General features: G+C 37.2%; 1 protein-coding gene across 1 annotated transcript; it reads left to right on the forward strand.

Moving 5' to 3' along the window:
* Positions 1–268: 268 nt before the first annotated feature.
* WDR72 (WD repeat domain 72) lies at positions 269–118,283 on the forward strand (the record flags this gene model as incomplete). The annotated part of the gene is made up of 19 exons (XM_082488734.1): positions 269–421; positions 1,506–1,612; positions 4,427–4,505; positions 8,350–8,524; positions 9,081–9,157; positions 10,997–11,116; positions 13,032–13,177; positions 13,542–13,638; positions 16,595–16,736; positions 17,246–17,491; positions 18,023–18,243; positions 19,590–19,785; positions 38,756–38,961; positions 59,173–59,993; positions 65,027–65,118; positions 68,026–68,108; positions 74,549–74,660; positions 112,298–112,396; positions 118,228–118,283. The coding sequence occupies 19 exons, from the start codon at positions 269–271 to the stop codon at positions 118,281–118,283; spliced, it is 3,228 nt and encodes a 1,075-aa protein (XP_082344860.1).
* Positions 118,284–144,179: the final 25,896 nt, after the last annotated feature.

Here is a 144,179-nt window from a genome sequence, read left to right on the forward strand (position 1 = left end):
TAGTGGCACACCATTGTCTGGCTGTATATTTAAGCTATTAGTGGATAGCTATCTTAATGAAAGCATTAGTGCGATGTTGGCAACAGCTAGAAAATGCTTCAATGCCTCATCAGCTTTTTTGCAGCAGTATTTTGTAGCTTCCCTTTTCAGATGTTGATTAAATTGCCTTTCTTTAAGTTTGGGTTTTTTTTTTTTGTTTGGTAGGGTTTTTTTATATTTCATGTTACTTAGAATCATCATTACTTGTTTCTTTTTCCAGGTGCTGACTATGAAGGCGTCTGTACAGGCTGTGGCAGTGTGGGGGAAAATAGCTCCGTCTCACAGTATCACTGCTATTATGATTACAGATGACCAGCAGACTATAGTTACGGGAAGTCAAGAAGGACAAATATGTCTCTGGAATCTTTCATCAGAATTAAAGGTTTGTGTCCACTGTGCTACCATCTGCCAAATAGACAGATTGGGGTTTTATCTTTTATTATTAACAATGGGATTATCCAGACTTGCACTTACTTAGATTAAGTTTTAAAGATAGCATGATATTTGTTATAGGAAAGTCATCAAGAGAAAGTGGTTGCTCATATAGGCATTTCATCAGTTATTTGCAAACTTTGAAATAATTTTTTCATAGATTATGACCTGTGGATTATAATTTGAGATTGTGTGCTGTGAGTAATGACAGCAAATAAACATGCACAATTGTCATGATTCCTATCTTGCAAAGCCTTTTTTTCTATTTTTTAAATCAATTGCTGAGCATGGCCTGTGATTTAAGGAAAAAATCTATTTATCAAACCAGAGCTCTCTACCAAGTTAACAATGGAAACATTTGTAGGAAGGTGGAAGAAGTAAGATGAAATGCATTTTTTTTTTCCCGTATAATTAAGATGCAAATCTCCTGGCATATTGTTGCTATTACTTTGACTATTTCATATTTATTTTCCTGAGAATAGAACAGAGTTAAAGCAGTTCCAGTTTTTTTATTCTGTGTTCCTAGAACTATGGTTCTGTTCTTTTTTGGATTTGACTGCCCCAATTGTGCTCAAAGTTGAAACTTTTATGGGGCAACCTTTTTCCATTAAGATTTTTGCATGCAGTGAAGCTAATCAAAGGGATTACTTAAACACATTGTATGAAACACATGCTTAAGAGCTTTGCTGTATTAATTCCGTACTTTACTCTGCCACTTTTGCTGCATGCTGTAAGGTGAAGGCCAGAGATACTCTGCATACTGCCTGTTTTATAACACTTGGCACTCCATAAATTCTTCAGAAGGTGCCATTTTTAGACTACAGTGAATACAAAGACTGTACTTCAGGCAAACTGCATAATCCATCCACGTCTTTGTACATTCCAGAAATGATGGAAGAACAAAAGAATATGAAGTGGATTGACAATTACTCATTGATAATAACATCTACAAGTAGTATGCTCTAGCTTTTAGATTTCTTTGGTTTATACTGAAAATATTACATTTAAGTTAAACCGTTGTATTATTCTCCTAGATTTCACCTAAAGAAATTCTCTTTGGCCATACTGCTTCTGTAACTTGTTTGGCAAAAGCAAGAGAGTTTGAGAAACAGCCATATGTAGTAAGTGCTACTGAAAATGGGTAGGTAACTGAATATTCGATTATTCATTTCTTAAATCATGAAATGTATGGCAGGTGTAGGTCAGATTCTGGTTTGGCAAAGTTTTAAATCCAACTCTAGGATATGAAAAGGGTAGCAGCTACTTAGGATAATGACTGTATTGCTTATATACAATAGTCTAAGAGCTCATCTCTTGGACAACAGAAGGGTTTGGGAGATTCAGATAGCCAGTTAGTCAGGAGAATGAATTGTTCAGGGGGTCAGCTAGGCCCCGTTCAAAGGGAGAATAATGGGCTATTGGAGGAAATCAGCAGGTTCAGAAGCATTTTGATATCATGGTGCTTTTTTCTGTTCCTTCCTGAGCTCAGTCTTGAGAACTGAATCAGTACAAGAGCCTAATGTATTCTGATCCAGGCTATGCTTGCTCAGTGAGTAGGTAGGGAAGCATAGAAAAGACTGCCCTTGAATAAAAGGCTTATATGTTCCTTGTCTTTGTTTAAATCTGACTTGCTATTTTGGAGTACATCCTTTTAGAGGCTCCTGATCTTGCGGCTTTTCTCCTCTGTGTTTGTTGTGACTTGGCCTATCACTTGAGTCAAACTAATTTCTGCAGTTCTGCTAGGTTAGCATTCAAGATTATTTTTCTATTTGCTAATCTTTTCAGCTTGGGTCTGAAGCCCATCTGTTCGGGATTTCAGCTGCTGAAAGTAGTTAGGGCTAGCTTTTTACTTCCTTAAGGGCTTTCCTTAAACAATTTTGTCTTGCTGCTTAGTGATATTCTCCTCTCACTTTGGGTTCATCTTTTCCCATTAACAGGACAGCTCTGTTAAAACCTCTTACCATGAAAAGTTCCTGTCAATTGCCCTTCTTCATGCTACACCTTCCAGCACCTTAAGGCTACTAGTTCTCACTGAGGAGCTTGTTTTTCCTTTGAGCTGCTAGGATCTCTGTCTGATTCTCTCAATCATGAGTATACAAGAAAGGGATAACTTGAACAAACTGGTTCGGGCTTCTTAGTTTTCTAAGGTTAGACTGCCCTGCTGGACAGATAGTGCTAAAGAGTTCTGGTTATGTGCAGAAAGGAGGGTGAGAAGTCTGCAGAACTAGTTTTATATTGGACTGCTACAATTCTACCCAAGGGTGCAGAGGTGAAACCATTTTTCATCATTTCTGAAGGTCTGTTAGTGCAGTACTGTTTCCAGATCATATGGGGAGAGAAGATACTGTATTTCTAAAAAGCTGGGGTGAAAAGCATTAAGAAGAAAAACGTGGGTTTTGCTATAGATATACCATACAGAGAGAGGTTCACACCCTCAAAGTTCCGCCTCTGAAGCGATTATTGGGCTTGCTTGGAATTTGTATAGGTAGAATTGAATAGTCTTCTGGCCCCTTTAAATGTTCACTTTTACCAAATTACTGCTGACTTCTCATCTGTATTACATAAGGGCAAAGCATCCATCACTGATCCCTGGAAGGCTGCAACATGAAGTTGAGATAATTAGAAATAGGAACCCTCATCTTCAGGAGATGCAGGGTTTGTCGAACTGCATTTTCTGGCTTGTGAATCATTCACTTCTGCCCCTTTCAAGCTTCCATCCCCTTGTATTGAGGGTGGAGGAAATTGTATGGAAGATGATATTCTCCCCCCATCCCACTTCAGAATCTCTTAAGTGTTTGTATAACTGACTTATCTCAGATGGATAAGTATTGAACAGTATTTTGTACTTTTTATATGGAAATCTATAAATCAATCCATAATGATTCAGAAGTTCTCACTGATGTCCTGTGCATGTATATAGCATATACTGTAGAACAGGTATATCAACATGTGGTATCACTCACTCCTTGTTAGTACAGACAGTAAATCAAGTGCAACACGCAGAAGATGAAGTTATATTCTGCTCTCATTTGTGCATGCTTTTATGTATGCATCAACTTTACTGCTTTAGCTATGTTACTGTAATCATCATTCTGATATAAACAAGCAGAAATTTACTGCCTCAACATTTAACAAACAGCATAAGCATTCAGTTTAAGTTAGGACTCTTGGGCTACCAACTCTGATGCTACACTACAGATGTATAGATTTCGGTGCTCTTGCTCAGCTGAAAGTACAAATTAATTAGTATTTCTAGATTATCATAAAATGCAAAAGTGTATAGATTAACATGTAAATCACTAAGTATTTCTGATATAGTAAAATGTTTCTGTTGTACTCTAGTCGCATAGCATGTTGAAAAATCTCTAGATGAGGAAGACTGGCTAACACATCTTTCTAAAACATTAATTTTAATTGTAATTAAGTGTAGCTAGAATGTTGCATAGACATTCAAGAGGTGAGTGCTGTTTCAATAACAGATTTCAGGAATAACCTCATGGTGGCACTGTTTCTTCTTAACAGAAATTATGGTTCCTTTCAAGAACTGAAGTCTGATGCGGCAGAAGACTCATTGTGTTTTTCAAAACGTGTGGTTTAAGTTCAGTGAAATGAATCGTTTTCAGAAGGATGTAGTTCCAACGACAGATAGTTACAGTGACGCATTGACGAGCTGTAATGGCAGTATACCTACAACTTGTAGACCAGAGTTGGCCTTAAAGTCAGGTTTGCTGCGAGGCAGCAGGGTGTAATTACCAAAACAAAAAGAAACAGATACTGTATGTCATCCCCTGCTAATGACCACAACATTTTCTTACCCAGTAATCTGTAACAAAAAGCCCCATAAACGACCAGACTGCACTTAAGTACAGCACTAAAGGAAAAACTTGGTGGCACAAAATTATTCCAGCCAATTGAGTGGAAATGACAGAGAATAACATGAAGTTATCTTTGGCAGGGAGATGTGTGTTTGGAATGTCACTAGCGGACAGTGCATTGAGAACGCAAAACTTCCTTATAGGCATACTGCAATCTATGTAAGTATAGCAACTTTTCATGGAATATCTCTTTATTACAAGAAGAGTTTTGGTTTATTAACATATTTTTTTTTCAGAAGCATACAATTTTAAATATATAGCTCATAACATCTTGAGGAAAAAAAAAGTTGCAGTATAAGTAGCTTTATATCTGTTATTTTTCCTTTTTTGACTTCCTTCTAAGAGAAGAACTAAGACTTTTATGTTCCTCTGAACTCCTTAATCAAATCAAACTGATTCTTTTTAAACTGCAAATGTCTGGAATGCAGTATCAATTAACTTATTCTAAAGTTTGGGGACTGGGTAGCAAAGTGAAACTGTCTTAATCTTTACTCTTGTCCTCTGTTAAAATTGCATGGAAACTTCCAGTTTAATGTTGGCTTTTTGATGGCATATTTTAGAAGTACAAGCAATCTAGACAAACATTGTGAGACAGTTTGAAAATCTTAGTTTTAAATGTTTGAAACGTTTTGATGCCGAACTGCTGACCTCCGAAAGACTGCTCTACCCCACTTCCAAAAATGCACTTTCATTCATTGCGGAACTCAGGATAGATAGCTTCTTTTCAGAGGCCAAATTGCTTTAAATATTACTTCAGATAATTTCAAGTGTCTGCTTTGAACTTTATCCAGCTATGCTAAGTATTTAAATGTTGGAGTGTGAGGGTGTGTTTGAAATACATGTATGTATATGATTGAGGAGCCCAGCACGTACGGATTTGATTGAGAGATGGCTTTTTTTCTGACTATATTAGTAGAAGAAGAGCTCAGGGCTCCTAGCTTAATTAAAATGCTGTTTTTCTTCAGTGAGGAAGTCTAGGGTGGAACTACAGCCCAAATGATGTGAGTCTGAGACTTCATGTTATTCAAACTATGGCCAAATTCAGAATCCAAATGTTGTAAAGCTTCCAGAAGGAACACTGTTTTTCATGACACTGTTTAGGTTAACATGATGAATGCCCACACAGTTGTTAATGGTAAAGGGAAGAGAAAAAGCTTGGCTAAATGACCAAATAAAAATTATAGAATAATAACTCCTTAACAATATATGCTTTTTCGTGTGTGTATATATATGAAAGCACAGATTGCTGTTATTCTTCTCTAATTTTTATTTGTGTATATGCTTAAAAGTTACGCATATTGTTTTTACCTTTGTGCATATATATACACAATACGATGCCTCAATTATATTATAACAAGTGTGGTATGATCTGCTTTGTGATATTGCTTAATTAAATTTTTAATAGTCAAAGTTAGGAGAAGTTCTGCAGAGAAGTGGACAGATCTGCATTATGGAGATTTTTGTAGAAATCAGAGGCAGAATCTTCATTCTTATCCTTCAAGTAGGAGAGGCAAATACTTTTATAAAATTATTTCTCCTCTGTTAGGAGAAGTGAGCTAAGTCTAATTTTGGCTTGATAATGATTTTTGTTCTGTAACTTGGGCAAGATGGCTAAAGGAAAATAGGAACATCTAACAGGAAAACTTTCTTAGAAAAAAGAACAGATGTCACTAGGAGGGGAAACTATTCTTAAAATGCAACCTTCAGATATTTATAAGAAATGGATTTTTTTTTTTTTTGTGAGGGTTTTTTGGGGTTGGGGTTTTTGTTGTGTGTTTTTTTTTTCTTGTAGGTTTTGTTTTTTCATGGGTAATGATTGCTTGTGGCACAACAGGACCTGAGATAGTATAATTTCCTGTGGAATGTTATTGTCTGGGAGGTTTAGTGTATGCTGATTTTGATAGCATCGCCATTTAAAATTGTTGCTTTATTTTTAGTTAATGTTTTAGTAGGTTTTAATTAAACTACTCCCTTATCTGGTCTAGTAGGTTCTTTTTGTTCAATGTAGATGATTCAGCTATGAATGGCAGATGTCAAGCAGTGCAAACTGAATATTTGCCATTTGAAATGAAGTTTAACACCAGGGTCAACTCTTAACAATTTGTGGATCTTGACCAGTGTGGGATTTTCTCAGAGGACTGACTAACTATACAAATCTTCCAGTTCAAGCCTAATTTAAGAGTAATGATAATTACAAATGGTTCCTACTGCTAAGCATTTCTGCCTCTGATCGTTCATAACATCTGTGGTAATACTTATCCTAGTCCCAGTTATTGATGCTTCTTTTGTTTTCAGAATTCAATTAGTTAACTCATCGACTAAGAATTATCTGAGCAAAACTGGATGTACAGAGGCCTTGTAGTAAATGAGGCACTATTTTGTGGGTCTGTCATATTTTCCTATGACTATGTGCTTGTTCCCTTTATTTTAAGGCTACTATTTACTTGTAGATTCCATTTGAGGTGACTGTTTATACATTTATAGCAATAATGTGTGCAATTATTCATAGATACTACACAAAATGCAAATATCCTCACACATATAAAACATCTAGCAAAAAAGAAATCTTCATACTCTGCACGTCTCTTATCTCTGTTCCTTAGGACTTTGCTACGTGTCTGGTTTTTTTTCTTTACATGATTGTTGAGAAAGAATGAATCTTCTGAACACTAGGGCATTTAGTGTCATAATGAAGAATATCTCATGGAGTAGAAATTCTTCCTCAAAAATAATGGAAAATTCATCATGAATTGTCTGCATTTTCACAAGCTTTCTCAAATGTTTGGAGTGAGATGAGGCCTCAGAGAAATAAATCCCAAACTGTTCAGCAATTTATAATGAAAATTAACACCTTGATTGCTTCCAGAAATCCTAATATTTAGGCGGGGCAGATACTGCTTGAGGTACGAAGCACCTATTTACGAAGCTGTATGACTATATTAAGTTGTATAAATCATAGAATCATAGAATGGTTTAGGTTGGAAAGGACCTTGAAGATCATCGAGTTCCAACCCCCCTGCCATAGGCAGGGACACCTCCCACTAGACCAGGTTGCCCAAGGCCACGTCCAGCCTGGCCTTGAACACCTCCAGGGATGGGGCCTCAACAATCTCTCTGGGCAACCTGTGCCAGTGCCTTACCACCCTCAAAGTGAAAACCTTCTTCCTAATGTTTAATCTGAACGTGCCCTCTTCCAGCTTAAAGCTATTCCCCCTTGTCCTATCGCTACATGCCCTAGTAAAAAGTCCTTCCCCAGCTCTTCTGTAGGCCCCCGTTAGGCACTGGAAGGCCACAATAAGATCTCCCCGAAGCCTTCTCTTCTCCAGGCTGAACAGCCCCAACTCTTTCAGCCTCTCCTCATAGGAGAGGTGCTCCAGCCCTCAGGTCATCCTCGTGGCCCCCCTCTGGACACGCTCCAGCAGGTCCATGTCCTTCTTCTGTTGGGGACTCCAGAGCTGGATGCAGTACTCCAGGTGGGGTCTCACGTGAGGGGAGTAGAGGGGCAGAATCACCTCCTTTTGACCTGCTGGCCATACTTCTTCTGATGCAGCCCAGAATGCAGTTGGCCTTCTGGGCTACAGGCACGCATTGCTGGCTCATGTTGAGCTTCTTGTCAATCAGCACCCCCAGGTCCTTCTCCTCATGGCTGTTCTCCAGCCATTTCCCGCCCAGCCTGTATTTGTGCTTGGGATTGCCCCGACCCAGGTGTAGGACCTTGCACTTGGCCTTGTTGAACTGCATGAGGTTGGCTTGGGCCCACCTCTCCGGCCTGTCCAGGTCCCTCTGGATGGCATCCCTCCCCTCCAGCATGTATATATGTGAAATGCTTGTGTCACTAGCAAAACTGTGTATGGTCTCACATATGCAGTAGTAATTTGGTAATGCTACAAGTGTTGATTACAATTCCAAGTATGACATGCTTAATGTGGAAAAAAAAAAAAAAAAAAATGCCTGCACATTTGTGTAGCCCTGTATGCTGACTCTCTTCTTTCCGCTTGTACAGTATTACCATTGCTCGTTCCGAATGACAGGTGAAGGCTGGCTTCTTTGTTGTGGAGAATATCAAGATGTTCTTATTATTGATGCTAAGACATTGGGTGTTCTTCACACTTTATCATCAACTCAGTCGTCTGATTGGATAAATTGTATGTGTATTGTACACTCTGCAAGAATTCAAGGTATACATTGTAGATGTATTTATGTAGGCCAATTAAATCATGTTGAAATATTTCTGTATAGATAGTGCAATCCTACTAGATTTAATAATCTAATCATATTTTACAGAGCTGTTATGTACAAGATATTAACATTTCATTCACAGCACATAAGAAGGTGCTTTTAATACTCCTAATGTTGGTCACATTTCATTTAATCTTTCTTAAAGAGAAAAATAAACAGCCTCTACAGTAGTTGTAAGCATCTTGTTTCTTGGATTAAGTACAAATTTTGTAATATCAGGGAAATTAAGGGCACAAACCCACTACTCTGTGCCTTCTATTGAAATACATCTGATTAGACAAATTAATTATTCACTATTTGCTTGCATGTTTGGTATTTCTATATGCCAATTAGTTACTTTTGTTTAAAATTAATATTTCATCTAAACAGCATTGTGCAGAATCCTTGTTTTAGTGCTGTATAGAACACCAGTGCCTATGTCAAGGTTTTCTTTTGGTGTTGGGCACTGTTTGAACTTGGTTTCAAGTTGACTATCTCACTGTTAACTTTTCACAGAAGACTCATTGGTGGCGGTGTCTGTAACTGGAGTTCTTAAAGTGTGGGACCTATCTTCATCTTTGAATAGCATACAGGTCAGTTTGCATGAGGTGTGAAACAGCGATTTGAATGATAACATGAATGTAGTAATATTCTCAAGTAAAGGATACATTGACGCAGAATATGAATAAATTAGAATCTTCTGGATATGTATTAAACAGAACTGATTAATTTTGTCATAAAATTCTGAAAACACACCCTCATACTGCTATTTAAAATTAATTGGGCCATTGGACAGCTCTTGCCTTTACAACTGTAATGTCTTTTGCCCAGGCTTTGCGTCTTTCCATATTCCATGATGCTGAAGTTTTAACACTTTCCTTCTGTCCTGATAATGTCAGTCTGTTTCTTTGAACCCCTTCACTCCTTCCTTTAATCTCAAAGCTCTTCAAAATCAGCCTTTGTACTTCCTCTTCACCCTTGTTAGTTTCTTCAAAAATGGTCCTTTAGACTTTGTTTTGCTCTGTCTGACTCCCACAATGCTGTCTTTGCTTGGAAAAGACTCGTTTTGTCAAATGCTCTATTTCTCCATCTTCAGACTTGCTTATTTTGTGCAGCTTTTCTGTGTTAATATTCTCAGTAGCTGTCACTTGACATGCACAAGTGTTAGAATCGGAATACAATGTTTGGTGTTTGAATTAAACTCTGAGAGCTAGATTCACAAAGGGACTTCAGTATTACAGCTAAGTACTATGAATCATCAACAGAAATGGCAAAATGTCAACAGTCTTCTCTGAACATCAGTAATACATTACTGCCTTACTCAACAAACTGCAGAGCATGCTGCAGCACTGCTTGTTAATGGGGTAGAATCAGGCCCCTCAGGAGAGTCTGTCAAGTTTGATACCATACTGATGTTTTTGTGATGCATTTTTAGTTTCTCTGCAATGTTTGGGGGTGGGTGGACACACAGGGACTGTGTGTTTTCAACATTCCTAGTGCAGAAAAATACTGTCACGCTGTAGAAGTTCTGGGGACTGTTAACAACTGATCACAGACATCAGAGAAGCATATATGGTATAATGTCATCCTCTTACTGCCTGGGGCCTGCTTTTGTGAAGGTAGGAGTGCGGAGTTAGTAACAGTCCAGCTACTTCATATGTTAAAGAGCAGTATCTTAACAAATATTGTTGGATTTAATTGGAGCTGCCACATGTAGTGAGAGAATGGTTTGCATTTGATAGCCATGGTTCCATGACCAGCATACCCCTTCTTTGAGAGGTTTTGACACTGGTGGCTATCTTTCGAGACAGAAAGCATCAGTTTTCAATGATTTAAACAATTATTATATTGCAGTTATTCTGTTAATTATTTTGAGCGTGATGGCCTTGATAAGTCCGATTTTTCATGTGAAAAGGGTGAAAATACAGATTTAATTTTTTTAAGCCTTCCATACATTCAGCAATGCAAAGCTAAGAAAATGAATAATTTTCTACTGATTTTTGGAGGTGTTAGATCAAGCTAGACATATGACAACACCATAGGTCTCAGACTGTCCCAGTTGCAACAAGGATGAGTGGGAAAGCGGAATATTCATCATCCATTCTGAATCTGATACTGTCAGTTTATAGGTTGTTGTAGCTATTTTTTTGACTGAAGAATACTTAGCAGATATTCGTTGCAACAGATGCTATCTATGACCTGCCTTTAGTCATTCTCCATATTTATTAACACTTTAAGTGAGATCACAGTCTGAGCCTTACTGAATGTCTTCTGTTTACATTGTACTAGTGAACCCCGCTGTCTTCCTATCTCACTTTAAGAAGTATATGTTGAAAGTGTATGTTAACAAAACTATTTTCAGTGGTTTCTTTCTATCCTAAAAGTAAAAGCTCAGAATAAATCTTACGGCTTTTTTCCTGTGTGCCATAAAGGAGAGACACAGTGTGTGTGAGAAGGAATCAAAATCTCTGGACTATATAAATTGTCAAGCAGTACGGTTTTGTACTTACACGGAAAGGCTCCTTCTAATTGTGTCCTCCACATGCTGGCAGGTACGTTATTGAGCATTATACTTTCTTTTTAATTTTGTTAATAATTTTGAAAAGCTAATGTGATTTTTACATGTAGATTCTTATTTTTCTCCTCAGCTTAAAGAAAAAACGTTCGCTAATTGTCAGATATAATAGTGCACTGTATCCCTTCTCTGCGTATCTTAACTGCCTGAGATGAAGTGTTTATTTTTTATTAATGTATTTTTACTTTGAAAATTTAACACGAAATTAGCTGGGTAGGAAAGGGATTACTGTAAGTATTAGTCAGTTTTAGAGCACTGGATGCATTATAGTTCCTTCCACAGTGCATTTCAAAAGGAGACAAAGATGCACAAAAACTGTTTAAGTATGACAGAAATAATTACAGTTGGCAAGTCCTTGGTAACCAGGGTCCTTTGTTCCGTCAGGGCCAATAGCCTGGGTTCCACTAATAGAAGCTAGCAAAACTAAAGACCCCAGTGTATATCACTTTTTCTTGTAGCTGTAAGAAAATAAATGCATTGTGTAGTTACTGAAACTAATAACAGTTTATTTTAAATTTTAGTTAAACTGAACTTTATCATAAAAATTCTGTATTTCTTTTCCCCCAGTATTAAAACATTCCTCTTAAAATAATCCCGAGCTATTAGTGCAACATGTACCTAATCCAAACCCTACGGGGGGGGGGGGGGCAGAAATTTCACGTACGCCTTAGTTACCCTACAACTGTATTCAAAGCTGTCCTTGAGGTTTCTATTGGGCTATTTCAAGAAGTCTGTAGAAAAGCACATAAAGAAATTCGATGTATAGAACGCACAGGATTTTCATGGAAAAAAAAAATCTGTGTTAACACACATTGTTTTCTATTAATGTCTATAATGTTTTTCCAAAAGAGGTACCTGTTTCTTGTAATATCTCCATCATGCTTTTGAATACTTATTTTGCATCTTAAAGTAGGGTTGTAGATACATAAGTCATGTTAGATTTTCACCTTTTTATGTTTCAATGAATATACAGCTTTAAAATAAAAGATGGTGATGATAATCTTGCTGCTTAATTGTAAAGGTGTGTAATACGTAGCATAGAAGAGATTCATATGTGTGCTTAGAGTGGCTCCCTAACCCACTTAGATAGTAATGAAAATATAGAGCAAATTAGCTAGAAATTAGCTACGAATAATTAATAGAAATTCTCATTCTGAAATCTATTTCCTCATACTGCTGGAATATGTTATATAAATATGGATATGAATATGCTCTCCATGAGGCCACTAGGAATGTGAATGAGGAGACAATATCCTAGGTTGCCCTAGTCATATCCTGTTTTGGCTTAAAATGGGAAGGTCAGCGGAAGCAAACAAGTCATGTAATTTCTTTTTTTACTGGCTCTAGAAATGGAAGAGTGAAGAATTCTTGCAAGCAAAGTGGGCTGTATGTTCTTTGCTTTCAATTAATTTGTGAAAAAGAAAAATATCTATTGCTCCCCAAAGAAGAAAAGAAAAAGTTCACTTTAAGATATGTGCTGTGATTATGCCAGCAGATCATCTTTTAAAAAATGCAGACAAAAGTATTTATAGCTTCTATCAAAGTCTTCAATGTCATATTTATGTGCTAAATTCATTACCTACCTCTCCAAGAAATTAATAGCCCAGTAAATATTAATTATGAATGCAAGGCAAACCAAATTAAATCCCATCCAAAATCCTCTCGTATAACAGAAGGCTCTAATGCTGCTTTTTGTTATTGTCAGTTTCTTTCTCTTTGAAATAATATGGTTTGATTCTGACTCTGCAGTAGTTTGATAATATGAAAACTGCTTTGGCTTTAAAAGAACGAATCAAGCTAATACTCTACTTATCGATCCATTACCCCAAACAAACTTGAATTAAAATGAATGTGCCAATACTTTTTGTATTTTCTTGTTTTTCTGAGCTTAGGTCTATGATTATTGCGATTTCTCCTTGCTTTGTACTGAGTTCTGTAAAAGTGGTCAGTGCTTTGCTGGTGGAGAAGTACTAGCAGCTTACAGACTTATCATCTGGACAGAAGATGGCCACAGTTACATCTACCAGCTGCTAAACAGGTGGGCTCAGATGGGAAATTCACACAAAAAGTTCAGGTACAAGATGAACTTTGGGAGGTTTATTATGGAAAATCTCTGCATGTTGCAAATGATCAAAAACCAGAACAAAACCACTTTGGCACTCAAAGGTTTACCCTGAGTTTGACAGCCCTCAGTCTTTGTTTGACACAGCAGGGGACACCGGCATAAGATTAGCCATGTAGAACTTGGGCAGCTGGTGCTGTGATTTCAAAAAGTCGCTTGTAATTACTTATTCGGTAACTTTTAATTGAACTGGTGAATCTTGGATGTTACTGTTCTGCTTTCTAAAAAAAAATACGACTTTGAAAAGGTTTTCTTTTTTTCTTTTTTCCAAATTATGCAGTGGGCTTTCTAAAAGCATATATCCTGCTGATGGCAAGGTGCTGAAAGAAACTGTTTATCCTCATTTACTCTGCTTTACTGGTGAGCAGGAAAATAAGGTAAATTCATAAAGGTTTACAGTGAGCTTCAAAAGTTCATTTGTTATTTGTTTGCGATTACCTGAATGATCCCTAAAAAAATGTTGAATTCATCAACAGATTTAATTGCTGAATGGAAACAATGAGTAAGACTTACTCCTTCATTTTAAAATTTTTACTTACAAACTTGGAGATGCTCATAGCATATTTTTGTCTTAAATTCTGGCAATATTTAAAGTTTTTACAGGGAAAAAAATTCCTGCGTTTTCAGCTATAGATAGGCTAATTGTTGAAGTGATTTTTTTTTTTTTTCCTAATTTTGGCAAAACAGGGAGAGCTTTTTCAAGTTAATTGTTCTGAAATACCTTTAGAAGCTTTTAATTTCTGTAAAAAAAAAAAAAAAAAAAAAAAACCAAACAAAAAACCCAACCCAGAAGCAAAATGTAAGCAGGTTATTTACTTCTTGTTTTATTGAAACATATGTATGTTTCAGTGTAACTACATAAACAGGTTGTTTCCCATGTGTATCCATCCTAAATTGAAGGGGTTTGAATCTGTGATGCTTTATCCAGAATATTGTTGTCTTCAGCCTTCAGAGGCATAATCACATGCTTAACTTTCTTACACTGTGAGCAGACTGACAGTACCCCCAGCACATAAAATTAGACACATGTGACTCTTCAGAACCATGGTCTCTGCTTGGAGAAGCTTCTGTGTTTAAGAAAAGAGGAAGCTAAAAAAGTATGTGATCTTTATACTTGTGATTGAGAATTCACGTTTAGCAGAGCATGTCACGCCAATTTCAAACTTAGAAGGCACTGCTTAGACAAAGTAGCTCAAGTGGAGTCGGCTATGTTTGAAAACCTGCATCTTGACTCACTTGAGTAGTGCTTTGTGTGACCCGAAAGAAATAGGTAAGGAAAAACAGTTGTTTTAAAAAGTAGAAAATTGATTAGAATTAGGAAGTAGGGGAAAAAAATATCTGTGGCAGGGAGTTAGTTCTTGTTTTGGTTCAGTTTTTGCCAAATAAATATAACAGCCTTCTCTGTGTAGTTTTGATTTTGTTACTAGGTCGTCTTGCTAATACTGTTTATGAAATAGCAATTGTTGGAAGATGTGGATTTAATTCATGCCTGCAGTTGCATTAGGTTTTTTTATGTGCATTTGCATGAGACCTCAAGCAGTTTCTGAAGATATGCAAGGGAAACACTTTTTTTTTGTACCTGACTAGAAACACTATGGAATATATACCTATGTGATGTTTTCTGGTGTTCTTTTTTCTTTCTGTTGACAGCTATAGTCTCTTACAAAGTATTTTTGTTGCATTCTCTTGCAAAGCCTGACAGATGTAACTTTCAGTTGAAGGGCAATAGCACAAGCCATTCAGCTTTTCCCTCAAACACTGTGATCTAAAATCAGATAGGATAACTGCTGAAGGATACCAAAAGGTCAGATATCGTGAGGGAAAAGAAATAACCAAAATGTATGCCTTAGCAAATAATAGGGTTACAGTGGTTGTAGCTCATATATGCTTTTTTAAATGCTTTTTTAAAATAATGTCCCCTGCCCTTTTCTAATATTTCTGCTTTAATATTTACCTTACTACCTGAAATAGCTGATTTGCGAGACAGCAAAACTGCCTGTGTGATGATCCTTTCCGTTCTTAGATTATAAACTGAACCACACTACGGTACAGTTGCTTATTGTGGAATTTACTCCCAAACTTCAGTCTTGTAAATAAAATATATCCAACATAAGGGGATGTTAACAAAATGTCTTGAAGGAGCAAACAGAGTCAAGCTGTGTCAACACTAAGTAAAGGTGATGGGTGGAACAAAACAGTTTGTGCTGATGACCTTTCACCCACACTATCTACAGTACAGGGTTTTTTTGGTGTGGGTTTCTTTGTGTGTGTGTGTGCTCCTGCACACATCTCCCAGTTTACTTCCATGCAAAAAGAATCATAATTTGGTGCTCCAAGACAGCTCCACAGCACAAACCTAAGCATTCACTTCCAAAGTACATGCCTGGTGAAAACTGGAACATACTAATGTAGACGTACCTAGAGATTCCTAATTTTCTTGACTTTTGTGAGTGTTTAGAGCCACTAGAAGCTTCCCCTTAGATACCTCACCTGTTTTTAATAAGCTTCACTTTCAAGTATCAAACTATGTAGCAACTAAGCAGGGTGTTCATGGCAAGTCACCAGTAGATTACCACGTAGTTTGAGTGTGACTCATGTGGTGATACAGAATCATCTGTGGTGTTATCTTACACACAAAGAAAACCTACAGACTAGTCTGCATGGGAAAATAAAAACGTGGTGTTTGTCTGAGATAAATATACTGCAGTAAGTTTAAGCATTGACTAAATGAAGCTAGGTAGATGTTAGTAAGTCTGTTTACCAATGATATTATACCTCTCTAGAATCTAACTTTTTCCAGATGACTGAATGATGGTTTTCTAGACCCTTACCTATCTGTGTAAAAGTGTAATTCTTACCTTTCATTATTTGTAGTAATTTAAGCTATCATGATTTAAGCTTTACTAAATTTATTTTGATGAGAAGATTATCAATGTTTCCCTGCACTTTTTTCAGCCCAATTTTGGTGCTTATGCTGCCATCTTTTATACGTTGGTAATACTGTTAATAGATTCTCCATTTCAAGACAGTAAATCTAGGGAGCCCCCTCCCATTCCACGTTTCCATTTGGGGTGTAGGCTTAGCTGAGGATACTGGCGAAGCAGAGGTGATCTTCAAGGGGCTTGTACCAGGCAGAATAGGTCTGGTCTGATCAGAACGTAGTGACAGGTGGGGATTCAATCACTTTGATATTTCTACAGCTTTTGATGTGTGGTTTAAAAAAAAAAAACCAAAACCCACAAACAAAACAAACCTTTGGATTTGCAATTAAATATTACATTGTTTTATCAGCTTTTTCATATCAGAATATTGATTTACTGTTATTTTTGGCAGAGTTTTCCTATTGTCATGGGCTTCATGAATGAAAGAAAGGAGCCTTTCTATAAGGTTCTTTTTTCTGGTGAAGCTTCAGGAAGGATCGCTTTGTGGCATGTTCCTGATGTCCCTGTGTCAACATTTGATGGTTCGCCAAAAGGTTTGGCAGTTCTGTGCTCTTGATACTCTCTTTTTAATTACATCTTTAAGTCTTAATGTCTTTAAACTTAAATTCTCATGAAAATATCTTCGCACTAGAAAGTGATGCTTGTTCATTCATTGTGTGATGTTTGTGTGTGATGATTGTGTGTAATTAGACGGAGCAAGACACTAACAAAGATGAGTGTCTAGAAGTTCTTAGTGGAACTGAACAAATAAATGTGCTCGTTTCCTTATCATCTGCCCATAAGCACTTCTCTACCAAACATCATGAAAATTTACTTAGTTGGTCCTGCTTCTGGTTGTTTGTAGGGAGGTATAAAAGAAAGGATTTAGTGAGATGTGATCTAGTGTTGGAATAGCAACTGCTGACTTTCCATTGCTAGGCTGCAGAAAGGATGGGGGAAGTGATGAAGAGATGAAAATGTATATTTTGCTTTGTTTGAATTTTTATATTGTTTTGAATTAAAAAAAATTTAAAATCCTGACTCTCTTTCCCCCACTGTTTAGAGATCCCAATTACAGCAACATGGACTCTTCAGGATAATTTTGATAAATACCATTCCATGTCAGAGGGCATTATTGATCATCTTTGTGCATCTAAAGATGGAAATGAAAGTGCAGTTGTTAGTTCCTCTGTATACATACCACGTCTCGATAAGCTTGTGTGTGGATGTGAAAATGGGAAAATTTTTGTAACACTAGGTTTAAAATCTACAAGAGCAAGACTTTTAGAAAATGTATCTTTGCTGAAAGGTAAGTTTTGAGAGTTCAAAATTCACCTCAGTCAAGCACAGAAGACTGCATATTTCTGACATCCCCTACAGCAGTCCCTGTAAAAATTCTCTGAGAAATAGGCATGATGGTCAGGGATTGAATGATGAAAATGGAGGATTATGATCTTCTTTCTCCCTCTTTAGCTAATCAGATCACAGCTTGGTGCTACCAAGGTGCTTTGCACTGTTGGGAGTCCTGGGATGGCTGGGGGGTTAGAGTCACCTGGAAGTGAGATGTGGGATGTCATGATACAGGCAGTAGTCATCTTTGTCATTTTCCCTCTAAAAGATCATTCCACTAGAGGAATAAAAAGGGTACATCTCAGTAGATGAATCTCAGAGTGCAGACCTTTGTCCCTCCTTTCAGGAACATGTCCAAAATTCTTTGATACTGTGTAAAGGATTGTTATATTTAGTCTTTGGAATCTCTTGACTTTTGGTAAGTTTACTGTAAAATATGGAACCTCTATTCTTAAAAAACAGAAATAATTGGTGTATCATCTTGTTTCAGATAATCTACCTTATAAAGTTCTGAATGGTCATAGTAGCAGAGTCACTTGTTTACTTTATCCTCATGATAAATCAGTAAGGTTTGATCCAAGCTGGCTGTTATCAGGGGGCCAGGACTCTATTGTGATCTGCTGGGATATATTTACTGGAGCCATCTTACACCATTTTAGTCTACAGTCTGGTCCAGTGACAGAGCTCTTGCGATCTCCAGAAAACTACAAAGTAAGTAAAAAGGATAATAAATGATGTCTTGGAAAAATAGTATCTCTACATACGTGTGTGTGTATGAGAGAAAAAACTATCTGGCAATATTTTTATCTCACAGCACTTTATCCTTAATATACATTCATTTAATTGTCTTGTTGGGAAGTTGCTTTTAGTTTCAGGGGGTTGATTTCTTGTTAGTTTGTAATTTCAGTGATTCAGAAAAATGATCCTAAACCAATGATATATTAAATTCAAGCTCTAAACATTCTACTCTATTTTTAATATTGTGGCTGTCAGTATATATGTTAATCTGATTATCTCCTAACTTCTGAAGTTAAAAAGTGTAATTTGTAGGGCTAGGGATTTGAACATAGTAAGAAAAGATCTGGACTAATAGTATTTTAATTTAAATGTGTATGCTTGATTTTGGTTTCTGACACGTCCTTGTCATCTCTTGGCTGTATGCTTTTGTGTTTTATGAGATTCAGAATCGTTTTGAACATTAAGTGTGTTTTGAAGTAAAAAATTTAGGATAAGGTTGAACTGAAGTACTGAATGCTCTATGAAATTTTGTTGAACGTTCTGTCCCCGTTGTATTCCATGGGGCTGGGATTTCATCTTTTTCCTGTGAAGAACATGTTTTGATACTTACGGTTGACTGAAAGTTCACATATGTGCCTACAAAGTAGTCTAAAAGATATTTTGCGATGACAAAAGTTCTTAATGCTTGTAAGGCTCTCTCTAGCCCTTGTTCTGGAAACTAGGTGGTAGGATTTCATGTCTGCTTGGATGTTGTTTCAGTTCTTTTCACAGGGCTGAATTTTTCCATAGGGTGAATTCCTTCATGTGTCACCAAAAGTACTTGCAGGAAGGGAAGGCTTTGCAGAATCAGATCCATATGGTGTGAAATGAAATGAAATAATAACATACCAAATTTTTGATTAGAAATACATTGCCGTTGGCTTTTGTGTGATAAGACGTAACGTAAGCTTATATTGCACAAACAGCAGTTTGGTTTATGGTAATTTTTTACTACTTTCTCTTCTAGGACAAGCGCTACTGTATATTTAGTTATATAATCACTTCTTTGATGGGCTAAGTACTCCAAATAAATGATATTTAAATTATTTTTTAAAAAATTGAAAAATCAGAGGTTATATGTTTTACTGTCAGGAGATCAGTTGTACTGCTAGCCTGTTAAAAATAAGTTGGAGATGCAGGCTGAAACAAAACATTTTTCTAAAATGAATAAATTTGGGGGGGGGGGTGGGAATAATCACTGAACAATTTTTATCAGGCTTGCTAAAATGATGTGGTTATGACTGGTTACAGTGTTGAAACTGAAGTTCTTTGTTTTGCAGTTAAAAGATCACAGCATAGTGTGCTGTGTGTGCAGTGATCACTCAGTAGCAGTTCTACACCTTCAGAGGAGAGTATGTCTCTTACATGCCAGAAAGCATCTGTTTCCTGTGAAAAAGATAAAATTTGACCCTGTTGAAAATCTTCTAATTGTTGGGTGTGAAGATGATTCAGTTTATATTTGGGAAGTTGAAACAGGTAATAACACACAGGGGGGGTTTTGTTCAATTTTCTTAAGTTTTGTTTGTCTGTCATGTGGTGTTATACAAATGTAATTTATAGAAGAACAAATGAGAAATACTAACACATTGAATATATTAGAGAGTTTAAACATTTATGTAAACAAGCAGGAAATAAAATTTTCATATGGTTCAAGGTATGTCACTGATAAAATACAATAGCTTATGTCAGATCCTGACAGGCGATTAGCGAACATTGCAGTGAATTGAGTAGAATATTTCTGGAAGCTATAAATAAAATGTAAATTATTCTCTTTAGCTATTAAAAAGAAAGAAATTTTCAGCCCTAGCAATCCCAAGTTACAGCACAAAGTTTGGCTTTCTTCAGGAAAATAATAATCTGAGAAACCTTTTGAGTTAACTAATAATCAGTTAATAGTGGACAATAATTGCAAAGCTCACAACTCTGTAGTCAGAAAAACTAAAGCTGAGTGTTTCAGGTTAAAGTGTAGATTTCCAGGTGATTTTGGAGTGTAATGCTGATTCACAAGGGTAATAAATGTAGTTATTTGACAGACCAGAAGGATTAGAAGCTGTAATAGTACTAGACATTACAATACAATGTTTCTGCATGATTCAGACCTGTGTCCCTTGCAAGGGGGGAAGTGCATAATGAGTCTAGAACCACTGAAATGCAGCATATTAATAGTGTATGAAAACATAGTTTTACTAACGAACGCTGAAATCATAATTTACTTGACAAGTTATTACAACACATTGTCTAGGCTGTCTGCTTTGGACAAAAAAAAATCTTGATTTTAAGTACAAAATATCTGTGTTTAATGAAGGAGTTGGCAAAATGAGTGCAGCATAAATTACAAGCCTGTTGTGTTAGTAAGCTATTTAATATCATTAAGCTACTGGCATACTTACTCTTTTTCCAAATGTACTGAGTTGCTTCTTCAAAAAGGTGTAGAATAAAATTAAATTGGATTAACAATTGTAGTCAGTTAAAACCCCTGGTTTTACACTAGTGCGTTTTCCTATAGCTACTAAAAAATAGGTAGTTCTCTAAGTTCTCATATTTTTACACTGTATTTTGAGATTTAAAAATTCTTTTACATCTTTTTGTTCAATAACATCAATAAAAAATTAAGAAGAGAAGGTGTGATCTTAGGGGACTGCTGGATTGTATATAGTGTCGTAGTTATTTTTCTTTGCTGTCATATTGTTACTGAGTGACTATACGATGGTTTTGCTTAAAATTTTAGCTTTAGTTGCACTGCTAGGAAAAACAATATAAGATTAAATTTGCAAAAGTAAATACTAGATTCTGAATTAGGGTATTTGAAACTTGTTATTCTGCTTTTGTTTGTTATTTCCTGTGTAACTTTAAATTCTTTTTTTCTGGTAAATATCTAAGATTCTTATGTGTTGTGGTATTTATGCAGATGCAGGATATAGTTTTCAGTGCGTTTTCTCCAGTCAGGAGAGGGCATGGCTTCTACCCTTCTGCTCAGTCCTCTCACTTGGAAGGTTTGTGGAACAGTAATGTCTTGGGATCCTTCTTTCTGTCTTGTTGTTTCTCAAATTCATTTTCCTAGTCTCTGTCAGCACATCTGCAATATTGCAAATAACTGTAACTTCCCTCTCCTCTTTTCTCCTCCCTGTAAAAGGAAGAATGCTTCCTCTCCAATGTGTTCTTCTCTGTTTCTAAAGGTATTACTAATCTCATGATTATTTCCCCCTGTAATGGCAGTGTGCACTTTGTCTATGCAAATAGTATTTTTATTAACAGTAAAAACTGTAAGCTATATCTGCATAAAGTAAATGAAACAGCAAAAATGAGAAATTAATTTGATTCTTACCACTGCCTAACTGCTTTTTTTGTAGCAAGTGCCAGAAAGTCACCTTTACTAGTGGTAAAGTATTAAAGGGAGAATGGAAATATATTGTACTAGATCCCTGTTGTACTGAAGCAAACTAGACCAGCTATCTAAATGTTCAGCAATACATGGTTTTGTGGAGAAGTTTGTAATGATGCTAGCAGTCTCCAGCTGTTCTATCTACCTGTTCATTGCTGTTTCAAAACTAACGTTGGAAACAGTTGAGAAATTTAGGAGGGGAATCTTGATATAGAATGTTTTCTTTTATTTTACACTTGAAAAGGACATTTCTCAAAAACATGTAACTGGGCAGGCTGCTTCCTAAGTACATACCAATTTGAGAGTGAGAAATCCTTGGAGGTCATTATACCTAAATGTTTATTAGCATTTATTACAGAGTCACCTTTTAACCAAAGGATTAGTGTGCACTTGAAACTCTGCAATAAAATTGAGCAAAGAAATGTAATAAAGAACCACGGAATATTTTGTTTCTTTATAAGACTGTTGTCATAGCTATCATTTTTAACTGACTTGCATCAGTTATTTTCTATCAGAACTTAATCTTATTGTTTAAAAAAGGAAATAGAAGAGAGATTAAAGCTCTAAAACACTGACATTGGGTATGCAATGATTCTTTTTCATACATTCTTTTATGATGCATTTGTTATGGATCCATCATAGTCTGTGCTGCTGTTACACGTGTAGGATACGTTGTAACAGCTCCTCAGGTGTTCCTATGATGTGTGAATTAAGGTTAAAGCTCACAAGGTGAAAGGTCTTAATGTGCCTCTCGATAAGGCATTAGATTCTAAGGGGCCTCGGACCCCATAGTATGTCAATGTGTCATGATTTAAGCCCAATCAGCTACTGGGGACCTGGGGGACCCCAGGTGGGACCGACAGATGCTCCCCTCTACCCCTCTTCAAAGAGAGAGGCAGAGGAAGAAAGAGACTTATGAGTTTAGAAGGAACTAAACTGCTTTAATGAAATATTAATAATAAAATAAAAAGAAATAATGAAAAATGTATACAAAACCATATCAAGCTCCCGAGATGACAATCATGACAATCAATGATGTCACCGGCTGGCACTGGGGCAGTCCCAGACTGGACTCAGTGACAGACGGGAACTGGATTCTGGATCTGGATTCAGGATTGGGATCACAAGCAGACGAACAGAGTCCTCAGGTGTCGGCCATTGAAGGAAGAGAGCTGACCCTTCGATACCTCAGCTTTTATACTGAGCATGAGGCAGATGGGATGGAATACCCTGTTGGTCAGTTTTGGGTCACCTGTCCTGTCCGCTCCTCCCAGCAGGTGGGACCCCACTATGCTTTTCCGATTCCGACCCTCCAATGGGGCAAATAAACAAAGCTGGTTGGCCTTGGAGGTTATAGCAATAAGTATAAGCAAGAGCCTCTCTGCATACCATGCCTGGGCATCAGCTATAAACAAGTGATCTTATCGCTCTGAGAGTGAACACTGTCTGCGCAATATGCTGTTAATTTCAGTAGTTAGAAGAGGCCCAGCTAAGAAGCAAAGTTACTGAACAAAATTGGTTCTGTTTTACCTCAAACCAGGACACAATGCAGCACTTAATTCCCTTCTTAAAAAAACAAACAAACAAAAAACCTAAACCCAAACAAAAAAAAAAACTCAAACTAAACAAAATAACCCACAAACTTTAAGCCAAAACAACTATGCTAATGGCATGAAAAAGTATAATTTAATCTGTTGTAGCACAAAAAGTTAATTTAAAAGTTGAATTATGAACAAAGCTTATTTCTAGAGCTGTAGAGGCATCATGAAATACACTAGTTCGTATCAAGGCATATCTTCAGTAGGACTTGTTTTGTACATTAGTGTCTGCAGGGGGATAGCAGTGTGCAACAGAATTCTTGTGCAGTAAGAGAGGGATTCTGTTTTGTACTTTCACACATAACATCTTTATTTTCTTTGTTTTAAATTTTTCATGGTCAGTGTGTATTCTGGTAGAAATTGTGAGGATTTAAGTATATCCCACATCTGAAAAAAAAAAAATAAATTGTGCAAGTTCCCAGCTTTTTACTTTTTCAGCCTCTTGATAGTCTTGTAACTTCATGGAATGGATACTGTTAACTAGAAATAGTGCTGACTGGTCATAGGTATTACAGACTTCTGGGGCTAAGTAAATAATTGCTAAATAATTCACTCTGTAATTTTTAAATTGAAACTTTTGGCTCTTGATTTAAAGTCGTCATCTGTGTAGGCCTGAAAAAAGACAGTTCTGTGTATGGTGTTAAGAGAAGGCTAGGTCTGCACTGCTCAGGAAGGTATCTTGCAGGATTCAATGTTACTTAGGCAGTGTAGGTCTTTGAATTAACCCCTGATAGAGGGGAAGCTGTTACCCCCCAGTGTGGTGTAATGCGGTGGTTCTTTAGTTTAAAAACAAAAAATGCCAAACAAACCAATTATTTCTTTCCTGGATATCTGGACAGTAAATATTGTGGAGTGAATTCAGTGCTGCTGCTTTGTGTGATTAACAACGTGGAAAATGACTGACATTAATTCTGTAGAGATGTTGGGACAAAATGCAAATTGCTGCACTCAACAATATAAGAGCTAATAGTTTCTATCACCATACAATGCCCAAGGCAGCCTAAAGAATTTAAAGACCTTGAGATGTAATTCTGTCTCGGATGCAACTTTATTTAGTACAGCTAGATAACTTTACACTAAAGTATTGTGAGTTCTTTGGAAATCAGTGAGAGTTAATAGGGCTGTAATGGTACCATGGAGGCAAAAATAGGAGTATACTTTTAACTGTCCCTCCTTTAGTTGTAAAAATGCTCCCTGTTTCAGAATTGAAGATGAAGTAAATTTGATTCCACTGCTCGTGTATATTACATATTCAGAAAGGGTGCAGATAGGTAAGTGTGTTTTTTTTTAATTGCTGCTTATGTATTTTTTGTTACTAGTATCAAGTAAGAATGAGAGCTACAATCACCACCTCTTAAGGAATAGTTGGAACATGTGAAGGGATGCAGTCGTTTGCTATATTAGCAATTAACAAATTTTTTTTTGTTCCTGTTATGCATTGGTAACTAAAAGATACCATCTAGGGTGAATGTCTGGGAAAGCCTACTAGGATATACTGTAGTTGGTTTAATGTGAATTATATCTGTATTGCAGGAGAACACAAGAGGTCACGGTGTTGATCCTTGAAATAGGCCTGACCTAGATCAAGAGCAATGTAGATATTTCAGTGCCACTCAGGCAGACGAAGCATTGTTCAGATGTATGCAAAAGATGTATACAGCATCACAGACAAACCTCTGCAGAAACACAGCAGCCTTTCATTATGATTTTCAACTGTTGGCAAAGGAAGAGGCAGCCATGCATGGTACCACTTGCCTATACAGTTACCTGTGAACATGTTCCCTGACTCAGTTAAATTGGATAAAGTTTAAGTGGTAGCCTTGTGCTTGGATTCCATTACAGAATTAGACATCAGATAAAGTTTTTGTTGTTTCTATAGTCAGTGTTTTGGGTTTTTTTTATTTTTCTTCAGGTTATGCAGTGAGCTTCATGACTGAGGCTTTGCCTCTTGAAGTGAAAGTCAGTGGAGGACCTGATTTTTGTGTCAGACTCCTATATCACTGTTGGTAGCTTAAAAAAATCTGAACAGCCTTACTGTACTACAGTTAATGGGTAACTGGGAAAACAGCCAGTCTGTTTATAATTTCAGGCTGTGGATTAAGGAATTTCCATAAATATTTCAATATGTACACTGTTGTGGAGTCAGCAATAATTCTTTTGAATTTGACAGATGACATTACAAAAATTTAGCAGCATCTAGTACCTATGGCTGTCTTTCACTTGTACCAATTTAGCTGTGAAACTGTCCTTCCACCAGCTAATTAGGAGGATGATTTCTTAAGCAGATCAAAGACTTCATTATGCATAACAGTTCATCGTCCAATTTCCTATGACAGAGGCTGACACACTTTTTCAAAAAGCATTCTGAAGTTTTTCAAATATTTAAGTAGTCTTTTAGCATAATAGTTTTCATAATAGGTTTTTTAGACTTCATAGGGTGAGAGAAACACACAGATTAAAATCCAAGTCACTACTACTTCAGTACTATTTGGTACTACCAAGCCTGTATCAGGAATAGTGTGACCAGCAGGATGAGGGCAGTGATTGTCCAGCTGTACTCAGCACTGGTGAGGCCACACCTTGAATACCATGTTTAGTTTTTGGCCCCTCACTACAAGAAAGACATTGAGGGTGCTGGAGTGTGTCCAGAGAAGGACAACGAAGTTGGTGAGGGGTCTGGAGCACAAGTCTTATGGGAAGTGGCTGAGAAAACTGGGTTTGTTCCGGGAGAAAAGGAAAAACCTAGAGAAAAGGAGGCTGAGGGGAGACCTTACTGCTCCCTACAACTACCTGAAAGGAGGTTGTAGAGAGGTGGGAGTTGATCTCTTCTCCCAAGTAACAAGTGATAGGACAAGAAGAAACAGCCTCAAGTTGCCCCAGGGGAGGTTTAGTGTGGATATTAGAAAAAAATTTGTTCACTGAAAGGGTTGTCAAGCACTGGAAGAGGCTGCCCAGGGAATTGGCTGAATCCCCATCCCTGGAGGTGTTTAAAAGACAGGTAGATGTGGCGCTGAGGGATGTGGTTTAGTGGTGGCTTTGGCAGTGTTAGGTTAGTGGTTGGACTCGATCTTAAAGATCCCTTCCAACCTAGACAATTCTATGATTCTATTCTATGATTTTACTTCACATACAACTTGTTGCACCCTCTCTTCATGAGATTGTCAAGGACACCTCAGTTTGTGGTCAATGGGAAGTTGTCTGAGTACAATGGGCTGCCTTTATTCCAAATAAGTAGGCATTTCAGCATAATTTATGCTGAAATGTGTTAAATACCATGAGTGTAGTTGACTTCAAGTGGAATTTACCTTTTCTAACTTGAGACTTATATCTATACTTAAGACCTCTACCTGTGAGCTGGTAGTTCATGTTGTTTGTGTAATGAGCAGGGGGAGGTAGGAATAAGTAAAAGTCTATATCTTTTCCCGATTGACTACAAAGGGAATCTAAAGAGAAGGGGGAGCAAAAAACCCAAAGCTAATTGCCTGCTGCTACTGCAGGTCTAAAATAAGATCAATTGAATCCAATCCTTTTAGTCCTTTGGTTTACAGAATAAAGTAAAATTATTCTAAGTTTAAATGTTATTGCATGTGAATGTAGGTAGTGATACAGAGAACAATACAGAAACCATGAACTAATATCTGTGTAGTTTAATGTATTTTGCCTAAATTTTAATATATGGCTAGAGTAATTTTCTATTACGATGGAATATCTTTCCATGACAATATTGATCTAATAATACATTTGGAATCTTAATATAACATGTGTACAGGATATGTTCCAAACTTAGGTGTGCTAGAAGACAAATATGAAAATCAATAACAAATTTTGTTCTAATTAAAGAGCAGAATATTTCTTCCAATAGCCACCACTTGAAATCCACTTCAATAAGGAAATTAGCTGTTATCTATACTGCTTTTACATTTTCCTAAGCAGTTATCTTTGCTTTTTTTAAAAAGGTAAATATCAGTACGATAAGATGTAGTCATAAAAGGATCGGTGTGTTTTCTCTTGCTGTATACAGCATATGGCAGCACATCTACTGAGCTACGTTTCTATCTAATATGTATCAAGACTGAGGAAGGAATGGGCAGACTTTACAGAGCAATCTTCCTTGCTCAGAGGTAACAGTTTTCACTTAACCAGAGGTAGATTTAGTCTCTCAGTTAGTACTAGTTTATTGTGAATTTATCCCTTGAAGTTTGTCATGCTTGCAGAATGAATCATCTACTAATTTCCTATTAGTTTCTTCTGCCTTGCAAGTCTTGTTCTGTTTTATTGTTTTACAACATGCTTAGTGTGACTTTAAAATTGAATAACATCACTTAATAAGCTTTTTGTTCAATTAGCGTAATAATACACAGTTAACTTTACACTGGCTACATTGTATTTTTCATACTCACTCAGGGAATGTAAGCTTTGAGAACTCTCTTGCATGATGCTAGCCCCTAGTGCAGAAAAAATTTGAAACATATGCCTAAAGAGTATTTCTGCTGAGGTCAGATCTCCTGTCTAGTCAAAATTCAGTGTATGCTTACAATTCTTACCAGAAAAGGTTGTAATCATCAAAAAGTAATAGTTTGGATTTGTGTAGTTGACTGGTTTTGGAAGAATGTGTCCAGTTAAGTCATTCAGATGGCAGATGAAATAGTTTGAATAGAGAGTAAGAAAGCTATTAAGGCAAAGGAATTGAGATGTGTTGGGGCATTACTGCACTTCCGCTTGACAAGACATGGTGGCTTAGTAGTCTTACAGGCTTCTTATCTGGATGCAGTGGGGATTGTCTTACTGCGTTGTTCTCTATGACACTATCACTACTGTTATTGCTAGTATGCTATATTACAATAAATTCAAGTACAGATATGGCTTACTGCATTCATAGTATCAATGTAAACAGTACCACACGTGACAAGAGAAATCTGTCCAAGATGCAGAAAACCTCCTCCTTTGATCTTTTTCAGAGGACCAGTAAGGGTGCTTTCACATGTTATTGTAGTAGTGCCATTAATTTTTCACTACTTGTTTAGAAGCTATTTTTTAGAAATGGTTTGTGAGCTCTAAAACCATAGTTCAGAAAACATTGTGTCATATTCAAAGCCCTTAACCTGGGGGATCTTGCTTTTTACATGCAAAGGATTTTTTTTTTAATACTCAAAACTTGATTTCTTAATTTTGCAAAAGCATTGAATAATCTGAAAGATGACCCAGTTCTTCAGGAACAAAAAACTCCATTAATTTTTCTGATTGAAAATATCTAACACATTTTCACAAAACGTTTTCGATAAATTATTCATATATCAATTTCAAATTCAATACAGGTTTTTTCCACGTTGTGCATGCTACCTGTACAAATGCTGTGATGATCATGGTGATTTTTAGTATGTAATCTGTGTTTCTGTTAATGGCAGTGGTGATTTTACTGTATCTGCTTGAAATGGGCACTGCTTGAAAAGCTAATTCATAAGATGATCTTTGATTATACATGTTATAATAAGCTTTTTAAGTTAAGTACCTGCTTGAGTTTTATTTTCCTTTTTGATGACTATTCTCACCCCTCTCTCTTACTTGTTAATATTACATACAGGACAATTAAATTAATTAAAAATAAAGGATGTAACTAAAATTTTCTACATAAAATTGAATTGTTATAGATGACAAAATAAAGATAAAAACATAGAGATTATTAAAGTACAGTTATATAACTACCTTTCATAAATTACTTTTCCTTCAAACACATATCTCAACAGCTCTGAGCTTTTCAAAGGTTAAGACCATTTGTGCAAATCAAATTGCACAAATCTAATTTGTGCAATTCTGCATTTAGTTTTCTTTTCATGTAACTCAACTCCTCAGGACAATTGCTAAATAAATACCTATATAATATTTTGGTTTATCCATACTGTTAATGTGTATTGCTTTCCCTATTTCAATCTGTTTATGAATATAGAATCATAGAATATTTTGGGCGGGAAGGGACCTTTTGAAGGTCAACTAGTCCAACCCCCCCCAAAATACTTGTATTTTGCCATCTTGGTTATCACAGTATCTAAGTGCTTAGTGACAATATTTGTCATTTTCCTGTCAAGTGCAGAAGCATTACAGTTGTCTCAGTTTCTAATTTCTGCATCTAAGCAAAGCAGGGGTCCTAAAAATGGCAGTGCTTTCGTAGTTATTCTTAGAACACTCTAGGTGTTATGTAGTTTTAAAAAACATGTTTTAATGCATACAGTTCAACAGAGACTTGCATAAAAGGGCTCTTACCTTAATTCAGAGACTTTCTTTGCTATTACTACCTCTCTTTGCAAACTTAGCATTATGTTAATACTTAATTTTCTACAGGTGTATAGGTTGTATTTTAATAGACCTAAGTGAAAGACTATCACTGCCATTCACTGTAATAAAATTGAGTCACACTCATGTCGGATGGATTCTGTGTAGACCTCTCTTGCTTGAGCAAACAGAAAAGATAATGGTGCTTCAATTAAAATTGTCATTGCGGTGAGAACAGGGCGTCAGCATTGACAGTGTATTTCACAGAAGTATAATGTTCAGCTTTGAGTCTGAACTTTAATGCATGAAGATTTTATGAAACACCTATGTGTTTCATGACTCTAATAATTGAAACACTTTTGCTGAGAAACAAAATAAACACCCAACCACCTGAATGTAGCTGTCAAGCATAGAAGAGTTTAACTCAGGCATTTAAAAGCTACACAGGTATCGGTAAATTAAAACAGGCTTTTAATGAGATTGGCAGCCCCCATAAAGTATACAGTGTCTAACACTTCTACTGCAAAAACCCCCAAATCTTTATTAAAAAAAAAGGCAAGTTCAGAAATACTCTGGAAATATTTCTTTGTTAATGTCACATTGAGTAATTTAAACTGTTACATAAAACCTCTTCTATTTCAGAATCATCCTTGCTGTGGAGAAAACAAAATTGCTCTGCACGTAGTGGTGTGTTAAATCAAACCTTTGATCATGTTGATGGTCAGACATGCTGGAACACTTTCAAACACTGCTTAAAGATAATTTGTATGTAGTTATATATATTCCAATATCTTTCTAATTGGTGCCAACAATAAGAAGTCCTATAAACCTCTGGTAAACTCTGTGCAAGTATCACATGAGTGGCAGATGTGTGGGGTTTTGTTTTGGTTTGTTTAGGTTTTTCTAGGTAGACCCTCATTTAATATATCTAACAGTTTCTGTTATCTGGGAAAGAAATTTGTGGTTAAACTTTTTAGAAAATTAAGGTTTAGGTTTCATCAGGTGGCTATGAGGAAATAAGTTGTACAGTTTTAGTAAATCTCTTAAAACTGTATCAAAGTAAAATTGCTCATTAAATTACTATACACTTACGCCTATATAACTGTAGATGCACAATTATGACCGTTTTGTCCTTGCAAAAGTCAGTCTTTTCTGATACCGTTTTAATTTTCCCTTTCTGTCCCTCTGTCTCTCCATCCTCTCTCTTTTTTCTCTTCAGGTCATTGGTCAGAATTAGATTTGAGTGGGTGAGTGCGGCCTAGCTGATAAATCCCGTGGTTGCATTTCATATGCTGGAGGTTGTGGTGTAGCTAGGGTCAAAGTCATAGTGGTCACTACCTCTTTCTTTTCTCAATGACCTCTGCATAGCCTAAAGATCTGGGCTGGTGCAAAACTCGGTTTTGGAGACCTTGGTAACTACATATGGTGAGTCTTTTGTGAAACATACTACATGTGTATTTTTTACATGCTTGGGAGTAAAAAAAGCCTGGCTAACAAAGGTTGCCTGTGGGGTCCTACGCCCCTGGTCAGAAATCAGTCATATATACACAGGAGTAAGATGCAGTAATTGTGAAATGGTTTTGTTAGGAAGGGGCACCTGGTTGATATATACAGTTCCTGTGAGTGGGGCAATGAACTTCATCTTTAACTGATGGTAAACCATAAATCTTCAAAATTACCAAATGCTGAAATTGTGATAGGTGTTACTTGATAGAAATGCCTATAGACATGTTTTAGTGAAATTGTGTTAGACGTTTGGATAGTAAAATCAACCTTTTGATAAAATTGCTGTAATTTGTGTGAATGAAAACATTCAAGGCTTTTGGAGAGATGCAAGTTTTTCAGGAAGAGATGGTATGTGACCAGTTCCTTCATTAATTTTTGTGGGTTTTTTTCAAGATGCTCTAAAGTTTGAGTAAAATTTGTCATTTGAGTCTAAGCCTGTGCTTTAAAAAAAAGTCCTGTCATTGAATCTGCCTTGTACACGTGCTCAGATTCTACACATACTAAATTCACACCCACAAAATATCTCTGCTTCCCTTCATTTTAGAATTACACAATTTTGGTAAGCAATTTGTTTAAATAATAGTTTTATCTTAAGTCAGGTACATTTGTGAATGCACCCAGAATGTGGGCCCTAAAGTCTGTTTGGTTATACAAAAAAACTTTTGTACCTACTGTTTCTAATATTAGGACAAATAGGTCTTATTTGATATTCCGAACAGTGATCTCTCAAACAGTTAGGCAAGCCTCTCTTCCATCCACCTCTCCACCTATATGTTTGTGATATACTTATTACCTTTATGGGTGTGGATGCTCTTCTGTCCATCTGTGCACGTGTAGGACTTAAAAGCGGTACCTTTCAGCTTGTTAGAGCTGCCTGCTATTAAGAAATTCCTGATCCTAGCAATCGGAGACCTGCGTGTGTGCATTTATATGTTTTGCTTACATGTATATAAGTGCTTTTGCCTATATGTATTGATTTGGGATACCCTACAGTAGGTTAGTGTGAATTTTGCCATCTTTGAATCTGTAATTAAGTTGCTGTTTAGTTATTCTGTTAAATCACTTTGTAAACCTTTAAATCGGTTAATGATTAAGTGCTGCTGAAATTCAACTTCTTGATCCACCTCAAATCACTAATAAAGTTTGAACTGTGTCAAATACTTCCATCTGCGACACATCCCTTTTGAAACGATGAAGAATAGCCCTTACAAAACTGTGGCTCAAATATTGAGTACCCTGTTGCATTACTAGGAGGAGTTAATTGAAGACTGTGAAAGGCTTGTATCTCCCCTGAAGGGAGCTTTTCATATTTGGAAAAAGGCTGTAGTGATTTAGCTCTTCTGTTCTTAGGTCATGGTCTGACCTTCAACATTAATAGTCAGGGCAGACACCACGTGGGTTGAGATCTTGATTTCTCTCCCCCCTCCACCCTCATGCTGAAGAGGTATCCTTAGAGAAAGGGAGAACCTGCAGGGAGTGAGTTAACCCAGCTGTGCACTATTGAACTGAGACAAGATAACTTCCTGGGCCAAGAGTTGTGTAATATTAAACACTTAACACAACATTAAACAATTTCTAGTTTAGACAACCTTTGTCTAAGAAAGCAATTCTGTGAAGAAATTCAAGGTATGTTAAATGGTAAGGTACATGATGCAAATGATAACATGCAATAAAATGGAAGGCTGCCATTTTAGTGTAGTTTCTTTGCACATCTTATGCTGTCACTTAAATCCTTTTTTTAAAAGACATAAAGCATGAGGAAACATTGGTTAATGTATTTTGAAAATGTGAATGAATCAAGTCATAAGCATAAATATATATATTTTGTAGAAGCTTAGTGCTTTGTGGTTTTTTGGTTTATTTCTTTTAATTTGTCAGTCAAGTTAAAACTTAACAAATGTTTTGCCTTTTCTTTGGCATCTTATATTTTATATATGTAAGCCTCAGTTCAGTCTGTAGCTTGCACTTGAATATTTCATAGTTATCTAAATTTGAGTCATTCTTCAGTAACTACTTATTGATGTAGAATAATAAAAGGTAGTGGAGCTTGGAAAAGTCTCTCAGGAAAAAAAAGCAATGTCATCTTTTGCCCAATTGGCAGAAGCTGAGGACACACTGTACTGAGAATAGTCTGGTATTTTTATATTCATATGTATACATACACACGCCTACTTTTATGTACTTTATGTATACTAGGTGGAACATGTATGAAATTTATCTGTGTGTTTAAAAGGATGCATTTCTTATAGTTGATATTCATTCTTATTTTATTATTAATAATGAAGTAAAATTATATATACATATATTTAAAAAACAAAACAAACAAAAAAAAAACCAACAACCCAACAGTGGAAATGTGCACTGACCACATCAATCAGTTCTCTCGGACAGAAGAGTTCATGCCAGGGAGGGTTTTCATTGCAGACATTAAGGGATGGTTTCTTATCCTCATGCCATGTTTCAGCTGGTAATATAGAAATAGGCAGCAACTGCTCACATCTTTTCCAAGCTCGGAGCTTGCCACTTCTGTTCAGCCCAGTTTAGCACATTTACTGTATCTCAGAAATTCCTGATAACAAGGGTTATTGTCCTTTGCTGTTTAGTATAGCTCAAATGGAGTCAGGGAGAGAACAGGGGACTTTGAATGTCCCTTCTTTGGGGGTGTTGTGTCTATAGCAGAAGTCCTGAGATGAGGACTGGCTTCATTGAAGAACTGCTCTACGTATGTAAACTTGCATTATATATGATATTCCAGTAGTTTTCTTTGTATTGTTCTTCATTGCTTTCTTTAGCTGAAAGATATTCTGTCAATAGTTTGCGAACGCTGTTCTGAAAATGTGTATTCTGAAGAACGTCAGTAAGATACAGCAGTTGGACTGCGTGACAGAAATCTTCCAAATGCAAAAATCATTATGGACTGTCTGCAAAGACACTCTACATGCTCCTGTAAACAGTGCTGTAGTCACAGGGCATCTCCATTGTTAATCTATTCCTACATATAAAATATCCTTTTAAAGATGATAGATTTTAATAGGCTGAGTTTTGTTTCGTCTGTCCTGTTTCTATTTGTTAGATTGCATTTACTTTTGTCCTGATATTGCTTGGAAATATATATATGCTCGTTAACACAATGGTGGTTCTATCTGGTTTGGGTCATTTGATATTCGAGTGGTTGCACTAGCAGTTAGGAGAAATTTTTCAAGTTTGACCACTATCTTGGAGCAGGACCGTAGACTTGTAAAATTCAAGCATCTTCTAGTGAGGAACATAAAACTTCTGTTTGCCTGACTCTGCCAGGGTAGAATAAAGTGGGTGGGAGTTCCTTTTCAGATGAAATATGTATTTACAGAAAGGAAGATCTTGACAGAAAATAAACCAGCTAATGTTACACATGATACTTGTTCTGAAAGATGAGGTTTTTGGTTTGGCTACCAGTAAAGAAAAGGATTTGTTCTTGGCCATGTGCTCTTTCTAAATAAAACCTATTCTGAACCCATTTTTCATTCACAGATCACTGTTATGCTGTAAGATTCAGCTGAGTTACTAGGTCACAGCAGCACCACAATATTGAGGATTTTTCAATACTTTAGCTGTGACAGCAAACAGAAAGCACTGGAGCCCGATAATATGACAGGTCACGTGATGTCAGTGAATACCTCGTCTTGAGGCAGGATAATATGCGTGACTTCCCCAGTAAAAATACATCATTCAGTAGGAGCAGAACCTGGAGAACTGCGTGGATAGTGCTAATGCCAAGAGACACAATTTGTAGTACTTGGTCCAGAAGAAGAATAAGATGTTGTAACAGTCTCTAGCCAGTCACATCTGGTGGTCCAAAGCTGCCCAGGAGAGTGAAATACTCCACTCTTGTCTGTTCCTGAGACTTGGTTGCCATGGTCACAGCTTTAGAGAGATAAAGACTTTCTTTTCCTGTATTTTGTATGTATAGTAGGGGGTTATAGCAGTGGTGTTGCTGCTACATAGAAAACCCTATCTTTTCCCTTTCATCCATTGTTATTTTATCCTCCCCTATCAAAAGCTTTTGGGCTCATTTGTGTTTAAAATACTTCAGGTTTGAGAGTTGTCTTTATTTCTGTCCTCTCTCCTGTACTCCCATATGCAGGCTCCATCTTTTCTTACTCTGTTTGTTTTTATTTTCCTTTAAAATCAGAGACAATATATTCCTAACAAATAACCGTTTCTGGAACAGTAACCACCCTGCCCCAGTATTCTTTTGACTGTTTGCACTGATTGGAATGTCTTTGTTGCATACACAGGTTTCTCCATTCCCCCCCCCGATTGGTTTCTCTTAAAGATGTATTCAGGAATCACAGAATACAGATATCTTCCCTTATTTTGTCTCTGCCACCTACTCACTCTGCAAATGAGTATTTTAGGCTCTTCACAAGTGTAAAGTACTCTGAATAAAATAAATACTTTGTAATACTGTCATGGTCACCTGCTCCCTTCCATCACACTCATTTTCCTATGCGGTTAGTACCCTTTTATTGAAGCTCCAGATACCCATGGAAATCTGTACATATGCGTGCATACAAGATCCATGATTTAGAAGTCTATGCATGCCAGCTTGTTTTGAAGAAAGGCACCGTCTTCTAGAAGGTACTACTTCTAAGAGATTTGAGATAGCTGTTATGAATGATATATAAATGATTTAAAGAGGGAACTCTTAGTTTTTGACATTGATTTTATGATATCATAGTCTTCTGTCAGTAAGAAACTAAGCTGGTTGTCTAGGGCATTGTTTTCTATTCAGTGTTCCTGTCTATAAATGTGCTTTAAAAAAAATAAAAATGTAACTCCTCTATGGGAGAGGGTGAGTCATATTTCTTACCTAGTATGAACCCAGAAGGGATTTTTTCAGTTAGTTAATTTTGTCTTCTCCAAACTACACATACAAAATGGTATACTTGCTATGGCATGATCCTGCCACACTTAGAAAAGGGTTTGGTAGGTAGCAGAAGTGTTCAGTAACCCAACAACCTGTTCAATTCTTTCTCAGTTTGCATCCATAAGTTGATAATACATAGAAGCACATCTGTCAGCAGTTGAAAATTAGATATATACTTTGTATATTTTGCATACACATATATATCAATTTTCTTTCATGTACATCATGACTACCTGATTATTCTGTTCAGGCCACGATCTTGAAAGGTGAAATGCTGGTGTTCCCATCTTCTGTGACTTTTACCACTTCTTCTCGTCTGTTTCTTTTTCTTTCAACTGAAAATCTTTCCTTCAATCAGAAGTTGAAAACTTGCCTTGGAAGCTGTTACCAGGGAAGAAGCTCTGATGTATGGAAAATAACACAAGTCTTAAATATATTTTCATTTTTACTCCTGAATGTATATGCATATATAGGAGGATAAAAAGTCAGGCAACTCATCTTGATTTTTGTTGGAAGCATGGTTTTATCCTCTTTTGCTATTGTAGTATGATAGCTTTAATTAAATGCTTGTATTCTATTATCTATCTAGAAGATTATTCTGCAGAACAGTCCTGCTCTGAGGGATGACTGATGGTGAGGCACTCACAGATGCATCTGCAGCTTACAAAACCTGTTTTGAATTTTTGAAGTTCTGTCTAATGCTGAGGAGTATGTATAGTCAGGTCTTTGAAATTTAATACCGTGCCCCCAAAATTCTTGGATTTAGTAAAAATTTATTGTAATCTCTGCCTTAGTTCCCTGCCCATAAAAATAACATGATACCCCGTAATTTCACAAGTGTGTCATGGTAATAGTCTTTCTGAAGCACTTGAATACTCTAGCAGTGAATTGCACTGACAAAAGGGATACAGAAAACAAGGACAGATGTGCGTTTGTATACATATAAATATTCCCTGCAGAGTGGACTTGCTGCAGAAAGTCATAGAGAAAGCTTAGTCCTTCACACTGAACAATAAGGGAGAACAACTGCTTCCTTGGTGAATTTTGCTCATCTTTTGCTCTGAATGAGGCAGGGAGTTCTGTGGGGAAGTAGGACATGCTTATAGCTTGAAAGACTACATTGCATATATAAAGAGGCCAAAATAATACTAGCTAAGTGACTGTTTTATTTCCAAACTTCTTAACTTTAGAAACACTGTACTTTTAAGAAAGCGTGTTTACTTGCATGTCTAGTATGAGTTGTACAATCCTTCCTTTGAAGGCATCTATTACTGTAGTTTTTGTGTTCCCGAAATATTGAAATGTCGCACCATTGGGAGCTTTGTAGTCAGTATTGTTTTGAAGTGTTTATAGACAGTCTAGCTGTAAAGATCTTTGGGCAACTTGCTTTCCTTCTAGTAAATATTCAGTTCTGTAATGATCCCTGACACTGGCTGAAAATCCTGGGGAGGAATGAAGAAAATGACATATTAAACACAGCTGGGCCTGATCCTTTTTTTTTTTTTTTCATTGCAATATTATAGTAATCCATGGTATTCAGTTCAGGGGACAAAAAATCAGTTGCATTACTTCTGCTCTGAATTTAAAGACTCTTGGCCATGTAAGCAACAGAGGTGATACTACAGTGAACAGAAATGGATGAGTTTCAGAGAAATGATTTCAGATAAAGAGATTTTATACACACATGCACACAAACACTTATCGTATGAGATCCCTCAATCCCAGTCCAATATTTTTAGCAGGTGTTACTGATAGAACTTCAATGTTACACATTTTTTTTCTGGTATCAGTGAAGGGAAAATTTATGTTGTATTACTTGAGGCTACAAAGAATTCAAACTTAAGGGAAAAAAACAGTGAGAGTTACGACAGATCTTTAATACTTTTAAAATCATTCACGTGTCTTTTATCTCTGATATTTATAGGAAACGTGCCACTTCAGCAATTTCTTATGAGTTTAATTCCTCTAGGAAATGTGTAGTATATAATAGGAGCTCATTTAAAATACATTTAAGCTCAGTTTAGATATCTTTAATGTTAGTTACACATTAAGTACTATTACTAAAATTATTACTAAATAAAATTATTACTAAAATAGTATAACTGGGTATAACAGTTAAAGGAATCAGGTTGCCTAGACCTGCACAAGTAATGGAATAGTCTCTGAAATGTTGTATTCATGTCCTGACTACTAAGCTACATGTAGTATATTCAGGTGTTTAAAAAGTGTCAGAGATGAAGAAAGGTTTTAGGAATGGAAGGAAAAAATTGAGCTTTCTCTTGCTATTTGTAATCTAGAACACTAGAGGACAGCACTAAAATATTACATAAATGTGTTATTGTTTACACTGTTAATGATACAGATAGTCTGTGAGGGCTTTGTGAGAAGAAAACAAATGACGCTGTTTTGAACGGTTAGGACAAGTGGTATTCTTCTGAGAAGTCTGAAAATAGACTGAAAAGTCTCCTTTTGAAAATGCATCTGACGTCGCACATTATTTAAAGTACCTTAGATTCAGACCCCCAAAAATTCAAGATATTTGTTGCAGTGATTTCTTTAGAAATTAAGCTTTTTTTTTTTTTAACATAGCAATGCTGTAGAACACTCTTATGTAAAATTACATTTTTAAGGTCCAGAAATGAGGAATTAGTTGGCTCATCTGTAAATTTTTCATGGTTTGTCTGCTCACAGGTAATGTACTATGTTAATACTATGATGCATATACTGAAATATGAAATAGTGTAGTTCCTTGAAAAAATCATAGCTTCTGTTGTGTTTCTCTAGGCACGCTGGAAAGACATGAAACAGGTGTAACAGCAAAAGAGATTCTTAATTCCATTGAAGATTCAGAATACTTAGTGGCAGATGCTCTACTTCCTGTATCTCAAGAGTCAAAGAGAAAGAAAAATGTTGGATACAAACCCTCTAGCTCTTACAAGCATGGCATGGTCTCTGACAATCTTGCTCATACAGAAAAATCTTCAGATAAGGTAAGAATGAAGAGTGGAGTATTTCTCAAGAGCGATGAGTTGTGATCCAAATTCTTTACTCTTTCACCTTCACTGATGTGTAGCCCTGTATAAGTGGCGTGGAGGCTTGGTTTTATGTTCTAACTGGCTCAGTTTTTATGCCTTCAGCCCCATTTCATAGAACAAGTCGGGGAGATGGGGGGAGTGCCTTATGCAAGGTCACCAGTAGATCACAGCAGAAGGGTTTATCTCAGGCACTTCGCACCTGTAGACAGACCCTGTTTCCTTATGCCTCTGGCTTATGACTGCAACTATTAGCAGTATCCTCAGTACCAGTTCGGATGTGTATGTCTCGAGAAAAAGCACATCATAGTACAGTGCTACTTGCCTTTCCATTATTGCTTTTCTATGAAACTGCAGATTTCCTGTTGTCATTCGATGCTAGTTTTTATTGGGTGTTTGTTTTCTGTTAACATCATCACAGAACAGAATGTAAGTGCCTTATGTTTATATTAGTGTGATTAAATTTGGTATCTTATTCGTTAAAAAGAGGATGACGATGTTCCCTTTGAGATACTGGGCTGCAAACAGGTATCACAGTTTTCAAGAGAACTGTACTTAGCTTTATCTAACAATTATTTTTACAGAATTTGTTAAACCAAATAATTGTGACTGATGGAAAAGATGGGCTCTTTCTTTTTGTTTTGAAAAAATAAGAGAAGGAAATACCACACTGAAACTAGTGGTAATGTGCTGTTAAAGCTGAGAAAATGAGTACAGAGACACCATATAATGACAAGTAAGGTTGAAAATAACAATAGTCATTCTATTTACTTGTGGCCTAGATATAGATATATTTTTATTAGTTATTTGTAGATCTTTAAAAAGCTTGTATCTGCTAAATGTAAAACCAGTTATTAAAACTGTCTCCAATATGATCTCAAATTCAATGCGGTAAGTATTATCTTATTCAGGTTGGAAGATCACAGTGCATACGTTTTTCTGAAAACATTGTTTGTGCATCAGGAATGAATATATTCATTAAGCTCTCGATATGAGTGTACCTTAAGAATAGGGCCTCTGTGTTGTTTATTTGTGTTTACCACTTTCTAATTAATGGGTTTGGGGAATTCCATTCTCTGCAATAAACCAAGGAAGTCATATCTGCTATTCCTCAACCCTGAATATAGATAAAAAATATCTTCCCACAAGGATGGGAAGATGAAAATGCTTTCCCTCAATTTACATGTGGAAACAGCCTTCAGAACGGTCTCTGGCCTTTTTCTGGCTTTATTATTTATGGTAAATGAAATATTGGCTATTCCAAAATTCTGTCTGATAAAGAACAACTTAGTACAAGTCCTCATTCTTGAATTTTATTTTCAGGTCTTTTTCTTTATTGTGCCTAGAAATTTACATATAACTTTGAGTTTGTAATGATTTTTGTTTAACTCTTCATATTTATCTTTGACCTCTTACTAACCTTAGTCTGATTTCTCAAGTCTTTTTGATCCCATTTTCTGAAAAGTCTTATTAAAGCATAATCCTGCTGAGCATGTTGTGGGGCAGATGGTGCACTAGTTGGCCATTGACACAGAATCTGATCTTACTGTTAGTTTATTAAAAGGAACAGTTTCTTCTTCCCTTTTTAAAGAAGACCAACAGAAAAAGTTATAGTAGTTTTGGTTATGCCTATTAAATTGAAAATTGCATTGATTTAGCAAAGTGGCTGGAAAGAAAATGTGCTGCTCGTGCAATGTGGGAAAATGGTTTTTAGTAAATTTGAAAGTGTGGAGTTTAACGTGCTTTGGGGGTTATCATGATCTTAAATTGGAAGTAATATCACAATAGGTGGCAGTGGAGTTGTGATAATAATTTATGGCACTTGATCAGATGTACATCTCGGCTTTGCTGATGTCTCAATAAAATATTCCACTTTTCTGCTTAAACTTTGTTTCTTAATTTTCTTGTCCCAATGAAAACTTTTTGAGAGAATGTTGTTAGTGTCTCTTAGACTTTCCTATGACTGTCAAAATACATCTTTTTCATTTTACCACCTTCTTGCTATTATATTAATGTTATTTTAGTCTAATTTACTAACAAATGAAGTTCTGTACTTGGGAAACCACTTTTCATTCATCAAAAATCTGTCATCCATTACATCCAGTGCTTTTTCCCGCCTCCATCCCAATTAGCGCAGGTTCTGTAGATTGGTGTGGGAGATGCTGGAAGCTAAATGTATAGGGTATAGCTGAACCTGGGAAGAATATAACAACAGAGGTTCTTTTAATGCTATTCCAGAAGCCCATTGCGGGCTACACAAAAGGAGTGTGGAGCTCTGTGCCTTTTTTCTAACACTTTTTTGTTATTACTAAAATGAAGGCTTGTTATGAAGTCCACTGTTTTTCTTAGTTCTTATGCAGGAAACTTTTTTTAAGGTTTTTCAAGAAGTGCTCTATTGATTCTTTTGGGTTGTTGTGTTTTAGCAAGTTGAAGTAGTCTCCTGAAGTTCAGATCCTATGAAATTAGTGGGGGTTCAGTGGGTATTAGAGAGTTCAATATTTCATACCATATTAGTAAGCATATAATGACCACACAGACGAAACTATCATGAAACTTTAAGATTATCAAAAGATTTTTAGTATGCATGTGTACAATGGGTATTTCATCAATTTGTTGCTTTGGCAAATTGTGTATTAGAAATTTAACAACACACTAAATTGGTAGCAACATTTCTATTAAAAAAAAAAATGCAAAACCAAACAATGTGGTCAATTTTAGTCTCTTTTTTTAGAATCCGATTTCAGAAGATTTATGTAACAGAAAAACTGAGGGATGGCTATTCAGTCCTGTTGGTATTACACTTGTGAGTGATTTGTATTTTGTACAATGAGGTGATCCACATGAAGATCGCAAGTAAGAGTCAGCATTTTTCCTTAATATTTACAATTACATTGTTTTATCACAAATATTATATTTAAGGCAAAATAACATTTGTAAAGTAATGGTCTCTTTTTAGACTAAGAATAAGGAAGAAAAATATCCTCACATAGCAGTCCAGGTTCAAAGGCTTTCTTTCAAAACATTTGTCATCATGTAAATCACAGATACAAAAGCAGAATGCTTTGATTTCATGGTGTTTTGACCATTTTAATTCTTTTATTGTGCTGCACGTGCCAGTGGGAGTACCAGTAACAGATGAGTGTGACAAATGCAGTTAACACAAGATCCATATTAATGTTGTCAAATCCCCTTGATATATTTAAACAGATTTTAATTATTTTCAATGTCAAAAGACCCAAAATATACAGCTTAATAGTTCCTCAAGAAAGCTTTACTTAATATGTGAATGTAAAACCTCTCATAAAAATGAAACTTTTATATTGGCCTTAGTCATTGACATAGGGTATTCATCAAGTCAGCAATTTGTGTGGCAAAGTGCCATTTGAATAGTGTATTGTTAGAATACTTATGGTCCACTTGACAAGGGCTCTTGCTGTAAATAGTGCAATTTGACTCCAGCTGTTAAAGAGTGGCTTTGACAGCAGCCAAATAGAATGGAGATGCTTTACTGCACCGCAGAAAAATCAATATTGGGTTCTTGTTCATAGTAACCTGTTTTTTTCTTTTTTTTGCAGATTTATACAAGACTATCTAGAGTTTATTTGTGCAAGTTTAAATATTATTTTTTAAAGTGGCTTTGTTTTATTTTCACGTTAATGTTGGCGATGAATGATGCTTGTGTTTAGTTAAAAAAAACAGTACTTTGTGGATATACATAAACAATGTGGTAATGAGGCATTATTTCAGCTCTCAGCTTATATGGATGGATATTAGGATGCGGGTGCATAAGTTATGTAACTAATGACAAAAAATGGTCTTTTCTTTCTCTCTGTGTTTTTTTCCTTTTTGTAGTGCTACTGTAGAATCCCTGTCAATTTTCTAAGCATGGTTTTTTTTTAAAGCAGATTTCTTTGTTATTCTCCCTGTAACAACCCCCACAGATGTTGACAATCTGTAGTGCCATTGTAGATTTTCCTGAAGCATAGTCTTGCTGGTGCTGAACAGTTTTCCAGCAGTAGTCAGTGACACAAGGTTGCTATGATACCTGGCCAGTAGCAATAGGTATTGAATCACTGGTCTTAATTACAATAGACTACATACTAGATTGTGTGCTTATGGTGTATATATGGAACTAGCTCTCATTATACCTTTAAGTCATAGTTATATTTGAAAATTGGAGCTGTGTGAAAAGCTGGTTTAAAAAAAATTAAAAGTGCTTCAGTGCATCATATGAGGATTTCATTGATGCACATAAAAGCTGGATATGTCTAGGAATTGTTTTCCTGGTGTTACAGAAACCTTTCATATTTGAAAGTTTCCTAGCTCTTCAGCTTAAATTTTTTGGATATAAATCGGTGTTTATCATGCACTGAATACCTCTAGTGATTTCAATAATGTAATTAGTGCTTCTTCTGGTTATAAATGTTGGAGGAAGAGCAACTTCTAGAATTTGTACAACAATTGTGAAACCTTGGACTGCTAAAGAGCTAGACCACAAAAGGGAAAATTCTACTGTGTATATAAGACAAATAAGACAGATGGCGGGGAGGAGTATGTATTTACATATGAACTTTTATAGGAATGTTAGGTATACTTATTGCTTGATATATTAACTTGACAATTAACTAATGACAAAAATTGCTTATTCTTACTGTTATTTGAGCATTAATGTATGGTGAAGAAAGAGTCAAAATATCTAAGTAAGGGTTTACAAAGGATATGTAAAAATTCATTTTGATTTATGCAGTTATTAGAAATAATTATGACCAGAGCAGTTAAGTACCAGTTAGTATAACACTTGTGAATGCATTTTAAACATTTTAAATTGACATGCCTTTAGAACATGACATGTTCTAAAGAACTTATTATTCGCTTAACTAATAGCATGCGCATTCTGCTCTAAACAAAATATGTAAAGGCAAGGTGCTTCTGAAACAGAGGTATTTTGTTTAAAACAAGAAACAAGAAAGTACAGAAATTATAAATAAAAGAAATACCTACTTTGTTATGTTGCTGCACATAATAAGTAAAAGACAAGTGAAGGCTGCAGGACAACAACATTTATTTGTTTTAGTATAGTAAAGGATGCAATTTGCAAATCAAATTTTTTAGAAGCCTGGAAAATCAATACTAGCTAAATCTTGCTGATGGAGAAATTGATAGAAGAATGGAAGTAAGTTACAAGCACAAATACTAAATAATACTTATCAAATACGAAATCAGGAGTGGTGCCATAAACAATGGTATGTTAGACATAGATTCATTTTTATTTCTTTCCTTTAGTAATATTTACAGTATTATTATGAGGCATTCCAAGTCTTGATCATTTGTATGAAATGGATTAAGAGCAAAGCAAAACAGAAAGTAGTAGAACACTTCTTAAAGCTAGTAACCTTTATGTTGTTGATGCTAGCGTATTTCTGTGTGTTTGGGGTTTTTTGTTTGTGTGGTTTTTTTACTGAGACTGGTGTTCAGAAGCTATATTTAGTGACATATTAGGTGTAATAGGAAAATGAGTGAAGAAACAAAGGGGGGTGTGTAATTATGTATTTTTCCCCCCTGTAACTCGGATGCAAAGCATTGCAGTACTATATTTCCTATGAAATTTCACAATTAAGTATTTTATCAAGGGACCAAGGTAGGAAAAGAACTACAATGAAATAATAATATTAGAGTTATGAGATTAAATCGATACCAGTTAAAAGGCATCGTGATCCTGATAGCTTGGACCACATATCAGCTTTGCTGAAAGTTACTGCAGTTTTCTGAACTGGTCCACCAAGTCAAGAATTTGTTGATTTCAGTGTTTTCTCCTTTGATTCCCTCAAAGCAAAATGAAAGCAAAAAGATGCCATTGTGATGTTGTAGCACATTTTATACTTGCGGATGGGCGTAGAAAGTAACACAGGCTGACAGAAATCTGAGAATAAGCCTGAACTATTTTATTAAATGCTTTGGACACTTAATTTTTGTTTTCCCTGCCTAGACAACTAATTGGACCCTGGACTAAAGCTAAAGAAGGTGCTACAGTGTCCTACTAGAAATAATTCTAAGGTCAATAGTAATAGTCCTTGTGAAGTTTTTCACATTGAAGGACCATTTATTGAAGCTAACCTAGCTGTTGCTGTCTTCCTCTTTGTCTTCTCCCATACCTCAGCTGTCATGCTGCAGTTGCCTTCTCTGTCCCTTGGAAACTGTAGTAAAGCTTGTAGTTTTGTTTTTAGAGACATACCTTTATGGATAAAAACATGCAGTTTCTATCCTGCTGAAGCACTGTTCATGATACCTTATTCTCCACTTATGATAGTTCCTTTTAGTTCTGGGTGTGGAGTTTGAATTTTCCTATCCTACATTTTACTTTTACTGCTTTCTAGTCCCTAAGATGCAATTTCTTCTGTAGATCAGCCTAATTGATTTTCCTTGTAAGTGCTCTATCTAATTCTAACAATTCTAAAATAAATTACATCTTTGTTTTAACCTTTATATTTTTATAATGTACAGTGATGTTCTTGAGAATTCTTCACCATCCATGACAGGAGGATGGTGGAATCTTTATACTTGTGATAATAATCTTTTATATTCTAAACATTAAATTTCTGGCCTCTTATAGTTTAATTAGTATTTTTTAGCAAAGAAAAATATCAACAGGAATTCAGATCTCTGAGGCTTTCCTAGATTTCTGCCTCATACACCCATTCAAAAAAAAGAGCGGTGGCTTTTTCAGAAATACGTTAACACCTTAAGTGCAGTTATAGAAGTAGGAGTTAACATACCAAACTTTACTCTGCAAAAGAAAGGCTTGCTATCTGCTAGCTTTTCCTTCTGATAACTATCTGAATCTCGTCTTAGTATTTTATTTCTGCTCTTTAACAAAGCTAAACAGTGGTTCAATTTAAAACAAAGCAACAATAGTGGTTACATTTCCATTCTCTTGACATGTTTTTCTGCATATTAATACTCAAACCTTAATTCGTTACAGTGGTCAGATTTGGTTCTTGCAATACTTACGAGAAAGGGTGAATCAGTCAACTAGATGTGCTTGAGAATATTTGCTTGCAAATATTGCCCTCTTGGAAGCCTTTGTAGTTCTACTGCCTTCAGTAAGATTGAACAGCTCTCAGGAAAAGAACAGTATGATATCAATGGGTACAGAAATTTAGCTGCTCTTCTGATACATCCTAGAATGATACAGGAACTAAAAAAGGTCTGGCTTGCCTATTCCTGAGTTGTCAAGGATGTAAATTTCTAGGATAGACAGGATTTTAATACTTAAGAATTTAATCCCACTTTTTTTTTGTTCTTTAGTAGAAAGTCACTTGCTTAGGCTTTTACCTTGTACTTTTTACATAGATAAACTTTATGGGTGGGACTCTTGTAATCCAATATAGGAAATGCACTATTGGAGCAGCCCAGGGCTAACGTGTTATTTCAGTTGGAGTCAGCAGCCAGCCATGGGTTGGTGACTTAATTTTTGTATACATCAATCCTTCTTAGAACAAGGCAATATTCTCATGCTTTTACCCTCCTTCTAAGGTCATGTTGGCAGTATTTCTGTGTTCAGCGGTATTCTCACAGATATTTGGATGTTCATTCATTCAGTAAATTGGTCGGTATAATAATTCCAAGATCCATGAGTCAGTAGTTCATGTTTTGTGGATTGCTGTAGCATTGTTTGTCCAGTTGATGATCTAGAAAACGTGGGAGATGTTCCATGTTATGTCTTTTCTTCCCGACTGCTGAGTAAGGGTGAAAATGTTTTGGCTGCCATACATTGCTAAGCCTGATATATTTCTGAAGATATAGTTCGGGAATTTGTTTCTATATTCAAGATAAGTTAATATATTAAGATATAGACAGAGTATTTGAATATTGAATATATAAATTAGACTTCATTTAAAATTACCTTACCCTTTCCTTCCATCTAAAATTTTCATGGTGCAGACACTGTCCATGTCAAAGACGGATCTTATTTTGAGATGAGTAGTTCTTCAGTTCATTTTTATGTTTTTTTTCTTAAAAAAAAAAAATGTTAGAAGAGACTTTGTCAAAGGTATTGTATTTAGAATTGCCTTTCTGATAGCATATGTCCAGACAGGTAGTGATATGAATTCTAGAGCAAAGCAGAAGTTGCCTGTTAAAAGTTGTCTATATAGCATATATCTTTCTTTAAATATCTTGCTGAAAAACAAAATGTAGACTTGTTTCCTGCTGTTGAAAACTAATGTGAAGAACATTCAGTGTATTAGCTTTACTTACCAGTTATTCTTTGACATCATGTTATGATGTTTCCAGGATCACTTTTATATGTACACTTGCATTAAATCAATGCAAAATTTAAGTTCAGTATTTGTGATGGAGAGGCAGTGTGGACATGAAAACAAAATATGAGAAACATTTCACTTTCAGACCAGGTCTCTACATTTGAGCAATAGATGTGTTAGTAATTCTCCCTGAACAATTAAAATTTTGATCCATCTGGCCAACAATCTGCCTGATGGTGGTCTTCCATACATGATAAAAAGGGAGGTTTATCCAGTTGCTTTATTCATCACACAGCTTGAGCTTGAAGACTCCTTGGCTTAATTACTTACATTGTGGCACAGACTCACCAGGAGTGATGCCACAATTACTGTTCAAAGTGCTGCGAGGATTGTAGCATTCTCCACTGGGATTAAAAAAAAAAAAAAGATTATAGTGTTGGAAGGAAAGAGGTTGACTCTGCTTGTGTTGCAGTTAAACAGATAGACGAACATTGGTAATGTAAACTGAAAAAAATATTACATCGTTTTCTGAGTGGGAGATGGATTCTTGGGAGGATCCTCAGTAGTATGACCAGGGTTGATGTAATGAATAATAGTAACAAAAGTAACGTCAGGCAAGTTCAAAATAGTTTCTTTAAACTAGTTTGTATGGGAAAATTCGTCAGGAACTGACACCTTTGTTTGGTACTGCATAGTCCAAATGATGAAGCCTCAGGTCAAGCATAGATTGCATGTGAAAGCATACTGGGGCACCACTATTGACTCCAGGGTTTTTACACTTTGTTATTTATATGTGAGTACTGAGGTTTAAAAAGGGTAAATAAATAAGAAAAAAGTTCTGAATGCCCCCCTCAAGAGCATCCTCTGCCTATGACAAAGTGAAGTGTCTGAAGGTAAGGAATATGAATGACTTTGGTATAGTGACACCTTTACTCTGGATGATCCTCACCCTATGCATAAGGCCAGCATTGCTCTGGAGAGGGTAGGCCTGACCTGACCTGTCTGCCCACTTGGGGAGGCTATGGATACTTTTGGTGACATACACTGTTCGCATGCTCCCTAAATTCAAAGCTCCAGGAGGTGGGCAGGATTAGACGTAGGAGTGTGCATGTGTGGATTGCCGATAGGAGTTATATTGGATTAGAAGATGCACATGATCTTTATGTGGAGATGAAAGTGTAGCTGATAATTTGCATTCTTTCTTGCTATGCAGGCTCTTCTAGAGGTGGTGTATGTTTAAGAGCTATCTCAATCATATACCTGTTGTTTGTAACTATTTTTAACTAAATGCATCTTTGCACATATCCTGGATTGTTCATCCTTTCAGCTGAGTATTTGCAAATGACAGTAGGTTCATTATTAGTAAGACTGTTTTGAATTGTTGGTTGAATTGGGGTGATGATAGAATGAAGGACTAAAATGTTTTGGGGAAGTATTCCTAGGAAACATCCCTGGCTTCCTGCAGAAAGATGCAGATCAGAATTTTACCTCTCAGGAATTTATTCCTCTGAAAACCAAGCCAGGCTTAAAAAAAGAAGAAAAAGAAAATAATATCCCATGGTTTTATCCAATTTAAGACATTTTCAACACTAAATCTAGTTAAGCCTGTATAACATTTATTACTTAAGGTTATGAACTTTACAAGACAGGTTTGCTGATGTGATTTAGCTCAAAGACCATTCAATGTTATTGTTGAACAATAGATTATTTTTCAGTTACAAATACATAAGTATGATTGCAAGACCACATTTATATCTAATTATTACCATTTCTTTGGTAATAATTAGATATAAATGTAAAAATTCTTTCCTAGTATCAACTAGGGAATTTGAAACTTTCTCTTATGTATTGTTTGACTAAAATTTTGGTGCAGTAATTTAAAGAGTAAGGCCTTTTAAGAAACTTAAGACAGGGAAATTTGGAACGAAGGTCCAAGCCTTCTCTGAATGCTCAGTAGTATCCAACTGTGTTAGTATTGTTCCACTGAATGATCTGTTTGATCATGTGCTGTACACTGCTCTGACTGTCATGGTAAAAGGCTATATTAAATTTTCTTCTTGCTTGCCATTTAATGATTAAAGTAATCAGGCTTTCTAAATTCACAAGTGATTTTGTGCTAACTGGTCGTGTAAGTTATGTCAAGTTTTTAGTTTTATCTGTAGATGCTCCAGTAGATGCTCCAACAAAAAAAAATACAATTTCTTAGTAGATAAAGAGGTGGTGTGTTCATGGTGTAGCTTTAAGATGTGCTATTCGGAATCTGAGATTTTTGTGGAACTTGCTAACAATATTTTATGCTCATAAACCAGTTTGAACCCCAAACACAATTTCATTTATCTTTATATTCTAAGCTTTATAGAGTCTGCAAAAGTGTCCATCTGTTCAGCTGAGATTGCTTCAAATAGTGAGTGGTCAGAGAGACTTAACTGATAAAGGTCAAAGGAGCCTCTTGACCCTGTGATACTTGCCAAAGCAATTGGAGCATAGGGACTGATATACAGTTAGATATAGCTTGCTAACGCGATCTCCACTTTAATTGGTAATGATAGCAGGAATACACAGTAAAGTCATTGCTGAAAGAAAACAAAAAGTATCCAATATAGTAATTTATTACCAGTCAGTGGGTTTCACGCACTAGGTTGTTTTACCCCTGCAGTGGTCAGAGAAAGCAAAAAGGTACTCTAACACTTAACTGAAAATGGATGCCCTGCTGCTATCAGAGATGCATGGTGGTCAAATGATTGCCTGTGCCATTAGCTTGGTAATGTTTTCTCTATTGTAAACTCAGCTCCCCATGTTCTTCCTGTGCATCAGCTGCAGATTGAAGGCTTTCTCGTTTGTCTTCTATTTGTGCTGCCAATCATCAAGCTGCTGTCTACCAAGCACATTTCAAGGAGGCAATTTTTTTTACTACTATTGACTACCATCTCTAGCAACTGAGGGCTCAGAGGATTTAGAAATGAATTTAATGCTTTAATTTACACTGTGCCAGCCATTTTGTGCAGTGTTTATCTATTTCTTTTTTTTCTGAGACAATTCCATGAGACAATTACAGGTTTCCTATTTTGCAAAACTATGCATGAGACAGCACCTGCAGACATCCCCAAAACATATTTTTTTTTCTCTTATGTGTAATATATGTAATGCTACTATTTTCTTTGAAAACATTAAAGAGAAAAATGTCTATGCAGGTAAAGGCATTTAATGAGCTATTCTGTATTTAAAAACAAACAAACAAACAACCACCCCCAAACAAATAAAAATGCAAACCCTAACCAAACAATACCAAACAGACTTACTGCTTCCTACCATCAAGGATAAAGCATCGAGAATAGACTAGAGTTGTGATTGGCAATGTAAGTTAATGTTTAAGACCTGTAGGTGTGGTAGCCATGCTTCAGCTAAAACAGTTCTTCCAGCTCCCTGAAGTACAAAGGTAAGGCAGGGTAGGAATAGCTGAATAACTTTTACAAGCAGCTGTGTGACGTGCTTGGTTTTTTGTGAGCCTAGAGCCAGACCAATGATGAGATTTAGTTCTGAGAAAAGTTAGGAGCTGTGAACTTCTATTGACATCCCAGTGACTGGCATGATGAAGACACAAAAAATTCTTAGCCCTCAATACATTTTGGTTGGCAGATTCTACTGCCCCACTCTCCTCTTTAATTTCTGTAACTGCCATTCTTCACATTTAATTTTTAAACATATAATCCTATTTGTTGTCAATGTCATTGATTGCCACGGAGGTAATGAACAGTAAGGGGTTCAAACATGTAAATGCTCTTTAAAGTTTCTATTGTCTTTGTAGTGTAATTAAAGGTCAGATAGCAGCAAAGACAGATGACAAAAAAGTGTTAATTTCATTGAAACAAACATATTGGTATTGTATTCTCAAACTTCATTGTGATATTTCAGAAATTATCATATCAAGAAACTTCTTAAAGACTGTAAGATGCAGCGGTTTTAATGATTCCATATTGGGTTTTGCTTAAAAATACTTGTTTGAAAGGGTGAAGTACATGTACTTTGTTCATAGGATGTCTTCGTTGAATACACATGAGCAGACAGTAGGATGGTGGTATTTTCCTGATTAAATTAGCAGATTTCTTTGCAGTAAGTATATTTAATAATGAACTAAGAGGAAGTCTTGCTTATATGACAGACTTTTATCATTTACTTCATGCACTGTTGTGTTGGGCTTGTATTAAGAGCCTGTAGCCTGTCAAAATAGAAAAGTATAAATCTCTTAAAGAATATCAGACAAATAAGAGAGAAAATCCCCCACACCAAAAAAAATCAGGAGCAGTGCAGCTTGTGTTAATGAAAGAATCTTCTAGTCTCCTTTGACAATATATCAATAACACTTACCCTCCTCCCCAATCTAACTAAATTTTCACCTAAAACTAAGTTGGTCAATTTCTGTCTGATATTTTCTTGAGCCTTTGCGGGCAGCAAGTAGCGGGTAAAGGAGTGGACTGATCTTTTTTCTGGCTTGTTAAATGTTGCTGGATCAAAATATATTCTCTCACAAGAGAAAGCTCAAAGGAACACAATTAAACCACTTGAACATTACATAATTTAAAAAAGGGGTTAGAATCAGCAGAATAACTCACATTTATGCTTTATACAGCATGATTCATTCTGCAAGCACTGGAAACTTTGAGGGCAATTTTCTGTTACTTGTATCCTCTCGTTTTTGGGATAAAGTGAGAGCACAATGGATAAAGAAGGTCAAAAGCCTGTAAGAAAAAGTCACATTTAATACTTCAGGACTTGTTTTATGTAGAAGTTACTGCCCACGCTGTGAAAACTGAGCAATTTCTTTTCAGTGGTATCAAAGTGACAGCTAAGTATATTTTGAGTCTGGTTTGCCTTCTAAAAATCTACCATGTGATTTTCCCACTTTACTTCCTTTATGTAAAGTGAACGTCAAGACCATTCTTGCCAAATCTGTTTTTAGCTCAAAACCCACAATAGAATGTGTCTGGCAAAGAAAGCTGATGTGTGGAAAAAGTACATATCTATATGAGCAGTTGAAAAAGTATGGGAATCCCTACCAGCTAATGGAAGTGTGTATTTTAAGTGGAATAGTGTTCCTAGAAGAAGTTGGATCCCAGTGGAAAAAGGCCTTTAGGAGATGAGAAGGCGATGAGGTAAAATAACACTTGAATTGTACTTCCCATGAAATTTTTATGCGGTATGTCTCTCTTAAACCTGTTAAAGATAATGGCGTGTATTGATGTATTTGGGGGCCACAGTAAGGATAGCCCCCTGCCTCCCTCTTCCCATAGACAAGGGTGAATTTTTCCTTGGGTGCTAAGGTGGTCTGGTAAAGGTGTGTAAGGGGAGAAGAAAAGAGGCAGAAGAACAGGCTTGTAACTTGTGGAGCGGGAATGGATTCCATGCCAGAAGAAATCAATTAAAGTGAGTCTGCAAAGTTTGTTGCCCCAGCTGTTGTCTTGTCCTGGGTCAAAAACGTCTTCAGCGGCAAACTAGGGAGCTGTTACAGAGGTGATAGCTGCCATGCATGGAATATAGCTTGTCATTTCAAAGCCTCCCTGAATCCTACTCTCTCCCGGACGTAGAAAGCTTGCTCTGCTGTGGTTCAGTCAGATGATGTGTAAGAGGTTCATGAGTATCAGGATATAATTTTGGTCAGTAGCCAGATTTCTTGCTGCTTTAAAGCTTACAGGTGAAAGCCTCAGGGAGCCTTATGAAGCAATGCAGATTTTTCCAAGCAGTAAAAATGTTCCAAGTTCCAGTTGGTAAGCAGGAATGTTATCAGCACACAAATGGCTTTATTTTGAACAAAGGAGTTCTAGCCTCATTACTGAACTGTTCAGCTTCAAACAGTGTTTTATTAATTTAAAAAAAAAAAGTAGGCTATTTTACTTTAGGATTTGGAAATGTTTAAATTAAGATCTGATAGTTAATTAGAGAAGCTTCACGAGATACTTATTCATCAGTTTTTGTTAGGGCCTAGCCAGTATTTTAACTGAAATGGCTGATGGTGCTATTAGATTGATTTTGAGTTAATGCATGCATACATACACAAAATAAAATTGAAGTGCCTCCTGCTTCTCAGTTTCCAACAAAAGTAAGTGGTAGGCTGTATCACGACAATAAAACCCTGGTTTTAGCCCCGAGCATGGCAATTTTTACACTTTATGAAAACATGACTTTTCTCATTACTAAAGTTTTCTTTCATGACTAACATAAACCTCCTTTGGAGTAACTCCTTGTTAGACTTACTGCTAGTGATGTACAAAAAAAACAGGTAGCACATTCTGCTAATTTTCACAACTGAACTACAGCAGGGGACCTTAACATTTATAGTTATTTTAAATTCATACACTTGGACAGCAACAAAGACAAAAATCAGCTTTCAAAATCTGGATAAAATTACTGAAGCTGTGAAAAGTCATACAGTTTTTCCTCTCTGTAATAGCTTCCAGAAGATTTTTAAAATAAATAATTAAAAAAAATCTCAGTTTTTCAGATAAATAATAAAAGTAGGTGGAACATTGTTTGTCAGGGGACACCTGTAAATACGGAATTGGAAAGTTGGCCATGTGAAAAATGACATTTAAAACTAGCAGTGGTAAACTAGAAAGATGCCTCTGCACTATCTTTCAAAATTATGATTATCAAAATCTGTAGGTTGTGTTCAGTACATCATAGTGTGGTCATTTAACTTGCAGAATTGAAGGAAGCCTCTGTATTACTGAATTAATTCTATTTTCATGTGATCATTTGAAATGCACTGGGAGAGTAGTAAGGCTTGACTGGCTTGATATTTGGATATATACAGTACTGTCCATTTAAGCAGTTTGGGTTTGAAAGATGATCCCATGAAAACTGAGTCCAAGTTAAGCAAAAATTGTCTGAAAAAAAGGAAAAAGGGACTTTCCATTGCTGAAGCCTGTGTGTTGACAACAGGGAGGCACCGAAGTTGGACTTTGTGGTTCAGAGATGAAGTCATGCTTTATCACTGCAATTGTTATTAGCCTACTTTTTGACACTGAGTTACTAAAATCTTCATATGTACATTTGAAAAAAAAAAAATTTAAGATAATGGTGATACTTATATGAATGTAGTAGGATTTATTTTTGTTAAATACTTCCGGAACTTCAGGAAAGGCAAAGTACGGAATGTAAATATCTTTTAATCTCTTTTTCGATATACGTCATCAAATGCTATTCCCAGCTCTCTAGTTCATAGTTAGTTTTATGGGTTTCCTTCCATTTTCTGTCATCTTCTGTTACAGAGAATATCTTGTCCATATTTCCTAAATAGTGTTTTATGTCTAAAGCTTTAGATGTCCACCTTCTTTTGTTGGAATGAAATGCCTGTGGCAGAGAGCTAAGATAACTTGGTAGATGCTTTTAGGATCAATGTCAATAAGCTTTCATATTGCCAATAAACATTTATTGTGACTTCACGCACAGTAGCATCACCAGATGCCTCAACAGATTGACATTATCACAGTATTTTCCTGTGTTTGGATGGTGATTTTGCTAAAGGTTCCTAAACGTTGATCAGACAAATATAAATAGATACAACAGAGAAAATGAAAATGATAGGCCAAATAATAATAGCTTCTATTAATGTCAAAGCTAGCTTGTGAATTCCAGTGTTTGCATTCCATAGGGTTCTCCTTATGTATTAGGAAACAGCATAATTAAAGATTAAAATAATCCTAGTGCTCAACTACAATGTATTATTTTTTTTAAAAAAGGAAAAAGGAAAGGGATAAAAAGAAAACCTGAACAAGCAGTTATAATATCTTATGACTCCCTATGGAGATCTTGAAATAAGATTATGTATTTAGAGTGCATCCTCATCTGGTGGGAACATCATTCTATAAATAGCAGAAAGCCAAATTATATTACTACCCACAACTAAATAGTTAAATAACTTAAAGATTATAGTGAGACAGGTTTTTTCCTTGTGTTATTCATAACTACAATATTAACGGTTTAAAAATAGCTACTCATATAAAATCAGTTTGTAATGTAAAAGGAGTTAGGTAAGGAGTGGTCTCGAAAAAGGTGAATTAATCAACATTGCATTTGAGTTAAAGCCAGCTATTGCCCTGTTTACTAACCCTTGATGTTTTCTTTTAAGATTCAGCTCTTTTCAACAGAAATAGTTCTTTGCATTAGTGGGATATTTCTAATTATAAGAAAATCATAAGAAAATTAAAACAGTCATCTAGAAAAATCTGTATCACTTGTGGCACGGAAGCTGGCATGATTGTTTGCAAAAGTATCAGTGGGCTGAGAAGTTGCTCCTTGATGCTGTCTTTCTGCCCCTACGTGCTTGCTTATAAAGGTGAAATAGCTAGACTGAACACAGTGCTGAAAGCATAGGTTGTGCGGGACAATAACAACATACAAGTCATAAGCGCTTAAAGAAAAGGGTGAAAGCATCAACAAGGAATTTATACTCCCTCATGTCTGCTGTTCCCCTGAAGGTAAAAGATACCTCTTTAATAGATACAGCAGGATTCTGATATATAAGACGTTGTGTCACAATCTCATAACTTAACTTTACCATTGGATGATCCTCCCAGTACCTTCATGGAATGCCGCTTGGCAGTGCAGCATGATGATTCCTGTGAAAGAAAGTAGTTGCTCTCCTGCAAACTTATCCAGAGTGTCTCTCTCAGCCAAAAATTTAGAACTTTGTCTTTATAATGGAAACTTATTGGAATATTCTTAAAGATTCAACTCTGTCATTTAGTTCAGTTTCTGATAAGTTTTTTAGTTGCATGCTGAAGCAATGGGATTTTTGTTCCAAATTACAACTGGCTATTTATCAGGGTTTTTTCCCTCAGAAGATGAATTCTGAAATACCAGCAGTTTCATAAAAATAACAATCACACGAAAGTCTGTAGAGCAGGAGACTTGATGAGATGACCTACAGACGTTCCTTCCAGCAAACATTTCTGCAAGTTCTGTGATTCTCTGTAATATTGCATTTCCTGTGGAAGAAAAAAATCTTTTGAAAAATTAATAGTGCCCAGAGTCAATATTTACAAAATATTTCATTTTTTTGCCTGAAAGGAATTATTGCTTCAGACTTTATTTTATGTTTTAAAATGCACCTAAAACCTAAAATTTAGGAGGAAAACAAGTTCTTTTGGAACATTAAAATCATCATTTTCAAATTTGAATTTTTCTTATTAACTATCACTGGTAGTAGTATTATCACGGACTCTTCATTGGGTGGTACATAGGTTCAGTCCTTTTATAATAAAAAAAGGAATAAAGAAGCAGCAAAAAAGGCCTGTGTTTTATCGTGCCCCCCTCCCATTCCCCATTAAGTTTTTCCGCTTTCCAAAGCCTGCGGAAGCTCTATCATAAAAATTCTGTCATGCTAGGAATACAGAGGCGCAGAAAGTTGCACGGGGAAAAGGGCAGAATGAATGTGAAATGTTTTGCTTCTGAACTTGCAGATGTGAAAGGCAGGAGATCCACTCTTGTGTGTGGATCTTGATTGAAATACGGGATCTGAGGTAACTTGCTGTTTCCTCTCCTTAAAGACTCTCGGAAATCAGCTGGCACAGAAGGCCAAGGCAGAGCATCTCTCCTGAAGTACTCATGGGAAACGGGGAGTGGGGAAAAAGCAAGTATGGAATGTTTTCTGTGTATAGAAATATCCCCAGGGGTACAGGACAGATTTTGGAATTCCCCCTCTTGACTTATTCATCCTTAGGATCTTATTCCTGCCTACATGTATTCTCCATTCACATGGCTTTATATGATTTTCCTGGGGAGGAATAACCCCATGCATCAGTACAGGTTGGGGGCTGACCTCCTGGAGAGCAGCTCTGTGGAAAGGGACCTGGGAGTCCTGGTGGGCAACAGGATGACCGTGGCCAGCAATGTGCTGCGGTGGCCAAGAAGGTGAATGGCGTCCGCGGGTGCATCAAGAAGAGTGTGGCCAGCAGGTCGAGGAGGTCATCCTCCCCCTCTACTCTGCCCTGGTGAGGCCACATCTGGAGTACTGTGTCCAGTTCTGGGCTCCGCAGTTCAAGAAAGACGGGGATCTGCTGGAGAGGGTCCACCAAAGGGCTACAGAGATGATTAGGGGATTAGAACATCTGTCCTATGAGGAAAGGCTGAGGGACTTGGGCCTTTTTAGTCTTTTTAGTCTAGAGAAAAGAAGATTGAGGGTGGATCTTATTAGTGCTTACAAATACTTAAAGGGAGGGCGCCAGGGGGATGGGACCAGTCTTTTTTCAGTGGTACCCAGTGATAAGACAAGAGGTAACGGGCACAAACTGGGACACAGGAAGTTCCATCTCAACATTAGTAGGAACTTCTTTACTTTGAGGGTGGCAGCGCACTGGCACAGGCTGCCCAGAGAGGTTGTGGAGTCTCCCATTCTGGAGACATTCAAAACCCGCCTGGACGCCGTCCTGTCCAACCTGCTGTAGGTGACCCTGCTCTGGCAGGGGGGTTGGACTAGATCTCCAGAGGTCCCTTCCAACCCTGACCAGTCTGTGATTCTGTGATTTTTTTTTTTTTTCTTCATTCTTGTATTTACTCTTGCTCCTTCCTTCTTTCCACAGGTTTTACTTAGAAAGTATCAAATCTATAGAGTTTATGTCCTAATAGAGACGATTTTCTTATCTTTGTTTATCTTCTCAAATATTGTATTCTTTCTGTATGCTTAGACTAAATTCTGTCTAAGATTCTAATGTCCAGGACAGATTGGTTTTGACAGGCATTTGTGTGGGTAAGATCTTCTGTGATATCTGTATAAGGAGTTGGTTTTTAGTAGACATCCCTTCCTCAAGACTTTGTCACTACCCTATGCCAAGAACGTTGGCAAAAGAAAAATCAATTCTAATTCTAAAAGATGTGAACTTTTGTTCTTAACGATGATTTATCATTTAAATAATGAAACTGCAAGAATAAAACAGTTTAAAAAAATTTTGGAAGAAAATTTTGAACATTTCCTCATGTTGTTCAGCTGACACTGTATTACAGTTTGTCATCATTAGGTTACTGTTACTATAGTTTAATAGGTCAGTCTAAAGCTCTGAGTAACTGTAGCTATTCTAAAATCTGACAGAAATTAAGATTTGAGGAGGATTCATAAACCGTTTTCTTTGGGTAGTTATTAATAGCAGTAATCAGATGTATGTATGTTTACACCAGCAGAATTATCACATTAGTATGTGGAACTGAAATGATGCTGTGCAAATCCATTGCCGTAAATGGCCTTTAAAGTTGGTGAAAAAGTATAGGGAATTTTAGAAAGATCCAGGTTGGAAATAGGGTGGCACAAGGTGAAGTCAGATATTCACAAACCTTGTGAACTCTGTGGGCTCTATAGCCTTTTTTTTCCTCAATTATTTTCATCTAAGGTAATTAATTCTGTAACTGGAGATCTAATTACATTAAGTTCTTTATTGTTGCTGATAAAGTACGTGTGACAACTCAGAATTAAGTATTATATTGCTACAAGGCATACAGATTCTCAAGGTCTGCAAGAATTTTGCAGCATTTTAGGATTTGTTTCACTAGCTTTATTTTTGGGGAAAAACAAACAAACAAACAAAAAAACCTGTAATCTTTAAAACTTTCCTAAAAGCCTGTCAGCTAGAAATGAGACCTAGCAGAAGAAATACCAGCCTAGAGTTTTGGCAAAGATCAGTCTACAGCATGGCTGTATAATTTAAGATGTTAGGGAGCCTGTATTGTAGTATTTACATGTATATCTTAAGCTATTTAGAAGAAAATCCTTTTTCCTTAATAACAAGTGAATAAATATAATGAAGTTGAACTTAATGGAGGTAATAGATCTGGTCTGTTCCATATGCAGTTCTATGCTGATATCTTGAAAGTTACGAAATACTATGGATTTGTGTTTGAACGCTTAATATTTTTCTTTCAGTTAACTGATACCAGCTGCACCCAACAGCCCTTTACTGTTTTACCAGTTAAAACAAAATGGAACAATGCAAACTTTCATATTCTCTTATTTGATCTGGAAAAAATTGAGGAACTTCTGCTGTCATCTCAACTCAGTGGATTAAAGTCGTCAAATTCATTTCACACCTGTGACAGTCTAGAAAGAGCCAAAAGTACTACTGAGAAAAGGCCACTGACATTAAAAAGAAATAAAACTGCTGCCTCCGTATCTCCAGTGGATGCGCAAGTAGATACTGTTTGTTCAAACCAGGCCTGCAGGGATAACAACACAGCTCGGCCTTTGGAAGAAAGCGGTGGCATGAAAAGACAGAAAAAAATGAAGAGTTCAAGAAAGATTAGAATGCAGTCATCAGGAAACGTTGATGTGAACATCACCACTGATACAGCTAAGCTGCTTTTGTCATGTCTCTTACCATGGGGCGTAGATAAAGAAATAGACAATCTTTGTGTTAGACACTTAGATATCTTGAGGCTTCAGCGTCCTGTTTCTTTTGGACTTGTGTCAGATGAAAACCACCTATCACTAATGTTGCCGGGATGGAAATGTACTGATTGTGGTGTGCTAGAAGAACGTGCAGTAATCAACTTATTTTCAAAAAGAGTCCTTGATTTATCAAACAAGTACCTTGCTGCGACTGAAGGACAAATTGGAAAGATGAATGGACCTGAGAATAACCTTTATGGAACAAAGGGATGGGAAACAGTGTTCTTCTTATTTAGCAGAATAGCTTTAATCAACAGGATAATTAACATACCTTCAGCAGTTACAGGTGAAATTGAAAGGTAAGAACCTTTTCATTATGAGTCTTTTCTTCCTTTATAGTGGTTTAAAAAGTGAAAAATATGAAAAAAAACCTCTTAAATAGGGACTTTTGCAATAAAGTTTACATTCTTGCTCTTGAGCTTTTTTATAGGCTGTCCTTTGAACAAAAGGAGAATCAGGATAAAGTTAATTATATTTTTTTCTATTTAGCAGATGAGAAAACTGATGCAAGAAATTTTTTTCAACAGAACAAGAACTTGAATTATCCAGCTTCACACCATCTTTTTCCAGAGATTGCTCTCTTCCTTGCAGTTTAAACTAAGTATAACAATGAGGTCTCTTCCGGCACGTTTTGAGACGTGCATTAGCACATTTGTGCTGTTTTAACTTGCACTCTCTGTAAGCTATATACTTCTTTTACCATGAAACCCTTGGCTTCACAGATAAATAAAACATGAGAGACAAGAACAGTCTGTCCTAGTTACACTGTCTAAAATACAGCCCCCCCAGTAATAACAGCAGCTACTGGGAATGAATGCCTCATCAGCCCTCATGTTGTGAGAAACATTCCAAATAACATTAAAATCTTACTCAAAACAAATTTATTGACTAAATGCTTTTTCAGCATTAAAGGAAAAATAGCATGCTCGACATTATTTGACCAAGCCAAATAGAGCATACTAATCGGGCAATGTATATTGTCCACATGCTTTTGTTGTTCAGCAAGCCTAGGTTGGTCTGTATTTAGCATTTTAGGGACAATTAACTTCAGTGTTGGTGATGCTATGGCCCAGAGGCAAGAAGGGGGACAAAAATTATTGATCCTGATGCGGCAAATATCTGTTCATCTTCCACAAAGCTCTAGGCATTCAGAATATCTCAAGAGATATGCACCATCCCACAGGACAAACGCACATTTCTGTTGCTTTTACCGCTAATCATATTGCCTACTGGTCCATATTCAACACAAGCTCTTATATGAAAGGTTGTTTCCATGATTCCAGCTTGAACATGGTTTCCTTCCTGTGCAAGAAATGCACGAATTTTACTTTGGTGAAAATTGTACTATATATTTTAAAGTTTTCTCCAGGACATGTAAAGCCATAAAAGCTAGCATTGCTTGTAGAAATAGGGATATTTTTTTTTTAATAAAACAGAGGAAAAAAAAAATTGCCATATATTTTGGTTGCAAAAAAAGTTATGAATTTTAATGTCCTGGTTTGAGGTAAAACAGAACCAATTTTGTTCAGTAACTTCGCTTCTTAGCTGGGCCTCTTCTAACAACTGAAATGTCTCTGAAATGTTTCATTTGGGATTTTGGTGTGGTTTGGTTCGGATTACCTCTCTTTCCAGAACTGAATAGTATACCTATTTATAGCTGTCTTCTAGCTAAGTTTTAGTTTGGTGCCATTTGTGACGCTCTGATACGCACTATTGCCTCCCAATGGCCTCATCTGGATAAAAGCACTTGAATTGTATTTATTCAATTCTGTCCTTGGATTGTTTTGGGGAGAGTAGAGGGGTGTTGTTGGTTTTGCCGTTCGGGGTGGTTTTTTGTTGTTGTTTGGTGGTGTTGGTTTTTTTTGAGCTCCCTATTTTCCTTTTGAGTTCCTAAATAGCAACTGCAAGTGCTCTCAGTCTATACAGACAGCACACAATTCCTTTTCCTGGCTGTGCTTGCATACTCTTACCAAGGCTGTACCTTCTTTCTTCTTTGTTCTTCATCTCTTACACGTTCAGAAAATAGAAAAGTAGCCATTCTTCTGTCTTACTGAAGAATAAAGTGTTCTTTCTTAAGGAACTTGGTCAGAACTAGACTGTATTTGCTGCGTTTTTATCAACACAGACCTCGGGTTTTAGTCACCTGGACATTTTCCTTGTTACTGCTGGTGACAGGAAATTGTTTTGTTTTTTTTTGTTTTTTTTTTTTTTTCCTGTCATGGTTCTGTCCTATGATAGCACAGAGTTTCTTTTCCCCTACCTTCCCAGAACTGTTTCAGAACTTTAGACATGTCAGTCATAATTCCCTTTTTCCCCCCAATAAATAAAGACAAGAACAGCTGAGATACGTATTTTGTACTGTTTTCTAACCTCTGTAAAACTGCAAATGATGTCCCACTGCAGTCAAGAACCATCATTTTCACATAGAGTCGAAGTCATGTGAGTAGAACCAGTGAGATAATATTACTGTGTCAGCATTACTGGAAGAAGTGGATTAGAGTCACAGGGAAGAATTTCATGTTTCGGACACTTCATTTTGTAAAACAACAAAACAAACAAACAAAAAATACAACAACAACAAAAAACCAACCAAACAAAAAACAAACAAAAAAAAACCCCAAACCTCAAACACTGATTCCATACATGATGTACTTTCATGTGATAACATTAGTGTCTGTGCCTGAGTATTAAAGGCATAGTTCTCCTATGGGAAATTGCTATCTGAATGGATCTATGCTTTCTGTGTTGCCTCAAAAACAGTTATGTGTATGCAAAGTAATCTCCCTCTCTCCACCAAGGGAAAAAGCCCGTTTCCTGTGAAGTTCCCTTTCCTTTTTCCTTCCTCCCCCCTCCCTGGTTGTAAGCATAGCATGAATAGGACTTGGCCTGTTTGCCATGTTCTTAGGATTCAGCCTTCGTTTCACCTCTTCCTCTTGCAAATAATTGGGGTCTGAATGAACTATCCTAACCTGTATTCATTGATTCATTAAATCTTTTTATATAATTTGTCCTTATTCATCATGTACTCTTTATTCCGTGTTGGAATGAGCTTTCTTTGTTATGATGAGCTGTTTAAATAATGTACTTTAGCCTAATTAAAAGTTTGAAAAAAAACCAAGCAAATGCTATTTTGTTTGGTTTGCCTTTGAAAAGTACAGTATGTAGCCCCACTCCCTCGGGCAGTTGGTTTAGCTAACACTAGAGCATGCTTAAGGGAAAATACTACGTATAGAATTCTAATTTGCTACAGCATCTGCAGAAGGAGTTAGTAGGACAGCTTTCACAGCTTGTAAGGGTTCTGGTCTTCTAAGTCTTACTGCCATACAAACAACTCTTACTAATTGAGTTACTAGTATGAGAGAGAAAATGTATTACAATCTCCTTTCCATAGCTTATCTGTCAGCAGAGCCATGAGTGTTTCTCCATCCTGTGCAAGTTTACTTTCTATTAGCATGCTGGTACAAACTCCAAAGACTTTTAAACTTTTAAATTAAAATCAGGAGAAAGGATCTCTGAACAGATTATCCACTGACCAGCACATTTGGTTAATGTGTGTTCAGCTGATATTCGTAGTTCTGCCTGCTTTGATGCTGGAGAATGGACTTGTATATTTATTCTTTGCAGTGCAGCCCAGGGTCTAACTACTGGTTTAGTAACAATTTTGGGATTCCAGCTTTCCTCTGTTAATGCTGGCCCACTTTGCATATAGCAATGAAATATTCATTGGGCTGTAAGGTGAATTATTTTAGTGTCGGTCAGCTATGGTCTTGATCTGGGGAATGCAGTAATAAACTTTAAATCCCTGTTCTTTGGCATATCCAAAGATTTTGCTTGTTCACAGGAGTGAATGGATTTTTTTTTTTGTTAAATAAAATATGCACACTTATACATACTTCTAATATGGAGAGTCAAAAGTGGAAAAACGCATTTCATCGGTTCATAGACTACTGGGTACTCTTGGATGAGTCTGGTATTCTCATTTTGAGCAAAAATTCTGTCTTTGTCAGCATGTGTGTGTATATATATATTTTTCTGCTTAAACCATGGGTTTGACAGATCATCCCTGAAAAACATTTGGTTGAAAAACTTTTGACTAGTTGCTGTCATAAGTTTTCAGCTTGTGTTTTGGATCAGCAAGTTTCAGGCTATAGTATTTCTGTGAACTATTAGCTATGTGATTAGATAAATGAAATTTGTGGAATGTGAAAACAGCGAACAGTGAATGACATACTCTACGCGCACATTATCAGACCAGCAGTAATCCGGGGTGTTTGGGGTTTTTTTTAAGAAGGAAAAACGCCGCTATTTTTAGCATAATTTGATCAGTTTTTTAAAAAAAAAATTCATAGTAAAAAAAGAGTATGAAAAACATGGCTTTGGAAAAAACTTGGAACTTGGACCTCTATAAGCTGTTGTTCATAAATGTGTTTGTGTATCTGTTGTATTTTGCAACTTAACCCTGCCTGTGAAAATAAAGGAGTCTGCAGTAAAATGAGTGAGATTATGAAAGTGGGCCAGAAACAGGAAGAAGCTAGTAAGAAAAGATCTTCAAAGAATTGGTTTTCTTTTGCCTTTTGAGATTTGTATCTGTAACTTAAAGCTCTTAAGGTGAAAGCTTTCAGAGTTATTTAGTATTGCAAGGCTTTTGAAATATTATGACTTAACTGTTGATTGTAGTGAATTTGAAAGGTGAAATTTTTAAATGACACCTAAATATAGGTCGCTGTAGCAATGTACTTAAAAGGAATAGTTTAAAACAGCGCAAGGGTTTGGAGAGGTTTTCCACTTCCTTTCCCTTCCGTAACCTATGCCTTCAAGGGTTAGGTTGCTGAGTTAGTCAAAGTACTGAAGACCAGTAGTTCTACATACGCACTAGTCTCCTAAACTGTTGCCATCTACTGAAATCCCAAGTATTGCAATAATATTCTAAATTATTTAACACTGTGAAAAACTGGAAAGCTATAAAATCAAGTTGCTTGTTTCCCTGGAACTTTTTTCCTACATAATAGAAAAAAAACAGCACAAGGCCTTTGTTGAAAGTGCTACTTTGATTCAATTGTTCACATATGAATTTGTTTCTTTAATACAACATAAGAGTTTACATTTGGCTCAAAGCTTATTTTAGTTAAGTTTCCTGCATGTGGATGGTACCTTTCAGTATTTGTATATATGTGAATGTTTCAAGACCAAGTTGTGGGCAAAAGAATGCAAGTGATTTTTGAGGAGAAACTAAATTGCAGTTGATAGTAATTGATAGCAGAGTACCTACCTTAAGACATAAGATTTTTGTAAGTATGTTCAGGTTTTGTTTAATAATTTCATATTCTTTTAGTCCACAGAAATCAGAATCTATACATGACAAATGGCGAAATTTTGAAGCGGTAACACCTTCATTTCCCAGTTTTTATGGAGAGTTACCGAGGAGTAAGTATATGGAGGAGTGGCAATATTAGCTTCTAAGTGTTATTTTTTTGCATGCTTTTTGTTGCTAAAATACATCATTTACCTTCAATAATGAAAAAAAATTATTTATATTCTTCAGCTTTGAGCAGGTCCAGTTTGCGATTACAGAAGCTGGATTATTCTGTTTTCTTCTGTGAATATCGCAAAAGCACGTAAACAGAATGCGAACTGTTAAGTAATACTGGAATCAACGACATTTTTTCTGTGATGGCTGAGCTTCTAAAGACATTTTTTAGCAATCTGAAAAACAGAAATGCAATAAGACAGATGCTGTTGTCTCCCCCTCCCCCATCTCCCTCATCACCATTATGTGCCCGCCCAATAATATATACAGCCCTTCAAGCAAACTGTTGCCTTAGTAATACAAGAGCCGTCTTGACTGTTCAATAATGCCCTTAGACTTTTGGCTTGGGGCAGAATAAAGTAATCTCTTCACGTTAATGTCCCACAGGCAGTTGCTCACCAATCTTAGACTGGCTTGCAAAGCCAAGCTTATTTTTACAGTGTGCAACTAACCAAGGAATCTTTAAATAAAACCCTAAACAGAATATGGAAATTTGTTAGTATATATTACCTAACAAATACAGTGTTCCTGTTGCAGACTGAGTCCTGACTAGGCTGATAACACAGATTTCTTTCAAGTCAAATCTTGACCCTCTGCTATGTAAATAAGCCTTTATACCCCCATCTAAAAGCAGTTTTTAGTGTACCTTTCCTTCTCTGACTCTTACATGCACCATAACTGTAGAACTTACGATGACAGCAAAAGTGCCTGTTGGAAGAAAGAGATGGAACATAAAAATCAAGTGGCAATAGAAAATAAGTAAATGAAAGGCACGGACATGGTTTAGAGATGACTAAATTGACCATGGACATGAAAATAATTTTACTGAATGACCTAAAACTTCAAAGGTAATCTAGCTCATATCCCATATCTACTAGTTCCCACAGTTGTTTGGATTTGCATATTAAAATCTTATCAGAGACTTGCAGATCTCTCGGCCATTTTAGGAATGACCAGTTCTTCAGCATCAAGGACACATAGGACAGCAGAATGGGCAATGTTACATCTTGATTCTGCTGACGTTTCTGGATTTTCTGTATACATTTACATGTGTGCAAAGAGATGGGAATGAAACCAAATTAAAACAGGCGTCTTTAATGCTTTTTCGCATACACAGCCATGAAACTGAAGTGCCACAACAGACGACAAGGTTAGATGATAGGTACCATATTTGCTGTACTATTCTTGATCAATGGGGACACTTGCTGAAAGGCTTTTTTGTGTTCAGACCAGAGCTGCCTCAGCTTAGCTCAAGTCAGTAAGAACTATAAAAGCTATTAATTCAAGTAGGCATTGCTTGAGTCTTTCCTTGCATTCAAGGTTTTGGAGAGCTGGTTCTGTCCCACAGCGGGAACTCAACTGCAAACTCAGTAGGTCTGTACTAAAGAAGTAAGTTTTAAACTGGGGGGGAGGCTTAAACAGAGTTAACCCTAACCCTAAATCCCCTTAACTCCCTAGGGTTAGGGAGTTTTGACACAGCAAAGCTTCCAAAATGGCAGAAAAAGGAAAGCAAAAATCATCCTGACATATAAAGAAATCACAGTTCAATCTAAAACCTGAGAAGAAGAGGTTTACCTCTGTACGATCGGTTCTGCCTCTTGTTTTGTCATCTGTTTTTGTTTTCGTATTTTGTGTTGTGGTACATGCCATGTCAGCTATCAGAGATAGAAGATAAGGTATTACCCCATCATTCTGTAAAATGATACTAAATGCTGTAGTTTTCTTTTTTACTCTTTCCTTTTTCATTCTTTTTTCAATCATACCTGTGTGTATGTTTGTACGTATGTTTATATATTATATTAGATATTGGCATGGTCATTTACTGAATAGTGTACTGGTCCCATTCAGACTACACTAGCGTACCCTACTCACTTTGCAATATGCAGGTACTTAACATGATTTTTTTTAACTTCAGTCTTTGCTGCAGGAATCTAACATTTAAGCGAATGACTATGCATTGTGTGATCAGGATACTTGTGAACTTGGGTGTTAGTGAAACACAGTTGCTACTTACAATTCAGTTTCCTCTTCTCAAGACATTATATGTTACTGGCAATCAGTGTGGATTCAAAGGGTAATACAACCAATTTACCCAACTTATATGTCTGGCAACAAACACGGTAGTAACGTACTGAGATGTCACATTTGTCTGTTGAAGTCAAAATGAGGAAGAACTGGTGCAGCTGCCAGTTCAAACTGTGCCTTGCTTTGAAAATAATCTGAAACTCAGGATGGATAGTAATAAAACACACATGCAAATCCATAAATGTAACGGTTTTCTTAACTGCAAGCGTAACTGTTGAGCCACTGACGTGTATGACATCTTGACCACGCAGCAGTATTGTTGCCCTGTAGCAGGAAAGTAAATCAGGTGGAACTGTAACTGTACAAAATATTGAATGTATTATTGTGTAGACTCTAGTCTACTGTTTTGAAGGTGAAGAAACACACATTCAAATAGTTTTAGAATTTACTTAGTAAAATCCATAGCTAAGTAGTCCAAATTGGAAAAAATTCTCAGTATCTTTAGAAAATTATGATGAAAACGTACCCTGTGGGATATCAGACCTCTGTTGTTTGTTTGTTTTTTTAAAAAGAGACTAATTTGATTTAGGATAAATCTTAAACAAGATATTGTCTGAACGCTTTGTGCTTATAGCATCAAATGAAAGCATATTCTAAGAAACACACTTTTTCAGATCTTTTCAGGTATGCTGCTGAAGTGAAAAACTAAAAACGTTAAATATCTTTCTAATTGTGTAATTCTATGTATATTGTCAGTTCATAAACCATGTGTTTTTCAGGTAAAAGTAGATATAATTCCCCAGGTTTTGGGAGTGTTTCATTGCTGAAACTCATCTGTTGTTGGAGTGACCAATCCATAAAGGTAGGAAATAGCCTGTATCAGTTGTTGCAATGTAACATTGGCCATAATTCAGTATTTGGAATCTGTGATGTGATGTAATAGTTATGGATTTATGGTGAAATTATTACATAAATTGTGCCATTCAGAACTATGGAAAGCAGATTATTCTTTCACTATGAAGTATGCTACTCATGAAACTATTTTGCCTTAAAGTATGTGTTTAAATATGGGAAAGCAACTGTACTACTAGCCTTTAATCTAGGTGATCTTGCTCACAGCATGTGTTTTAAAAAAAGATGAGTTACCTGTTCTCTAACAACCAGATGTAACTTACACTACAATTGCCATTTTATGCTCCAGGAAAATAAAGGCCAAAATAAAGGCAGTGTCATGTGCCAATGTATTATTATAGAAGAAACGGAAAATGCCTTCTTAAAGGGATAAATAATTAATGTCAAGTCCTTACTTACTGGAACAGTCTTCAAGAATGACTTAGAGAAGTAAGTTATGGGTTCCCAGGTCAGATGAAGCTCATGCCTATTGTTAGTGAAGAATCTGATGTCTTGGGAGATAAATGACTGTTTCTTGAGAGTTGACAGGTAACTGTGAAATAGTCTGAACAGTGAAATCTAGAGACCATTTTTCATTTGGAAAATACGCATTTAAATGAAGCTGTGTGGTTACTGGAGTGAGTTAATGTTCAGGAGTACGAAACTCAAGACAATATGCTATGAATACAAGATACTTTAGTCCAGAAAAGGGAAATACCTGTTACAAGTTTATTTTATGATGTTACTTTTAAAAATGAACACAACTCCATGCTGCATTTCAAGTGTAAAGAATATATTTTCCAGAGCTGATGCACGCAGGGGTACTGCAGTGATCTGCAGTATTTCTATTAGACAGACAGTAATGGTTTCTGCACATATTCATATTCAGTGGAATTCAGCATTTTATCTTGAGCTTATCAGTTGTTTATCATAGCCCTACTGTATGCACATCTTCCATCTTATTTCAGCATTCTTCTTCCCTCACAAACTGTCCTTTCTCTTATAATAACATTTTTTCCTTTTTTGAATCCTTTTAATTAAAAAATCGAATACAGGACCTCCGTTTCAATAGCTGCAATTGTCATGTGAAATCCATATAATCTCTTGCTGACCTGGTCAGCCACTAAAACTCTTTATAGAGTGGAGTTGTATAGCCATGAAACTTGTATTTGTTAGCATAGCTGATTAGGTGAGATCTATGCATTTATATTTTCCAAAGAATTTAGTGACTGATCAGTTTATACAATGATAAAGGTCTTATCTACCATAGGAGGTTAGGGCGCAGGAAGATAAGGCGTGGAATAAGCTGCTTCACTTTTTTCATCTGAAAAGACTTCAAATTTAAGACACTGATATTTTCAAGTACTGCAGATACCGTGCTATCAATGCTTTGCAAATCTTAACATTATTCAGATGCAGCTTTGTAGTTGCAATAACCTTTCTTCACCTGCTTTGTAGTGCAGATTTTGGGTTGTTTGCAGCCAAACTGCCATAAACATTTTATCATTCAAAATAATTTTGATGTAGGCAATAGGTGTGGGTATTCAGCAACCAATCGGTTATACAAAATTATAGTTTTTGTTGATATTAGGGTGGCTTTGTTAAACCTTTCTTTTTACAAACACAGATTTGTGGCCAATTTATTAGTCCTCAGCAGCCTGATTAAAACACTCATGATGTTTTGGGCAGATGTACATGAGTTGCCCTGCTTTTAGAAACTTTTTTATTGCTGTCTTCAGTGGAGGATACTGACTCCCAGACATGACCCAAAGGACCTGCCATTTATTGATTTCTCATCTCCTTACAGTACTGTAACAGATTCTGTGCAAACAAGGAAACTGAAAAAACCTGCTGGAAATGATTGATCAGGGGTCTACTGACTTGCTGAAGTTGAAAGGCTGAGGGAGGTGGCTTTTATCTTAAATTTTAGAAATGCATATATTTAATAATGTGTGTATATATATGTATATATAAACATGCTTTTCTAGGATTTTTTCCCTCAGATGATTTTAAAGGAAAGGTTGTCATCATGCATTTTGCTGTTCTTTCAGATAAACTGTAGCTTGTTATTGCCACACTCCCTTCCTGCCCAGAAATTACTTAAGTGGTTGCATTTCTGCCCTTAATTGTCCTTACTCTGTATCTAAAATACCCTGTTCCTCAGTTATATCTGTGATAGGTATTTGGTTATATTTTACATTTTTTTAATAATAATACTATATTATTGCAGCTTTATGGAACTGTTTTGGCTAAAAGGGTAAACATTAAAGTAAACTTTAAAAAAAAGTTGTCAGAATGTTCAAACTGCAGTGCAATCAAAACATTTTGCCTGTTATTGGCTCTAGCAGGTATAAGTGTATTTTTTTTCCAGCAGAAGGATTTCTTTGATAATTATTATGCTCTTGCTAGCTCCTTAGTCTTCAAATGATAGATGTTGGAATTCCTTCTCCCTATACCTTTATCCAGGTATTTCAAGAGGAAGAATTATTTCAGGGAAATAATCTGCTTCTTTTTTTCCTGCTCTAAGATCTTCTTAAATCTCTTTGAGTGAAGTTAGTTCTTATTAGGTTGGCTTTCCTGAAGAGTGAAGTCCTTTTATCTCTTCACAAAATGATTATAGACCATGTAAGCTTCCTTCTACCATGTGTCTCACTCCCTGAGCTGGACAACCGTTTGTGAAACAGAGTTAAGAACCCTGTCTCCAAAGCTGCCCTCCCATTTTCAGTGTGAATCTCAGCAAAGAAATTCAGTACTAAACGTGGAAGTGAGTTTTGCCTGAAACTTTAATAGGTCAGTGGTTCCACTAACAAAATGTTAAGTGTACAGTCTTCACATCTATGGTCAGGCATTTTAGTTACATGACAACACGTGGGCGGTCTGTCATCTTTGCAGCGTGTTCATCAGTCTATGGGGCTTCAGCAGTCAGCCCTTCTGTTCTGTGTGGCAGTATCAGGGTGCTGTGATGGGACATACCCATATAGAAATAACTGAGCTTTATCACAGTCTTTACTAATGCCTTTGATCAGTCTGAGTGATACATTTGTTCCTCCTAGTTCTGAGCTACCTGGACATGAGTCAGCTCTAACCTTGAAACGGTCCTGTTGTATAGTCCCAATAATAAGACCTTGTTAGAACTTGGATGTATTAATTCAGGAGCATCATCAGAAAAGCAGTTTACACAGCTTCAGCGTACAACATTTGGGTCCCGATTTGGAAGTCCTCCACTGTCATCCTGATGTTGCAGTATTCTGTTTCTGTACAAGAACATTTGTATCCTCTATTATCAGCTAGCTACTTAGCACAGTCTCCCCTTAGGAAAACTGTTTATGCCTTATTTAGATCTCTGACATAATCATCTGCATGAGGAGAATGTGGTTGCTTTAGCCTCTGTGTCATCAGTGGAAAAAGAAAGGCAGTGTAGAGCAACTGCTGAGATTTTAGGAGAATGAATCATCTCAGGACTCTCATCTATTTCTATTGATTCCTGCAGTCCACCAGTATTATTTTTTTTTTCACTTCAGTTACTTAATTTCCATTAATATCTAAAATAAGGTGGGATGAATCTGAGATATATTACAAAGGTCTTCACTTTCAAAGAATAAACCACTTCACGTTGAAGCCATTGCAGAGAGTAGTACTGATAACCTAGTGCCTTCTTAACTGATGCCCAAGTTTGCAGTAATTTCTCTAACAAGCTCTGAATGCATTTGTTTTTAAAGCGTTTGACTCTACCTAAAGCCAAATGACTACAGTATGTGTCTAGACAAGCGTCCTGGCAATTCCTGTCCAGAATTAGAGGAAAGCAGACTGGATAATAACAGTCTGTTTTGATCTGTATTTTTTAGCTCCCTGATGTGACTGTGTTATGGATTCATCTGGGAGGCGGCTTCTACAAGGCTCAGCCCCGTAGAGGTTATGGCCTGAGCAATAACCAGGAGAGATGTCTATTGACTTCTCTCCTTGCACCCATTCATTATAAAGAGAATAGTAATCCTTGGAAGTAATTGATAAAGTGTAGAAGGGAAAGCCAGTATGACTTAGTATAGATGTAACAGTACAGCTTGTCTCAACTTTTGTTCACTTGTCTTTTTGAATTGTTCTCTAGCATTGCTGCTGCAGAGTCAAACAACTACCTTTCTCTCCTTAATATCTCTGTTTATAGTTGGACATATGCTGTTTAAATTTTCTCAGGCATAGGAGAAGCATAATTTCTGTCATATTTGACAATCCCAACTAAAAAGCAGCTGGTAGTTACGACAGTGATTGCAATTACGGCAGAAAAAAATGAGCATGTATTAGTAGCCAACAAGATAGCCAATGTATGTGTAATCCAGAAGGATACTAAAGATAAAGTGGGAGCTATCAGAGAAAATGAAAGGTGCTTATGTAGATTTGTTTTGTGTTAAAACAGGCAAAAGTTCTTGAGATTTTTAAGCTTGGTGATAATGATAGATGAGGTATATGAATTCTTGGGGAAGACGCAGTGAGAGGACAAAACTAAATGTGTGAAACCACACTGAGCGCTGTGAAATGCAGATTCAACAAAGCGATAGACAAGTCACATGCAGAGATGTACAGGTGCCTCTACAATATCATGTTGTGCCATTTGCTACAGTTTTTTATTTCGTTTTAAGATGTTAGAGGAAATTACACGTTACAGCTGCTGCCTGGCTGGCGTGCACAGCAATGGTACAGGTGGTGAATATCTGATCAGATTAGGGACAGGTTCTTAGCAGGTCAGAACACCATGAAAAACACATACTGTGTGCAATTCTTTTGTGTACCACTGTAAGAATTTTTTTTTTTTGTCAACAGTTTTCCCAGGACAACGGCAACACATCTGTGTTTCCTTCTCTTTCTTAATTATTGTAGATATATTGTAAGAGTCTGCTGTAAAGTCAGGATCTGTAATCCCCAAAGCTCAGGGTTGTGTGGGTGTGAGGAATTGGAAACTGCCTTTGGTTTTCCCTGTAAAATAAAGAGCTATTATGACAAGATGAAGGTTTGTGCTATGTCAAAACACATAGGGCTGGGTTCACTTGCTGTGAACTTTCACACTGGACCTGGCTATGGTATAGCTGTCTACAGTAAAGGATTTTGTCACCAAGGACACCGATAGCCTTTGTTCTGCTTAATGATTTGAATTTACAAGGGCAGCTAGAAGTGTGATTGAGGACAACCCACAAATTCACTGTACTTGATTAGTCAGATGAAACTCTCCGTCTTCCAGGCAGTTTGAGGGAGCCTGCGTGTCAACTGAAATTCATATTAAACTTAAATATTTTTAATAGCTTGTTTACAATATAAATATCATATAAACATAAAATGTTTAGAATATAAACATATTTAACTTAAAATTTTCATATTCCATTTTAATTCATATTTAAGTTGAGGTGGAGTACGCTGTCCTGGAAGCTTTAGATTTGCAATGTCTTTAGGGAAAGTTCTTGTACTTGAGAATGAATTCCTTAAGGGGAAAAATTGTATTTCTTTTCTGAAGGAAATACCAAATGAAGCGAAGGTATGCATGCTGCCATTCTGCACCATGCTAAAATTTAGACTAAGCAAGAGTTGCAAAAGCTTGGGCCCATTGTGCAAGGTCTTCATGTGCTTTATGAATGTCTTAAGTCTTTAAGCTTCTCAGTTCTCCTGGGACTTCTCTGCTAAAGTAAAGAGAAGGAAAGTAATAACTCTATCGTACAGTCTCCACACTGTATTGTCTTAATGTCCATATGTGTTGCATCAGCTGTCGTAAGTGCCGTTTATAGGCTGTTCATAATTCTAGCAGATGTTCATTTTGGATAAGAGAAGTTTGAGGAATAGGATTTCTCTGCGTCAGACAAAAAATACAGTATTACTGTGTTTGAGCTAGAGGACTAGAGGGTCCCCACTAATAAGAAAACATTCATTTAGCTTTTCGGAGGGAGACTAGACACCAAAAATTCTAAAATATCGAAATACAAGGTCCTTATTCAATCTATGAAGCATTTTTGCACACATCAGAGAAAAATAAAAAAAGATGATATTTCTTATTGACTGTTATCACCATGTGCTTTACTAAGGTATATTGTGATGACTCCTTGAAATCATCAAGGAGGCAGTAGAAGACTGATTCTAGTTCTGAGAGTAAAGAAAATGAATGTTCAGTCAGTGGGAAGCAGTCACAATTGACAACTTGCACTATTTTATTGCTATCCAATTACCATTTATTTCTCAATATGGGTGTTATTACTGATTACAATGTGTTATACATGATTGTCACAGTCTGAAAGATATAGGTAAGTGTTGACTTTCTACTGACATTCACTGGAACAGTCTTAAAATTTTGTAGTAGTTATTTAAAATTGTCAAATGCTTAGATAAATAATTGACGTACTGATATCATCCAATAATAATTTGCATTTATGACAGATTATTGAGGCAATGCAAGCGGTGCTGCTGGCAGAAGTTCAAAGGACTATGAATACCTTGAGAAAGACGGTAATCTGCAGAGAGTCATTGGCCACAGTAGAGAATGGAAATGGTAAGTTGCGGACACTGCCAAAGACTGAGGAGAGGGATTTGCAATACATTAAAAATGTTTCTTTGCCATGTAGGTGGAAAATTTATTGGTATATTCTTTTAGAAGAATTTTCTCTAGTACTCAGAACAAGTTAGGAGTGTGAGTTCATAATACATCATTTCTGTGCAAGACAAGCCAAATGGCCTATTTCTGACCTTATCAGGCTGAGTTTTCTCATATAATTGTGAAGGAGTTAAAGGACTTCCACACTCTCTCATCATCGCTGAACATTAAAGAAGAAAAGGTAAAGTTTCTTTGATTGTGTGATAGTTCTGGTATTCTAAATACATTTGCAAATAAATGAAGCACCTTTTTTAAAATAGAATCGGTAAATCATATTGAAAAGAAGTTTTACAAATTTATCTCTTCAATGACATCAGAACTTATACAGCACTAAAAATTAATTGCTTAAATTTTATAACTTCATAATGTAATACAGAATATTTTATTTTTCTTTTAGAAATAACCTCTGTGCAAGGAGGTACCAAATGCATTTTACAATTAGATCATTTCATTTTACAAGAAGCTTACTCTTTGCAACTTTACAATGGTGCTAATGTTTATGGTAAAAAAGATTGAACCTGAATTTATGTTATGAAGTTATACTCTTTTTTTTTTTTTTTTTTTTTTAGCCCATTAGCTGAGTCTTAATTTTAAGTGACCTAAATTTTAGATCCAATCTTATTAGTGAGCCTTCTCTTGGGAAACTAATTTATAATCTCATTGAGTGTGTGTGTCTGTCATGAAAATTTGTTACCAATCTGCTTGTTCCAGGATACTAAAAATGATCAGTGACACTTGCTTCAGCCACGAAAAAAAAAGGTGTCTCTATAATTAGGACTGTTGGAATATAGTGAAACTCAATCACTTTGAGTAATTGTCATATATGAGTTTATACTTTGCTTACACTGAAGATTGCTTTGAATCATTTTATTTTTGTGTGGTTTGGGACAAGATGTGTTGTAATTAAAACATCCCCAGCTACAAAGTTCATATGTGGATTTGATTTCAAATTTCCTGAATTTTCATGGTGTGTTTCAATGTGCTGTTTTGACATGGATTACAACAAAAACGGGACTGACTTAAGTTGAAAATGCAGATAATCTGCAAACTCCAAATGTGTTTAGGTCTTTGGGTTTGTTTCAGAACCCTTCTATACTCAATGAAAAAACACTTTTGTTACGAAGAGAGTGTTGGTATGGTTACAAGAGTCTAGCAGTCAATTGTTGCTTAATTCTAATTTAGTATTAAGGCTCACAAAGGTTATGAATTAAGGGGAGTTACTGCAGCTTTCCACTGTCTGAAAGGGGAATTTGGTTGTTTGAATGTCTAGTAAAAGACTTTTACCATCATTTTGTTCTTAACCCTATTATTTGAAGGTTATTCAAGAAACAACTAGGAAATTGGTTTGCTAGAATGTGCACAGTGTTCATATGCTAGGACCCTTTTTTTTTTTTTTTCATACTTCATGATCTGAGCTACATAAATAGATCAACTGCATAAGTATATCCTGTATAGCGGAGTGAATTTTTTGACATACCATTGTTCAGCAATGTAACGTATCCTGAAACAGACAGAAAACATATAGGAAGACTAGGAGAGAAATGTTACATATGAGTATTTAGTAATATACTAGCTTTTTTTTTTGTCTAATTTCCATTCACGTTTTAGTTTTTTGATTTACTTGTCATAGTATGTAAATAGCACAAATACCCTTGGGTTTATTTGAATGGTTTTCTAAAAGGCACTGTGAAACTTGGTGGGTTTATTCAGAATTGAACAATTTTTTTGTGATTTCTCATGTTAAAGAGTAAAACTATTTGTAGCGTGTAATGATATGCACAAATTATTAAAAACCCATCCAGTAGTAAGTCCACTACCAGTGTAATTACTAAGACAAGTAATTATGTCTGATTTTAGTCATACATCTGATAGGTATGTCATCTTATATCTTATTATATACTCTGTATTTATGGGTTGTACAGTAGCTGTCATCTTGTGCAACATCAAGGTAAAGGTTAAATATTTTTTTCAGGTTTTTAAGTCATAATTCAAGACTGGGATCATGCACTCTGAACCAAAGTAAAAGTATCTGTCTTTGCTGTCATCATCGTTGTATTGTATTGCATTTTTGTTTAATTGAAATTAATAGATTTGATCTGAAGATGTTTAACCTTGTTTAACTCACCAAATTTCCGTTGAAGTCAATAGAAGTTTTCCTTAAAAAGACAAACTGAACTTTCAGGATTTGACCTTCAGTTTTTATTATCTTTGAAGTTTATAGTATATTATATAGTTGTGTTTTCAGAAAGGTCTTTGCTCCTTAGGAAGCTCCTGCATCCTTACTTCGTGGTTAAGGGTGATAGCATTTACACAACAGCTTAACTTGCTGAATAATTTCAAATGCCATATTTTTATCTGTGGCTCCATACAGACAGAATTGCTTAACTGAATAAAAAAAAAAAGATAAAAAACCCCACAATCCATAACATATTTTTTCAGAAACAAAGAAAAGGAATTAAACCTATTCATGTAAAGTATGCCAGAGAAAGTGTTAACTGTGTTCTGTCCTAGTAAATTCTGTCATTGTTGCTAAAAGGAAATATGAATGCAAACATTTGCAATTTCTTTATGTTAATATCAGAGATGATAATTTTGGACCTGTTCCAAACATATTGATAGCAATCTTACCATTGATTTCTGCAAGCTTTGCTTCAGTTCTTCAAAGAAGCTGAGGTTTTCCCTAATTTTTTTGACATTCATCATAATTCTAAAAATTAAATTACACTTTAACCCTTCTTGCCTTTTTCATAAACACTGATAATCTCAGGTAATGGTGTAATTTAACAGGTTGTCAGTGTGGCATTGTTTTCCACTGCAAAGTGAGTCAGAGGCAGCGATTTTTAAATCCTTAAGAATCTATCAATTTATTTGCATAAACTAAGAGGTTTGCTGGCGTTCTTCATTAATTTTTCATTTGTAGTATTTGATCTTATTGACATACATACCTAGTCCATACCCAGCCACGTGCAGAACTCCTTTGATTGGAGGAAAAATGGTGTTAATACCACTGTTGTCATTCAGTAGCTCAGTGATTGGATACAAAGAAGTTGGATAGTCCCTCCTGTAGTTGATTTGAACCCTTATCTTCCTCAACAGTAATTCATTGCTTATCCTCAAGGCATTCTGCAGTGAGTCATCTACAGAAATTGCTTCACTTTTCATGGAAATCTGAAAATATTTGTAAGAGTAAGAGTTAGAAATGAGATTCCCTCACCTCCGGGTGTTGCGTGTAGGACTGTGATCTTTTAGCTACTGCACTACTGAAAACTGAAGCAGTTTGCTATGTGCTGTCCTTGGATGCCTATTTCTTCTAATACATAGAGAACCAAAACTATCTTATACGAAACAGCATTACAGCATACAAGTTCTTCTGGAATCACGTGCCTCAATTTTTTGTAATATACGAAGAACTGGATTTATTTACTGTTTAAGAAAATTGTGAGGATATTATATTGAGGGACTGATGTATGTGATGTTCCAGGAATGCCAAAACTGGAAAATTGAAAGGAAAGCATGAGGTACAGGCTTTATTACTAAATACAAATTATTATTTTACTGCCTTTTAGATTTATGAAAAATTTAAATGCGTGTTGTGGTTTAACCCCAGCCAGCAGCTAGGACCATGCAACTGCTCACTCAGCTCTCCCACTCCCACCCCCACAAGGCTAGGGAGAAGAGGAGAGGAAAGGAAAAAAAAAAAACAAAACACCTCATGGGTTGAGATGAAGACAGTTTAATAGAAAAATAATAGAAAATGAAAACAACAATAATAATAAGGTAAAAGAATATACAAGATGAAGTAATACAGCACAAATCCCTCTCAGCCCCTGGTGAATTGGTTGCCCAGCTTGTCCTGAGCAGTGATCGTGCATTCCCGCCCTGGGCAACCCCCATTTATATACCAACCAGGATGTTTATGGTATGGAACGTTCTGTTGGCCAGCTTGTTCTGTCTACGCTCCTTCTCAGATTCTGTGGGAAGCTGAAAAAAGTCCTTGACTGATATAAACATCACCTGGCAGCAACTAAAACAGTACACATTGTCTACATTCCTTTCATACCAAATCTGAAACACAGCGGCCACTAGAAAGAAAATTAACTCTATCCTAGCTGAAACCAGGACAATGTGAAAAATCGCACCACTAAGACTAGCTTGCGATAAATTCTCGTTTGCACTTAAAAATTCCTAGTTAAAAAACTGCTAATGATTCAAGCTTTTAAGTATATTTGAAAGCTATTAGCTATAACCTCATCTTTTGTATGTGGCTTTGGAGCTCTTTAAACTATTCAATTAAATAAATTGGTTCTTGCAGGAAAAAAACGCTTCTGCTGATAAATACCAGAGTGAAATTAATGGTGGCAATTGAATTCCATAGGTTAGTGTAAAGAATTGTCAAAGACTTATCTAGAATATAACAATATGTTTTGTTAAAATGAGGAATCCATTCAGTAATGGTAAATCAATGAAAGGCGGGATATAACAGCCTCTGTTCACTAGAAAAGTGTAGTGACCTGCAGCAGAGGGTTTTCAAACACTTCTATTGTCTGGGTTTCAGAAATCTGTCCAGTTGCAGACAACTTTGTCAACTCTTAGGAAGTCATTCTGTGACAGTGTCTTTCTGTATAGCAAGTGAATCATCTTGCCTGCCTGCAAAGTCTTAAGGTTTTGTCAAAGAAGTGCAGACAAGGAGAAGGGTTGTTCTGTCTCTGATACTTTCTTACATATTGTCATCTCGTTACAACCTACTGCCGTTTCATATTAGTCCAAATATGCATTCCGACTCTGTGTTTAAACAAACAAAAAAGACCCAAAAGACAACCCCAACTCTGAGCATTAGTCTACTTGGACCATTGATATTGCAAAGATTAAACAGGATTTCAATGAAAACTTGTCATTGGTTGCCAGATTGCTGGGGAAATAACTTTTAGGGGTGCAAAATGCATTGATACTCTTACTTACTGTAACCACACTAATGTAAGTTGTATTGTTTGTGTCCTGATGAAATACTGCATGCCCAGAAAACTTGAACATCTGAGGAATTAATTTCTGGCTTAACAGTTTGCATTCAGATAAACGTACATCTGTCCTCATATCCTTACATTTCCCTTACTGTGTTAGTTTCAAGTTTGGATTTGTATTCAGTCTTTGAAACTGCTTGCCTTGCTGTGGCTGGGTTCCATATGCAACATGAAACAAGTAATCAAACAAATCTGGAAAAAGGTGTCCAGGGAAAATGTGCTGGAGTCCTAGAAACGCACAAAACCAGAAACGAAAGCTCTTGGGAAATCTCTCTTCTCCTGTGGATTGACAACTTGTACAATGACGGATTGGGGGGGAGCAGAGAATTCATGGGACTATTTCTGATAAAAGAAGAAAAGGCTAAAGAGGAGAGGAGAATGGGATACAAAGTAATGAGGTCAAAAGAAAAAAGTGTAGGAAAATGGAGAAGAAAAAAATTATAAGCATGGCAATGTGAACATGTACAAAAGGTTACTAGGTTACTAGTTTTCCCGTGGAAATCATAACAAGAGAACTGGTTGCTGATTAAAAAAAATCATAAATAGAATTTGATCCCATTTCTGGTATGATAAAGGCCATTGAGATGAGTTGGAACTAGGAAAAAAACCTAGGAACCAGGAAACTTAAGGTGATTTACCCTATGCAGGCTTTTTAAAAATTTTATTGCTTTAGAGGAACCAATAGTACTTCCTACTGCTTTCTCAGAGTAGTTCAATTTTTCAAGGGTATTGAGATCAAGTATCTCCAGTCTGGCATATGAAGATCTAGAGTATGTCTCCAGAGCTTGTGTTTCCACTGCCCAAAAAGTAAGTGCAAGAGGACTAATAGATTGCACTTGGTAGTGATGAAATTACATTTGCATGAACCCTGTCACGGATAGAGTAATGCACTTCACTCCTAAGAGAGTAGCAGTAATATAATTATTGATATAAAACAGCGATTTAACAAAGTTTGATAGTAAATGCGATAGTGATTTAACAAGATTCGATGGCAAGGCACACTTGGTTATTTACTGCATAGAGGACAGGGTCAAACAAAACCGTCAGGGAGACTCTGCTGTTGAGTCGAGGTTCAGAGAGGACCGACCCCCTTGCTTTCTAAACTCTTTCTCAGGGAGGAGTCTAGATGTGGCTGGATCCAGTCATAGCCCCAGACTTGGTCAACGGTTTATGTCTAAAGAATTATATGTGCACAATCACTCTGAGATGTAATCTTAGTGAAGCTTCGAAGTTTAGCATGCTATTATTAACTTCCTGACGGTCTGTTGTGGCAAGGAATCTCAGTCTCAAGAAGTAACCGTGAGAGGCATCCCTACCTAAGGGGAGATCCTGGTGCGCTGTCGTTCAGGAGAGCTCAAGGGGCTCTTGGACTGTTCACTATTTATGGGCGTAAGATGATTGACTTATATTTGCCTATCGATCACAGTGCCAGTATTGTGGTTAGGTGGACACGTTGCTCAAATTAGCCCTTGGCTATTGCATTGTTATCTGTCTCCCTGAGACCACGTTGAGCCAGATGTGTCCATCACAACCTGATGCAACCATTATGACCACCACAGGTGGTTATCGTGCTTGGGCAGGGTTACAGGAGAAGAAAGGTCAGGTTTGGGGGCAGTGGCACCACACCATCACAAACCCGCCCTAAATTCTTTTCAGGAACAATATTTCTCCATTAAGTCAAAATTCTGCTTACAAAATGTAGTGAGAGCTGAACCAGTTAGGTCAAAGTAGAATCCTGTTCATATAAATTGAAGTCTGAATCAGGCACCATTATCATGAGGTAAGTATAGGTTTTAGTAAAAATGAGTGAGAATGCTGACATGAAGAAAACTTTACACTTCAGGAATTCTTTTCATACATGGATCCTCCAGAAATGTCTAAACTGAAATGTCCTTCAGAGCCTCACAGTATTTGTGATTAAGACACGTAGTATTTCAAATTAAATTGACCAAAACTGTCCCTCTTACTATGTAGTCTCCCTGTGCTTTGAAGTATTTCCAAATTTTAGTTTTAGGGCAACATCTGAACCAAACACTAAGATCATATTTTCTTGCAGTTGTTACTTTTCAACTGGTTTGACTTTTGGCTTCAGGTATCTTCCTGTCTGGCATCTCTCACATTTTTCCAGTTTAACTCTCTTCTCCTGTTGCATGTTACATCTTCCTCTTGGATTCTTCCAGGCTGTTCTATTCCTTTACATTCCCATCTTCCTCTTTTTCCTGAGAAAAAAAGAATGTTAAAAATTATCTGCAAAATGAAATTTCCTTTCTCTGTCTGCTCTGTTCTTATTAGTGTAAACATTTCAGCCGATAAGAACAGGAAGTTTTATCGATGGAACCGGAGTTTTGTTCATACGCATAAGAAAATTCTTTAAACTATTAGACTTACTTCAGGCTGTTTTAAAAAAATATCTGGCAGGCTGATTTTGTGTGCGTGCATTAGCAATAAGCACTGTAAGAAATGATTGTATAATCAACATTTCATCACTATTAATGAGAATTAGAGTCGTCTCTAATCTCATTTTAGTCCATGAAACAGCAAACCAATTAATCTAGCGTTTGTTTGATGAATGGACTTTGAGTATAAGCTGGTGACAGCAGTAGCTTTCCTCTGTACTGAATATGCATTAAAAATGAGTGTATTATATCCTAGTTTCATATTACAAATATTTCCAGTAAAAGAATACAAATCAATGTTATATTTTAGCATCTAACCTGCGGTTTAACTATATCACTGTATCATGTCCTATATATCCAATTAAAACTGTATTTTGATCCAGTAGTCTTTAATATTAGTGGTCAAGTACTAAAGGAAGTAGGCTTAAAGACTCATTCTAGAACTACAGCTTATTTCATTCCATGCGTCATATATTTTACCAGAGAACTCCTTAATGTAGCAGAAATCAGATTTGGTGTGTATTTTTACACAAAATCAAATTGTACAGGCGCCATCTCAGACTCCTCCAAAACATTAGGAAGGATAGGATTCACTGGTCAAGGAGGCAGTAAGGATGACATGTATTCCGAATTCAGATGGACACCATCGTTTGGACAATTTTGTTTTCTATGTGCTTTTTTCGGTATTTACTAAATGAAGAGGATCTCTAAGATACCTTCTGTTTAGTTCTTTAAACACTCTTTTTTGGGGGCTGTTAATACAGACATATAAAATTATCATTGGTTCATTTTTAGTCTCTGCTGTTTATTTAGGAGTTCATTTGGTACAGGCAAAGTACAACACAAGTCTTGCAAAGATTTGAAAGCTGGTTCTGAGTTGGGCTTCAAAGTAACAAGCGAAGGAACTGCAAGCACTGCATGTTTAAAGCAGTGTCCCCAGCTTTTTTTGGAGCAAGCCTAGTCTCTATCTTCTGCCGGTTTGGGTTTTTTTGAAAAGCCACTCTTTGTCACATCTTGCTTCCTTATTCTGAATGTCTCCTTGCCTGTATTGTTCTTAGTCTAACATAATACTCAGACTTGCTAATAGCGTATCATTTGTAATCTTTACGGGTTAGTTGGAACTCTCCTTTTTTTATGACTAATTTAGTATACAGAGCCATGGGTCAAATAAGCCTCCTGATGTTCCCTTAAAGCTGGAAGGGATGAAAACATGCCATGGAAAGTAAGTGTCAGTTACAGTACAATGTTCTAACTTCTCGTGTGTCGTGCTTTCTTTTCATCAAGTTGTGTCTGTATAACATGAGTCTTAATTTCATCCAAGAAGGTAGACAGAGCAAAACCTATTGTATTTCACGCTAGTTAGGTTACGTTTTGAAGTTTGTCTTTTTACTACTTGAACTTAGCGATACTCAGGATCTTTAACTGCTCAGATTCTCTTGTGTTCATTGTCCACACTCTTAAATAACTCTCAGGCCTTCACGGTGTTTCCCTGCTTCCCTCTTTCTCCTTCTTCCACTCACCCAGCTTCTGTAAAAGCTTGTGATTAAAACGGCAAAAAAAAGAATACTTTAGTTCTAAGTGTAACACTTCCTCTAGAATGTGTTGTGCTAATAATCCTTGCAAAGCTGGAGATTTTCTTTTCTGAGGAACAGACCGAGGGGAGGGAAAAAGTACTGCTATGTATAGTCCATTATTAGTACTGAAACTCAGCCGTGTGCTAATAGCCATAGAGCAGAACAACAAAATATCAGAATGCCTTGTTTATATTTATAATAACACTCAATCTAGAATTTTTCTGGGCTGTATTGATGTTCTGTAATCTCCAGTCTCCTGATACTATTTTTACTAATTTCTTCCTGTAAAATGTCTGTGGTGTTTGATGCTCATGTACAATGTTATGGGTACAGGAAGGTCAGGAAAGACTTAAATGGGTTTTGCCCCAGAAGGACAGGAGAGCTGGATGCCTTTTGAGAAAGGAGTAGTTCAGAAAAGGATGGGTGAAGGGGATGATGCTCAGGTAGAATAATATGTGATTCTACTGCTGCTCCGCTTAAAAAAGGTTTGCAAGAGTCTGGCAGTGTCTTTTTCTTTGGGCTGTGTTGCCTGGCTTTTGCTTATTGTGGGGAATAAAGTCTTGCTGAGAGGTTTAGATTGCAGTTAGCTATAGCTTGGATTGTCCTGGGCTGTTGGGAAGCTAGACCCGTTTGGAGTGTGCAGGTAACAATTTTTTCCATGCTTTGGTTAGTTTTCCCTTATGTGATTGGAACAGCATTTAAATTTTTTTTATGATATGCGAAGCAAGTGACTGAATCTTTTAGAAGATACAGAATTGGTTCCTGAACCTAATCTATAACTCTATTTGAAACGTTCCTGTCCTTGAATTTCAGAATATCTGACTTCCCTAGCTTATGCAAAAAAAAAATCATAAAATTAAGTCAACTCAAATATTGACCTAAACAGTAGTACAAAAATTATCTGGCAGTAAGACAAGTCAAATGCTTTAATAGTATTGTTTGTTTAAAAAAAACTCCTTGCAGAAAGAGAAATTACTTCAAACTACTGCTAGTAGTTTTCGGTGAGATGGAAATTTTTCACTATGCGTTTTGTGAAAAACACACTGAAAGGCAGAACTGCTTTATTTATATAAGTCTTCATTATTAGGATCAAAGTTGAGAGTCTAGCTAACACTCGCCCAGCAGAGCAACAGAACTGCGCAGTGCTTGTCTCTAATAAGAGAATGTCATCTGCCTCAGCAAACAAAATATTGAAATAACTCAAAAGAAGCCTTTCTTGCTTATCAAGCTTATCCCAAAACTAATGAACCAGTTGGAGGTACATATGTAGATATCCGTCACTATGTAGAACGTATATCAACAGAAGTATTAAGTTTCAGGGTGGAAAATGTGTTTATCTCTGTGTACTTCTGCACCTTTGCACATTTTTAGAAGTCCTGGTACATCCATTTGCATTTCATATCTCTTACGTAATCCAGAATCTAGTTTGCTTTTTATATATAAATGAGCTTACTGTTGTTTCAAAGCAGGTAGACATCATTAATAGAAACAGTATTTCATATTTGGATGGTACGTAGCACTAATCAGCACAAGATGACTTCCAAATTCTGAAATTTAGTAAGTATAACTGTTCGGTATTTTCTTGTCATGCGTGGTTCATATTTAGTGTTTCAGCGTATCTTTATTTTAAGGCCCAAAGTTAGTTTCACCAAGTGTCCTATCTTCCTTCGGCATTATATTTTAGTTCTCAAACAGCACTTACTAATAAAGATGGTAATTCAAATATTAATGAGTACAGAAACCTTTCCGGTACCTCTGAGGAGATTTTTGCTCAAATTCAAAGTGTATCAGCAGAAGATTTTTTTTTTTTTTTTTCTTTTTCCTCCCTACTCTTGGAAAAATTCAACTTATATCACATTTAAGATACCCATCACTAACTCCCTAAAGACCAGGTGCCTGTAATGTTCTCATATGATGGATGTTAGTCACATCACCTGCTGCACTACCAGAAGATGCTCAGATAACCTAGTGAGGAGGGTGAAGTAGCAACCTGAATCCAGGAGGTATCTTCTGTAGGATAATTAGTAACTGGTCCATGTATTCTTTTCCTCTCTACCACCCTGATATCGGGATAGGGTTTGGATTTCCATCTTCCATTCTTTTTTTCCTTAAGCTCCAGAAGCCAATTTTAAAAAATCAAAATAGAAAACCAAAATGTATCTGACATAAGTAAAGAATGCCTGCTCAGTTTTATGTGCCGATAATGTACTATTCCTAAATTCTCTGTTTCTCTTGGAACTGGGGTGCTGTCAAGGTTTTGCATCTCACCAGACTAGAGAGTTTAATGCTGACAATGAACGTCTGTCTTGACTGAAAAGACAGTATTTTTTTTATTGTTATGTAAATTAAGCAGACATTGGTTTTAATTTGCGTTTTCAGGAAAGAGTGGCGTTTTGATATAAATTAGGAAGATCTTTCAAATAGGTGTTTCCCAGATAATCTTAGCAGATTAAGGCCATCCTCAACCCACAGGAAAGAATTCATCGTTTAATTAGTACGTGCCTCTCGGAAGGTTCAAAAGGAGCCCCTTTCACAAGTGACCATTGTTATCCATGTCAAGGTATGATATATGGTATATTACATGAATTACACTGCTGGCAATAGACTATATTAAGGAATAGTAAAAAAAAGCATGAGTGTAGCCTGTGCTTTTCTGTAATGAAATGGAATGGTTTAGTAGCATGGTTAGGAATGTTTTAAAATAGGACCTGTACGTGGTTAAGCACTCAGGTTAGTGCCCAGCACACTAGAAATAAAACTAAAGCATCAGCAGAAGGCCTAATCTGACAGGCATAGCAAGCAGATCTGCCTCATGTAAAGGGACAGCAAGGTATGTCACGAAAAAGAACAGACTGATGGACAGGGCGGAGAGAACCATTGTTTCCAGTCATCTTGTGGTAATTGTATGCAGTGGCCATATTTGCAAAACCGTTTCTGTAATGTTCCATGGCTCATAAGGGAGTAACTTCCCTCAGCCTGGAGTAAGCTGGTTTTTGTACAGGGTCTTGAATGGTCAGCACAAACGTATGCTGGTTTTCGTTATGCTCTAATATAGCTCAGATATTATAAGGCAGTGTTCTCTTTCACTCGTTGACTGTGCCTCTTCAAATGTGCCTTTCACCATTTGTGTTCCACTATCTAAAGAGGACTTAAGGGGTAGGGCTACTCTGGAATAATAACACCCCCCCACACACACACCCTTCCTAAACTCCGTCAAAGTTGATATTGCAGTTTCAACCTTTACTGTGTGGTGTTGATGAATTTTTCCTAAACTGATGAATGAATGACATGATGAGCATAATCTACTTTATGGAGAATCCAGAATGATATTTTTGGGATCAGTGGTCAGATATATTACAGTATGATTTCTATTTTAAAAACATATACTTAATATTGAATTGTCTCTATATATTTGTTTATATGAATTATATATCTATAATATATATTCTAGTTATTTAATTATACATTATATAATAATATATAATTGTTATATAATTATATATGTTTTTATATATTGGAATATATATTATTATATATTTATAATCCAAAATTTGAGTATTTTTCCAGCTGTCTTTGTGTAATATTTGCAATTATATATGAGATTTTAGAGTAGAATGTGAGGGAGAGCTGTTCGTCTCAGAAAAGATATTGTTGTGGTGCTCAGTGCTTTTAGGAGTCAAGCAGTAAAAGCTTCGCAACAAAACAAAAACCTTTAAGAACATTTTTTTATTGAATTCTGTTGGCTAAAACTGCCAAAAATAAATTAATAGCCGTTACCACTGCAGTGCTTTTTTGTTCACAAGAAAAATATCTTGACATATTTTTTCATTTTGTGATTGGTGCACATTTCAAGGGTATAAATTAATCTTCAAAGGATCCTAGGGAATATCTTTCCTGGACACTTCACTTATACATCAAGTTGGCCATGTTAGCAATCTAATCACAAACCTGTAATTCAGTGGACAACAATTTCTTATTGTGAACAGCGTAGCAGCTTTTACTATCATTTAGGTCAGCCTAAGATTGCTGATGCACCATATGTTTCAGGCCATGGATGATGGATGGTATCCTCTGGTGCCCATCCCTAAGTGATTGGAAAGATTGAAGACACACAGTTCACTTAAGCTTGCTTACTATTACATCAAGTAATCAGCGTGATAGGCAAACCTGTGCTCTTTATGTCACACTGCCCAACTTTCTGCAGGGACATTGTGTCAAAAAAACAATCTAAGAACATTTCCAGATGACAGGCCAGTTACTAGAACAACCATTTAACAACTGGATTCATCTAAAAAGCTTAATAACATGGAAAAGTCAATACAGGTTTTTAAAACACCTTTATTTATATGAACCGGACATGGTGTTTTGTTTTTGAAGGTTTTTATTTCAAGATTGAACGTATGCAACAGAAAGATGTAATAATGCAATGCTTCTCATAGGTCAGCCTGTAGGATGTCAAAACATAGTGTTCCCAATATAAATCGGAGAGAAAGGCTACGCCGAAATGATTTTAAATGCTTTAGAAGTTTGGTTAAAATCTTGTGGTTAGAAACACACAACAGCAGTTTGAAGTTTAAGGCGGAAATCTTCTTGATTTCCCAATGCCTGTCTCTACTGATAGCAGTCAATGTTATTTTCATTTTCCCTGACTCCATTGGACCAGTATCTAACTCGGGCAATTGAGAGCATCTTCCTTTCTATCGGGTTTTACTGTGGTGGGGAGTCTTTTGTGTGATACAGGAGGAAAATCCTATATGATACTCTAAGAATCTCATTTTGCATAAAAACCCTGCGAGACTTTCAGCGTGTATGCCATCAGTCAGAATAAAGCCAACCAAATAATATCAAGTGAGGTGTTCGAAATGCTGTAGTTTAAAACTACTACTGGCATATGTTGTTGTATAAACGAGTATTTTCTTGTTTTAAAAATAACTGAGTTGAAAGCTCAACCCACGTCAACCATGAAAAAGGAGCTGGGCAGTTCTGTGAACTCAAATTCTGCAAAATGCTCATATAGCCTGTCATTAATGAACGTATTTTTGTGTACGCATTTTCTAATTAAAAAACATAGCTACTGCAAGTACTTCCATTAAATAGCTCATAGAATTACAGAATGTTTTTCTGAAGTAACAGACACTGTTTTCAACGCTAAATTCTGGCAGCTGTTCTGCTGTTCTCTCTTAACTTTGTCTGAACTTCTTTGCCTTACTTGATGAGTTACTGGTTTCACAGTTGTTATATTGACCTAGTTAGGTGACTGTGGCCAAACACCAAAACAAATACATTTTTCATATTTGAAGTGTGCAAGTTAGTGAGAATTGCTAGTAAAAATAGTTCAAAAAGGATTTGAAAACTAGCCACTCCCCAGTCAATTCCAAGGCAGGCTTCCTCTCGTCAGTCCTTTGATCGCCGAGACACTGAGTTCCATAACCAGAGACAATTTAGGCAGCAGCTTCTAAAGTAAATATTAAACTAAGGTAATGGAAAGAAAAAGCTATTCTGAGGATGAGAGTTTGGGGAGCAGTGATTAACACTGACTTCAAAACCAAGGCAGTCAAAGAGGTGGGGAGGAAATGAGTTGATCTTAGTGAGGCTCATCACTTAACTGCAGAGCAGAAATTGTTAGAAAGCTGAATAGGAATAATTCTTTTAGACGTTGCCTGAATACATGAACCTGTCCGTGCTAGAACTGTCCTTTCTGCAGTTGCTGACACTTTGGTTGCATATTGAGACACCTCCTGTTGAGAGGGAAGTTTACTGGGCTGTACTGGACCTTGCTGTGTTATGAGGGTGCTCCCACTTAAAACCTTGCACTCGCACCAGAGCACTAGAGCTGAGAGAGTAATGCAAATTGAAGTATGCAAATGAATGCAAAGATGAATGAAAGCATTTTGAATATAAAAGGCACTAGACTAGAATAGTTCAGTTGGAAGGGATCTACAACGATCACCTAGCCCAGGCCACTAACTTTGGCCTTGTCAATGAAAGAAAGACCTTTAATTAAGTAAAAAGAACTTTAAATGTCTGAAAGTACATTTTTCTTCAGAGGAGAGTCAAGGAGAGTGAATGAGAGCAACTTCTGGAAAGTTGCTTTAGCATTCCCATAAGCCAGGTATGCAATAGGAACTTTAAAATAGGGCACAATCAGAGTCAAACTCATATTCTGAAAATATAAATTCTAAAATCAGAAGTGTCGGTGGAAATGTCTAGAGGATAAACAGTCATAGTCCCCACATCTTTTCTTCTTTCCGACTATTCTGACTTGGATAGCAGTGAAAACGTACTGGTTGTCTTCATTTGAAAGTACCCTGTAGAAGTTAAAAACAGGACCTAAAACTGCAGTGAGGTATCCAAGAGTGAATTTTGTGCAGAGAGAGGACCAGAATCCCTGTAAACAGGGTTTAGGTATTTAAGCAGTGAAGAAAATCTCTGTAGCCTCCTATACTTGTGTTAATATCAGAGAATGACACAGGGCTCAAGCCCATGCATTTGTCTTAAAAGTTGTGGTGTACGTTTGCCCCATGTTATGACTGTTATGTGAGAAGAGTGGCAAGGGTGGGCGGGAGTGGGAGAGCCCACGTCCTGCACATAAGAAGTTTGGAAGTGACTGGGTCACAGCATTTGGCTCTAAGTTGAGACTTTCAAACTAAAAAAGGCAGTACAGCCTCAAGCCAGCGTGAATCAAAGGCAGCTAAATGCCTTTAAAAATCTGAACAAAATATTCTCAGTTCCTAATGTAAAGAGAATTCACTGCTCTCACCTGAATTTAATAGTGTCCCACAAGTCAGGCTTGCTTAGGTGACTGAAAGCGCTGTATATTGGTCAGGCAGTCTTGGCTCTTTTGCTTAAAAGGAGCGTTTCTTAACTATCGCAAGCATGGAGATAAGCATTCCATTTCTGCTAAAAGCAAATGCAGTGTAATAAACATCGAGTTTTGTGAATACGTATTCTATGAAATCAGTAGCATGTCATCAGTGAAGAATGGAACCACATCTAAGTCATTAGGAAGACAGAGATTACATGTTGAGAAAAGCAAATAACTTCATTTCTGAGGGAAGCAGCAGAGCAGGTAGATTTTGGCTGTCATGCACAACGGGGGGTTTTCTGTATCTTTTAAATGAGGCACTTCTCCCTGAACAATCAGCCCTATCACTGCAATAAGAAGCCTGCGATAAAACAGATTATATTTTTGTTCAGTCACCGCAGTTAAACCGAAAGGAGGCGAAGCTTTTAACTACTGCAATCTGCTGTCCCTTTTAAAATCCTGTAAAGATGGCAGACACTTATGTTAAACACGGTGGATTGTTGGAAAAGTTAACCGTGTGCATCCAGAAGTGGCAGAATATGGACTAAGGTGCAACCTCAATCTGTGCTGTAATAAAGTAGCTGTTCATCTGTGGTCAGAGATCGTCATGAAAGACCTTGAGTTCCTTCACTTTATTTTGCAGAAAGGCCATCAGACAGCTTTGCATCATCTAACTCTATCAATCAAGGACCTCAACCTCTGCTTTCTGCTGAAAGCTTTCCTGTTTGGCTCTGTTTTTCACAGACAGCTCAATAACTTGTCTGTGGAGCTGTGATAAATGTACCATGTGCTTCTAAACTGTCTCTTTAACGCTGAACTGAATTTCAACTTGGAATGCTTGTGACTAATTGTTTTCATCAGAAACATTTTATTTATTTCTACTTATTATTCCATAGTCCCTGATTATCCCTCTTTTTCATTTGTTCTCTGGCAATGGTAATGTTTGAAGGCTGCCATACGTACAATGGGCTGCTGGAAAACTACATTTTACTCAGTGAATAAACTGCATAGTATAAAGAATAAAATTAAAGTGAAACTATATGAACAAGAAATATAAATTTCTAATACTTTTTTCTAGCAAAGTACATATTAGGCCTGTTTTTAAATATAAATTTTCTTGCCTCTGATTTGTGAGCCAGTTCTAAGTGGTTTCTTCAGTATATATAAAACTAGGGCTGGTATCACACAACCTCGTGCTGTTTGGGCACAATTGTCTGGTTTTGCTGAGGAGGCCCAAAATAGAGCTATTACGGCAAATGAATAACTTCTCACTCTGAAAGAAGGTGGTTCTTTTAGATCAGGTTGTAGGTCAATGGCAGGGCAGGGTGAGGAAACTCACATTGCAGCTGTCTGCAAATGAGCTTCACTCCTGATACAACATAAAAAGGACTTCAAGGTTGGTAAAGGTTAAAAATTGGATATGGGGACAAATATGTAAAATACGGGGAGGCAGACGAGTTTTCACAGTTGCACACAAACTCTACAGGCAATTGCGTAGCTCATGCGTTTTTAGCACTTATAACTTACGGTATTACAATATCCAAAAGATGACTGGTATTATTAAGTGCAGTTTATTGATTGAGAAACTATGATGATTTTTGACAAAAAGGCAAAAAAGCGCGTAACTTGTAGTAACGCAACGTGTAGTAAAAGTCCTAATAAGGAATGCATGTAAAAGCCTTGTGTTTTGGATTGTTAGACATCTTGGGGTTTATGAGCAGAGAAACTGTTCCTTTGAAAGAAAAAAAAATGATTGCAGTATGTTTATCACTGTGATAAAGTGCAAGTTGTACTGAGAAAACTAATCAGAAAATGAATTAGTTCATGCAACTTGCAGAACTGTAGTACACGTTCGGCAACAAAGTAAAACATAATCTTTTCAGGGGGGACATGGCATATGAAATGTTTTCTTAATAAAAAATAAAAGCCGCAGATGGCGCAATCTGTTCTGGGATATATGAATGTATCTCCTATTTTAGCACGTAAGCGTGCTAAAAACTGGCAACTAGAACTTCAATTGGGCCCAAAGTTAGCTAAAACACACCAAAATGAAGAACTAGTTTTCTACTTTTCTCTGTAGTGAGTTTAGTAGGAAAAGAAGAAAGAGCATAAGGCATGTTTAATTGCTTCTGGGAATACTCTTATTCCAGGGTAAGAAGAATAAATATTGTACACTCTGGAAAGCATGTTGATTTTTAGTGGACAGTACTAATTTACACATTCCTCACTTAGAGCACAGAGGTAATACTAAAAATGGGTCCTTTGATGGGTGTAGTAAAAAATACATATACTGGGACAATTCACATTGTCCGTGTCACTGCATAAACATGCAGAATGAAAAGTGGAATGGAATGGCATCGTTGTACTGCATGACAAGCAGGACGAGTGGTAGGAAACAGCAGCCCACCGTGCATTAGCTGTCTCTACAATGGCACATGGGCAGGGCCTACATCAGAGCACAGCTGGGAGATTTGTTTAACAAATGCAGTGTGGGGCATCTACCCAGGATGGTTTTCTATAAGAATTATTTCCTGTTATTACAGTACTAGCTGGGTACAGTAACCTTTCTGATTTCTCCTTCCCATGCTTATACCCTTGCAAGCCCGTAGCGAGATCCGCTCTGTAGTATGCATTTCTTGCTCCTGCTGAGCGAAGCCAGATAGAATGTCTGCTTATAGGTGATCCCACTAAGGGAATCTCTTGAGCTCCTCCTCTCTTTCCGCTTAAAGCGTTTTCAGACGTTGTTTAAGAGATGTATCTCAAAACTGTGAATCTAATTCCAAACTGCACTGTTCTGCTTCACGCTGTTTTACCAGTAAACAATTAATATAAGCTCGGCTGATTTATGTAATAGATTTACTCCACAAGGCAGAATCTTCTGTAGCGTTGTAGGGTCTTGTTGGGGGAAAATGGGTATGAAGCTATTGTGAACAACTCTTTGTTGATGTCCAAAATGACTTGTACTCTTGGAGCTATAAAGTAGAGCAGCCATAAAACAATCTGGCTGTGGTTTGGTTGTTTTTTATAATATTTTTCAAAGATTCCAGATGTATTTGTTTTTGAAGAGAGGGGTACCATTGGAATACCAAGGCACTGTTCAAAAAGGGGGAGCAGGGAAGGGGTTAAATTAGGAGTACAACTATACTAGACAGTGGTTGCCCACTATAGAGCTCATGTTGATTGTAAAGCAGAGTGAATGTAATGTTTTTAAGGAAATCTGCCAGAGTTATAAAAATAGACATATTGTTTAGTGGCAGAAAAGAGAGCAAAACAAGCCTAAGTACATTTTACTGATGCACTGGATGCAGTAAGCAATTCTTTCCCTTATGGAGGCTACTGCTGCCTTAAATACATGAAGTAAAGCTACAGGCAGATTTTTGAGCAACTTTTATAATCTAATCTATTTATAATTGAATTTTATTTCAATTGCGTGCAGGCTGGGAGCACAGGAGCTGGTTACTGTTACTGCTTCCCTAAATGAATGCACTAAGATTTAGAAGCTGGATTCACTAACAATGAGTTTAATTGGTGTCTACACACAGAACTGAAGTCCCAAAATTGTATTCCGGGCACACACTTGACTCAGTGAAAAATTGGGATAGATTATGTAGAGGCAGTGTGTAATTCCCCTTGCAAAGTCCTCACAAGCGCAGAGGGAGGACATGTGGTCAAGACAATCCCTTGCGCTAGCCACCCTAGCTATTGCCTGCTACATGGTCTTTAGAGGCAGTGATAAATTTAAGGGTAGTCATCTGACTTGCCTTAATCAGCACTGATTAAAAAGATCTAAATGGCTCCTAGCAGCTCCTGGATCCGGAGGATAGAGATGCTCTCTCCCTAGTGGTATGGCAGTCACCCCCGTGGAGGTAAATTTCATCTGTAAGTGTCAGGGGTAATACTTAAGTTGGACTGGTGTACAGAAGAGCCGATACACTGTGAAGGTATAAGAAGAATATAAATAACTGCAAATATTACTAAGTTATGTATGTTGATGGTGGGGCCTTTTGGGGACATCGTGTTCTTTTCTGTTGACTCTGAAAAGATATGGCATAGATAGAGGAGAGCTTAAAGACAGGCAAGAAAAGTTAACAGGCTTCTGTAGAATTTTAAAAGCTGGTTAGTTTAAAGAGGAGGTAAATAGGAAAGAACATTGTAGAAGTATACAGAATTCCAAATTGTTTGGAAACAGTAAATCAACTACTCATTCTTCATATTTTCTCACAATTCCACAACATGCAGACATGCAGTTAAACTGAAAGGTTGAAGCTTTAAAAAGCTTAAAAGAAAATGTTCCTTTATGATACCCAATGCCTCAGATTTCCCTTCAGTGAAATGGGGCAGCATTTTTTCCTCCATCTCCACCAAATATTGAAAGCTTCAGAGTTCTTAAACACCAGTCGCTGTGCAAGTTAAAATTAGCTTATGCAAAGTAATACAGAATTGAATAGAGCACAACAACTTTTCTGTAGAGTTTTTAATGTAGCCTCTAGACTTAATGTAGCCTCAGTGTCTAAAGGACGCCCTCCATAAAATTAATTATGATGATTTTAAAAAGACATAGAAAAGCCCCTATAGCTTTTGCAGTTCCTGTAGCTAATTGTATTCACAGGGGGGTATTTAGACATCAGGAGGACCTGTGCATTTATCCTTCCTTACAAATCAGATCTTGGAAAATCTCCAACAATGGTATTTAGAAATTTGGCCTTACATTGCTAATTCATGCAGAACATAAGCAAAAAATGTAGACCTATTCCTGCCAATTCATACAAGCAGCCATAGCATACCTGAGGAATGAGATGGCAGTGGGTGGAGCTCAGACCCAGCACCCGGGGTGAAGTCAAAACTCAGGGTTGCCAAGGTCTGGAATGGAGTTGTGACCCTCAGCCGTTTGCACTGTGAAATCTAACAGGGGGGAGAGAATGAATTCTGGTAAAGTGCCCTCTCTTCTTCATGAACCACCTATTTTGTTTCTGAGTGGAACTGTTGATGAAGTGATCGGGAGAACATTGTTCTTGCCCTTGCGTGCTCCAGGCTTGTTCCTTTGCTCACTGAGGAAGGAATACGTTAGCTTGAATTTAAAGAAAATAAATTTAAACTTATCTTAAAAGTAATTTTTGTTAACTTGTATTAAATGAGGTACCAAACAAATGTGCGATCGAAGTATATCTCTTCAAAGTACATCCACTGAATGGGAACCGTATAAACATGAAGAGAAAAGACCTTAAAGGAGATGTTAGTCAGGTATTATATTTTGTGGTTAAAGGCCATCTAGGAGAAGCAGTAAAATAATCGCTGTAGTGAGGATTACAAAGTATGTCATATTACACTTCACTGTAAATATCACTTTAATTTTTTATGGCACAGATTATTTGTACGTTTATTTTATATACTGCATAGCACGTAAATGTCACTGGATCTAAAACGCTTATCCAGGAAGCTCATTAGTTGAGCTGTCTGCTTCTGTATATCTGCCATCAGCATCTGGTGAGAGGGCTGCTGCTGACCCTGCCAGACTTGGGTCATGAGGTCAGCAGGTCTCATTTATTATTCAAAATTGCTTTCTGACCTTTTATCAGCTAGGTCAAACAATGCTGCATTCTCCTTGGCCGAATTTTATAGTGAAATCAGTATCGTGCACAGATAATATAATTACTAATCCATGTGAATCTCATCCCTCTCTCTCCAAAAATGTACTCACTTTGAGGTTGATGAAGTTCGAAGAGTTGCCTGTGCAAATGCTTCAATGTACACACCAAGACCGTGTGTATACCTTGTCGTCCTTGTGAAACAACACGTGTAGCTTCACGTCTAATTCACGCTTCAAATTGTGCATCTACTTTCTACTGTCATGGTAGCGAGACAGCTAAAGGGAGAGCTCCAGAGTTAACAGATGATGTCTTGTTTTTACCCCTTTCATTCCTTTCAATAGATTCCTTTTCACTATTTATGTATTCAATATACATATTCAATATATTTTCAGTAGTAACTATATCTCCCCCTTCAGCTGCACATGTGTATCAGTTGAATACAGGAGAACTTAGAAGAACTGTAAAGCAAGAAAAGCCAATAAATGTGAAGACAGTTTTCTTGGAGATTATAACAGGTTCTGGAAAGAAAAAACACTGAGAGTCCAAAATATTTTTGAAATATTTTCTGATTAAAGATGTTATCTAGATCTAGGAATTCACTGGCCAGCATGATTTCAGTCCCAAACGGAACCAAGAAGGACTCTGGCGAAATCAATAAAGAACTGATGATTTGAAACTTTTGTTCCATGGTGGATAAATGGGAACCATAAATGACATGACAATAAGAAAAATATTTTGGGAATTTTAGAACACTAAACTTTGAAGAGAATATTAGCCATCAGATCTTAACAAGCCATACTGCAGTATGGAAAATTGGAAACCATAAATGGCAGATTGATTCTTAAAGCGGGCTGTGCAGTTCAGCATTATTTCTCTGGAATGATTTCATCCTTTTTAAAAGAAGGAGCCAAAGGTCACATTGGTCTTGCCCTTGAAGCAGACAATATGAGATGTCAGCTTGTGCTTTCTGACACTGCATATGATGAATAACCTTGACACAGTAATAAACAAATAACCTATATTAACGTTTATAAGCATGGTGAAGTGTTAATGCAATATATATATTTCAACAATATCTTGTGAATATACAACTTTCATAGAAATGGTTTTCCTCTAGTAATACTTTAGTAAATTTATGGTTCGTTATATATTGCTGTAAAACACATATTCTTTAAGTTACAGAATGTATACATACCTGAAATATGGACAGCCATATATACATAAACTAAAAGAAGTACTTCAGAGAAGCAGGCATTGGATTAAAATTACCCAAAAAAACCCTGAACATCTGTATTCACAGAGATATTCACATTGTTGCAAATAGTTTATTTTCAGTGTTTCAAATACCTGTAGTCAATTGTCTTTGTAAGTACAGCTCTGTCATAAGTCAGTATTCAGTAAGGTTATCGGCTTTTCTCTTTTGGTACTTCCAGTAGCAGAGAAAAATAATTGTGTACTGGTAAGATGTCAAGGTGTACAGAATGTTTGGTTGGAATGAGGTGTTTTCTTCCAAGTCTGGGAAGCTGGGAGCCCAGTTGCTCTGGGGAGAGTTACAAAATGGTGTAGTAGCCTTTTTAACAAATTCCTTAGCATTAAGAACAGTCTTGTACTCTTTATAGCTGTCTTGATGGCACATTAGGGTTTTTTGTGGTTGAGGTTTTTTTAACTGAAAATTAGACAAAGCTACTGGATATTAATGAAACGCAGGGTAACGATACAGGGTAGCACTTAGCCTTGTGCGAGGTTTGAAGTACAGAGTTTCTCTTGTTCATAAGTAATAACCTGTATCTTGCATGTATTCTGTAATTTTATACATAAGTTTTGTTTGTTTTTAACTACACACTATGCTCCTGGACAAGTAATCTATTTCCAGTATAGACGAGATGCGTTGAGATTTCTCAGTATTCTTTCTGAACCTTTTAGAGACATCTCCACGTACTGTTACACGTGAGTTAATCCTAGGTCCTACTGCAGCCTTTATTGTTACACAAACTCTATTATAATCATGGTACAATAAATAGTCACCATATGTGACTGTTTGCGAAACACCTTCTATCTTAACACTTGGAGAACACACTAGCACATATCCCACTGCACTTGACAAAGTGAAAAAAGGCATTTGTCATTCTTCATCCTGCATATTATGAATGTTACGCATCCATGAAAGATACTTTGCAGGAGCTGTGGGTACAGAAGAGATGAAGGAGAGGTTTCATAGTATCACAAAAACGTTTCAAAGGTTCTGAAATTGAGATTGGAGAATGGCGTGTCGTTCCTGTAGGTGAAAGAAACCAGTACTGCTAGTTAGAAATCAAAAGCTGTCGTACAATAATACTGCAGAGATAAAATGAGAAGAAAAATGTATCGAAAACAGTACGAAGTAGATTAGTGAAAAAAAGTTTTATCTTCCTCTTTTAAAAAACATTTATGTGCTCAAGGATTGACACGCCTTTACACGTATCCATCATTATTCCTCTTGTTAAACAGAGTTCAGTGCTAGAACTAAGTGAACAAAGAGAAAGGACAATCCCTCTATTGTCTTTACATGGAGCGTTAAGTGAAACTTATTAAGAAGTGACAAGTAAAGGAAAGAAAATGGACATACATCCAAAATAGTGTGCAGTCCCGAAGAAACTATTAAAACACAAAATCTGCTCTTTAATGGGTGGCATTGTAAGAATAAAATATAAGACAACAAGGGAAGTGAGCCCTGACTATCCATTTGCACTCAGTAGTTGTCTTCGTGAACTAAAACTAACCAAGTGGTTGGTACTTCTAAACCACGTTTTCACTTTCCTTTAGCTCTGAATGACTGAGTGATTCCCTCGGAATGGGGCCTGAAGTGGCAGCTGCGAATGCAATTACGAAAGTGTCAGATAGATACAGATAATGTGTTTTATAAGGATACGATATGGTAATGCTGCTTTGATCCCAGTTTTGTAAACCTGAATTTAACTCATCACATTGATAGAATTATTTTACTCTGTTCTTTTAGCCTTTCAGTTTTTCCTAGGAACAAAGAATGTCACTAAGTGAATTAACAAACCTGGTACTAAGTGCCTTACACAAACAGCAGGTCCGTTTGCTACTCTTGGAGTGTGGCCACGCACGCTGTAGATTATCTTTCATATACTGCCACAAGAATTCTTGCAATTCCGTAGCAATGTAAAAATGTGAAGTGGCGCTCTCTTGGCAGAGGTAGGCTGTTCCCCTCCGGAAGAAACACCCGTCTATGGGAGCAGTTTATAGCTAGAAGCTCACCTGCATTTGTCATTTGGCGGTGATAAAGGATGTGCAAAGACCGGGGTGCCTGTGAGCTTCAGTGGGCTTTGTGCGCTTAATAATTATTGAAATCAGGTATACTGCAGTGCTACAGCTGTGTAGTCTCGAATCATTGGACTAAGAAGGTTGAGGCTTTATTTTAGAGTTCAGGGTTTATTTGGATTATTTTGGAAAAGATAGGGCAGATTCCAGAGTGCCTGCTATATTCCGGTGAAAGTGAGCTTCTGCTCTTTTGAACCTAGTTATAGAAAGTTGACTTACTTCTACAATATCCGTTCTAGTCTTTTTTACATATCTGTTAGAATTTCTACACTGCTTGCTTCATCTTGGCCACCTTGGCCAAACTGAGGTTGTAGTAAATCAAGAGCAGCTCTCTTGCTTTTTATGAAAGTGCGCCCAGTTAACACAGAGATGAACTCAGCACCCTGAGCAGGGAGTGAACATTCTGTGATTTATTTTACAAGAATGTGGTGTTCTTTGTTAATTTTGCTACAGCCGTTGCACTGTGCTTTTGAAGCTGCAGTCAAGGTCCTGCTGCACATTTGTACCTTTTTTGTGCAGGAGCCCTTTTGGCATTTTCACTTCACTCATCTTACAAGCTGGAGTGCAGCCCTTAGTGATCTCCTCAACTGGCAGTTTTGCTTCCTGAAACACTGAATTTGTTTTTATCCTTCCATATGTAGAGGAATATGTATGACTGTCCCTAGATTCACCTCTGATTGTGCAGACAAACTGGTAGCTGAAAGCATATAGTAATAGAAACAAATCAACCAGTAAAAGAGAAGAATACCAGCAATACAGTTTGAAGTACCTGCAGCAGACAGGTAGGACGCTTCCATATGGAATTTCTTGTTGAGGACTGGATCATTTCCAAATAGTCAGCGTATGCCTACCTTTTCTATATCCAAATTGGAATATAGATGCACACAAATAAGCAACACCCTGGAACAGGTAGATTTCAGAATGCCTAAATAAAGATATTTCAGATACTTTTGACTAAGTATATTGCGAAAAGCAATAGAAATCTTTGCTTTCAGCATTAACAAGAAACTAATGATCAGACATCAGCGAAAAATCAAATTCTAACCAGTGACTTGGCTACCACGATAATACAGCCAGTGAATGTAATGTTGTTTCACCAGCCTTCATAATTTTATGGCAAATCTTAGGGTACCTTTTGTGTTTCTTTTCTGAAAGTCTCAGTTCTGATAGCAAAGTGATAATATGAAAGCATTAACTTCTACTAAAAGCAAAAGAAACCCAGAGAAAATGATACCTTCCTGAGGAATAAAAACTCAACACCCAAAAAGGCTAACACTTAAAAAAAAAAAAAAAAAAAAAGTGAAAAAGAACCTAAAATAAAACTTTTTTTTTTTTTTTAAAACTGATACCTGTGAAGACTTGAGTCTTATGCTGAAAGTGGGCAGTCCCAAAAATGATTGCAAACTTTTAAGGTTGGCAGCAGTGAGCAGCGTGCTCCTGTTACATTCGACCAACCTTATTTAAGCAAAGTGCAATGATTTTGATACTTTAAAAAATCCTGCCTCTTCTCCATCTAGATTGTTTCTGCCTCACACTCTCATCTAGCACTTGAATGCACCAAAGAGATCATGGAAGAGCTCGCACTTGTGTTACTCCTTGGCTCTTCATCCCCTCTGTGGTGCTTGACTCTACTAAGAATGTGGTCTCGTACCATATTTCACCCGTCAGCAGCAGATCATGGTGTTTTTTTGGAAGCGTGCTTTTTAGTTCCTTGCACATGTGGTTTCAGACAGCCTCTGAACACAGAGACACTTGTCATTCTCCTCCTTCGATGCCCATCTTCTTGGAAGAAGGGCCTGTAGTGTCTGTCTTACCTGTTTATTACCCATCTCAAAGTAGAGGGTCCGGGCTCTTTTGTCTACTCAAAGATACATCTTGCTGATGGCCCGAAGGAGAAAGTTGAGCATAGGTGAATGGAGTGAAGCAGTATTAGACAGGGGTCATATTTTACCCACTAAGTACTTCACAGCTCCCTGCTTATCTACTCGTTTGAGGGAGTGCCACATTCATTTTCTGGAGATACATCCTGTGGTGCTTAAAGGGGAGAGTGTTTTCCAAACCGGTGTCTGTTTTGCAGTAACTGAAGCAGATGATCTCTGTTCTTTACCAATATAATTATGTATCATCCATCAGTTCAACAATGTATCTTTCTGATACTTGTACATATCAACAAATATTGGTTATTAATTTGCAGAACAGCAAAGCCCAGATTTGGTTCTCAATTGCCTCAGGAAAGCGGCTGCCTTAAAATTCACCTAGATTCATGCTTCTGTAATGCAGCCCAGAGTCGTTATCCGTATGTACAAAATAGATTTCCAGCTACACAAAAGAGGGACAGCAAGCCCTAGTAGCTGGTGTTTGGGGAAAAATACAAAAGGATATAAGTTTGTCAGATGCTAGTTTGCTGCCCTACACACCAGTTCACTGCAAATCTTAACCGTGTAATTGGAATTCATTAATTAAATCCTGTGCAGCCAAGAATCATGCATAATGTAACACGGCTACTGCAAACAGTTCGCTCCCGATCATTTAAATTTCCTTCTTGCTCTTCCAGACATGAGGAGCCTGTATTTGAAGTAGTCCCCGATGAGATTTTGCTTTTACATCCTTAGAGAATGTCCTTGTGCATATTTATAGGACAAAGTAGAAGGATTACGTAGGTGGATTTTTGCTTTTATGGTTTTAACTGTAATCATTTAAAAAAATACATACCTTGGCACGATACGATCACATATGCACCCCTCAAAAATCTCTTGGCTGTATGGAAAACAAGTGGCCTGATGCTCTAAGCCTTTCAGTAATAATACTATGATTGGGTCGCGTGCGTGAGACAGCCACTTTTAAATTGCACATGCAATTCCACCTGAGAAACAGGATTTCCGTATCTTCTATTAATTGTTATGAAGAGGATTTTAGGAAGCAGCCCGCTCTGCAGGGCAGCATTATTTCAATAGCGCTGTCATGTTAGCGGTGAAAATAGATGCATTACTACATCGGCACTGCTGATGTTCAAAAAGGCAATTTGTTTAAAGGACAGGGACAGGCGAAGGAGGAAGTGAAGTGGGCTTCAGAAATTAAAAACTGCACAGCAGTTTCGCTGCAAACCATCGACTAGTCATACAGTACTATCCAATTAATCCATTACTCTTAGAAGAAGAATCCCTGTATATCCAGGTACAATCCTTGCCAAATATCTGGACACAATCATAGGCTTTTAGGATTACAAGTAACATAATAAAGGATAATGATCAAAAATTAAGCACACCAATACAGAATGCTTGGGTTAACTGGGCCTGCCGTGTGCACTATAAGGCAGCAGTCTGTTAGGTTTAAAGTGAGATTAAGGAGTTGTGTAACCTGCAATTACGCTGTTTTTCATTAGAAAAATAAGATGATTGGGCTCAGTAGGGCCCTTCCTTATATTTACCTCTGTTTAATTGGATTGGGAACTGCTTAAACATCTTTGAGTTGGAGCTTATAAGAAGATGATCCCAGCTGTTTTTCGAAGCTTAAGACAGCAGGCAGACAACATGATCATGTCAGGACTCATACTAAAGCCTTAATCCTACTTTTTCATCAACTAGCGCTACAGCTGAGTCTTTAACCTCCTAAGTACTAAATGTGCTTCGGATCTCTCACAATACATTTGCTGTCAAATGTTATTGTCTAAAAATATTAATTTTTGCTTCCTTTCTGAGAAGGACTTTAAAGAATAGTCTCTGTCTATGTGAATTTGGAGAGCTACAGTGTAAGCCTGCATTTTCAGTCCTTTTAAAACTACAATTTATAAGCTTGCACCTATTGAAGTCTCTCGTTCTCTATGGAGGCGAGGAATTGCATTGACCTGTACCTCACCTTTTTATAACGTAAAACCCAGTGTATTGGTAACTATTTTTCATTGTACGTGTATTACTAGATTGAATATAGTTTTCTTTTCCATAGGAAAGAAATGGCACCAGCTTTAGTTTTTTTCAGGTCTTTTTCCTAGGAACTGTTAGCATGACCAAAAGAAATTTTCCAGATTCCTAGCCTCAAAACTTGCTAACCAGAGCATTATTTAGGTTGATTATCCTGGAGTTGCATAAAGATTAAATGTTCTAATGAGTTTTTCCTTCATCTGTTAATAGTATCCATGCAATGCAATAATTTCCTCAGCCTTTTCCTCCTTTTCCTTTTCCTTTTCCTTTTCCTTTTCCTTTTCCTTTTCCTTTTCCTTTTCCTTTTCCTTTTCCTTTTCCTTTTCCTTTTCCCTTTCCTTTTCCCTTTCCTTTTCCCTTTCCTTTTCCCTTTCCTTTTCCCTTTCCTTTTCCCTTTCCTTTTCCCTTTCCTTTTCCCTTTCCTTTTCCCTTTCCTTTTCCCTTTCCTTTTCCCTTTCCTTTTCCCTTTCCTTTTCCCTTTCCTTTTCCCTTTCCTTTTCCCTTTCCTTTTCCCTTTCCTTTTCCCTTTCCTTTTCCCTTTCCTTTTCCCTTTCCTTTTCCCTTTCCTTTTCCCTTTCCTTTTCCCTTTCCTTTTCCCTTTCCTTTTCCCTTTCCTTTTCCCTTTCCTTTTCCCTTTCCTTTTCCCTTTCCTTTTCCCTTTCCTTTTCCCTTTCCTTTTCCCTTTCCTTTTCCCTTTCCTTTTCCCTTTCCTTTTCCCTTTCCTTTTCCCTTTCCTTTTCCCTTTCCTTCTTTTTCTTTCTGTCGAGTAGCGCTCCGATTTGTTCTAGTGACACAGGGCTGCCAGCAGGAAAGCAAGCGTAGTTAATGCTCAGCTGCTCAAACCAGTCAAGCAAGCTAGCAAGTCCCAGCTGTGCTACTTGATGTTTTTTGATTGCACCTAGTCCTCAATCTGTGAACTGTTTTCTGGACTTAGATTCATCAAGCTCTGCCGCTTTAAAAACTCATGCAGGCAGGCATCCTAGGATATGCCATTATAAGCTGCTGCCAGGGGATCTTCTAGGAGATAAATGGAATCTGTGTGAAGTAAATTAGTGTGAACCAGTCAATCTGTGTGTCAGCCTTGAGCCACATCCACGGGTAACTAGCTTGCTGACTGAAAAGTCCACTGTCTTTTGCCAATCAGAGGTCTCAGCCACCAGGAAGCAGTCCTATACAACGTTAGTTTCGTGGAATAATGCCTGTTTGAGCAGCCAGTGAGACTCTTCAGTATACAGTGCCGTACTGCCCGAGTTTACTTATTGCTTACAATTGAACTGAAAATCTTTTAAAGTCAGATAACATTTTAACAGTAGGGAGCATCGCAGAAATGTCTTGGAAATAAGTACTTCCACTTTCATACAGCAGCCATTCAGCAGAGTCATGCTGGGCGGCAGTTGGCTTTACCTCCCTATCAGTAATACATCTTCAAGGCCATAACGCAAAATAATAACAATAATCTGGCTAGAAGAGGTTAATAAAGAGGCTCTGTGTATGTTTTTTTTCCCGTGGATTCAGCTATTTGGACAGCTTTGATCGCAAGAAGGGAAGAGTATGCAAGCTATAACATTCGCATTATGCACAGGGACACGTCGGTGTCATAACCGTGCTGCGCGTTTTGGTTCGTTTTGGTTTTAAAGCAAACTGAGGCAATCGACAGCTGGAATTCCTCTGTAGAAATGGACTGAACCGGAATCCTCTGAAAATTCCCTGATTAATGATTTTAGACTCGAATACCAAATCAGTTACTGTCCTGAAAATAATGATGTCAATGCTGTCATTAATACGATTTAAAAAATAGGAAGTATTTCTTTGTTTGTTGTTTTTAGAGAAGTTACTGATACACTGATGGGCAGCCATATCTGCAGTACATACTCTCCTGCGCCATTGACCTAATGTGCAGAAGCCGGGGGAATTTTGCTATATGTTTTTAGACAGTTGGGCAGGTGATGAGATATTATATACTTTAATTAAAAAAAGAAACTAATTGTTTAGTAATTAACAGAACTGGAACTTGGCCTTCTTTACTAATTCCTGTAAAAATTGTTTTTCTCTTTCCTCCCCAGTTACTGGTTGAAAAAAAGTAATGAGGGTGGGATAAAGAATGTTGGTCAAATGTGATCAAATAATTCAGTCTTACACCACGTTTGGTCAAAATATGCACTACCACACATGTAGGGAAACTGGAAAAAAGAAATTTGGGATTTCTAGCCAGAGAGGATGTTCAGAAGAAAAAGCAATGTGTAAAGATAGAAGAATTAATTAAAGATAGTTTGGGGTTACATTTTCTTTTTTAAAATCCTCCTAACTTTTACAGAAGCATATGCTTCGGAGCTGTGCAGTAACCGTTGTGTGGGATTTTATGGGAAAGTATTTTATTTCTTGCGGCAGAACCCACTGAGACAAATTTAACTAGTTAGGTGTTTTATTATATATACTATCCAGAATACATGGACAGATTCTGGTATAAATCACAACTAAGATCAAGACGACTGCTTTAAAATTGAGTGAATGTTTCATTGCACTAATGAAACAAAAATGGGATATCCTTTGAGAGCATAATTTGTTACATGCCATTATATTTTAGTTGAGAGAAGTAGGCAAGTCCCTCTGGGTGAATAAAACTTCAAGGTATATTGGGAAAAGAATCACTGAAAATTTCCGGTTTCCTGTCTGGAGTAACGCTGTCCTCATAGATACGGGGAAGGAGGATAAACGGTGTTTCAGGAGTTTTTTAATTTAAAATATATAAAAACTGTACAAGAAATTTCCCCCTTACAGAAGGGAGAACGTTCTGTAGTCGCAATTCACGTAGCAGGTGGAACGAGCCTCCTTTGCATGTGACTTCACAGAGTGCAAGAGCGAGCTCCGAGCTCCGATTTCCCAGGTGCATGGGTCACTGTTGCTGCGGACTGGGCCCCGCAGTGCCATGTTAGGCCCTACGTCTGCATTCGGCGTGATGGATTTAAGTTGCTATAGCTTCCAGTTTCACTTCTTCCATACTGGCTCATTTCAAGGACAATTCCAACTTCCATATGCTGCAGCAACAGCTTTAGAATAATACTGTGTTTCTCCAGGTTAATTTCTTCATCTCTCTTTTTGAAATTAAAATATTATGAAAACGCGGCGAGTGTGATATTTAATGGTCAGAAGGTAACAACCAGCCGTTCTCAATTGAATGGCAGCTACATACAGCGGTGCAGGTTTTTTTAAATGACACTAAAAATTATGAAGTGACCGGCAACTGATGTCTTCTGTCAGTGAGATGAATTAGTGGTTTATATGGCCTGAGAAACAGTCTGGAAAAAAAAAAAAAAAAAGGGTTCAGTTCAATAAGGATGAGAGCAAGGATCGAGACTGAGGTAGGATTAATCTTCTGTGAAGAGACGGGATGGGGAAGAAATAGCACGGTAACAGTTGCTCAGAAAAGAATCCGGGTCACAAGCTGAGCGTGAGTCAATGGTGTTCGTGCCGTGGCGACAAAGGCAAACACCGCGCCAGGCTCTGTACACGGGAGTGTCACCTGAAAAACCCGCGAAGTCATCCTGGTGCTGTACTCGGCGCTGGTGCCATCAAGGGCACGGCCCCAGCCTGCCTGACTCCCCGCCTGCTGGCACCCTGCTGGCAGGATGGGTGCTCCACACTGGCGGGTGTAACTTCGCTATCTGCTTTTGCTGTTTATAGGTGATTGTGGTGAGCGCCGCTAAAATTTCACTTGGCATTTCGTGACTGTTTTCTGCATTTCTTATAATGTTAGGGAATAATTGTATCCTTTTAGGTTGGCGTCAGAATACATGGAAAAAGCCAAGTAGGGTACTAGTCTTCCACCTGGAAAAGAGATGGTGGAAAGAGGATAAAACAAAGGACTGTTCGGTCACAAGCATCACGAAGAGAGTGTGCGGGCCTCGTACACGTGCCCTTTCTCATACAAGAATAAGTTTCACATTAAGCTAACAGGGACGTGCGCAAACAAAACAAAAGGAGATGCCCGCCCATGTGGTAAAACAATGGAGCTGGCCGTGTTAAGGCAAGTTAGGCTGCAGGGTGTTAAGGATGCAAAAATTCTACGTGTTTAAGGGAAAATGGGAGAAGTTTGCGGAACAGAAGTCTACTGTGAGTTATTACGTGTTTAAAAAAAAAAAAATGTTTTGGAATTACCCAAGTTTCAAATTGGAGTTTAGTAGAAATTTCTGGTGAAGCATTACTATATGGTTATTGGACTCTTACACTGATGATATTTGGTCTCAGCAGGTACAGCTGTTGTTTACGCTTTTTATGACATCTGCGAAATGTGCTTTTTAAAATGGTACTCAAAGCATTTCTTGCCCAGCTCTCCATCAGGCTTCTTAGGGATAATACAGTAAGTGCCTGGAGATCCCGTACATCCCAGAAGTGGTATTGCAGCGTGATTGTTTTATCCATTTAGGAAAATAAAAATATACCGGCATTTTATTTTCCTTTACAGCTTTTTTCATGCAGTTTTATTTAGATTCAGATTGCTTTGTGTTCTGTATTGGACCTTAATTATATTTGTCGCCTCTAGCCTCTCTTGCCGAATATTTTTGGTTGAAAAATAGTTTTTGTTACCCTATCCGCTTGTTTTGAATGACAAAAAAGTTCTTGTTTTCTCTGCAGACAGACTGGCTTTAAGTTACTAATCCACCTTATCAGTAACAAAGGCATCTTATCAGAAAACACTAACTGGTTTATTCCCCTGTATTATGCAAACTTGCATAACATTCTCGGAGGCGTCTGCCCTCTGCCAACTGGTACGCAGAGCAGGTTGTTTAGACTTTAGTGTGTGATATTTCCGGAGTGGAACAAGGCTTGTCAGAGTTTAAACGGAGCATGTAGGAATAAATGCTAGTGATGAGTAGTTGCTGTAATTAGTGTCTATTCACAAAGAACAGTTTATCGTTTAACAGTTTGTTCACTGGCCATGGATCAGTCTGTGATCTCTTTCTGGAAATTGCTTGGGTTTATGTTGTGGAATTTGAAATATTTTGAAACTGTATACATAAATGTTTCATTGAATACTATGATCTTATGGCATTCTTTTGCTATTCTAAATTCCGTACCTATTTTTTTGATGTCTTTTTCTGTTTCAATACTGTAAGAGAATGGGTATCAATTTCAGTAAACAACTCTTAAGAGCTTATTAAGATGTACCAGAAAAAATTACCACAATTCACAAGATTGATCCTGTACAATGAAGATTTATGTCATTTTTATATGCTAAGTTCAAGGTCATTTGCCTCAATGAAATCCGTCCTTTTACCTCACTTCCAGGCTAACAAAGGTAATTTCTACTGTCCGTGTAAAAATTGAAATTCTGTTGCACTGAATAGAAAGAAAATATTGTGGTGTATTATATCAGAAATTGTTGTTTCTTAACTTTTCTCTGACTTGTAGATTTGGGGCTCGTTTACACTCCAGACATTTACTTCACTTTGGCTACACAAATTAGCTTTCAAATGGAAGCAAAAGTAATTTTAAGGTCCATTTAAACCCAAAGTAGGACAGAGTATCCTTAGAATGAATAAAGATCACACTGTTTATGTTTAAATAACTTAAAGTCCGTCAGCATCCTAGGTATAAGCAATTCAGAACAATATTTCCCCCATTGACATTTGAACATAAAATCCTGTTTGCTTAAGGGAAAATACAATAAAGTAGGCGTCAGTGTTAAGATTTTTTAAATTTTTTTTCATGATTACATAATGCTGCTTTTTACTTTCACCCTTTATTTGGGCCAGACTGTTCTTTCCTTATTTTTAACTTTTCAATTCCCTTTGTTCTTTTAGGAGATATTTTTGAGGAACCTTCCTCTTCAAATTGAGCATATAACATGTGATGTTTTAAAAAAAGAAAGATCTGAAGGTCTCTGCCTACGTCTCTTTCTTGCTCGCTGCATACACTCATTATGTAACTTCATAAACTAGGGTATTGTGAAGTTTATTTGCCTGAGTTTTGTCCGGGGAGGGACACGTACTTCTAAGTGACAAAGCGAAGATACACAGCCCGCACTCGCACCAGTGACCCGATCTGAGCCCGTCCCTGCCTGTCTCCCGCTCTTCTGAAATACGCACTCTCCTTCCGTCACTCTTTCCTGCTGACCCTCATTCTCAGACAGCTCTTTTTACACAAGTTGTCTCGAGATCTGCTTCTCTGTGAAAACCCCGTGCCACCCCTGCTTTCTACTCCCTTTAAACTGTTCCTAATGCCTCCCTGCCACTAACTATTAGCGCGACTGTTCCATCGTTGGTTTTTGTCATTTGTCAGCCACATCAGCTCTGCCTGTGGCCCTTTTCCCTCATTTTTGTATGTCTTGACTTTCAATGACGCCATCCTCTTCCAAATCGCCAATGTCTCTGCAGTGTCTACTCAGGCATATCAACTGGAGACCCTCCTGCTTTGTCCAAGGATCTTGCTGGCCTGTCTTGGTTTCTTTCTGGTTCACTTCGTATCTTCCTTCTGATGTATCATCTGTGCGTATGGACCTGCTTCTAGCTGTCTTTTATTCATTATGTTCTGAGTTACTTCTCAGCTGAATCGTCTACCTTCCCTAAAAACACTGCTCAGCTCTGCTTTGTTGTAAAATCGAGCAGGTTAGTTTAAATGATATGATTTTTGCTGACACGGTCTGGGAGAGAGGGAGAGCACTTGAACAGGTTTGCCCATGTCCCATTGAAGAGCAGTTACAGCGCAGACTTCCAGCGAGGGAAGTACCTGCTGTCTCTTAACTGGGACCGGTGCTTGGGGCTGTGAATGCGTCTCCTCTCCGTGGTTCACTATGAGAGTTCTTTACTGGGTGCAAATGCACCGTTCATTTTGGAAGGCTTTTTGTTTTCGAAAGGAATTTTTGGTCACTAACGTGTCTTTTAGAGAGGACGGGTCTTGTGATTTTTCTTTCTCTGCAGAGACATAGCCGTACTTTTTGTTTTCTCCCTTTTATCACAGTGTACTCTGTTGGAAATATTCCTATTGCTCTACTTCAGAGTAGTTCTGACTTTTAAATTCATGCGGCTGTAATGACTCAATCTATCACTCAGCACAGTGGAGCTGACTGCTTAATGGGAAGACTGTTTTAGAAAGAATGTTCTAATAAATTTGGTGCAAACCAATTTTTTTTTAAATATAAATGTACGCTTGTATTTTGGAATTTTTCTCTTTTGAAGTGGGAATCCTGGCCTTCAATCAGTGTATTTGAAAATTATTTAAATGGGAAAATCAGAGACAAGCCCAGATATCTTTGAAGGCATTTCTTCCTGCGCGTATCATAGTGTTTTCATGTGTGAACAAGAACATTTGTTATTTATTGTAAGTTGTTCTTCAGTGTCAAGTCACCTCATGCAGACTCTCATGTCAGTAGTTCCATGGCACAGACAAGACCTGAAACTCCTTTTCACATGGATGAGCTGACCATTGATACAAGTCTGCTGGCTTTTTGTAAGCTTAGAAATTTAACCAGTGTTCCTGCTCTACCCGGACAGGGTTTTATATACTGGTTAGTTGTCATCCAAGGCAGATTTTTTAAGCAAAATTTACTGGCTGTTTTTTTCAGGTGAAATCCATGGTGTTGCTGTCATAAATTTATGATTTATTATTTTTTAATGTTGCATCTTTCAAGTATCTAATTCCACAATTGTATTGAAGCCCTGATTGCTTCAAACAGACTCTGTGTAGGTGCAGGAGTCAAGAATGATGGGACCTTTTGGCGACCTGGGATCAATAGCTGCAAACCGATGGAAAGCGCAGAGCACTGAAGTGGAATATGTGTCTTTTGAGCTCTTCTTGTCTGAATAATGCCCTCAGGCCTTGTTGATTCACTCATAAGTTTGGAAAATTTAAGGTCTTTAAATTAAGTAATCTTTCAGCAAATATTCTTTTGGTAAAAAAATTAAAAAATCCATCAAAAGCTCTAAGGGAACAAATTTCTTGGTTTGAAAACAGGAAAAAATGACATTGAGATTGTGTATTGGTTTCCACGTGCACATGAAGTGTGGAACCTCCCTTAGTTTTCTAGATATTAGAAAAAAAAAAAGGTATTTTCTAGTAACTGCTGGTTTCCCAAGAAATGGGATCAGCAGAGTGTTTTAATGGGACTAAAAAATTGAGATCTAGTCTTTACTCTGCTATTCTGTAATACATTGTTAAATAATTTTACTTCAAGCTATGTTTGTGGCTTCATATGGAGATACAGAGCAGAAGAGAAGGAAATGGACATTGACGAGGGAAATACCTCTCTACTGTTCAGGAAAACTTACGTAGGATTTTTTCAAAAGCCAAGTGAATTAAAAAGCCATATACAGACAAGTAATTCTTTTCATGAAAATATTTTCCTGCTCTGAAATGAAAATGTTTTTAGCAATTAAGTAAAAGTGGAAATCGAATTCGGTAATCTCTAAACTGCAGATCAGTCTGGTTTTTACTGCACTTTGGAATTATCACTAATCTTATTACTACACATCCTAGCTTGTTATATACAACATACTTTCATCTTAAAACTAACAGCATTTCTCTCCCTGGTGAATGACTCCAGTAATTACAAAACCACCTAATTGATCTTTTATATTGTTTACTGGCTTCTTTGGTGAAACAGACGGGCACTTTTTATGGCTTCTAAATTATGTTATTATTTTAGGATTCCATAAGAAAAAACTGTAGTTTTACTTCAAAGGGTTCACATTCAAGTCGATGCCTCCAACTTCTCCCTGAATGAATTCTTGTCTATAGATTTTTCAGCTGTGCTATGGTTGCGTATAAGTACTTTGAGTTTCTGTTTTATTTCAGTCTAATATTTGTGTTTACAAATTATGTCTTCAGCATTGAAAACTCTGCAGAAAATCGGGAAGTGTTTGTTTCTGAATATATTACATTTCTCCCTCCTCCTGTTTTTATTCTTTATTGCTCCAGTCGGTGTGCTGAAGCATGACAAGAGCTCAAACTCGGCAAACTTCCAAGATGTGGAGGATACGCCTGACAGATGTGTCTTGGAAGAGTCTGAGAGTCCAGGTGAGAGGCATTTAAAGACAGTCACCAAGTATCAAGTGATAAATCTGACACAGCTTTTGGGTCTGTAAAAAAAGCACATTGTAATGCTGTTTCCTTTTTAGCAGCTGCAATGTCAAATTAATGGTCACCTCCAGGGGTCACAGTGTGGAGCTGTTATCCTTTCCTCTTTCATCAAGAATTCGGGTCTTAGGATAAAGGCTTTATGACCAAAAAGAAAGCTGACACTACTAGTTCATTATAATTAGTTTTGGACTACACTGCTTACTTAATGTATGTACGATGTCTGACCCTTTGAAGGTAGCATGAGATTATGAAAAATTGGAAGGACTGTATGTACTGCAGCTGAACGTAGCGGCGGACATTCAAACACTGTATCTCGGGAGGAGAGCAAATTGGTAGCGTTAAATAGCTTGATTCTTTTCTTTAAACCAGCTCGCAATCATTATTTCATTTTAATGGCTCTTAACATTGATTCAGCTAAATACAGGAACATCCATAAAGTGCATTCTTTTTGGTGACTAAACGATTTATCTTCATGTAGTTTCATTATCTTTCTCGTTATGGAACATCTACAAAATTTATTAAATGAATCCCAAAGGGAAACAGTTAAATATAAAGTGTATTGAGTCACAGCTGATGAAAAACATTCTGTGCAACTAAATACTAAGATCTTTTAAGCAAATGATGAGCTTGGCCCACATACACCATAACATGTAACCTGCACGTAGTCCTCATTAGTGAAAGAGTTAAACATCTTTCTTCACTTGATATTTTCCTTCCCAGCTTTATCTGGTTTCCGCGTACCCTCTTGCATCTTTGTGTGCTGATCCGTGTATCATATTTTTGATTCATCGTCTCTGCGGCCTGTCAGCTTAGTTAAGAGATTTCCAAATCTTGCAGCCTGTGCTGACAGGGGGCAGCTGCCAACAGTCCCCTGATCCTTCCCCAAGGAACACTGCTGAGATTTAATTTTCAGTCAAAGGGTGCAGTCTGAAATCCATGTCAGGTCCCCTAAGTCATCTCAGAACCCAGATAGGACCCATGTCTGGGGGATTATATTTCAGCACGCTCCGCTCCTCCAAGATTCCTTGGGAGTTCGACTGCTGTCATATACCTGATTTGAACTACATTCCCTTTTCATCTTTTCCACAGAAATGGACACCAGTATATGTTACAATAATTGTAAATCCGTATTCATTTTAAAGCCACGTAGGCTGGGAGTCAGTGCTGTACGGCAGAAACCAGCATGAGATTTAGAAAGAAATAGATAATCTACTCGGGGAGGAGCCAAGTTTAATTCCTCACTGCACCTACAGTCCGTGGTGCGTGGCACCTCCGTCAGAAACTGTCTGCAGTCCCTTCAACAATGATCACGGGCAAAAATGTGGATTGTCCAAGTTCTGATCTGTTCTGAGGTGAGAAGGAATTAAAACAACGTGGCACTGAAGTGTTCGGGTGAGAATTAATGTATCTTAAAGATAACATTAATTTTAGCCTTAGATTAATTCTGTGTGGCTAAGTGTACACGTTTGGACAGGAACTTGAATATCCAATTCTGCCCTCTGCATATCTGTATGAAGTAACGGAAAGAATAAAAGCCTGTCAGGAGGTGAATATTGACTGGCAAAAATACATGTTGATAAAGCATCTAAACTTAAAAACTGAGTTCCATTCGGTCCATCTGACATCATTAAACTAGTAATAAACAATGAATTACTCTGGCTTTTGTTTCTGTCCATTCCTGCATTTTAAGACATCTTGTCTTATAGGTCTGAAAACCTCAGGAGATTTCACTACTGGTCTCACTGCTTTCCACTGAGAATTTGTGGCTTGGTTGTCATGGAGACATCGTATTTCTCCAAGAATTGCTCATATTGATCCGTGGACAGGCGTAAATGGCCAGGCGAATGTGAGGAGTAAAGGGGGTTGGGCAGTACTATAAAATGACCAGAGGTTATGGGTCGGAAATAAGCTCATAGCAAACACTTAGGTAAAGAGAAAGAAACAGTTTCATTTTGTTTCAGGATTCCGTTTTTGCACTTTATGCCATTGTCTTCTTTCACTATAGACTGAAAGAAACTTGTTAGTCACTTGTCATGTCAGATCTTTGGTGCTTGTCCTGACACAGCTGTCAGCCTTCCAGCTCTGTGCAGTTCAGGGACACACAACAAAGAGCTGGGAACATGAATTATTTATTGCTCCTTGTGCGGATGAAATTCTGTGATAAGAAATTAAGACACTTCTGACAGAAGTGCTTGTTTGAAAGGAAAGATTTGGTAACACAATACATTTACTTAAAACTTACCACTTACTTTTCGTAGCAAACATTGAAACGATAATATGACATTCACTCGGCTATGATTGTCTCCAGTATTTTTCAGGGGCTGTAACTTTGAATCGTATCTTGGAATTTGAGAGTGTCTGGGAGGTCAGCATTTGGTTTGGTGAAACCTGAGGCTTTAGAATCTCTCTCACACATATTCAAAGTCTGGGCAAACTTACAAACTTCATTTATAAGTTTTTATGAAAAATTCTGCGGATGTGTTTTGCAGAGTCTCTTGCGCTTTGCTTGCACACAATATGTTGTCATATGTGCAGAAGTGATGTTAAAAAATATATTGATTTTATTATCTCTTCTGATGAGGAAAAGGTGAAAATATGAGAATATACCTGCAAGGAATTCCAACTATTCCTCAAAAGGGTTCTTTATTACAACTTCTGCCAGAACCGGGAAGGCTACAGAGCAGCCCTTCACAGAGATACCTGTGCATTGTGGTTTCTCGTGGTGAAAGGTGCAGTCTCTAACCTTGACTTTAGACTGAGACTTATTTTCAAAGTGATCTTCATTTTCTAAAATCACATAAAGCTTACTCGGCTTATTTTACTTTCACGTTTTCTACGTGTCTGCACATGTTCTCACTGTTCCGGACGTGGGCCTCCAGCAATTACAGAAAAAGGCATATACTCAGATGAATAGCAGGAATCCGTTTGACTACCCAAGACACCAATCTGAGATTTACCTGTGATTTCTTGTGTTCAATGTGTGATCTGAACTACTCTCAGATACGTAATGAAAACCCTCAACCTGCACTTTTCTCTTGGATAATTCACAGCAAACACTTTTCACGTGTGATGGACGCAAGTAAATATCAGACTGCAGTTTCTTGTCTAAGTGAAATGGATTTTAGTTGCTCCCTTCAGGTGCCTACAAGCTGCCATTATCTGCGATAGTGGCTCGTGTCTGTTTTAGCCCACACGCGGAGGAGATGCTGGGCTTCTCTCCCAGATGCCTAATAGTAGGTTTATCACTGCCATTTTCCCCACATGCTGAGGACTACTTCTGTTTGACATGCAAAGCCTTGGCTTTTCAAACTTGTCTCTGCTCTGGCCTTGAACACAATAATCAGATAAGAATTGCGGCGGCTTTTTGTAGAACTTGACTTTTAATCATATCAACCCCCCATAGAGAATTCCCTATCCCTTAGAGTGCTTCTTTAATATAAATAAATATTCCCAGCAGTGTTTTCCATTTTATCAGACAAATTTTCCACATTTAAAGAAACTGAAAGAAAGGCTGAAACTGGGTGAATGTGGATGTGTAAGTTAGACTTCTAGGTCGGAGCTATTCACCCAAGTTTTCTTCTACAAACAACGGTGGAAAATTCACACCTCCAGAGCGCAGATCATCTTGTCCAAAGGGAGTTGCTTGAGATGGGGTTTAAGGGGATTGAAAATGCTCTGAATTTTGTCAGTCAAAATCCAAGAGGAATGTAGCAGGACTTGACACAGCTTGAGGTGTCTTGGCTTTATATGTGGTGCAGTCCCACTAAGGAGGGTTCTGCAAGTATAGCTCTCATGAGAAAAAGGAATAGATTTGGGCTGAAGTCACGAGAAACAATGTAGGCACAGATGCCCCTTGCCTCTTATTCCCCCCAGCAGCGATACTGCAGTAGACTAGGCAATCGACTATTCCTTCACTTGGTAATAGAGGAAAATTGCACCTCCCAAATGGAAGATTGAGCTGGAAGCTGTAGACAGAAATGACAGTGTTTTATATCTTTTGGATGGAAATCCTGTAAATGGTAAGAACCTTATGGCCTTCAGCAGCCAGGCAGTCTCTGCCTGAGTCAACTGGTCCCTTCTGCAGCTCATGCTCTCCCCCATCCCTTCATTCCAAAAACATTGCCCATGTTCAATTTTTCCCGCTTCATTTTTTGACTCTTCAGGACTGAATGTAATTCTGGATGTGAAAATCGGAGCAGTTTTCACAGTCTTGCTTAGTTGCTTGTCCTACAGGGACCTTGGCACAGAGATGGGAAAGATCTCTGACGGTCCCTGACACGCAGTCTGGGAGAGACAGAACTGCAGCAAATAGCAGTGAGAATGAAGACACCTATGATTAACAACAGATTCTTATTAGCCACAATGTGCTTAAAAATACAGGACTAAAATTGAGACTATCTTGTTATGAGGCAAGTTAAAATTACTTTGTCGAAAATTCACTTACCAGCTCCAAGCTCCATCCACTGGAGAGTATGTTATTTAAATCAGGACTGTGTCACCTATATGGCTGTTATTCAGCACACAGGCAGAATGTAGAAGTAAATATTCAGTAAATTTCCAATAAGTACCACCCTAGAAAAGCACAATTTTCTTTTTCTGTATTTGCATCATCATGAAAAGTAGGTAGCAGTAAATGAGGACAGACTCAGGAATGGAGTGCTGGAGGTTGTTGATGACGATGATGTAAGAAGCGGGAAGAGGCGGCACCGCAGGGGCAGCCCACTGGTCACAGGAACTGATAGCCTGTACTGCTCTGCAACTGCCTGTAAAATGTTAGTGTCTAGGAATTATTCCAGGAAGAATTTCTGGATTTCTAATATAGGCACAGATGAATCCATAAGAATTTCACTGCAGTAGATGTAGTGTCCCGTCCTGTCAGTATTCTGGGTTACTGCTATCATCACTCATAGGTTTTGTTTGGTTTTTTTACATAGTAAATCAAATTGTAAAATCAGAAGACCACATAATGGACATCAAGAAAGTGTGTATCTCTCTGTCTATGACACAGGTAGACAAAAAGATGATAGATAATATGATAAATACACAAGATATCCATTAGACTGGAAAACAGTAGTGTGTGCTTCTTTCTTGATGTTCATGTACTCATTCATGAAAGGTGGTGTATTTGTTTAAGCAGCATCTCTAATACAAGTAATATTTAAAATTCAGGTTGTAAATATTACCGTATATAAAATAAGAAGACATCACGAAGTTAAAACCTGATGATTCAGAGTGCTTTTCTTTGGAATTCTAATAAGCCATGACAGAATTAAACTGTAATGCCTTATTAGCATAACTTCCTATTATTTTTGTTTACAGCTATTGTAGGAGTATTTCTGCTGAACGAAAATTTATATAATTTGAAAAGTGTATTTGCAAAGGAAACATAAAGTCTATTAATTTAAAACAGAAATTATCTTTCTGATGATCCGCTGGAATGTTTTCCTTTAAAACAGCAAAGGAGGAAGAAGGAGAAGGCTGTTCAGGAGAAAAGTTTTGAGGAAGGCCATACATTCTCTTGAGCTGTTTTGGGTTCCATATTGCTTCTTGTATTATAGCAATTATAACGTAAAAAGTCTTCTGGAGGTAAATTTAGGATCTTTTTTAACACTAGCATGTTGGTGTTGAAAATTTTCATTCCATTACAAAAATTACAGGGTTTATTACTCTATAAACGGATTGTAAAATAACATTTTTTAAAAACAAAATCTTGCCTATTACCTCAAACTGTAGAATCATTAAGCCAGATGAATACATTTCTTTTCCAGATGACATGAAGCCACATCCCTGGATATCTAAGGTGTGCTCCTGTAAAGTGTGTTAGAAAACCCTGCTTAGCCGAAAGAACTAGAAGATGCACAAGAACAGCCAAGAAATAGAACATACGTGATGTGGACGTGAAATGACTTCTATTTATTGTAGTATACCTTTAATAATTCATTTTCAGAAGAAAAACCTACCGTAAGATCAGCTGCTTTTTGCTGATTCATTGGCTTCAATTCACACTTCCGTGACTACTAGATTTACATTTATTCAATTAAATTTAGGTAGTTCTAACATAGAAAATATCAACTCTTTTTTTAGATGTTTTTCACGAGTTTATGTAGTGATCCCGAATCTTACAACTTTGATTGATTGTAAAACATTTGCATCAATTTTAATATTCTTTTACATATATCAAATTTAAATTTTTCACCTTGCTTCTGACTTTTATTACCAATAACATTTTAACACTGAGTAAAACCAAATGCATTTGAAATAAGTAGAAAATTTGTTTGCATTTAAAGGAAAAATGCACATTTTGAATTAAAGATGCAATATTTAGAAACACTAAAATATATAAAATGTTCTGTGCACAGGAGAGCATGGGAAATTGATTACAAATCTGGTCATGTCTAGGATGTAAATTTTCCTTTTCTATAAATAGTACCATCACCATCATCTGTAGAAAAGTAGTACCAATAGGAAGCTGGAGAAGCCCATTGGAGTCCTGAAATGAAATCAATGAAATACTTCATTGAATTTCTATTTGTGCTCATTGGGAAAAGCAGCTATACATTTTTGTCTTTTAAAAAATATATCATTATGTTTGGAAAATATTTGCAGCTTACTAGACTCATTTGTCACCTAACGTTCTGGGGGATTTATGCTGGTCTGACAAAGAATGGCCACTCAGAACAGTAAACTCCCTTGCTGTATTACCAATAGTCAGAATGCTGATGAAGTCAAAGGGACCTGAGGATGTGCTTTTCTGCACCTGTATCTTATGGTGGAAATCATGGTCTGATGTTATCCTTCCTGATTGTCACGATAGCCATACGCTGCCTTAACTAGGAGAGTGAAGGTTTCTTCAGTGTAGAAAGACTCTTTGACAATCTCTTTCTTGCTTGTAGGGAATTATCATGGCTGCAGGAGTGACAAAAGCAAGTGTCTGTTGCCATACTATGGCTTGAATTTGGTTAAACATGAAACAGACATGAAACCTTCTTTCTTCTGCTTTTTTATATCCCACAAGTTCATATCTCTAAGTGCGGTGTATGGCAGCGAGGTCTTCAGAAACATTGAGTGGAAGGGCCTTCTGAGAAGTAGTATTTCAGTTTTTATTCAACTAAGAATGTGTCATTAAAATAGGCTGCAATCCAGAGAAGATAAAGATCTATAATGCTGTTTTTCTGTAATTGTAAATATCATGCAGAAAAATGACAACTTTTAACAGAAATGTCACTGGTTTTTACACATTTGGTATTTTTCAGAAACAACTTTCCCTATTCTTAGAAGGCATTTTCCTATGTAAAATGTATCTTTTGTTTATATAAGCTTGTATTTGGATTATGGTGACTAAACAATCTGGAATGTGATTGTTATGGCTTCATTCTTTCACTTATTGTGCTGGATGTCTGGAATAATTTCGTTGGCTTTTTATACTTGTACAAACACAACTGAGAGCAGAAGACACATGTCTTCAGCTGACATATATCCTCCTCTTCTTTTATGGTTAAATCAGAGTTGCAAACATCAAGAAGGTAAAAATAAAATTGCAAACTACAGGAACTTAGTAGCACTACAGGAATCTTGCAGACAGTAAACCAAATGGCAAATAAAGGATAGGCCGTGCTGTCTCCTTTGCCCTCACATCCTTGTCCCCAGTCACCTCTGGTTTGCTGTGGTAGTCTTCCATTGGCACTGAACAGTCCGTTTCCCTTCACAACAAACATTACTGCTTTGCATCAGCAGCCGCTCACTTGGGCCAGCTCTGTTCTCAGTGCCAGGGTAACAAATCTCCTCAAAACTATTTCTGCTAGATATTTTGAAAACTGATGTGTTCAAAGAGGTCTCATAGCTCAAGGAATTGGCATTGTCCGTAACACCCAGTACTGCTGTCGTAGCAATTACATTTGTGCAACACAATATTTGATTGCTTGTCTTTAATTCTGCAAAGCAGTGCACATCAGCAGCCTGCCAATACAGCCAGCCCTTTGGAATGGCTTGTGCAGTGATGATTGGTGTTTGGCACATGCTTATGCGTGCTTTGTGCTAATTATAATTACAGTATCAGTAAGGTAAGGCAGGAACTTTTTTTATTAGGTACATTTATTTCCCAGTAAAGCAAATATATTTCCCATGTGGTCTGGATGTCTTTCAAACAGCCAACTTTACAGTCTATGCTCAAGATGAACTCTTGCTTAGAGCAATCTTTTTGCATCAGAGTGACAATTTTAGAGCTATACACAAAAATACATATTAAGCTCCTGCAGTTGTTTCTTGTAAACCATAACTAAAGAAACATTTCTGTACTAATGCAGTTTGATGTACCGCTGTATTCATGCTTAGGGAGACTAATTTTACAGCAAAGTTGCAAGGTAATTAAAATATATTTTTCTGTTGTGTTACACTGAAGGAATCCTGCCAAAAGGAGTAATATGCCAATATTTTAGAGTAGTTGTCTAAATTTTAGATACGGGCTACAAAATTTGTGAATACCTAAACTGCTTAAGGAGACAGGTCTTTTTTTTTTTTTTTTTTTTTTTTTTTCATCCAGAAGCGTCAGGCTTTAGTAAACTGTATGGCTCAAGTTGTGGTTCACAGTCAGGGCAATTTCCCCCCACTCCAGCCATATGCTTCTACGTCTCCTCACTTCTGTTTGCACTAGAGCTTGTATGCCCAGGCCGCATCCAGGCAAGCACTCGCCTTGATGCAAAGAGCAGAGGAGGAACAAGCAAGCCAGGGCAGGAAGAAGGCAGAGGTACCACGTAAGTGTGGGACAACCCCCACACGCATCAGCATTATCTCCGCACGAAATTGGAGATTTAGGGTGCTATATGCAGTGGTCTTTCAAGAAAATGGATTTTCAGCTTTCAAATCCTATAGGCATATTTTGTATTATTTGCATAATTCATTATATTGCTAAAAAAATGTTAAGAAGGAAGTAACTGGTCCTTTAGTATAAGCCCAAACCAAAATTCATTGACATCTCTTTGATTTGAAGGATTTTGAGTTTTCCAAATTATCCATACTTGGTAAATGGTCATTGACCTAGATTCCTGCCTGGAAACATCCCTAAACTTTGAACTGTTCATTTATGGCTCCAAATCCAAACATTGTATATTGAAATCTCTTGTGCTATTTACATATTTTAAATTTGATCATTGAAATCCACTGCTTCCATTTTTGGGTTGTATTTTGTTGAGCAATGCTCTTCCCCAATCCAGTGAAAGATGTTCTGAAAGCAAATTGGCATGGAACTTGAAATACAGATATGAGATTCAGTGTTTCTTTAAAAAAAGAGCACTATGTAACAGGGCTACAAGCTGCAGAAAACACCAGAAATCTAGCAAGGGAAATGGTTTTGCAAGTCTGACTGAGCTGAAGTGCTGAAAATTGAGAAAAGAGCAGGACAGGTGCAATAAGCAGCATTACCTCTCTCCAGGTTTGTACTCCTTTTGAAAGAGCACGTTCTCTGAAGGCAGACTAGGGCAGTGAGCTCCAGTACGAATCTCGAAGTCATTGTGCCAGCGCTGAAGAGCTAGCAAGCATGCACATTCCTGATGGGGCATCTCTGAAGACACGGTCCTGCTTCTCGCAATGGATATTTCTGCTGAATTTTGCAGGCCGTTATTCTTGCACGAGAAAAGGGTGCAGAGGAATTTCAAGGTCTGGTCTTCCCTGTTCTCCGTCCTCATAGGATACGCAGTCTGAACTGCTAGGCAAAGCTCTTAGAATCATTGCTGGAGTTTGAGCTGGGTTATAATTTGAATTCATAGATCCCCAAGGTGAAAATTCATCAATCTTGTTTTTGAAGAAGTAATACTGAACTTGGATGCAACGTAAAATTTACACAATAATCCAGGATTGTCTTATTGGGGACCACGGGAAGTTTGTTTCTTGAATGACACCTGCTGGAAAGCCTAAAGTGTGTCCGAGAGCTGTGCTGCCGGACAGAGGCACGTCACGTAATCGTCTTCCGATGAATCCGAGTGTCCTGCATATGGTGTGATGGGTAAGTACAAATATAGCTGTCAAGGTGAGCAGTGCAAGCTGCTAAACAATATTAAACATTATGAAACTTAACAAACATCTGCAGAGTTTCTGAGAGTGGACTGTGCATTTGATAAAATTCTTACACAGTATAAATTTAATTGCACTTACCATTTTCTTTCATGTATTTCTAGAAACCTTAGCTTGAGAAGACAAAGTTGTGCGGCATTTGCAGCATTTGCATTGTGTCTTGCAAACATAGGGATAAAAGCTGCTTTTCTTTCGCTGGCAATACTCTCAGTAAGATAGCTGTGAAAAATAGCTTCACTGGAGTAAGAAGTAGATGTTTCACTAAGTACATTGCTCCTTCTGTTTTTACAGCAACTGGGAGATTTTATTTTATTTTTTTTAGCATTTGAAAGCTTAATACTCAGCAGAAAAATATTAACAATATCCAGCACTGGTAAAATAATAATATTTTCCTTATTTATGCTGAAATTTTATCTAAATAATGTGTTAACGTCTTGATAATAAGGACCTGGCGAAATTGTACTCTAAATCATTATGAATTTTCCACACAGAAACTGAGGGTAATAAAAGATTCTGTTCAGTTTTGTTTCTGTAATCACAGTGGTAAACAGACTTACAGCTCTGCCCAGTAAATGCAACATACATATTTTTGTTGTTTGTTTTGGTTTATAGTCTTCCTGCCATGTAGATGGCAGCAGCACTCAAGCCTTGAAATTCACTTCAGCTTTTTCTTGAGTTTATTCCAAAACACCATGTTTACGAATATTATTGTCGCGAATGAACTGAAAGCGTGATTGCTTTAAGATGGATATCAGCTTAGTTACATATACCTTTAAAGAAGCCTGTAACTTCATATCAGTGTTAAAAGGTAATGTGTCATATCTGTATGAATACAGATGCTACTAGTTGGGTTTTTTTTTTACATTATGGCATATTTTCTTTCTGTGAATTAAATCACTAGTATTTTTTCTACTGCACTAGGTTTCAGGACACACAGGGTGTTTCTGACAGTTCACAAATGCTAAGATTTCCTAGGATAGTCCCCGCATTTATTTCCTTGCAGAATGAGAAGCAGCTAGCAGGTGCTTGGGCAGGAAAGCTGTTGATTGTGGGCACCCTTGTCAACAATACAAAGAGGAACGACAGAGAAAGGTAGTGGGATACACAGTGTAGGATTTTGTGCTACGGACTCTACTAATCATAGTGCTTTATTAAAAATATCATGAATTATTCTGGAAAAAAACATTTTGAAGGTCCAGGTATCTTTAGCTTGGCATAGCATGGAATTGTCTGCACTCTGACATTTACTTTGGCTAAGAAGTAGAGGTTTTGAAAGAGAAGCAACAAAACAGAGACCCAGAATTAAAGCTGTCTGGCAGCCTCAATCTCTGCAGCATCAACTGAGACCTCAGGGAGGCTTTGTGGGATCATCTCCAGGCCCTGGGAGATAAAAGCAGGTGTTACACATGTGGCTGTGCACAGAGGAAAAATCTGGCATGAAAAAAGCATAATGATGGTAGCTCCTGGAACTAGGAAATAGTGTTTAAATGCTGGAGGCAAATGGTAGTGTTTCGGTAAGCCATCGTATGAAGTAGATCAGCACTAACTCCCTCAGTGCTTCTGAACCAGTAGCAGCTCAAGTAACGGGGAGATTAAATATCCAATGGACAGCATTTCTCATTCCATAGGATCCTGTCTGGGGATGCATTTGGTGGAGGTTTAATCCACACTGAATCAGCTAAGGTAATTGGGAAAGTGGGCAGACTGTGGGACTTAACCATCCTCATCCAACTGCCGCAGCTGCAGATTTGGACAGGTCTTGGCCTAGAATATCAGTCAGGCAGACGGTCTTCAGAGGACAGAATCCCACACTGGAGGGTCCATTACAGGTTCAGGCTGCACTGAACGGATGATCTGTGACCAAACAGGTTCTGATGCCTAATGGGGTCGTTATGAAAAAGCCGTTACAGACGTCGTGATACCCGTCCTGGAGTGATAGCATTCTTCCTGCTTAACTAGTGCTTCAGGTAAAGGACTAACAAAGGCAAAGTATGAATCTGTGGCTGATAAAATTTGTGACAAGGGGAGAAGTAGAATTAACGATGGTGAGAAAAGAGCAGCAACAGGATACATGTCCCATCAAACACTGGGATAGCAGCTTTTGTCTCCTGCCTACCCTACCGTTGAGTACAATGCTACAGCTGCTATCTTGGACAGGGCTACTGGGAAAAGCACTTCCCTTCTTAAATCTCTTCCAGATAAGTACATGCCTAAAGCAAATACGTTTTAACTGCTGATAGGGTATGTTTTGGAGATTTGGTGGTTTTTACTCTCCACTTCATAGCATCCATTAAATCAATCTTAGATTCCATTCCAGTGAGCAGATACTTGTCAGAAAGCTGCTTCAAGGACTCTCAAATCCGCATGGGGTTTTTTTGGTATTTTCAAAATGATGCCACTGCTTACGTAATAAAAATAACCTTTCACCTTTCCTCTATCACACTGTTAGTACACTCAGTGCAGTTATGGGGGAGTTCTGTGCCTTGCAACCAAAAATGCATTTAAATTCAGAGTTTATATTACTGCTGATTGTTCAAGACCTATAAAGAATACATATTTAAAAAGGTCTTTGGACATTTAAAATAACTTCCTCTGTGTTAGTATTTTGTCTGTGGAATGACCCTACTGTGGAGAAGTTTTGTAAGGACGCAGTAAGGACTGTGCAGGTGGTCACGGCATTTTGTATGTAAAACACACAACCAAAATTATGGAATAAAAAGCTTGATAAAGTTTTGTTATTCCTGCCCAAACTTGTTAGGTTGAATCAACAAAATTACCTGAGCAATACAATACAGAAACTCAGAACTACAAAATGTGGCTTTCCACAGAGATATTTTTGCAGAATCACCTTGGAGTATAACTGCTCCTTAGGAACTTGAGATTCGCAGCAATAAAATTTCAAGCTTTTAAAGAAGTTGATGAAGAATTTTAATGGATTGGATACTGAGAAAACCATCACAGAAGACATCCTAAGCGAAGACTCATTCCGGGCACTGTTTCCTGTATTTGTTGCTTTAGTTATATGGAGTGACAGCCCAATGAATCACTGGGTGGTCTTTTGGTCTGACAATTTGGGTATTGTCTGAGCAATTAACAGGCCGTCAGCCAGTTGAAGTGGCTAGTGATTAAATTACAGAGGTTCTTCGGTGGTTTCCAAAAAGAAATCTCTGGGAAGAGTTAGGTGCATCCACCATCTATCATATGATGAACGTGTCTTTTTATGTTTACATGTTTATTCAACTAAATCGCCAAGAATATTATGTCACTTGAGAAGAGTTGATATTTGAAAGGCATTTCATGCTTTTGGTTTCTGCTGTGCTAACCCAGTGCATGAGGAGAATTTATGATATTATTTGGGTAAACCTTTAGCTTTAATTTTTATTTTTTTTAGGAGATTTCAGAAATCTCTTTCCTCATGTCTTAAGTCACATCTCTGACTAACTGCATGAGTACTTCACTGGTTTCATTCTAGGTTTTTCATTAAAAAATGCCTTCTCTGTTGTTTAGGTTCTTTAAGCAGATATTATTGGTGTTAACTTTTTGCTTTTTTTTGCAATGCCTAAATCTATAGATGCTCATCTGTGTTTCTGCTGTTTGGCTGTTTCTTTTCTTCCTCGTGTGTGGGATAAATCTATGACGCTTTTCCCAGAATTTTGAGTTTTTTATTCCTCCCGTGATAGGCAGTGGTTAAACATCCACAGGGAGAGAACGAGGTAAAAGCAGCTATAAGGAAAAGTAAAAAGACGTAAACTCTATTAGCAAGAGTAAATATACTAGCATGGCCAAATTATGATCATGCTGACCTCCAAGCTGCACTCTGATCTTTTATGGTAATTCTGAACACAGCTGCTGAAGGTAAATGTAAATGTCAATACTCTAGAAAGACTGGGAATTTCTGGGAATTTGCATAGGATACATACAGCCATAACCACAACCCAGCAGGTGTTGGGTACAGTACCCACTGCACCAAGCTTACATGTGGCATTCTTGAAAGGGGGATGGGACTATAGTATGAATCTCAGCAACATTACATTTTCATAAGCATTTAGCCCCTTTTCCTGGGGGTAATCTTTCTGGATTAGCCAGGAAAGTGCCCTTGCTGGCTAGCAAGGAGAGGAGGAGGTAGTCCTGTACATTTTAATGCTTTTACAGCTTCTATACTAAGACACTGTGAATAAGAGGGAAGCTTGCATGGCTTCCTTAGAGATAGATTTAGCTCCCTTGCACACAAAGGTTTTGCCAAGATTTTGACAAAATTAATCCCCACAGTAGATTACTCCTGTTTTCTTATCCAGTATTCAGTCCTGTACCGCATCCTCCAGCAGCTTTTATTCAGCCAAAGCTGCTTCCAAAAGGGCTCAGGGGCACCACTTGGTCAGCAGCAATCAGTGGGTTAATACAGCCCAGCTTCTGCCTCTCTCAGATGTTCCCGAGAAGATAATGAGGCAGGGATAGAGCCTGCAGGTTAATGAGATACCCCAACTGGAAGGCAGAAATCTGAAAGGAGAGACTTGGGAAGCAGAAGAAGAATGGGGAATGTGAGGGTCTTTATATTCAGGTGTTACTCAGTTGAGAGAATTGTTGGGGCAGGATCGTTTTCCAGTATTGTAAAACCATTTGATTTGTTAAAGTGTAGCTGAAATTACTCATCTACCTGGCAAAAATAGCCTGCCTTTTACACTCCTATTAAAATCAATACTGGACTACATTCGGAACTCTTATGCTAAAAAAAAGATGCCCCCCAAACCCCAAACAAAACACCAAAACCCAAAGTCACTCACGTTAGGATAAATAGTGGAATCTCTCTAACAAATGCTAACTAGTGCTTGGGTAAGCATTGTTAGAAACATCCGTCATGCATTTGAATAAAATCTATTAATAAAATGAATGAGTAGAACTTAGACAAATATAAAGTGGTAATACAATAAAACAAATGTCCCTACTACAGGGAACTGTTGTACTATGTTGTTTTGAATATCATCATGAAAGCAGCTTACCTTTTTGCTGAATCTTTTCAATAATCCTGGGCTGTAAATGATGCAGCCATGTAAATAACTCTGGCAGTTGCACTTTGACCATATAATATGAAAAATAGCTAGTTCTCCATAATTGCATTGCCAAAAAATTCCTCCTTCTTATCAGTATGCGACCTCCTGTTACAGACAAGTAGAATACAGAACAATCTACACAGTCTGCAGCGTTCAAGATGCTATTCTTACTGTTATTATCAGCAATGACAATTATCTCTAAATGTTCAACAGTAAATCCAGAGGAATAAATGGAAACATTTCTCCTAAGTGGTGTATAACAATACCTGACATTTATATAGCACCTTTCATCTGTAAGAATCCCAAAGTGCTTTACAAAGTCTGCTGGGATCACTTCACCCACCACTGAAATGTAGCTATCTCTATGGTGAAATTCAACTTCTATTCCACCCCAATGCCATTGCACAACAGTGCTTTTGAAAAAAAGTGACAACTAAGTGAAATGCATTGAACTGTTCTTGTGAAAGCTATCATAGGATCCCCAGTGACAGCCAGTGGTTAAAGCTTTGGTTTGGCATCTAGAGACAAAACCAGCAGATATTTCATCCTCTTCTGCCCTCGTACGCTCCTTCCGGGCAAACACACTCTTCTTCTCTTTCTGTTCTTCTCAGAGCACTGAGCCCATGGTGAGAAGAGCAGCTGCAAATACACTGACAGCGCCCAGGTTTGACTTTGGTTATGTTACCTTTCACCAGCAATGACTATCAGTTGAAATACTACTAACGAATGAAGTTCTGCTAATGAAATCACACTAGTAAGCCTGGGTGCCTGGAGTTATCCTTAGAAAGTAAGTAATAATGAAAGTAGAATGCTTAAAAGCTTATAGGAAAAGAACGGGTGTAACTAATCTACACTGTGCCTTGGTCTGTTTGAGCCCAACTCTGTGAAATTAAGTACTAATCTGTTTTTCATTATGGGGTATTTATATTCTTTTTCACGTTCTTAGTACTACATCTATGTATTTATCTGAGCAGGTGTGCCTGGGCCCTCACTGTAAGGTGACTGTAGAAACAGATGCTGTATCTGTACTGGTAAATTAGAGTAAGGGATTATCTCAGGTATGGGAATTCATGTATATTGATAAAATGATGGAACAGCTCCATGTTCTTGATCTACAACAACTAATATACTCCTGATGACCATACCAGCTAGGAAACGTTTGAACGTGTCCATGCTCTTCTGGAGGGTAAAGGAGTTTTTCACTCAAACCTTCTTTCAGGTCTTCCTCTGGCAGTTGGCTTTATTGCCAGAAAGTAGTCCTAGACACATTTAACTTGCTATTACAGATAAATATACAAAGGGTATGTACAGAATAATAGAGCGTATGTTAAGTGTAGTAGTTGTGCGTTCCTGGATGTGCTAAAAGTTAGTATAAAAGTGGATTGAATCCTCTTCAGGAGAAACACATGGTAATGCAGCATGACTCATCTTGAAAGTGCTCTACCAATATTAATCAAATCATGGAGCTGAAAATACATGTTTGGTAGAGTTTCCTGTTACATTTTCATCTCACAGAAGGAGATGGGAGCAAGCCCAGGCAGGAGATCTGAATCCTGCTGAATTTTGAAGAGCTTTGCTCTTGCTGCTGATACAGATTTGATCCCTCCAACTCAGGTTTATATCTGTAATGTGTGACTTCAGAAAAAATCAAGGTCCCATATGAGTTCATTCCACTGCAGTGTTACTACTTTATCTTATATTTCATCTCCTCTATGGTCTTGGCTGTTCTTTGGCAGAATGTGAGTTCCTTTTCTTTTAAGCCTGGAGAAAGTTTGGACATATGTCACCACTGATCTACAAAGTCTGCAGGGAAATTAGCTTAGTAAACAGAACCGTTTTACCGCTGAGAATACAGTGGTCTCCTCTCTTCCACAGCTACAGATGAGGAAGAGAATCAAAAGTGTTGTTTCAGAAGAAGTTACTGACCTTTCTGAACCAAGCTGTCATATTTCTTTAGTAGAACAAATGCAGGTAAACCGATTCATGTAAGTTCTCATTCTGTACATAAATGTAGACAAAATATAAGTATTGTATTTGATAGGACACACTGCATAACTTGATAAAGGTAGCTTTTATTCTTGATATTGTTATGCAAATACCTGATGAGAAACTTATGCATGCTTTGTTACAGCTTTTACTGGGGAGCTATATAGCAATAAAAGAGAAAAAACTGAAGTGAATGTAATATACTGTAGCAAGTCACTTGAAATGTAACCCGAGCATACGAACAGTTTATAAAGGCATGTTGTTCTGCTGAACTGAAATTTCGAACGCTTGAGTTTGATTCAAGTTCAGACTTCTTTTCTGCTCTTGGGCAAGCCATGTGAATCTCTTTAAGTCTCTGGTCCCACATAAACTGAGGAATAGTTTCCAGCTTCAGGGGAGTGTTGTGAGCCTAAGTTCATTAAGGTTTGTGAATCAGTTAGGTACTACAGTACGGGGGAGGTAGGTAAGTATGTAGATAAATAAAATATCAGTTAGATGCTATCAATCACTTATTACTGTAAAAGTAAGAGAAACATATTCATTGCTTAAATGTAATTTTTCTTCTCTTAAGAAGCTTCATGGTAGTTTTAAAATAGAGATGAACTGCAGAGTGGAGCCTAAAGTAACAGCATTAACTCTGAATCCACCATGAGATATTCTGAGTGGCATCTTAAGAAAGCACGGCGTGAATCACAGTTTATCTTGCACATAAATTAAAAAAATTCTACTGCCAGAGAGACAAAATTATATAAGCTTATGACAAATATTTGGTTTCTGAAACATATAAGTTAGGATGTACGATATCTCCTAAATAAAAATCTCCTAAATTAAAGTGTTTAATAGGTTTTAAAATGCATTAAAATTTAAGGTTGTAAATTTATATTAAAAATATGGCATTTATTTGCTGTGACCTCACTGAAACAGACTCACTGATTCTAAAGTATTTTGGGTCATCTTGTATGCATGTGTGCATATATGCGTGTGTGTATGTATATGTATTCATTTATATCTGATATTGTATATTTCCTATTGAGTCCTATTTTTAAAGTGAATGTGAAGATTGCAGTTACATTATGAAATGTAAGCGACAGGACTGCAGAAAGAATAGATGTGGCAACGCTTAACTCTTCCCACTGCATGTATGTATTACACACCAATCTTTATGTGAATTAGCCCATGTCCGTTCATAATCAATAATACTGCCTCATCAAACTCTTCTATAGTTTTATATACACGTATGTTTAGCACTCTTAAAGATATTTTAAAGATAAATGGGTCTAATTTTGGTCCTGACAATCAGACCACAACAATACAATTGATAGATTTGGCTCTACATTTGAAATGTTAACCCATTACAAGGCAGGTCTTAGCAAACATGCCCAACAGACAAAAAATAGGAGAATCTTACCACTTATTTTCTCTGTCTTCAAAGACTTCTTCTTTGAGGGAGAAATTTATAATTCTGCTTTTTATATTTAATTATCATTTGACTACCACATCTTCAGCAAAAGCCATATCCTCCTTAAATTTTCCAAGTTTTTTTCCCTTTAGTTGACAGACAGTTGCTAATCACATGTATAATACCCTGAGCAAATTTCAGGCCATATGGGGATAGAATAGCTTCCTGCATATTTTACCCCCTTCCATCCTTATTTTTTCCACTTTATATGAGAGACTGGTTTGCATTTGTGCTTGAATGCTATGGTGTGTATTGTCTGCGGTAAGAAAAGGGATCATGTGAATGTTAAGCCTTTAAACATAGGTGGTGAAGTTTAACAGAGGCTTTCAAATTCACACATGCAAAACCAACATTTGCTGCTCTGTCTGCCTGCTTTGAAACACTCTGCAAAGAATCTCCTGAGTACACACAATAAAACATTCTTTATACCAATCCCGGATGGATGTTTTGCAGTTTGCCTGGCAGACAGGACAGGGCAGCACACTGTCCTCTGAATGCTGCACTGGGCTTTGCTGGCAAAGTCTCTGCTGCTGTGAGCATAGGGGTGTGCCACTCTTTAGCCAATATGTGGCAATGACATGAGAGCTCTAGAGAGATTCTTTTGAGAAGAATCATCCACTCTTGAGGTTGGATTCAGTGTTTTAAAGATTCGGCATATGGATTTTGATCTCTGAGTTGCCCTAACAAAAAGCAAATTCCATAACTTCCTCTGCAAGGTCTGTTTGACTTTGCTGGAGGAAGAACGCTTGTTCAAAGCTAGCCCAGCAATCATCATTCATCACACTGTCAGTCACACTCAGATACCAAGATACCTTCAACAAATGTTTTGTATTGTAACCTCTTGGTTGGTTATTAAATTAGTGTTTCCCACAAAGTTCCAGTAGTCATAGGACATTTTGTGAACTTTATGGGATTTATATTAACTCATAGCAATCTTTACAAGGTTGCCAGAAGGTGTAAAGAAACTAATGATTAGCTAGATTCTTCTTAGTCATTTAGAAATATTGATAAGTGCTAGTTCAAGTTGCTGTTACCAGCAGAGTATTACCTGCAATGCTTGACTCCTGCTAAGAAGGAATTCTTCTATACTCAGCACAGTCTTACTTTTCCTTATTTCATATTTCTTAATGTGCAAAATACTGTTGTTATATCTCTGTCAAAATTCATTTTCAGCAGCTGCTGGAATCTTCAAGTCCTGCCAAAGACAGTCATCAACTATAGTGAGTCCTGAGTCTAAAGCAGATGCAGTAATCTCCTCAAAAATTATTGTAAGTAAAAATAGTTACAATAGTTATCACAAATATTGAAAAAGTCGTTTTCTTTTAATCTAGGATCATATGAACTGATTTCAGAAGCAATTAATATGACCTCATAACATGTATGAAGGTTATCTTAAACTATAGATTTAGCAGTATTTTAGCATACGAAGAAAAGTTTAAAAACATTTAGACTTTGTTCAAACACTGTCTTGTGTACAGTTCAGGGAAATGTACGTATCTGCTAATGTAATGACAGTACCACGTGCACCTGTTCCCAGAGAAGTCTGTTTACTTAAGGCCTGAAGCAAGGTTCAATTTTGAAGAAAAGTTGACAAGGACAATTTCTTACTTAGCTTTACTAGCTGACAAAGCACCATAATAATAATGATGGGTAGTTGCATTCCAAGCTTTAACTCACCTGAAACACCACAGAGCAATTTATATGTCTTTGTTCTTTGCTTTCACCATAGTATTACACACCTAGGTGGGATTTCCGAAGGAGCCCAAGAAATAAAGCATTTGGATCTCAGAAAGAGTTACTGAACTGCATGAAGCTATGCTTATTCATCCACAGCAATGCTGAGTTTTTCTGAGACCCTGTGCTTAGGAGTGGGAAGACCACACTTTTGGCACTTCCTTGCATCACTCCTCTCTCTATAAGATTGCCACATGCATTGGGCACTCTCTGGAACTATACGTGGTTTTCCTTTATCTCCTTACCTAGAAAGGCTCAGCCAGTCCTCTAGAGTGGTTTCACTCTTTAATCCATCCCATTCCTCCTCTTTTCCCAAGATCTAAACCCTCATCTCCTTCTGCTTTTTGCTGCGTTCACTTAGCTGCAGATGTCTGAGGTGCTTTCCCCTCTGCTCTCTGAGAGGTACCAACACAGAACTGCTCCCTTGAAACCTCATCACTGGCAAGAGAGTGATTTTTCCTCTTGTATCTGGCCCTGATCTGTGTATGGTATTGTGAACAAACACTTCATCCTTCCCCACGCACTCTTTCTGTGCCAAATTAATTCTGAGCTACAAATACAAGAGGTCGATGTTTCCTGGTCAGCTTTTTCATGGATATTCAAAATATCTAATAAATGAAAGGGACATTTATTTAGCTCTAGAAGATCTGTTCATAGGCATTTTGGGTTGAAGCAAAGTACTTTTTACTTGCTTATAGATCTCTCTAACCAGGATCACATACTAATCCAAAACACTGAAGTAATATTGTTCCAAGATCTGACATTTCTGCATTTCTGCCCCATAATCTTCTGCAGAAAACAGTTCTGTGTTGTAAGTTCAGACCTTTATCCTTTAGCTGGACAAACAGCCTTGGAGAGTAGTTGGTTGCTTTTGTGAAGGAATAAAGATTGTCTGAGCTCCCTAACTCACCTCTTGTCACATTCAGGCAGTAAGGTGCAGGATTTAAATGTACTTTCCCACACTTTTCAGTACGTGTTTTTGTGGTTTCCCACATCAGGTGCTAAAATCTCTACGGATTGAACATTTTTGTATGGCAAGCTTGTGTGCCCATCTGACTCACCCTCTGGTTTTGAGCTGTGGATCAGTTTTTCCATTATGTCTTTTGAAAGTCGGAGGTATCAGTTGAGCAAACCAGAGCAGGCAGTTTCCTGTAATCATCTATGCCATCATCTGTGTTGGATCATGGCAGCAGCTGATCAATAGAGGAGTATTTAAATATGTTAGAGCCTGAATCTGATATTCTACATGTTTAACTGCATAAACAGATCAATGGGACAGGATTGATCTCCATTGATATTTGGCAGTTTTCAAATACAATTAAACCACATTTGGAGTACTGAAAGCACTTGAAATAAACAACTGGGCACTATTTATAATTTAAAGAGCTACTAAAAAAATTTAATAGATCAAGTGGTTGTTTCAACAATGCCAGTGTCAAGGGAAAAGTTGAAATCCATATGCTGTATATAAATAGCAAACTGAAATTAATGGCAAACTGAAATTCAATGTGTTCTTTAGCACATATTATTATATATAAATATTTCAATATTTATGATGATAAGGATATGCAATTAAATTGTCATTAACTGATATATATGAATGATTATGCCTGAGCGGAATCTGGGATTGGAATTATTTGTGCAGTAGCGGCACAGATTCTTCAAAAGTACAAATGGTGCCATTAATAATTGCCTTGAAGTAAGTTGCCAGTTTATAAATGAGATGCTGTTGATAAAATGGCAATCTTAGCTTTCTCACATCCATAAAACAGAGGAACGTGAGAGTTACCCAGCTGGTTTTTGGTTTCGCTGATCCCTGTTGGCTGTATTCCCACTGAGTCTGACAGGGCTCGAGCAATTCCCTGTACTCCAGAGCACCTCCGAGAGCCGATACCTGGCATCTCTGTTGTTCCTTCAGAGAGCCTAGCACAAGCATATGTTTAGGCTACCATCAAAACCTCTTTGCTTAATTAGTGACAATCTAGGGATGTCCTTGCATTGCTATTGAGGCTAATGTCGTTGTCATCACAAAGGCACATCAGATAGCCAAAGGCTGCTCAGAATGTTTGACTCATTGATATGCCAGGTAGATAGATACTGGAGGTCACGGTGCCCACAGGTTTTCTCCCAGGACAATTCAACTGAGCAACACCAAAGTTGCCCAGAAGTATATTCATTTGGGGAACTAAGATTTATTGGCCATTCTGGCCTCCCTCTGGGCAGTTTTACACAGCAACACAGATGCAGTCATAATGAAACCTAGTGTGAGACCTGAGGAGCTGATCCAGAACATACAAGGCAATTAGGAGGTTTACTTTCTAAAGAATTCTTTGCAGAGAAATGCTTATGGTTTAAAGCAATTTGAAATACATAAAGGAAACATGGATCTGTAAGACTACTCTCTGCTATAAACCCAGAGCGTACCGCTGTAAACCCCGATTTCTGTAAAGACATAGACTTGATTCATTACAAGGACACAGAATGTCAGCTTAGTACTACATTTACCAGCCAACTTCAGTGAGAGCACAAGATGTATTTTTGCACTTTATGCTGACAACCTCCGGAAACATATCTAAACAGTATCAACGTGTTTTCCTTTCCCAGACACTTTGAAAATAATCCCATATGTTTGTGCTAAGATCCATATCCTGAAAACCTGGGAAAGTGATTTCCATGTGTATGGTTTGCTTAATACAATGCCAATGTAAAAAAAATAAGGCTTTTCTTGTAATATGGATTGAGAAAAAATATAGCAAGCTTCTTTTGCCAAGGAAGAAGGACTGGTTAAGCACCATAGAGACAGTTGGGATTCCCAGCGTATGCATATTTGACATATTTGGATATGGATTGAGACACTGCAATCCTTGACTCTTCAAACCTTCCCAAACCTCTCCTAGCTTCTGGAGAGATCAGAACATCCATATGAGTGTGTACCCTTCTACTGAAAGTACATACGTATCATTCCCAAGGGAACTGCTTTTTCAGTTAATGATATCAGAAAGACTTTTACCTAAGAGGCTATTAGAGGGTAAGATTAAGAGGATACGTTCAGTATTAAACTCTGCGCAGTTCCAATGGCCATGAATACATCCCACTACCAATCTGTGTTGCACAGAGCAGCACAGTGAAAACTGTACAACAGAAGTACTTTGGCATTTTACCTGAAGAGACATGGTGATGACTTATAGTACGCCCTGAATAATATTTCTTTTCTGTGCTTTATCTGGACCAATAAATGCTTATGCTTCTGGATGCAGGAAGAGCTGTTTGTTCTCCTCAGCTGACAACCCATTAAAAAGAAAATAAAGTAAACATATCAGAATTAGTCCCCTAAAGCTTCCATCAAGCCTTCTGCCATGAGCACTTTGCTGTTCTTTTTTTTTTTTTTTTCCTTTGCCAGCTTTTGGCAATCAGGGGCAATCCATCTTTGGGAGAGAGAAAAGCATCGCTCGTCTTCCCTGGGATGTACGATCCAAGGACTAAAAATAGAGGCTATCCAGAACAATATCAGAGGGCAGCATAACAAATAAGTAGCCAAAATTGTTGAAGAAATCTTCTTCAGGTGGTAAGCAGTACAATATACTGTAAAAAAAACCCACAAAACCTTACAGTGAACAATTATGAGATAACTAATAAAAAGAAAAAGTTATTTCCTTACCCCACCCAGTAGTGCTCTGTTTAAATCTTGAACCTGAGGCAGTTTTCCCAGGATAACTCTGAGGAATTATCTGACTTTTGATTATATTTCCTAAAAATATCATTCCGGTGTTACTGTTCATCATCAGAAGGTAAAGAAAGAAGCATCACCTGCAGAAAAAAAACACGAGGCGCTGTTTCACCTGAATTTTTCTGTAATGACTGTCAAGCAATGGGCTTTAGGACCTACTGGAAATGCAAACCCTCTAACAGCTTTCAGGCAAGCCCTTCTTTTCAGCTGATCATTACTAGTTCTGACCTTTTAAATCCTCTGCTGCTAAGGGAGAATCTGGGCTTTACAGAAAAGCTGTTCTGTATTCCATTCATAGACAATGGAGAACTTAGCTATATTTACTGGTATTTAACATATGGAGCATATTTGCCTGGAAGGTAGATGAAATCTCCTGCATTTAAGATCAAATCAATTTGAATTTAAGGTCACATTTGCAGAAGTCAATGTTCCGTAAAATCAAAGAAGAGCTTAATTCTACTATTTTTTTCTCCGTCAATCAACTGTGTAGTTTCACACAGTGCAGTTCTGCGAGGCTTGCTCCCTGAAGGAATCCTTGCGCGCACAACCACTGAGACGGGAGGCAGCGGCATGACTTGGATCTTACTCACCTGAGTAGGAGTGTTTAGGTCCAAGACAAACATGAACTGCATTCTGGAAACTTCATATTCTTAATTTGCACTCCCAGAAGCAGTCTAAGTCGTATTTCTGAGACTACTCACACAGGCACCTAGCCTGATTAAAGTGAGGCTCTCAGGATCAAACCTCTTTTCTTAAGATGAGATGTATCCAATTTGGAACACCTAATTCATGTGTTTCCAGGACTAAATAGAGAAAATAGCTTCATGTGATTTCAAGGTGAAAGTGTGTGTATCTTCATTCATAAGCAAGTGGTGCTACTTCAAAGGAGAGGAGATTTGCAGGAATCAATGATCTGCAATATCTTTTTGCTTAAGGTGTAATTGCCATCTAACAGCACTTAGGGACTTTGCTATTGCAGAGGCCTGGGAAACACAAGCCCAAAATACAACTTTCTGGTTGGGAGATTTCTAATATTGGAACATTGTCTTTGCACACTACTAACCCACAGCCTTTTCCCCTGGAAGTCTAAACAGGAGAAGAGAGCATTGGAGCTGCTGTTGATTTCCCCTTCCACTTTCCCTGTGAAAGTGCAATACAGCAGGTTTGAAAATTACAGGTATGTTGTTAATAATAATATTTTTGTCTTTATTTTTAAATGAAAATATTGATTAGTTAGCCTTGATGAAATAACGAAAATATATAGTCAAAGTGCAGTGGCAAAAAGAAAGTGCAGTATTAATTGCTCCCTGCCATGGTCTAAAAGAAGAAGGATTTTTTTTTTTTTTTTTTTTAACACAGTGGAAACAAGAACAGAGAAAGAGTGCAGAGAAGTGGGGAAAGTTCACAAATTCTTATTTAATGGATTTTTAAGTGACAGTATTCGTACTGCATACGGGATAGCCAATTGAAATGTATCTAACAGCATTTTCTGTTCTGATGAAAGTTTGTCAGCTACTTGAGCAAATTATTTTGAAAGATGAAATAGAACAGGACAAAATACTATTACCACCAGCACATTACTCACAGGTTCCAGAAAACGTTAACAGAAGCATCTTGCTGGCTGCTACTATTTAGATCTTATGTAAACACATGGCAAACTGTAAAATTCTCTTTATATTTCATGTTGTTTACTTGTTAGGTTTTATACTAGATGAAATAGCTTTTTATTTAAAGAAAACAACTGTTCAAGCATATTTTGGTAAGATGTCTTGATGAGCATTTTTGAAAACCAGTGATGTCTTCAAACAATATTTGGAGGATATAAGCAAAGAAATGAGAATTTTTGAAAGGAAAGGGGGAGGGATGATTATTTTTTTTTTCCTGTATGAAATGCCATATATTTACAAACACATTTCCAAGCCAAGCCTCCTTAACTTCTGGGTGTGCCATATATTTCAGGAAAATAGGAATTCCACTTTTATTCACAATAGCCCTTCCTAACCTAGCATTCATAAGAAACCTTCTCTCATACTGCTGAATTGACAAGCCACTCTTAACTTGTCCCTGGCTGCTGGGATTTGAATCTGTGTTTCCAATGCAGTCTTGCGGGATAAATTCACCTCTGATGTAAATGAGCACAGTTCCATTGAAGTCAGCCAAGTTGCTTTCTCTTGCACCAAGGCTTAATTTGATCCTAGATGTTTAGATCACTAAGCTATCCCCTCTGGCTTAGCAATTCTCCAGTTGAAAGATTACTTTCTGACTGTGAATGCCAATAGTCTTTTTACTCTGGTAGCTGAAGAAGTAATAAGTGCATATAAGGGTTTCATGAAGTGCTTCACAGGGAGACAGCCCATTGCATTCTGGAAGTGTCTCTTACCCTTCAAATGAAGAAGAGGAAGTCTGAGTGAATGAAAGGTTAGTGTATTTTTGTGACTTCTACATCAAAACCAGAAGAGTTTGGGCCTTTAGAGACTAGGGGGACCGTTGTAACTCATTTCCCCACAGCACTCGTTCAGCTCTGAATCAACAGGGCTTGTAAGCCTCTGACATATAGATCAACCTGAGGGGGACGGAGGAAAGAAGGATGTAATCGTGCCAGTTAATCTGGAAAGGCATCTGAGAAAACAATGTCTTTAAAGAAGGCCTGATTCTGATCTTGGTGAGACTAGAGTAAATCTAGAGCAATGTCACTGAAATCAAAGGATCATCCCGCACTTGTTGGTTATAACCTGTGTCAGAATTTGGCCTGGAATTGGTTATTCATCCTGGACTAGCCTTGGTAATTCTAATCACAGCTCTTTAAGGAGAACACCAGTACTTGTAATTAAGATCAAATATTACACAAAATCGCGCATATTTTCAAGTGCATAATTAAAACCCCAACGAATTAACAATGCTGTTTTGCTATTTTTGCATTTTGCTGAAAAACCCAGAACATATTTTGAGAAGGCATTTGGGAAGCAGAATCAGTAATTTGTACAGACCTGATTAGTAGGTTTATTCTAAGACTGGTTATATTCTACAGAGGAGTCTACAGAGGAGTCAGGACATCAGAAAGCAATGTGATCTCCAAAGCAGAATGAAGACAATGAGCCATCTATCATTTTGATCTATTTTACATTAAAAGATTAGCAAGTCTGGGAAAGAAGAAAAATGTAGAACAGAAGTACATTCTCCTTCCTGAGAAATGGGGACATTTGTGAGTCCTAGGGAACTCTACAGGTAAAAGTAAGAGGAGATCTCGTATGCTGCTCCCTGTGTTCATGCCTCCTGTCCCATTATTGCAGAAGCAAAGCCAGGCTATCCGCTCACTCCTCCCATAAGAGGGGCTGCAAGCCACAGAAAGAGGTGCAGAATCCAGTCTGTGGGCTTCGTATGTACCTACAGCACAGAGGAATGCGAGCAGGTGCCTCTCATCCTTCCAGTCCCACTTCCAGATGCAGGATTTACTGGACTTAATGGAAGACACACTGACAGCAAAGCCATAGCTAACACATAATTTAAATAATCCCTGATTAACTAGTGAAATGATAATTTTAGGAAGTATTGAGTGAATTGGAAAGTGTGGAGTCCCACTGAAACATAATATTGATTTGATGCCTTTTAATTTGTTAGAGATTGTAACTAGCAATTCTATTCACCTATTTACTCTTCCCAAGTTATTTATTATTGACCAGAAATAGGTCTGGATGAGACCCGTTAATACAGAAGTGCCACACACTGCTTAGATCTGAATGGGGGAACGAATGGTTGGAGGTGAACCTAAGACAGATCTAGGTTGTAGTCAAGGCTGTTTGGTTCCATGTTTTCCACGCCTCTCCATTTTCTAACTTGCACATTGCAGTTTCTTGGAATAGTCTCCAGATCAGTGTAATTGTTCAAATGCAAATCAGAACGAAATGTCTTAGCCCCAAGCCACTTCTAACACCCTGGCAGTAATGACAGCCATTGCTGGAATTGTTAGGAAGATAAAACAGCTAGTTGCTCTGCCTTCTCATATTTTGAGACAATAGTAAGCTTTTCAATGAGGTTATGCTGGTGTAGAGGAAAGGTGTGGGAATCCTAGCCTCTTGGCTGCCTTTAGCACAGTCGCTTGTATGGGTTCACTTGTTCCGTGGGCAAGGGATCTAACATAAAGTGTTATAAGCAAAATTTTCCACTTGCTGCCTTGAGAATTACTCCTAGCTGATCAAATTGATGCCTACTGGAATGCTAGGAGTCTTTGAGACCCATACCACGAGTCTCAAAAAAAATGTCTGCTGCCATGGTTTCTCTGTCATTGCCAGACACAATGAGACATTAGGTCTGGATTTTAATCCACCTCTTTTCTTAGGAAAAATGCATTTGGGAGATTTAAAATCTGGTCCTGTAAATTCTGTTTCACATGAGCAATCTCACTGCAGATTAAAGACTAATCATAGAAGGATTTGGAGGATTGGGCCCTTTGATTTCTCTTCATGTTAAGGCTCTCTTTTATCTGGATCATCCCGTTGATTATCCTTCTCCATCTTTTGCATAGAGCTTTAAGAATAATTAGAAGGAAATAAGATTTTCTGACTTTAACTTAATCAGTAACATGTGTACTTTGAAAAGTTACATTTTTACATGACAAAGAATGCATCATCCAAAAGCAAATATCTCCAAGGTATTTGGACTTGCTTCTGACTGACAGCTTGGACGTTATCACAACTGTGTGGCTGCTCTTTGTTCTGACTCACAGACACTGTGAATGTTTGATAAATGTTACCTTTTTAATTCTTGATAACATTATGAAAATGGTAAGAAATGTTACAGCAGATAACCTTTCTAGACCAAACAGCCGCATTAACCATGTGAAGTTAATAACTGACTACAGGACATTTACTTAATTTAGCTTTAAAAAAAGTTTTGCTCACACTACTCAAACTTTCCCTTCATTTTTATCTTCTTTTCTCCAAGGCCACAGATAAGATTTTCCTCTTACTTACTTGCAGGTCAGCTTTCCATGACACTCAGGTCTGCCTACAACGAAAACCAAATATTTATGGGTATGTGGGTATGAAACAGCATAATGATAAATGCATGATAATACACCAGAATGAAAGATTTCAAGACAACAGTGTTTGCTGTCTGAGCTGGACATTTACTTAGTCTGTGTAGCCAGGAGCAGGTACTTTGATATAAATCAGATGAAGTGGTTTTGAATGAATAAGTCTATACTCTGCAGTATGACTTCAGGGATCAGGACATATGGGTGCACAGGTGTCATTTTGCAATGAAAGCTGCTAATGCTTTCTGTGCATGTCTAAAAACACTTTGTTTCAAGGTTGTGCTTCTGAGGATATAGCTCTGCAGGTTTCTTTTAAAGAATGAAGTGCTAAATAATGGATTAAAGGCTAAAAAAGGATTTGAAAGGTCTTCACTGTATTTTTAGCACATTTTGGTTATACTTTTTACTCTTTAGAAGCGCACTTCCAGACTGTATTTAAATTTGAAGCGTGTCATGTCATTGCATATTCTTAGCATGATCAGATAGGCTTGGAAAATTTAATGTTTAACCTTCATCAATTATTACACAGAGCTCCTCATCCAATAAAGCAGATGCTTGATTTTAAGCGTGTTAGTGGCCACACTAGCTTTATTCTTAAACACTTTGACAAGCTGAGGACATAGTGGATTTTCATGAAATTCACAATAAGTCCCACAAAAAATATAAGCATATTCTTTGTTTTATGCAGATTTGTAATGAATGTGACTACCAGAGTGTTTAGATTAGATGCTTTTGCTGCCTGACAAGCTCAGTAGATCTCTTCCTCACTTTTGTCATTAATAAGAACACAAATCAGGCCCTTTCACTGCCTCTCACAGGAATTCTCATGGGAATCTGACAGTCAAAGCACAAGTTTCACTTGTGTTGCGTATTTGTGAATGGGGCCTTGTTACGATGAAGTGCTCTGCTCATGGAGCATGGGCTTGTTTTATACAGGGGGAGGCTAGTTTTGAGGCTTTAAAAAATCATCACTCTTCAGCTAAAAAGAAAGAAATGGAATAATGAGGTTTTGCAGTGCTTATATGCTTCTGCTTTTTATATTAGGGGAAACCTCAGTAGTACAGCAAGAAGGAAGTGATAGTTCTGTTGTTAATTGAATTTGTTAATATTGCCTCTCATCTGTCATCCTCATCAGCAAAGAACTGACTTCTTGCTCAGAGTCCTCATACTGCAATAACAAGGATTAAAAATCTCAGTAATTGTCCTACCAAATTGTTACCATTCTGTCTTGCTGGGTGAAAATGTCTTAACTTACCGAGGAAGAATTTTATTCCCAGGCATGATTAGTTAATTTCCATAATTAAATATATGATGAAAAATATGCTTGACCACTGTTGCTCAAGCTGTATTTTGAAGAACTGACAAAATTCTGCCCTATTTTTCAAGAAAATAGTAGAGTCAGAATGTCTATAATTGGCTGAGCTCAGCTCCTATGTTTTTCTATACTACTAATATTCAAATAAATGTTCCTACCTTTAGATCTGACCAAGATATATTTGATATGATTTATTATAATGTATGTCAATCCAATAATACCAGGGCTCTGATCCCCAAAATGTACTGATTCAGAAACCTTACTTTCAGAAAAGGTTATTTACTTTAATAACATAATGTAGAATTTATAATTTACTTGCCAAGAATCACTGTGTCTGTTTGAATTATATTTATGGTAATGGCACTATAGATGCTCAGGAAACCTCCAGTATACTCTTGTATTACAGAAGCTCAAAGGCATAAAATGCCTCTCACCTCATAGAGTTAGTTTTATGGAAGTTTTTTGGTTTGTTGGTTTGGTTTTTTTAATTATAATAAATCTATATAAATTATATAGAAAAGAATGGCTGGTAGTGTACTACTTGGAGTTACACTGATGGCATTATTCCCCAGACCTGCAGATCACTGTTTATTTTTGGACAGTAATATTCCATTTGCAGAAACAATGGAGGCTTCTCCAGAAGAAATTACAGACACAGACATGTCAGGAAAAGCTATACTTTTAAGTGACCACAATCTGGTGTTGTCATTTCTTTTATCATATCCTGTTACACAATCCTGCCAGTTTACATCACCTTACATAATCATGCCACTTGGGACATATTTGGAGGGGGTATTTGAGGGTATGGGTGAAGCACAACCAAGGAAAATCTTCTCTCATTATTCCTCCATGTACTATACTAAATGCTGCTTGACTGGTTCTAAAAACCTAGCCCTGAAAATCTGGGGCAGTTTGATGACATCTTCCTTCAGAGAGTCTAACTCATTTGATGATCTGATACCACTGATTTTGCTCTTGGATCCCACCTAAGCTCGTAGGAATGTGCAACCTACTAGATTTGCAAAGGTAAAACCAGTTGTTTCCAGGTGTGGATGTTATGGCAACTGGTTAATAAGAATGATCTTTCAGGATTTAGCAGTTAGGAACAGCAGCAAAGTCCAAAAGCATCAGCAAAATTATGGCACATTGAGCAGCCCTAGTTTTCTTTTTTGTGCCCTCTCTGTCTTAAGACATACCATGTTCTGTAAGCCCACTGCCATTGTTGCAGCATGACATGAATGACACCATCTCCTCTTTAAATTTTTGTAAAGTCCAAACAGAGATAGAAGAGCTAGAGAAGATGATAGTTTTATCTCCTAGAAACTATTTACTATCAGTTACCACTAGGGCTTGA

This window comes from Vanellus vanellus (genome assembly GCF_965231255.1).
Source record: "Vanellus vanellus genome assembly, chromosome: 11".
Classification (NCBI taxonomy): domain Eukaryota; kingdom Metazoa; phylum Chordata; class Aves; order Charadriiformes; family Charadriidae; genus Vanellus; species Vanellus vanellus.